Source organism: Ostrinia furnacalis, unplaced genomic scaffold, assembly GCF_004193835.3.
Source record: "Ostrinia furnacalis isolate ACB-3 unplaced genomic scaffold, ASM419383v2 OfSCF7487, whole genome shotgun sequence".
NCBI classification, from domain to species: domain Eukaryota; kingdom Metazoa; phylum Arthropoda; class Insecta; order Lepidoptera; family Crambidae; genus Ostrinia; species Ostrinia furnacalis.
The window spans coordinates 170,174-283,018 of record NW_021137726.1 but is presented as its reverse complement, the minus strand read 5'-3'; the positions used below and the strand labels follow the sequence as shown (position 1 = coordinate 283,018).

At 37.0% G+C, this 112,845-nt stretch overlaps 10 protein-coding genes and 1 long non-coding RNA gene across 15 annotated transcripts in view; 6 read left to right on the top strand and 5 right to left on the bottom strand.

Moving 5' to 3' along the window:
* Positions 1 to 622: 622 nt before the first annotated feature.
* On the bottom strand, positions 623 to 22,208 carry LOC114364890 (b(0,+)-type amino acid transporter 1). Of its 2 annotated transcripts, XM_028321242.1 has the most exons (9): positions 21,961 to 22,208; positions 17,942 to 18,191; positions 17,568 to 17,837; positions 14,396 to 14,521; positions 8,607 to 8,751; positions 5,933 to 6,160; positions 1,872 to 1,968; positions 1,128 to 1,449; positions 623 to 761 (listed from the first exon to the last, which is right to left on the bottom strand). In XM_028321242.1, the coding sequence occupies exons 2-9, from the start codon at positions 18,165 to 18,167 to the stop codon at positions 697 to 699; spliced, it is 1,479 nt and encodes a 492-aa protein (XP_028177043.1). In that variant the 5' UTR covers positions 18,168 to 18,191; positions 21,961 to 22,208; the 3' UTR covers positions 623 to 696. The 2 variants fall into 2 exon arrangements, with proteins under 2 accessions (XP_028177043.1, XP_028177044.1); XM_028321243.1 differs by lacking the exon at positions 21,961 to 22,208 and having other exon boundaries at positions 17,932 to 18,123.
* LOC114364895 (uncharacterized) lies at positions 15,369 to 16,670 on the bottom strand. Its single transcript, XM_028321250.1, has 4 exons — positions 16,484 to 16,670; positions 16,075 to 16,413; positions 15,808 to 15,991; positions 15,369 to 15,574 (listed from the first exon to the last, which is right to left on the bottom strand). The coding sequence occupies exons 2-4, from the start codon at positions 16,401 to 16,403 to the stop codon at positions 15,428 to 15,430; spliced, it is 660 nt and encodes a 219-aa protein (XP_028177051.1). The 5' UTR covers positions 16,404 to 16,413; positions 16,484 to 16,670; the 3' UTR covers positions 15,369 to 15,427.
* A 930-nt stretch (positions 22,209 to 23,138) lies between the features above and the next one.
* Art1 (arginine methyltransferase 1) lies at positions 23,139 to 34,762 on the top strand. 2 transcript variants are annotated; one of them, XM_028321245.1, is made up of 9 exons: positions 23,139 to 23,278; positions 23,421 to 23,476; positions 23,584 to 23,744; positions 23,953 to 24,117; positions 24,564 to 24,712; positions 25,167 to 25,314; positions 25,502 to 25,591; positions 27,935 to 28,084; positions 32,512 to 34,762. In XM_028321245.1, exons 2-9 carry the CDS (start codon positions 23,422 to 23,424, stop codon positions 32,653 to 32,655), a joined length of 1,062 nt encoding a protein of 353 aa, XP_028177046.1. In that variant the 5' UTR covers positions 23,139 to 23,278; position 23,421; the 3' UTR covers positions 32,656 to 34,762. The 2 variants fall into 2 exon arrangements, with proteins under 2 accessions (XP_028177046.1, XP_028177045.1); XM_028321244.1 differs by having other exon boundaries at positions 23,139 to 23,476.
* Positions 34,763 to 36,715: 1,953 nt separating this feature from the next.
* LOC114364899 (uncharacterized) lies at positions 36,716 to 42,325 on the bottom strand. 3 transcript variants are annotated; one of them, XM_028321256.1, is made up of 6 exons: positions 42,182 to 42,325; positions 41,822 to 41,878; positions 40,774 to 40,836; positions 40,513 to 40,569; positions 37,642 to 37,848; positions 36,716 to 37,156 (listed from the first exon to the last, which is right to left on the bottom strand). In XM_028321256.1, exons 1-6 carry the CDS (start codon positions 42,234 to 42,236, stop codon positions 37,005 to 37,007), a joined length of 591 nt encoding a protein of 196 aa, XP_028177057.1. In that variant the 5' UTR covers positions 42,237 to 42,325; the 3' UTR covers positions 36,716 to 37,004. The 3 variants fall into 3 exon arrangements, with proteins under 3 accessions (XP_028177057.1, XP_028177058.1, XP_028177060.1); XM_028321257.1 differs by lacking the exon at positions 41,822 to 41,878; XM_028321259.1 differs by lacking the exons at positions 40,513 to 40,569; positions 40,774 to 40,836; positions 41,822 to 41,878 and having other exon boundaries at positions 37,642 to 37,884.
* A 6,705-nt stretch (positions 42,326 to 49,030) lies between these two features.
* Positions 49,031 to 52,699, bottom strand: LOC114364901 (fatty acid-binding protein). Its single transcript, XM_028321261.1, has 3 exons — positions 52,598 to 52,699; positions 51,190 to 51,346; positions 49,031 to 49,286 (listed from the first exon to the last, which is right to left on the bottom strand). Exons 1-3 carry the CDS (start codon positions 52,598 to 52,600, stop codon positions 49,084 to 49,086), a joined length of 363 nt encoding a protein of 120 aa, XP_028177062.1. The 5' UTR covers positions 52,601 to 52,699; the 3' UTR covers positions 49,031 to 49,083.
* A 9,415-nt stretch (positions 52,700 to 62,114) lies between these two features.
* Positions 62,115 to 82,446, bottom strand: LOC114364914 (chaoptin-like). The gene is made up of 9 exons (XM_028321273.1): positions 82,280 to 82,446; positions 80,130 to 80,681; positions 79,803 to 79,854; positions 79,180 to 79,296; positions 68,168 to 68,431; positions 67,799 to 67,898; positions 66,929 to 67,218; positions 65,794 to 65,940; positions 62,115 to 65,489 (listed from the first exon to the last, which is right to left on the bottom strand). Exons 1-9 carry the CDS (start codon positions 82,444 to 82,446, stop codon positions 62,568 to 62,570), a joined length of 4,611 nt encoding a protein of 1,536 aa, XP_028177074.1. The 3' UTR covers positions 62,115 to 62,567.
* Positions 82,447 to 84,659: 2,213 nt separating this feature from the next.
* Positions 84,660 to 86,344, top strand: LOC114364913 (uncharacterized). Its single transcript, XM_028321272.1, has 3 exons — positions 84,660 to 84,774; positions 85,229 to 85,442; positions 86,197 to 86,344. Exons 1-3 carry the CDS (start codon positions 84,711 to 84,713, stop codon positions 86,342 to 86,344), a joined length of 426 nt encoding a protein of 141 aa, XP_028177073.1. The 5' UTR covers positions 84,660 to 84,710.
* A 1,425-nt stretch (positions 86,345 to 87,769) lies between these two features.
* LOC114364902 (uncharacterized) lies at positions 87,770 to 88,866 on the top strand. Its single transcript, XR_003656887.1, has 2 exons — positions 87,770 to 87,886; positions 88,814 to 88,866. It is a non-coding gene; the product is annotated as an uncharacterized LOC114364902 (long non-coding RNA).
* A 2,492-nt stretch (positions 88,867 to 91,358) lies between these two features.
* LOC114364892 (uncharacterized) lies at positions 91,359 to 98,106 on the top strand. The gene is made up of 6 exons (XM_028321247.1): positions 91,359 to 91,493; positions 91,746 to 91,917; positions 95,142 to 95,429; positions 96,365 to 96,507; positions 97,113 to 97,241; positions 97,904 to 98,106. The coding sequence occupies exons 1-6, from the start codon at positions 91,415 to 91,417 to the stop codon at positions 98,047 to 98,049; spliced, it is 957 nt and encodes a 318-aa protein (XP_028177048.1). The 5' UTR covers positions 91,359 to 91,414; the 3' UTR covers positions 98,050 to 98,106.
* A 2,811-nt stretch (positions 98,107 to 100,917) lies between these two features.
* On the top strand, positions 100,918 to 103,739 carry LOC114364893 (uncharacterized). Its single transcript, XM_028321248.1, has 5 exons — positions 100,918 to 101,039; positions 101,283 to 101,607; positions 101,931 to 102,070; positions 103,102 to 103,230; positions 103,460 to 103,739. Exons 1-5 carry the CDS (start codon positions 100,958 to 100,960, stop codon positions 103,603 to 103,605), a joined length of 822 nt encoding a protein of 273 aa, XP_028177049.1. The 5' UTR covers positions 100,918 to 100,957; the 3' UTR covers positions 103,606 to 103,739.
* Positions 103,740 to 109,058: 5,319 nt separating this feature from the next.
* The window catches only part of LOC114364894 (uncharacterized), a 6,722-nt gene continuing 2,935 nt past the window's right edge, over positions 109,059 to 112,845 (top strand). The window contains exons 1-3 of the mRNA XM_028321249.1: positions 109,059 to 109,162; positions 110,082 to 110,346; positions 110,962 to 111,101. Of these exons, the coding sequence (XP_028177050.1) occupies positions 109,105 to 109,162; positions 110,082 to 110,346; positions 110,962 to 111,101 (463 nt within the window). The 5' untranslated portion in view covers positions 109,059 to 109,104. The remainder of the gene's footprint in view (positions 109,163 to 110,081; positions 110,347 to 110,961; positions 111,102 to 112,845) is intronic.

Below are 112,845 nucleotides of genomic sequence, written 5' to 3'. Positions count from 1 at the left end.
GGGGGGGCCCTTGGGCCACCCCTAAGCCGCCTATTTAGTTTTATACACACATAAATGACCTCATATTAATCACATTTACCAAATCATGCGGTAATTATTCATAATAACCGGCGATTATTCATAATTTTCACATTTATCACTTTGACCGTAACATATACACTAATCGATAAATTAAATTCACTTTAACCTGAATTAATCGAATAATTAAGAAATCAAAATCGAACATACCTAGCATAGTTTTTTTTTCAAATAGTTCTCGCCTTGGGTTCGCGATAAATTAGTAGAGGTTTACCTATCATTTGCCAACTAATAATTTGCCCTGTTTTTATATTTGAGTAACGAAGCCACTAGGCAAGGCGTTCGTTTGTTACTGGTTAGCTGAAATGGGAGAAATGCCTATTCTTCCAAAGCTACTTGCTTTGTTAACATTTATTTTTATGCATGAAGTCCCCAGAGACAGAGAAACGTAAGTGGGACGACTACCCACGTGTATTTTGTGGGTAATATTAATATCCCCTAGCAGTTTTTGACTTGCTATTCAACTATTGGTATTATTAGTATTATATTATCTGTGGTATTATCAACTATTTACTCGGCACAGGTCGGTAATAAAAGGAAGATAAATTTACTAAAATATGTCCTTTATTTAATATTCTAATACTAATATTTACAAACATGCACTTAAAACAATAGTGATCAGTCTTGACGATTGCTCGGCGGGACGCTCTCGAACAGAACTTGTGTTAGGAATGTGAATTTTTCTGTGAACAGAGTAGGAAAAATTAGTTAAAGCAACAAATTGAAGATTTTGCTTTGTTTATCTGATAAACTGCTCTAACAGTGATAACGCATCATCTGTGTGCTCCCAAAGTTATGTACAGTCAGCGTCAAATAGTTCGTGGCACCCAAAGTAGCCAAAAAGTTCGCAATACGGCTTTGTTACAATTGTTTTTAGGTTTTTCCAACTTTTTGGCCACTTTGGGTGTCACGAACTATTTGAAGCTGCTGTACTGTTTGTATTTCGATACTCTATACATAATTAAATTATTGCAACAAATCAGGATGCTATTCACAACATTGTTAATGACAATAAGACGAAATAAAATTACATAAGCCATCAAACTTACCGAGTAAAGCAGTCGGCGTTTTTTTGTGATACACAAACACGGTGTACACCAGCACCCCCAGGACTATAAACCCGACTGCCATGAGATATTTTACCGACGGGTCGTGGACAATCGGAAGTATCGATAAGAATATCGCTACGAGTAGCACGAAGCACGGCACTAGCGTCGGGACTCGGTACGGGCGAGGTTTCTTCGCTTGTGTTTTTCGCAGCACTAGTAGAGCGACCATTGCCAACCCGTAGAAGAACCAAAGGAACCAGCTGGCGAATTCTATGAGGGTTTTTATGTTGCCGACTACGATGAATGCCGTGGTTAGCAACGCCTGGAAAAGAAATAATTTTATTAGTTACTAAACTGGAAATCACAGTGACTTTTTACGCTGCATGTCATAGGATTGCAATTCTTGGTTACGTTAATAGAGTTTTTCGAAACTATAACTAGAGTTTACAGAACCCTATTCTATAGCTACGGAATGGTCATTCCCACCTGCAACTCCTGTGTAGCTAGGATCTCCTGCTTGATCGCCAATAAACACCCAACCATTGAAGGTCAAGTTTGTCCCGGGGGAAAGTTAAACTGACACTTGGTTTTGTCACCTGTCTGTCATCCGCTGTGTACTGGAGGGAAGTCGAGTCACTCGACGAAACTAAACTTCGAACTTTTCCTATGTTCTTCTGATTGATTTCGTTACGGTTGTACGTCGTTACAGTTTATTCTATAGCTATTGAATTAGTATGGTAGTACCTGGAAAGCGACAGCTGGCGCGGGCGTCAGCCTCTTCATGTTGACGTAGGAAAACACTTCCAGCATATGGCCACCGCGCGCCGCCGTGTAGCATACCCTGGAACACAATTATGTTTCAATTAAACAACAGTCGAAAACAACTCCCCAACCTGTCTGGTCGGCAGGGAGTGTAGACCAAATCCTCCATTTGATTCTGGTAAATGGGAGAGAGTCGTGTTCCTGCAGTGGAGACTAATGCCCGTTTTCACCATCAATCCCCAATTTTTAAGTGACCCCTATGAAAACAAAATTCCTGTTATGTTACCATAGGGGTCACTTAAAAATAGGGATTGATGGTGAAAACGGGCCTTAATGACCTGATAATGAAACAGTATTCCATTAAAAATGTTTTTGAAATCTTTATCTACATTTAAAAAACACATAACCATTACGTTAAGTCACTTTTTTGCTAGTTACATCGCTGCATCGTCTTTGGGACACTAGTATCATCATTAGGTCATTTACAAGTTTCATGTAGGAGGGCATCTCTATCAAATACCAGAGCAATGAAGACTTCGATAGCCTATACACTTAACCAGCCCTAACCGGTTGGGGAGGCTTAAGTTTGCCTATTTGCTTCTTAGTCGTTTACGACATCCACGGGGAGAGAGGAGGTGGTTATATTCCACTTTCGTTGGATCACACGGCTAGGACGCGCTAATCTACCGTTACTCTCTTTATTACTTAATCATAACAACCATTGCAGAATGCTCGCAGAATTGCTAAAATCAAGTGGCAGTAGGCGGGACACATAGCTCGTAGAGACGAGGGCCGTTGGGGCAGAAAAGTTCTCGAGTGGCGACCACGGGGTGAAAGACGTAACGCGGGCAGGCCTCCTACTAGGTGGACCGCCGATCTGGTAAAGATCGGGCAGCGCAGGAGTCAGGACCGTTCATTGTGGAAAACCTTGGGGGAGGCCTTTGTCAAGCAGTGGACGTCATTTAGCTGAAACGAACGAACGATATCTACCATTAGGTACTCAATCTTTTGAGAAATATCGTTTAGACTCAGAGATTTTCATCGGTATTTTTACTCAATATAAATTTTACGCGGAGTACATACTTAGTTCCGTAGCCGAATGGAGATAACCTTGTAAATGTTTAAAAGTTATTTATGTAACAATAGTCAATAACTCATGTGGTAATGAAAAGAAACAAAACAAAGCATCAATGATCTTTTAGTACACATATCATTTACCCAGGTGATTAGCTATATCTAATGGCTTACAGCTCAAAATTGGAGATAAGAATACTTACTTAATGCATGTTCTCGTTGGTTTGGAGACAAAAGAATATTTAGATTTGATTTATTTTGTTTTAGTGAACAAATAGTGTCAAGTAAAACCTGAACCTGATATTCTAATTCATTTATTTATTTTGCAACTAGGCTTATAGGAAGTTATTTTACACGTCCCAATATTAACTCTACCACTGCTTCGGGATAAAAAATGGACCAGTGCTGAGAAGAAGCAGCGCAAGAAACTCAGTCACTGTTATAGAAAGATGCTGTGTAAAATTTTGAAAAAAAAATAAAAATTAATATCAAATAAAAATCCACGTGGATTTAACGTGGTGTTATCTAGATTGCATTGAGAGTCAGTGTGTTATCGTTAACTACTTTCTCCAACTTCATTTACAAAAGAGATAAACGTGCAATTGACTGATATCGACGTGATTTAATAGATTTTATAGCTACACTAATTTAATTAAGTAATTACTAAGTTGCTTATTAGCTTAGAGCCGCCTCATAATGAGGCAACGTGTGTCGATAAGGATCATTTATAATCAAAGTTGAACGTGGGCATGTGCCATAATTAATGCTCGTACAAGAGTGCGATGCTATCAAATGCCTGTATGATGCTACTATGTATACTAATATTATATGATATGTGATGCCTGGATGCGAGCGGCGCAGGACCGGTCTTTGTGGAAATCCTTGGGGGAGGCCTTTGTCCAGCAGTGGACGTCTTTCGGCTGAAACGAACGAACGAACTAATATTAGAAAGCTGATTTGATTTGATTGAAGAGTTTTGTTTCTTTCTTTGGTTGAACGCGCTAATCTCAGGAACTGCTGGTCCGATTTGAAAAAATCTTTTTGTGTTGGATATCCCATTTATGGATATAACATCTCCCTATAGCCAGTAAGGGCGGAGTAGTAAAGACAAATGTTGCAAAAACGGGAAATATCAATCAAACTATTTTCACGCGTACGAAGTCGCAAGCACAGCTAGTTTAAAATACAAGACATACTAAGAACAAATTGTACTCCTTCTGTAGTGTAAAGTGTACTATATCAAATTCTAATCAAAATGTCAATAAGTTCTTGCAAAATTTGATAACAAGATTATAATTCATCGTAGAGTTTTTCTATGGCTTTATTTAAAAAATATTTTATCGCGTTATTTGCAAAGTTGATTCCATCTTTCCTTTTTTGTAAACGTCTCGTACTTATATTATTATGTCGTTATCTTATTTGTGAAGATTAACAAACTACTTACTTCATGAACCATCTGGATTGTAATGTCGAACAAGGTCGCTTTGTTCAAAAATACTGAAATATATTTTTGTGGATTTAAATGCTTAAGTTAATTGCCTTCCGAGGAACGTTTCGAGTTTTAGGTGCATTTAAGATATCAATAATGACCCTACCTAATGAATTTTATTTCAAACCAACAGTGCGTGCTTATTATTTATACCTATACTAGTCAAAATTGCTTTTATAAATTACACACGGACCTTACACGTGATAGTGACCTATCTATTAGCTTTAGATTTTTAGATAGCGTTTAAAATAGTGATTGCAGATAGCACACGTTTTATTGATAAGTATTTTTACGTTTTACCTAGTAACACCAAATGGCATGCTCTTACTTTGTTGTATGCAAATTGCATGGTATTTAGTATGCATGCCACACTCAAAAAGTTGTAATGACTCCATTGAGAGGTAAAACCGGTCAAGGACTTACTATAGTCTTTTTCACGTAAGATGATCCGTATGACACTTTAAGGTTATCCATATTACGCATACTACATATGCAGAATATTTTTGAAAAAATATTTGTATTTTATTAGCAATATAATAAAAATAAATTAACTACTTGTCTTGAAATATATAGTAAAATCTGAGTCTATTGATTATACTTTAATTAAATACGATGTAAAAATATTTTTTATTTAATGTACGCAATGTGTGAAACGGAATAGATTTAGTGCTGGGGTATTTCTTGTATGATAAAATCGATTATTTCGGCGGTTCATTAATCGATTGCAGTGAATACTTAGTTATTAAAAACATCACAAAAATCAACTATATTTTTCGATTATTGACTTTAATAAACGCATTGAAAATAAATTAATAGTTTTTAATTTAAAGAAACAGAACCAGTACTTTTTAGGAATCGTTTTTTTGAACACAAACCATGAAATTTGAATATTATCAATAAAAAATTGTTACAATAATATTTGTAATTAAAAAAAACATGTTTTTTGTTAAATAACACCTATACAAAATATTTCTCTAAAAGTAGGTTTTACTAACTCTTCGAAAAAAATCGATAGATAAATCGCTATGGTTTAGTTATGTGACATCTCTAAATCTTTCAAACTCAAAACGTCATACGGATCATCTTAGGTGAAAAAGACTATAGCCTATTAGTACAGTCAGCGTCAAATAGTTCGTGACACCCAAAGTGGCCAAAAAGTTGAAAACACACCCTTATTCCCATTGTAACAAAGATGTGCTGCCAACTTTTTGGCTAATTTGGGTGTCACGAACTACTTGACGGTGACTGTACAGCTGACTTTGCAATTGACCTCATTTGTTATTTGATTTTGAGTGAAATATTTGCACAGTTTGCTATTTCGAACTGTACCTACTTAGTGCCAGTTCATTCATAACAACTAGCTATATTAGTGACTAAAGAATGTAAAGATGTAAGTACCATCTGGTCGAAAAAAACTAAAATTGAAATTCTAAAACCACTGAGCCCAGCCCAATGTTTGGTAAAAGTGTAATTTTCTCACCTGGTAACACCGAACTGCACGCTCATGGCACACCCGAAAGTAGCGATGGCAACACCGAGGGGTATCAGGAAGCTGGCAGGTCCGAGCACCCTGGTTCCGAAGGCCACGGCCACAGCTGGGACTGACGTCATCTCCGCGTAGCTCAGCACAGTCATATAGGCCACGTTCATGAACACGTACAGAGCTGTGATGAGTGGTACTGCGATGGAAATGCTGAGAGGGACGTTGCTGTAATGAAAATAATGTGCTTGTTAATAATGTACCTACAGTCGACAGCACGTCAACGTAAACACTGTGGTCTCTTACGTAGTTTGCGATAGGGGCGACTTTGCAACGAAAATAGATAGCTTGATGTGCTGTCGACTGTAGGTTCGAATCGACAGCGGTAGAGCGATTGGAATGCAATCAGCCTGAATAGAGCAGTGGAGACAGCAGGTCTTAGGGGGTTGAAAATTTGAGACCAAATGTCTGTGTTACGGATATTTAAAACATTGATGTCCAGTCTGGACATCAATGTCCAGTCCAGAGCCTATGGTTCAAGGCTAGGCTAGGCTATTAGGGGCCGTATCAGCAAGTGGTAAAACAGGCTCTATAAAATACTAGGTTACAATGTGAATAGGTATTTCCACCTAAATTAGTAGACTTTTTAATTGAAATCATGATTCACGAATATTCCGCTAAAGTAATTAATTATGTAAGTAATACACTCAAACAATAAAAAAATCCTTGGTTGCGTGCGACCTTTCTCCCAACGACTATAGTAAGTAATACGTATCTACATAATCGTGTGTGTTTTCCATTAGCGCGAATCACTTATCCAGCTGTTATCTGTATCAGTAGGTCTGAAGAAGGCCGAAGGTCGGCAAATAGTATTGGTATTGATCTAGTATTTGTGCGATAGTTCACTCAAATAGAGAGCGGTAAATGGAATCTAAATTAAATTGAACAACAATGATAGTGGTTGCCGACAAAGATTGTTTAAGTCGATAAGCCAATTTGAAGACGCGAGACGGTAGCTTATTGATAACGCACTGCAATTGAGTAAACCAACATGAATTCATCAATATAATGTAGGCACATATTTGTATATACAATCATACAATTAAAACTTCATAATTATGACTTTGTTTTACTGCCTTTGACCCCTTTATTCCCATGCATAGTCATTCAGAAATGACTCATGCCTCAAATATTTGCTTCTCCCTCAAAATTACTGGGCTCCCACACTTCTACTTAAGGTTGATTTTGTCTTTGATCAAGATTAACGAACAACTCAGTTTTATTCATCGCAAGCATAAAGCTTGGAGTAAAACTAGTAACTGTTAAATAAATCTATACAAACTTCTTCCTCTTCTTATTAGTTACGCTCTTGGCAGAGCGGTCGTGGTCACGTTGAGGCGTTGTTCACATCGGTTGTAGAGGCGGATACAACTCTCCGCACGATCTCCCTCCATTCTCTATTGGCAGACTTAATTGGCAATACTTCGGACATGTCTCGAGGCGGGATGACAACTCCATAGAACGACTGGTCGTCCAAGGAAAAGTCGAAGGAACCCGATCGCGTGGCAGGTCACCAATGCGCTGAACCGACCAAGTGAAATCAGCAGTGGGAGACGGCCTATCGGACTGCACCAGACAGTCTGTACAAACTAGGTATTTAGTAATTTGTGGTAGAGCTACTTATACTACTCGTATTGTCTATTCTGTGTGTGTTTCGTTGCGGGTCCAAAATGATAGTTTAATTTCCCCGGGACAAACTTGGCCTTCATTGGTTGGGTTTTAGCTGTAGATTCTGGCTATACAGGAGTTGCAGCAGTGCAAAGTAATGGTGGATATAGTCCCGTTATTCACTCGTAGAGCGCGATCCTTCGAAAATCGTGCTTCCATCGCTATCATTGTCCAAATACGCAATAAGTGGGCGGGGCATATAGGTATGGCCGCTAGGGCAGAAAAGTTCTCGACCAGGCCGGAGGACGTACGTGGGCAAGCCCCCCATTAGGTGGACCGGTGAAGGTCGCGGGCAGCGCAGGACCGGTGGTCGTTATGGGAATCCTTGTCTAGGCCTTTCTCCAGCAGTGGGCGTCATTTTGCTGAAGCGAAGCTTGAAGAGGAGATATAACTATTATTGGCACTTACACTCCAGGGTTGATAATCTCCTCAGTCACGACGGTGATGTTGTTCCATCCATCGTACGCCCACAGTCCAGTGTGCTTACTATGAGTTTACGTTAGGTGTGCTCGCTAGCGAATACGTCAAAAAAATCTATGAAGATTTTATTTCTTGAAAGTAGTCGCTAGAGGCGCTTCACAATATGTCATACATTTAATGTCATTTTTTTACGTAGTCGCTAGCGAGCACATCTAACGTAAACTCATGGTAAGCATACTGAGTAGAGCGCGAGCGCGATGCCTCCCGGGCTGCTATGCTGCCTTCGAACCCCATGGCCAATCCAAGGCGCTGTGTTATCTAAAAGAAGGTGATAAACATTGGCACTTACACTCCAGGGTTGATGATCTCCTCAGTGACGACGGTGACGCTGTTCCATCCATCGTACGCCCACAGTCCTGAGTACAGCGCGAGCGCGATGCCTCCTGGGCTGCTATGCTGCCTTCCAACCCTATGGCCAACCCAAGGCGCTGTTATGTAGAAGAAGGTGATAAACATTGGCACTTACACTCCAGGGTTGATAATCTCCTCAGTCACGACGGTGACGCTGTTCCATCCATCGTACGCCCACAGGCCTGAGTAGAGCGCAAGCGCGATGCCTCCCGGGCTACTTGTGCTGCCTTCGAACCCTTTGTCTAAATGCGCCGTATTGCCTAAAAGAGGGGAAGTTATCGGTTAGTTAGTGATGTTCATTTGTTATTTTTATAGGATTTTACAACAGTAAAAAAACATGCGTCGCTTTGAGCCCCAATCTAAAATTGCAGTCGTGCGCGTTAGACAAACAATGATTAAGTATACGAGTATCGATCGAAATTTCAAAAAAGATCCAGTTGGGATCGATTTTGACAGCCGATAAGATAGAGTAACAGGCTACTCATATAAAACCTCGGCACACAAACGCTATTGGCGAGATAAATGCACGTTGAACAGCCAATATCTTATTTACGTAGGTAGCAGCAACAATAAACACTCGAGCTGTATGCGAAAATGTCGATAAGAACTCTGATAAGGGCTTAAACTCATCAATGAAACTCACAAGAGACATCTTTCATCATTAAAAGGAGTAGCCGTATGAAATTGCTGATATTATTCATTCATCATACACATAATAAGAAACAAAGTTCTGGTAATATGACTTTTGTGGACTTGTGCCCGTAGCTATACACCCATAGAGTCGTTAATTCCTCTATTATACATCCGTTCTGGGTTGGAACAGATGAATAACATGTTCGTACTTTGCTCCATTAGCATTTAGCAAACATTTATCTGAGCCACCTCCCATTTGTGACTCAACATAGCAACACTATTCGTTTTATTGGGGCGACAATAAAAATAAAGTAACTGACACTGCCCAACAACGGTGGATTTCACTATTGAAGCGCTGAAGCTGAAGCGCCGATTCGAGGGTCACTAGTTCGATCAACCCGTCAACTGCTAGACTATTTTGTGGAGAACTCACTCTCACAAATTACTAATGGTCTACTCTTAAAAAAATGGTTAATAAACTTTATTTGTATTTTCATTTATACCTGTTTTGTAGCAAATAATGTAAGTACCGAGGACCAAGGTCGAAAACTATCTAGCACAGAAAATCATCATTGTCTGGCCCATATTGTCCCCATAGTACAAATGATACACAATAAAAAGCTACTTATCTCTATTAGACATCTGGAAATGGATAGTAACATTTACTGCAATAAAATATTACGCACAATGGCGGTATTTACTTGTGGTCCAATAGCCGAAGCCATTTAATCATGATTACATAAGTAGCCCTTGTCATAATCAGGAAACGATGTGTCCCGCGGGACTGAATAAATTGGGGCATAAAGGATGTCTGAATTTTGAAAGCCGTCTTGTAGAAATATTAGATGGCAAAGTTGAATCGCGAACTGTGCGCTCTGTATCATAGGTGTCTGCATGCATGACGGTACTCGTATCGGCACATGTGCAAAAATATGTATAATTTGAACTATTACTATCACACATTGACTCTTCCAGTCCCTCCCTAGTGTGGGTGGACCGACGATTTGGTGCAGGTCGCGGCAAGTACTTTGTTGCGGGCAGCGCAGGACCAGTCGATGTGGAAATCCTTGAGGGATACTTATGTTCTGCAGTGGACGTCATTTGGCTGAAACGCCTCCCTCGGCTCCTGAAATAATGAGTGGTCTGGGGTATCATATCGTATTTGCGCTTGCCAGTTCACGCCATTATAGCGAGTGACAGGACCTTACTCCACACTCCACCTTGCTGCAGTGGCGCCAACTAGTAAGGGCAAATATGATTGAATACGATAGCCCTAATGCATTCAGTTCCGCCGGAAAAGTGACGCTGCTTCCTAACTTTATCAACATTTGAATCTATTCCTCTCACTCTTGCCTGGCATGAGCGACAGCGATAGATAGAGTCGATAACACTGCAACGTATCATCATCATCATCATTTCAGCCATGGGACGTCCACTGCTGAACATAGGCCTCTCCCAATGATTTCCATTAAGGCTTGGTATTTCTTCTAAAGTAGGTATTTCGCGCTGTCAAAATCTGCGCGCGCAATTTTTCGCCGAAAACAGCGCGTCAAAGAGCTCCCGCCACAATTTCCAGCTACACAGTATAGAAATACGCAGTTGGTTCGGTTAGGTTGACTTCCTTCCCTTCAAGCGTCATACTCACAACACTTTCTAATAGAAATCATATCCAAGTGATACAAATTAAAACACCTTTCAGACTTTTTGGGAATATATTCTAGAATCGAATAAATATAAAATATAACTGCAGAAGTAAACACTGTTCAAAGTGGCCGTGGCGTCGCCCGACCTTCTGGAAGTTCTGCGCCGGCTTAAAGAATTTCAAGATTACGTCACCCGACCTATCGGTAGGCCCTTGGGAGCTTGAGCGATTGGAATTTTTTTTTATGACAAGTTACTCTTAGTAGCGATTATTTAGAGCTTGGATAATAAATTTAATTATAGTTGTTGCAATTCACGAAGCTTTGCATGTGGTTAATAACATTAATCAGTATAGGTACGCATCAATTTTGTTCAGTCTCTTTGTTTATTAATAAATAAAAATATCATACTAAAATTGCAGAAACATATTTGTTTGTATTGGTCTGGGTGTTTTCTTTCTATAATATGTATGACGTATGTACGGGGTTCTGTACCTATCGAAAATTGCTATAAGCATCACACGCGGTTACCTGCGTACCTCTGTGCACTCATGGGAGTTTAAGCAGAGGTCCCTAGAGTTTGACTTTGAGCTTTGTTTATAGTCATTACGAAGCAGACTGATGGGAAACTGCACTGTCTTGAATTCGAAAGGGTAATTTGACGGTGTTTGGGGAATTCTAGGAATAAATACAGAGTCTCCTCATTGAGATTGAGACATTTCAATTTGAGATTTCACTTGACATTGAACACAATCTGAAATGGAGTTTTCAAACACTTGTAAAAATAAAAAGTAATTAAATCAAAGGCACTAAGTAGTATTGATATCAACTTCGAAGAAAATGACTGCCAAAATTACTTTCTACCCGTTCCACACGTCTTTCATGAATTATATTAAGGTATTGTTAAACTAAATTTCAAGTAGATTGAACCAAGGAATCACTTTGTCCCATACAAACTTTGCCCCCTTTTTTCACCCCCTTCATTTCATGACCCCATTTCGGAAAATCTTTTCTTATGAGATGCCTACGTCATAAAAAGAACACACCTTCCAACTTTCAGGTCTCTACGATATCCGTCAGTCATTTAGGACAAAGCATTTTTATTAGTTGTTCAAAACTCTATCGTTCCAGGTATGTCATTGACAGGAGGGCGCTACTATCTTAATGGGTTATTCATTAGTCCACTTGACATTTCAGAATCGTTTGACTTTAGATACCTAAGCGATTTGATATTCGGAGTCTTTTAATGAAATCAAGTTCTGAAATAACTTGAGGTGTTGTACCCGATCAAGCTTTTCATTGCAGGACAGTTAAATAGTTTTATTATTAGTTTCTTCTCTAAGTCTTAATTTGTCAGAGTAGGTAAAGGCTCCATGAGAGCAAAATTTAGCTTTATAATAGTTTTTAATTTTTTTCTTGAAATATTTGACGCCTTGTAATCTCTTGTAATCTCTCGTTAATATAGGTCCACACAAATAAAGAATGTTTGACTTCGACTTTAATAATTATGCTCTTACATAATTATAAATAAACTAGCTTTCCGCCCGCCGCTTCGCCCGCGTGGAATTTTTTGGTTTTTATATAACTTATTACACTCAGATATAATGTGGCTTTCTATTGGTGAAAGATTTTTTAAAATCAGTTCAGTAGATCCCGAGATTACCCCTTACAATTTAACAAATATACAAACACACAAACTTTACCTCTTTATAATATTAGATTATAGATAGGTAATTTGAAACCCTATTTTGTTTTATTCTTTTTTTTATTTTAAATATTTCACGATCCAAACTAATATTTACTGTAAGTAAATGCTAAATAGTAAATATTAGTTTGGATTGTGAAATATCCTACTAATATTATAAAGGCGAAAGTTTGGATGTCTGGATGTCATGATGTCTGGATGTTTGTTACTCTTTCACGCAAAAACTACTGAACGGATTTTGTTGAAACTTTACAGTATTATTGTTTATAACCCAGATTAACATTATGACGATATGTGGCAAATAAATTTCAATAAATAAATAAGACGTGTCTAAAAGCGCCATCTATCGTCATTGGTTAAAATCTACAGCACTGGACAAACTACGGTATGACGTTCGTAAATATTCATTCGGGGGAAACCGTGAAACGCCATCTATCAACATGGGTAAAATGAGGTAAAACATCATATCTAACGGGGGTAAAACGAGGTCCACGCGAATGAAGTCGCGGGCGGCCGCTAGTTTATAATAGGTAGCTTTCCCTCCGCAACCTTATTGGTATTCCATGTAGGTGTCTTTTAACTGAGTTCTGTACCTCTAGTACGAAAAACTTTCGAGTTCGTTTCGTTGCGTATTCAAAGTGTCATCGAAAAATTTTGTATGAAAAATTAAACAGCGCCCCCTAGGGCGGCTATAATATAGGGGGCGCTGTTTAATTTTTCATACAAAATTTTTCGATGACACTTTGAATACGCAACGAAACGAACTCGAAAGTTTTTCGTACTAGAGGTACTGTTAACATTTCATGTAAAATTTGTCCAATTATAACTCTATTTACATCTGCATTTGTAAGCAAGGATTCATGTTCTTCAGCCCAGATGCCGAGTAAACAGAATCGTCTTTCAGTGACGTGCAGCTGCCCCTATATTTGACCCACTGACCTAATTTTTTATTATTTATTTGTGTCAGTGTGCTCTTCTAAAGAGTGAAGACGATTGTATGTAGGTACTATTAAAATGTAATTTTAACTCATTGGTTTTGTCTCATATTTGAGGAATGTATCATGAGTAGAGTCTTAGTTTAAAAGGATGCCAACGATTTAAATTTCAATAGGTAGACAAAATTCAGAATTCTTAATTATCAAAAATTTTAGCTTTCTCCAGTAACACTGGTATTATTATACTGTGACTCATCAAAGTCATCATTGTCAAAAATATTGACAAATCGAGAACTGTCACGGCCAAAAAACTGGCACGCGTCCGTCCTCCGTAAGCGCCACCGCGCGACTGATTGAGATTGTCCAAGCCGTCATGGGCGATTTTTTCCACATTTTTTAACATAGTAACTAAATAAGACGCAATATAAAAATTTCATCCGTTAAAAGCCCTCAAGTTATTTCTAAACTTTAGTTTAGTAAAAGATTCAGAATCTCAAATCGCTTATTTTAAAAATAAAACCATTATTAGAAAACGAATAGAGGTAACTTTGGGAATTTATTCTATCGAGTCAACTTCATCAAATCGTGTTTCCATCCGTTAATAGCCCTAGAAAATATCCTCAACTATGCCCAAAAAAAATCTTAGCCTTTTATTTTACTGTTTAGTACCTCAAAAATGAAAAATGAAAACCTCATTTTCGCCATTTTCACTGTTACCCGGCCTTAACGGCGTAAGGTCCACTGAATTGAAACCAAGTCTGTACTAATATTATAAATATAAAAGTAACTCTGTCTGTGTCGCTTTCACGCCTAAACCACTGAACCGATTTTGATGAAATTTGGCATAGAGGTAGTTTGATTCCCGGGAAAGGACATAGGATAGTTTTTATCCCGGTTTTTGAAACAGGGACGCGCGCGATAACGTTTTTTTATGACAGTCAAAATTCCACGCGGGCGAAGCTGCGGGTGGAAAGCATCAAATAAAACATACCCTTGCATATCTCGTAAATGCCGCCCCCGATCACTATAAGGCAGGCGAAGACCTTGCACACGCCGAAAATGTTCTGCACCTTTACAAACAACTTCACGCTGGTTATGTTGATGTACGTCATCACAACTGAAACAAGCGGATAGCGTTAATTTAATGCACTCTAGTTAATTTATCAATTAACTGTAATTCAAGGTAGGTTACTGGATTTGAAGTTTCAAACATTTTTTTCTTAGATTTTTAGAAGTGTCTAGAGTTAGCACATTTGATGCAAAGTTGCATCTTTATTATTGCTACATTACATCAGATGCCAGTGGTTACCTTGATGCGCTGTCGTCGATACATTACCTACCTGTCTTAGGTATCACATTAAACACAAACACATTAGTATTTAGTATGGTGTTGTGCCATTATCCTACTAATATTATAAACTAGCCTTTTCCCGCGGCTTCACCCGCGTGAAATTTAGTGTCACAGATCAGCATAAATTATAGTTACTAAACGGATTTTTATGAAACTTTACATTATTATTGTTTATAACCCAGAATAACATAGGCTATAATTTATGACGAACTGTGACAAACTAAATTTCACGCAGGTGAAGCCGCGGGCAAAAGCTAGTAGTACTCATATTTGATGAAAATGAAATACATTTTTTTTCATTAAGATTGTTTAAGTACCTATTTGCATATTCCATTAGATTCCATTATAACTTCACTGCTTCAAGACAATGTAGTGAACAAGAAAATCCTGTGTTGACAATTCTATGATAATAACTAGACTCTATCAAGTAAATACTAGTACACAATAAATTCCTCCAGATGAAAATATTCATCAGTCCTATGCACATTATGTATTTAACTACAATGAGAACTAAACAATCAACAAATGGTTTTATGTAAATTGATAAGCAATGTCACACATAAGTCAAAATAACACAGTATAAGGTTAATGGTACAGTAAAAAACAATTAGTTTTTGCTTACAGTATATTTTATACATAACAAAATAGAATTATAACATATTTATAGCAAGTCTAATAAGCTAGTTTCACTTCGGTATTGTTATAAGGGTTGGCGGTGACAAGGTTTATGTCTTTCAGCAGCTCTACAACTTGGTAGTTCTCTGATGTAATTGGTATGTAATCACTCGATGCTTCGTTTAACTTTTGTTGCATTAGTTGCTGTAACAAAAAAATTATGTATGTTTAAATAATTTATGTTAAAATTTAAAAAAAAAATAGTTATTCATTCTTTAGATTTACTTTAAAATAGACACTATTGAATGTTTAATTTCTCATTTTGGCTAGTTAGTATAAATATGGATTAGTTGTCTGCCAGCTACACTATTATAACTTTGAGCATAATAATGTCAACTTGAAAATATTTAGTAAAATAACTGAAATAAATGAATTACCCCCAAAACATCAGTGATCAGTTCAGCATGATTGGGAAACAACGAGTTTATGAGGCCGTGCAGTTCATTTTTCATAGTCAGAAATCTCTCTTTGGCCTTTTCAACGTGCGGAGGTTGCACTGCTTGTATCTGAACACGCGGTCTGGACTTTGCTTCTTGTGAGGTTTTGATGAGCGAATTAAGTCTACAAACATAAAAATGTAAGTTAATCAAAGTATTATAGTACATATTACACAGATATTAAGGTAACATTTTTAAGGACCTTACCTGTTGATTTCATTCTCAACATCATGAATAGAACCTCTGGTATATGCTACTAGTTCCTCAACTTCTAAAGTTCTGTGCTTGATTTCATTCAGAAATTGGCTAGTTAGTAGATTATCATCAGTCACTATAGGAGTGTTGGAATTATCTATATCTGTCCGTACTCCCTCGATGTAGCAAAGAGTTTTTTCTCCCACGTTATCTGGGGTAATAAGCTCAGTATGTGTTGGAGTATTTTCAATAATATTGCATGCCTCAACGCAACGTTTCTGCAATAAATTTACTTCACGCCTAAGAGACTCTTGCATCTCTGTGTTGCGTTCATTAGACATTTTAATAGTTCTGTAACGAAAACATAATTTAATTTGTGTTTGTTTTAGAAAGAGGAGAATACTTGGAAATTTTTACTTACCCGTGATCTGAGAAGTATGACTGAACACACAAAGGAATATAGCACAGAGTTTTTTATTTAGCAAATACACTGATAACACTCTTGCAAACACAATTTTGGTTTCACTTTAGTTTATTTAATAGGAAGAATAAAAGAAAAATAAACAAACATTCACGTTCACAATTCAGTCAGTTTATTTTCAAAATTTGACATTGACACTTGAAGTTGACAGCTGCTGACATCCGACCGTAGGGATGTTAACTTTACTGATTAATCGATAATCGATTTATAATTGATTTCAAACTTATTATTTTTATTTTTATTGGGTATCCTTTTCTATTTAATTATGAAGTTTAACCATTTCGTTCTATAAACATTTGCTATCGAATGTAATCATTATCTATACTTATAATAAATCTGTAGAGAGGTCAATTCTGTACATGAAATATATTTTCAAAATAACTATCAGGGGGTGATTAGTGATCGATACTGATGCCAAAAATGTAATCAGTAAAATTTTTGTCTGTCTGTCTGTCTGTCTGTCTGTCTGTCTGTCTGTATGTTCCTTATAGAAACAAAAACTACTCAACGGATTTTAACGAAACTTGGTACAATTATTCTTCATACTCCTGGGCAGGTTATAGGATACTTAAGAATTCCCACGGGAACGGGAATTAGCGGGAAAATCCTTTTGTATGAAAAAACTAAACCGCTTAAGTTGGACGCTTGAAATTTGGCATGCAGGTACCTTAGTAAACTTAAAGCTTAGTTACAACAGGATATTGCAAAATTCCCACGGGAACGGGAGTTACCGGGAAAACACATATGTATGAAAAAATCTAAACCGCGTAATATAGACGCTTGAAATTTGGCATGCAGGTACCTTAGTAAACATAAAGCTTAGTTACAACAGGATATTGCAAAATTCCCACCGGAACGGGAGTTAGCGGGAAAAAAAATGTATGAAAAAATCTAAACCGCGTAAGATAGATGAAGGGGGTAAAACGGGATCCACGCGTACGAAGTCGCGGGCGGCCGCTAGTTAAGAATAATGTAAGGCCAATAATTGGACTCTGTTAAATGTTTATTACAAGTTGATACTTACAAAGAGCGGTGAGGGATGCTAATTTTATAGCTGTGTCCTTATAATCTGCTTGTAAATCTGCAGAAAATGGTTGAATCGCATACTCTGCGAAAGTCATTACTATAATAGCGACTTCAGCGGGTCTCAATATGACGACGTATATCCAAGCACAGATGAATGACGGTAATGGTCCCCAGTACTTGTGAGTATTTCCAAATGCCTCTTGAAAATATGCATATTCAGCTCCTGATTTCCCAACTACTGTGCCCAATTCAGCAAATGATAAAGCTCCTAAAAATAAAGACAAAACATTTAACAGATTGTAAAAAAATAATGTAAATATTGAAGCAATTACAATGATTAAGTAGGTATTTAGGCATCTTACCTACACCCACCTAGTAATGATATTATTCCTGATACAGTCCATATTATGAGACATAATGCCACCGAGCCTGAGTGTTCCAGGGCAGATGCTGGGGATACGAATATTCCCGAACCAATCATTACTCCCAGAATCAAATTGACGGCGGAAAAGAGTCCTAATTCTCTTTTTAACTTCACTGCGCTTCCCTGTATTTGTCCTATTTCATTGTCAATTTCACATTTTTCCTTTTCAGTCATCTTCACAAAGTCTTCTTTACTCAACTGTAACAAACACAATATAATATAAGTAGGTATGTATAGGCACGGAATAATACCTACCTAAAGTAAATAAAGATACTTATTCTAGCTTATTTGTATTTAATGATAATTCTTGATACTATTATGATATCAATTTTATTCTTAGTTACCCTATAAGTGTTGACAGACTGACAGTTATGATGATTTATTTCATAGAATTTATTTAATTATTAACAATTTAAAAATACTTTAAACTACTTATCCGAAATAAATAGGTACCTACTAGTAAAATACGTACGTAAGTACCTACCTAGTGTTATTGTTAGGTAGGTACGTAATTTGATAATTAACTACCTATAAATTTATTAATTATTATTAATTAGCAGTTGTAGGTAACTGGTTCACATAGGTATTTGTAGGTAATTTGCAGCCGTATTTTTTCTAAATATGTAAGTGGCATTTTAAAGTAGGTATAACTGTAACTGTTACTACCTATAAATAAATAAATTATATTCAAAGGCGACAATCAGTAATGTATTTAAATACTTTAGCCGTGGATGGTGATTGGGGACTCATTTTTTTGTACGAACCATACATTTACGGTCATTGGTTCAACAATGGGCTGAACTCGAGAAGGTAATATAAATTCCTCCTTAAGAATGGAAGACCGGTGCAGCATAATCGAGTTAGCGGTGAATGAACTTGGGCCTTACTTACGTCCCGTCCGTGTGAATGTAGTACAGTAAAGGACGCGAGCTATGTGCCCCGCCCACTGCCACTTGGTTTTAGCAATTCTGCGAGCTATGTCGGTCACTTTGGTTCTCCTGCGGATCTCCTCATTTCTGATTCGATCACGCAGGGAAACTCCAAGCATGGCCCGCTCCATCGCCCTTTGGGTGACCTTGAGCCTTCTTATGAGGCCCATAGTAAGCGTCCACGTTTCGGATCCATAAATCAACACTGGCAGCACACACTGCTCGAAGACTTTTGTCTTGAGACACTGCGGTATTTCGGACGTGAGTATATTGCGTAGCTTCCCGAACGCTGCCCAGCCGAGTTGGATTCGACGATTGACCTCTTTCTCGAAGTTGGCCCTACCTAACTGGACTGTTCGGAGATCCGCAGGAGAACCAAAGTGACCGACATAGCTCGCAGAATTGCTAAAACCAAGTGGCAGTGGGCGGGGCACATAGCTCGTAGAGACGATGGCCGTTGGGGCAGAAAAGTTCTCGAGTGGCGACCACGGGCTGGAAGACGTAGCGTGGGCAGGCCTCCTACTAGGTGGACCGACGATCTCGTAAAGGTCGCGGGAAGAGCCTGGATGCGGGCAGCGCAGGACCGTGCATTGTGGAAAGCCTTGGAGGAGGCCTTTGTCCAGCAGTGGACGTCATTTGGCTGAAACGAACGAACGAAAGGACGCGACCGAAAGGTCACGGGAGACTTCTTCATACTCATTGCCGAATAAAAGGATGAACTAGCCACTTACGCCAATCAAGAAAGAAGCGACCCTAATAGTCGGCCTCTTAACCACGCTACATTATTATCCAATTTCCGTAAACTGTACGATTAAGATAATAAAGTAGGTACAAAGAATGGAAGCAAATAAAAACAAATGAAACCGATTAATGTAGGTACCTAATATAAATAATATTTAGGTCAACGAAACCTACGACTTTGTTTTAATATAGGTTTGTAAATGCTATAAACAGGATAAGTACCTACCTAATTATTACTCATTTAAGTTTACCTATACATTATTTATTTTGTGTTATTTCTAGTAATTTTTGCGTTTATTAATAATTATTACCGATTTTATTAAATTAGTATATTTTATTTACAATATCGTTAATTGGCCTCATGAAAAATAATTATGAGTAAAGCGTATACTTATAACTCCTACGCTACTTACTTGATTGTTATAGCACACACAGTTATCTTGCACGCAATAAATGGTGTTAAAAATATTAAACGCATTATGTGCGTAAAAAAAAATTACACAACGTTAGCCAGCACATCACGAACTCACGATCAATACCACAGAATAAGTTCTGCTACATATCTACTTTACCTTCTCAATAGGTACTTTTGTAAGTAGGTATTATTTAAAATGTTTACGTAAACAACTCCAGACTCATAAAATCCAATGCAATTTATTCCAAGAATGCTTAGACTGAGTTATTGCTTACCGTGCCCAACCTCTAAGAAACACTAATAGAATTGGAAAGGTGTGGTAATTAAATAAGTATTACTAGTAGTAGTACACAATCTATAGTCCGTAAACCTCAGCCAATATAAAAAATAAGAGGAAGTTAAATGACCTATTTGTTATGTCCATCTGCATAATTACTTAAATTATTTTGCTTTTGACAATCTAAAAAGTTGTCTACAAACTGTGTTTTATTGTGCTCGTGCAAAAAATCTCCAAGCTAAAGCTGTCGTAAATAAACACACATGACGTAAAACGCGCCGAATAAAAAAAAATAACACATTTGTGCAACACAAGGGATCTGCATCCTGCACTCACGCACGATATACAAGTAAAATAACGAGTCATGCATTAGGTACACTGATGTTTATTTTTACTCCTTTTCTTTGTTTCACAAAATATTAACTGCTGAGTCTTGACAAGCAATAAAATTGCATGTTCAAATATTCGACGGACAAATTCCAAAAATATATCACGCTAAGCAAGTTCGTTTATTTGACTTCTGAATTTATTTGATATGGGTACGCAGCATGTGATCACTGATTTCTTGGAAATGGAATCTTTCATCGAACCCAACACACATTTATTTTGATAAATGTAAAAAAAAATAAAGCTTTTGTGTTTCATCCGTAACATTGAAGTTAGTTGGTGGTGTAGGAGGATGGCTATTGCATATTTGCACGCCTTTATTATTCTTATTATTATTATTATAGGACCTGTTATAGTTTAGCGTTTTTAAAAATAATTCATAATAGGTATTAAAAAATATGATATAACATTATTCATGTCAATTCCACAGTATTATCATTAATGTAATCCCTTATCAATATTTCAGATTTTCAAAATATTATGTAGCTCCCAATAGGTATTTTCAGAATCCGCTCAGGAACTGAACTTCGATAGCTTGTTACCGGGTAGGTAATGATAAGAAATTGGAATTAGTATTACTAATATCACTAAAAATAAGGCCGCCTTTTAAATGTTTTATCAAATAAAAATGCAGAGTTAACACACCTAAGCTTTCACTGCGACGATTTCGATAGTGGCTGTAGCTCAAGGCCAATAAAAAGATTGCATTAAGACCGGCATTATGAATTATGTATTTGAAGTTTGTTTCCCTTTAAATCTGTTTAATATTAAAATAATGTACTTCAGTAGGTTAAAGGAAAATTGAGAAAGGCTTGGTTAATTTTATTTGGTTTTGTATTTAAGCCTATTCAATAAACGGAAAAACGGATCTATAACTAACTACATAATAGTATAACTTACCTACTGAATGTAAATAAAAATCATGTTAGTAATCTCACGGAGCCAAAAAGTTAAAAATTAGGTGAAAATTCTGTTGCAGAAGCATCAGTGCATCAAGTGCATGCATTATAATAAAACTGCACTCTACATACTCTACCAGTCAACAACTGAGCGAGATAAACTTACTAAACACAGTTAATAATGTTAATTATCATTGATTACTTTTAGTACCGAAGTTTGACGTATTTAACTAATTTAAGCACCAAAAATATTAAAAGGACAAGTATTTATTACTCCTATTAACACGGTAATAATTTGAATAAGTAAATACAACTGTACCTTGTTTCAACAAAAGAGTCTTCGAAATTAAGAGTACAATGCTCTTCCACTATTCACTTAAAAATTAAATTAATGTGACGGCGATTATTTGTTCTTTATGTTTGTTTTATTTTGTTCGATGTTCGCGCACTCGGAACATTGGAGCAAATAAAGTGGATACGCGTTCGTGAAGCCCCAATGCTCACACAATACTGTGAGTTCCAGTAAGTTGTTGACTAACGCGTCTGTCTGTCACGTTCATATCAACAAATGCGGCTGACTATGATAAGATTACACGCCTCTACTATTACGAGAAAGGCACGTGGTGCAAACTCAGCTAATTCATAGTTAGCCCCATTCAAATAGGTTGATAATATTCTTTAATATGTCATAATGTTAATAGCCGGCATTCATCGCAAGCATTGTGTGTACTAGACAAAATAATCTTCTATTAATTAGTTAATTATTTAATCCACGCTCTGTTTGATGTATTTAACATACATTAACAATGTCAAATTGCTCTCTACTTTTACTTACTTTCTTTCTGTGAGACTTTAATATTATTATAATAGCTTTGCCCGCGTCTTTAGATTTTTCTAAACTTAATTGTGATTTAATTAACAATCAGTCTAAATTATTAAAAACCAAACTTCTTTCATTGTTTAATTAAAAAAAAAGATACAGGGCAATATTATATAAAGTTTGTAAAAGTCCAAAAGTTTATTAACTGTAAGTACTGTAACTGTAAAACATGTTTGAAATAATGGTAAAATCTGTCCTCATGTTGTTTCTCAATAAGATTAATTATATTGATAGAATATGCTGGGATTGCTGGGTGATAATGTTTAAATAATTTTAAGTCCTTTAAATGAACAAAAACAGTACTTAATTTAATAGCATGATTAAATTTACATTATTGCTTTTTGTATCGATTGAAACTCATTTGTCGAGTATTGTATTTCTTGATTTATCTTCTTTAAACAACACTAATATGTGAGTTGCCTGCTTAAAAATTTAAATTGTGTTTAGTATATTTTAATTTATAATTTTATCCAATAATAGGTAATTGATTTATTTAACTATTATTACAAAGAACGGAAATAAATTCGTGTAGTTTAAAAACTTACATACTGAATGTAGTGCATTTATGCAATGCAACAACAGTTTTTTTACGTTATTTTATTTTTTTCCCGTCTGGCAACCTCGTTTTTGTCTTTCAATTTTTGCGGAAAAGCTTGTTTCAAGCATTTTTCGGCGTTTTGTGGAAAACGCGTAAAACCAATTAAATTGTGATATATTTATCATTTTAAATTCATATTAAGTGTAATAATAGTGCAAAGTAAGTCCAATTGTTTGATTAGAATTAAAATCGTTAGTTTTAATTCGTTTGACAGATCGATTCGCGTTACAAAGTTTCAGGTTATATAGCATTAATTATATTTTTATACTATTTTTGGTTCATATTGATTTGAAATGGAAAGCATGGATGTCGCACAAGAAGGGACATCAGCTGCAACGACGCCAGTGGTTGAAAATGGTGAGTTTTTGAACAAAGCGCTTACAATGCCGGGCGTTACTTTGTGCTGAAAACGTGTTTCTTTTAGCGTCGTTTTTTGGTGTTAATTTCGTGGCCATTGGTTTTAGGGCCTGACAAAAACGTCACAGCCGAGGAGATGACGTCCAGGGACTATTATTTCGACTCGTACGCCCACTTCGGCATCCACGAGGAAATGCTAAAAGACGAAGTCCGCACCCTCACTTATAGGAATGCTATGTACCACAATAAGCATCTTTTCAAGGGCAAAGTAAGTTTTACCTATAGTTTCTCCCTAGTCATGGGAAAAACTGATCAATGATCTAGTGTTGTGTCAATATTATAAGCTTGGGTCTCCATTGTTGTTGTGATGCTATAAAATATAAGTTGACTTAAGAATTCAGCATCATTTTCACATCTTACAAAGATGTTTTAGTTTTTATTTCAATAATATGTTTATGATTATTATTTGCTTCTAGACGGTTCTAGACATAGGCTGTGGCACGGGTATCCTCTCCATGTTTGCGGCCAAGGCTGGGGCTGCCAAAGTGATTGCCATTGAGTGCTCCAACATAGTTGATTACGCAAGAAAGATTGTTGAGGCTAACCGGCTCGATGATGTTATTGAAATTATCAAGGGAAAGGTAAGAATTTATTTAAATGTTTGTTTACTCATTCTTTTATTATTTACACTATAGTAATTGTTGTTGTGCCTGATTTTCTTCTTTACTCTAAATGTAATAGTCTGTTAATTTTGTATCAACAAACAGATGATTTTTCAGAGTAAATTAAGTACATTTTACATAATAGCAAAGATTTAGCCTTTGGCCACATGATATTTTCACATTTTTAACCCAAAGAAGAAAAAGATGTGTAGTTCTGTATTGTGCAGATGGTCTCTCAAAAAGATTTCATCCCTCTAATATCTTTATGGTCTTTTTCCTCAAAGGTTGAATCACCCTAGATCACAGATATTTCCACATTTTTAACCCAAAAAAGAAGAAGTGTAGTTCTGTAATGAACAGATGGTCCCTTCAAAAAGATTTTTATCTCTTTATCAATATCTAATCTATGGTCTTTTACCTCATAGGTGGAAGAAGTGGAGTTGCCTGTCGAGGGTGTGGACATCATCATCTCTGAGTGGATGGGCTACTGCCTGTTTTACGAAAGCATGCTGGACACCGTCCTCTACGCGCGGGATAAGTGGCTGAAGCCTGATGGCATGCTTTTCCCTGACAGGTGAGTAACGTTTGTTCGTTTCAGCCAAATGACGTACTGTGCTGGACAAAGGCCTGCCCCAAACATTTCCATAGCAACCGATCCTGCACTGCCTGCATCCAGGTACTTCCCGCGACCTTGATCACCAGATCGTCGGTCCACTTAGTGGAGGCCATTCGAGAACCACAGCTGCATGTTAATAACAAACAAACTATTACATTTGCGTGATTTCATAGTAGGAAACAACAAAGTTTAACAATTCTACAAACATAACATGTAAACAAGTAGTGAGTGTAAACGTAAATATCAGAGCTATTTATATTTTATACTGCCCTTGAAGGTATTAATTCATTTGAGTACTTACAGCTTCAACCAAATTATCACCACAAGAAATCACAAGTTCTTCAATTGACATCATGCAATACTATTTAGCGTAGTTTCCTAGAATTCACAAATTTAATGTTTTTGTTTTCAGATGTACGTTGTTCATATGCGGCATTGAGGACCGCCAGTACAAGGATGAAAAGATCAACTGGTGGGATGATGTGTATGGTTTCGACATGTCGTCTATTAGGAAAGTTGCCATCTCCGAGCCTCTTGTGGACGTTGTGGATGCTAAACAAGTCAGTGCATTATTCTGATTAAACTACTCATTTTAATAGGATATTAATGGAGATATAATTTAGTATACAATTTGTTTCAGAAGATAAGATAGTTGTTGTTGGTTAAAATACTTAAAATAATAATAAGTTTACTACTTTTATTTGATGCTTGAGTTATTTTCTCACAGTTCATGTTTTATCTTTTCAGGTAGTAACAAATTCGTGTTTATTAAAAGAGATAGACCTGTATACTGTTAAGAAGGAAGATCTTAACTTCGAATCGAAGTTCCATTTGCAGGTAAGCAATCAGTTTTCAGGTTGTTGTTGTTGCTTGTTACGCGCGTTTCAGGAAAAAAAACCGCGTAAAATCCAAACCATTGTGATAAGAGTTTCGCGCGTTTTCATTGCAAAATACAGATTACCATGAGTTGTTGTGTAAAAAGTATTCAATCTTTTTTTATACTAAAGATTGCTAACAACGATCCTTATTTCGCAATCCCAACTATCCCAACTAATATTATAAATGCGAAAGTAACTCTGTCTGTCTGTCTGTCTGTCTGTCTGTCTGTCTGTCTGTTACGCTTTCCCGCTTAAACCTCGCAACCGATTTTGATGAAATTTGGCATAGAGATAGTTTGAGTCCCGGGAAAGAACATAGGATAGTTTTTATCCCGGTTTTTGAAACAGGGACGCGCGCGATAAAGTTTTTCTGTGACAGACAAAATTCCACGCGGGCGAAGCCGCGGGCGGAAAGCTAGTACCCTATAAATGCTACAAGGTTGCTGAGATGTTTTCGTAAAATCGCGCGTTTTTATAGCGTTTCGACTTCACGATTATTAAAAGCGAGTACTACTAGCTTAGTAATAGGGTTGATATTCGGCAACCTTTTGAGATTAAAGTTTTTTTTTTTATCTCGAAAGTTTTCCAGTTCTAATGAGCCACTACTAACTGTAAAAAGAGAAATCGTCGTGTTTTCTCTCGCGTTATAAGGCGAGAGCCCTTCGTTGATTGAACAGCCTTCGCTAAGTACAGTCGCGGAATGAAAAGGTTCGTCAGTTTTCAAATTGATTCCTTCAACGAATCGCGAGCACATATTACCTTTTGAAACTATGTTACAGAATAATCTCAAATTAGAGAAAATAATCTTTAACTGTTAGTCAGTAAAGTTCAAAATTATTCAGATCAAAGTTGTTTGACGATTTATCTTGTCAAGAAGATTATTATGATTGATAAACTAAAACCTTCTTGTTGGTTCAACCTGCCATTAACCCATTTAGACCTACCGTACCCTATGTGGTACAGTATCTTTTTGAAAATATTTTGAAGTACCAAACTGTCGTTAATTTCTAAAAATGATGGTGACAGTAAGCTTAAAATGATTATTTTACATAAAAATATGTAAAAATATGTTTTAACAAGTGGTTTCGAAAATATTTATAAAATCCCTCGACAAAAAATAAAAAAAATATTCACAATGTATTCACGAAGGTATATTTCTTATTATTTATGGTAAATCATGTTATTTATCAATTTTATTTCAAAAATAGGGTACAATAGATATCATGACTACTAATAAAATATTATTGAGATTATTTTTATACGGTTTATTCCAGTCTAAAATAGGTGTACCGTATAAGGTACAGTAGGTCTATGCATGAGCAAATTATGCCAGAAAATATAATTTATTTTTATTATTTTTATTTGTTTTAGGCTATTGATGCTTCACTATATTGCCACAAATCATGAAAAATTTGACAATTTCAGCAAACATAAAGCAATCTTGGTATTTTTCTACTGCTGTCTTATCAGATGACCGCTAATAATGATCACGAACGATAATGATGACGAAGATTCAGGCGATAAAGATAGTGTCAATGTAAATAATTACCCTCAGAGTTTTCTTCGATGGATTTGCTGAATTTCCATCGTCGCGTTGCTAAATGCGATTATAAATACCACTAAACGTAACAAGTCAGAAGAAGCCAGGTCTTCTTCAGCTATCCTCACTAACTTCGGAGATGGTAGGAAATAAGAATCAAACGTGGTTAGTATCACAGAAAACGTCTTACAAGACATTCCAAGTATGATACTGGTGATAATATGATTTTATTTTTAATTTTTATCATACAAAAATTAATAAAAACTTGTTTGAACAACGAATATGTTTTGCATGCTAATAGACCTACTGTACCCTATATGGTACGGGCTCCCCACGGCCCCCTATTTATGGATTATTTTTTTAAATATTTTTTTCATGATTTTTATGCTTCCCTTTGAAAGTTTTTGCTGAAAAATCAAATTTTATTTACAAAAATAATTATCGGTCTAAATGGGTTAAATAAAAAAAACTATTGTCAATTGGTCAATGTCATCATTGCATTGCACTGATGGGATAGAAAAATAAACAAGCAAAACCTTATTCGTCAGCAAACGTCATATTTATTTAAATGTTAGCAGCACTGTTTCTTGCACTGTTATGTTGGTAGGTTTGACTCTTTGGTGCAAGCGAAAACCGACACTAAGGTGACGAACCTTTTCATTCCGCGACTGTACATATGCGAGCTCCTCAAGAGTGTCTCCCGAACGACAGTGCATGCCACAATCGACTCTGTAACCAGCTAAATAAGGTTACTTTTGGCAGGTGCGGCGCAACGACTTCATCCAAGCGCTGGTGACGTTCTTCAACGTGGAGTTCACGAAGTCGCACAAGCGGCTCGGCTTTAGCACCGCGCCCGAAGCGCCCTATACGCACTGGAAGCAGACCGTGTTCTACTTCGACGAGTACATGACGGTAAGTTGATCTTCGTACGTTTCAGCCAAATGACGTCCACTGCTGGACAAAGGCCTCCAAGGTTTTCCACAAAGGCCCTGCGCTGCCCGCATCCAGGCTCTTCCCGCGACCTTCACCAGATCGTTGGTCCATCTAATAAAAGGCCTGCCCACGCTACGTCTTCCAACCCGTGGTCGCCACTCGAAAACTTTTCTGCCCCAAAGTTAGTCTTATGATTCTTTTCGTTGCGGTCGTGCGGGTCCAAGGAAAATTTCACTTTCCCTCAGGAAAAACTTGACAGTCTAGCTCTAAATCCTGGCTACATAGGAGTTGCAGCGGTGGGGACCAGACCTGGGTATTTCATCATCTAATCAAATGCCACTGTTTGAGTTTGTTTGGCCGCTAACTGTAGAAGTGACGTAATTCAATCGGGATTATGCTTATATCGTTTATTGCAACAATTCCCTATTTCATCCATCCAATTATTTTTTGACACAAAAAATAATCTGCACCTTTATCATTCTCCGAAATTCCAATTAACTCCAGACTCAGGGTCGGACTGGGCCGGAAGGGCCCGGGTGGCTGATAGCAATCCCGAGGCCCGAGACTAGATCATGGTGATGGGATACTATCGAAAAATACTGAGATACACAAATTGAGATAAACAAACTTTAAAAATTTTATTACAATACTAAAATAAAGTAAAATAATAAGTAGGTATTTACTAATAACAAATAATAATATAAAGCTAGCCAATCAACATTTTTTTTAAAACAGGAGAACTTTCAGCTAAGCTGTTAATGACTCGATCGTAAAAGCTGCTGTTTTCGTAATCCTTGATTAGATCCGATTCTGTATTTAATACAGTGTGAGTTACGATAAAGTGCACATATGAAATTAGGTGAAACTAGATCTATTTTTATCGACAAAAAACAGGTCAAAATTTTTTGAGATTTTTTTTAAAAAATTTAAGCATTTTTTTCTTCCAATTACTTATTGTAAAGAAAACGTAATAACTTTTAAACTAAGAGGTTTATCCTGTAAAAACAGTAATAATGCTAAATAACAGACGATACTAAAAAAATACATAAAATACTCAGAAAATGCCAACAAATAATAAAAAATGATACTTTTTGAAAAAAATCTGCTTTTAAATTCGTGTATTTTTGGTTATTTGATAAATTTCTCCAAAAAAAGCCCCTATAACAGGTGGTTTTTATTACTTTGCATTATTCTCTATCGTATTACCTTTGTAAAACCAAAAATCGCATGTCTCTATCCCTATCACATGGTTTCCCCACAATAGTCCAGCGGCGGCGGGGTTCAAACCAGTGTTCCTTGGATCCCGAGTCGGCCAGTCTGACATCTTCACCGTTCGGTATTGTAGCTTTGTTCTATAGTTCAGGATTCTATGTGAGTATCTACTGCTTGAATGCCAAAAATCCAACCAATGAAGGCCAGGGCATCATGAAAGAAACATAAATGGTCAAAGCCCTCTTTCCCACTGGGCACTTTAGGCACGTGCTCAGGGCCCCGCGACGGAAGGGGCCCCCGTCTGTCCGTCTCAAAATACCTTCTTCTAGATGACAAGGGCCCCCTTGATCCGTAAGTGCCCAGGGCCCCTAGTAGGTTAAAGAAGGCCCTGTGTTTACATAACTTTTTGTCCTCAATTAAATTAGAGAAACTTCATAAGCAAAAAGGATTTTTTTTTGCTTATAACTTCTTCAATCTTTAATTTAAGGCAAAAAATTATATTAACATATTTGTAGGCAAAGCAATTTTCTACAAATTATGACTGTACAATTTTTTTGTACGACGCATAGTTTCCGAGACATGCACGCGGGCAACCGTAGCACAGGGGCCACGCTGCGCGGGCCCCCTGTGCTACGGTTGCCGCATGCCCCGCAACCCAGGCCCGTGGGGGGCCCGCGCAGGCTGGGGCCCGGCTGGCAAATGCCACCCCGACTGTATGGCCAGTCCGACGCTGTCCAGACTTGCCAAAGCTCATCAAACTGCAAACAGCCTATAGTCAGCTAGATATCCTACACAGAGGTACTCTTCTTTATGCATAACAAGGCAGGTATTTGACCGAAATCGCACCTGATGTTAAGGCGATTATCATACTGCACACACTATAGAAAACACGCGCGGCCCAACACACTGACAACGCGTCTGCGCGCGGGATTTTTTATATGTAATCACGCGGATCGCGGCGGAGCACGGAGCAGTGTGATAATCGTCTAAGTGAGATGAAGTCTCGGATGGTACATCTACATCTGCTACATCTGCCCTGTAAGTGCCTCATCATCATCATCAACAGCCCTTTACAGTCCACTGCTGGACTATGAGCCTCCTCCACTATAGTGGACGGTTTTGCCATAATCTCCACGCTTGGCAGGCGGGTTGGAGATCGCAGTTTAAAATCAGGGTTCGAAAATATCCGATATTTATTATAAATATCAAAATATCGGATATTTATGATATATATCCGATATATATCAACTTTGATATATATCAATTTTGTATGAAAGCCATAGTATTATTTTATTGTATTATTCATGAATACTATTGCATAAGTGTTACATAAACATGTTTTTAATGTTTTTAAAACTTAAAATCAGACAAATAAAGCAAAAACATAAAATATCTTTGAAATACGGCAAAATCAACTAAAAAAATAAAAATCTTATGTCAAAAAGTACAAATACAGTAACAAATTTTAAAAGTTGATATATATCATCAAAACCGGCTTGATATATATCGGATATATATCCGATATATATCTTGATATATATCCCTTGATATATATCCTACCGTTCGGTATTGTAGCTTTGTTCTATAGTTCAGGATTCTATGTGAGTATCTACTGCTTGAATGCCAAAAATCCAACCAATGAAGGCCAGGGCATCATGAAAGAAACATAAATGGTCAAAGCCCTCTTTCCCACTGGGCACTTTAGGCACGTGCTCAGGGCCCCGCGACGGAAGGGGCCCCCGTCTGTCCGTCTCAAAATACCTTCTTCTAGATGACAAGGGCCCCCTTGATCCGTAAGTGCCCAGGGCCCCTAGTAGGTTAAAGAAGGCCCTGTGTTTACATAACTTTTTGTCCTCAATTAAATTAGAGAAACTTCATAAGCAAAAAGGATTTTTTTTTGCTTATAACTTCTTCAATCTTTAATTTAAGGCAAAAAATTATATTAACATATTTGTAGGCAAAGCAATTTTCTACAAATTATGACTGTACAATTTTTTTGTACGACGCATAGTTTCCGAGACATGCACGCGGGCAACCGTAGCACAGGGGCCACGCTGCGCGGGCCCCCTGTGCTACGGTTGCCGCATGCCCCGCAACCCAGGCCCGTGGGGGGCCCGCGCAGGCTGGGGCCCGGCTGGCAAATGCCACCCCGACTGTATGGCCAGTCCGACGCTGTCCAGACTTGCCAAAGCTCATCAAACTGCAAACAGCCTATAGTCAGCTAGATATCCTACACAGAGGTACTCTTCTTTATGCATAACAAGGCAGGTATTTGACCGAAATCGCACCTGATGTTAAGGCGATTATCATACTGCACACACTATAGAAAACACGCGCGGCCCAACACACTGACAACGCGTCTGCGCGCGGGATTTTTTATATGTAATCACGCGGATCGCGGCGGAGCACGGAGCAGTGTGATAATCGTCTAAGTGAGATGAAGTCTCGGATGGTACATCTACATCTGCTACATCTGCCCTGTAAGTGCCTCATCATCATCATCAACAGCCCTTTACAGTCCACTGCTGGACTATGAGCCTCCTCCACTATAGTGGACGGTTTTGCCATAATCTCCACGCTTGGCAGGCGGGTTGGAGATCGCAGTTTAAAATCAGGGTTCGAAAATATCCGATATTTATTATAAATATCAAAATATCGGATATTTATGATATATATCCGATATATATCAACTTTGATATATATCAATTTTGTATGAAAGCCATAGTATTATTTTATTGTATTATTCATGAATACTATTGCATAAGTGTTACATAAACATGTTTTTAATGTTTTTAAAACTTAAAATCAGACAAATAAAGCAAAAACATAAAATATCTTTGAAATACGGCAAAATCAACTAAAAAAATAAAAATCTTATGTCAAAAAGTACAAATACAGTAACAAATTTTAAAAGTTGATATATATCATCAAAACCGGCTTGATATATATCGGATATATATCCGATATATATCTTGATATATATCCCTTGATATATATCCTCGAACCCTGTTTAAAATATTGATGTTTTTCAGAGAGCGCTGCTGCCCGTTCTCTGTTTGATGTGTAGTCCCTAAGTCGCCTCTTACGACACCCGCGGGAAGAGTAGGGGTTGGTGACAAATGTATTCTACTCTGACGTCACCACACGGCTTAGTGCCTATTCACTCAGAATGAATTATTATATCCCATCTCCAGGTCAAGAAGGGCGAAGAGATCATGGGCACGTTTTCGATGCGCCAGAACGCTCGCAACAACCGCGACCTGGACTTCGAAGTCGAGATCGACTTCAAGGGCGAACTGTGTCAGGTCCAGGAGAAGAACCACTACAGGATGCGCTGAGGCACGCCCTGGCCACCGCAGGAGTAACCGTGAACGCTGTATTCTGATTTTACCTGTAAGTTACTGCAATGTGAATTGAAGTTTCGAAGTCACATTTTTGTTTCCCGTAGCTTTTACACTCGGACCAAGATTATGTAAAGCCTGGTCTCCGAGCACGTAGAAGTTTGTCCAATGACCCCAAGCTACCCATCCTTATCGCTCGCGCGAAATTATGTTGCTATCGCGCTCGCACACTCACTGCGGGTGCCAGTCGCACAGTCGCGACAGCAATATAATTACACTCGAGCGATAAGGATGGGTAGCTTGGGGTCATTGGACAAAATTCTACGTGCTCACGGACCAGACTATAGTAGGTTTTTTTGGGCAACTATAATCGATATTGATTACCAAAGTAATTTTAACATTTCTTTAAGACTACTTGAACAATTTGAAATTTTTTGAGGGTAAAAATTATGTAATTTTAAAACGCCTATAAACTTATTTTACAAACTATTTTTGTAGTAAATGAATTAACCTGCTTATGCACAGCTTCAGAAATTGTGTAAAAACATTGCCTAAGAACAGAATACAGCATTCACGACCCATACGATCTGCAAATTAATGTTAACTTCAATGTAATCCAATGCTGTGTCAACTCGAAATTTTTTGTTTCTTCATTATTCATTATTGTGATACTCCCTGGTGGAGATTGTAACGTTTTGGTGGTCTTCGGTGTTGTAATTTTGTCTATGTCGAAGCTTTATGGTGAGAAAATATTGTGTGGTGTATTTTCAAAAACTTTGGGCCTATCTTTAAGCGGTAATAATAAGGTTAGTTTTTGATTAAACCAAACACAGTGTGAAAAGCCGCCATAAAATTGATAACAAAAACTTCGTTCTTGGGTTGACACGGTGTTGTCTAATTGAATACAATTTTAATTTTACATTAAACACCCAAAGGATGGGCGAGATCGTCTTCGTGATATTGCAACCAATTTATTCGATGTCAATATAAGTAATTTTGAATGTCAAATCATTTCGTAGGTGCCTTCAGGATTCACAAAATATACCACATCTGATAAGAGTGGTTGATCAGTTTCGTAAAACCTCATATCATTTTGTTTGCATGTGTAGTTGCTGTTACAAATGAGAATGAATGTTACAGTTTTTGCTAATTAATGCAAAATGTTACTTATTTCATTTATGTTTTAATATGTAGGATCAGAATTTAAACCTCATTTTTGAGTCGTTTAAAAACTAACTTCGAACTGAAGGCTGGCTTCTCGTTAACGAATTTGTAACGTCACTGTATCATTACGGTCGCTGTGTTAATTTTAATTAATTATTAAGTGTTCGAACTCACTTTTCAAACATACGATTTCTAAAAATAGCTAGATTTACTGTAGCAAAGAACTCCAGTTTGTTGAGATTAGTTAAGCAGTTAAGACAAGTGGCAGATAGCATAGAAATAATGTTAGTAAATGAATTATACCTTATACTTATACAGTGTTCAAAGGATATTGTAACGAAAAGTGACTTCGAACTGCATCTTATGTATGAGTAAGATTCTCATGTTTGTATTAAACCGCCTAAGGATTCTCCCCGGCGATTACAAGTATGTACGAGCCGGGAAACGCTAGTTTTCAGACTAAAACTTGTTCTACGGTCTTTTGTAATTAAATTAAAACTAGTCGAGTCGTCAACTATTGACTTGACTCTAAATATTTTTCTAGTTTCACTGAATGTAGGTACAGAGATGTTGGTTTTGTTATTAGTGGCAAAATAATGATTGTGTTGATTTTTTGTAAAGAAAATTGAATTCCAATAGTAGATTTTATATAAAATTTGTAATCGTCACATTATATTTTTCAAATAAAATTTAATTAAACGGGAGACTAAATAACAAAACTAGCATATTAGTGTACCTATGAACCCTTCCCAGTATTGTTTGTGTCAAAGTGCAAAGTAAAATATACTCTGTCTGAGGATTAGGTCACTCTTTGTAGACACCAATGCCAATGACAAGCTAGTTGAGCCATTGTGGCGGATCCAGTTTTCTATAATGTAGCGAATGATGATTGTATGTAAGTATGGTTAAGTATTCGAGGTGCATAAACGAGTTAAGCAGACCCTGTTGTTTTATTTCTACTGTTACTAATAAAAAAAAACTAGAATTATCCAGTAGGCGTAGTATGCGCGCCGCGATAAGCGTTTATCACCCCATTTTATCGATTTTACGCGATAAGCCCATACATTTGTCGTCTAAAATCATCGATATGATTTTATCACGGCGCGCATCCTAGCTCGGCTGGTGTAGGAAGAGTCAAAAATAAACACAACTCCTTGTAATTCTTATTATATTGATAACTTATAAAATTAGAACGTAAATACACTTAAGAAGTACTTCAGACAGGACAGAATACGAGAGCCGACTTAAAGTTAAAATGCAAATTACTCTGCGTCGGCAAGCTTGTGACAACGCACAGTAAATATGTTCGACAAGGTAAAGTTTAATGAGTATCAGGCAGTATAGATTGTAAATATTCAACAGTTGGTATTACATTGGTTTATTTTTATTTTAACTTGTGTAAATGTACAGTCGACATCAAAAATATCTTTACAGCGATAGAGCAAATAATTCTAATCTCTTATAGCACACTTAATACTCTTCTAAGGACTTTTACAGCCTGTACAGGAGAGCACATACATTTTTGTTGCTAAAAAGCAATTAATAAGATACCGCAGTATTTAGCTTGATGTACTGTCTTCTGTACAAGGATGAGGGATCACATACTCTCTAATATGCGTGAAGAGGATGATAGTAAATCAATCTAAACACTGAATATTTTTTTTATTGTAATTGGTGGTATTTTACAACAAAAACGTAGAGTCGATTGTACCTACAATTTAATGATAGAGTTCTTAGGAATACATAAGTAGTAAGTTGTATGTCATATTAAATTGTTTAATATGATGATGTTGCATTTTGTTCAGTAATTGCGGAAATAATAGACTACGGTTATACACACTTGAAATGGATCAAATGGATGTGTGAAATATTGAAAAAAAAAAAAAAAACAAATTATATTAAAAAATCTTTTTGTTTGCCAACTTGAAAAAATAAATAAATTCGTTTCGTGTCTGTCTGGCCAGTCACAGCCAGTGTTGTCTCATTGATGTAGCAACAAATAGCACAATATTTAAGTCTATCTAGATTTCTGGATCTAATCTAGACTCTACAATTAAAACTTAATCAATTTCTCATTACAATCTCAACCCTTATAACTATTTATCGTTACTTATTACAAAAATACAGTCTATGAAGATTTATTTTAGACAGTCATGCATAGAATAATGAAATTAATGAGTTGATGATGATGACAAAAAATTAAATGGATTATGAAAATAATGATAATGATGTTAAAAACGAATTTTGATGATGATGATGACGATGACGATGATAATTAATGAGAGAAAATGAATGAAGAAAATACGAATGAAAATAATCGAAAAACTAATATCAGTCGATGCAGAGCTAGATGTTTCTATGCATGACTGTCCTTCCTTATTCGCATGTTTACTACATTTACTTTGAGCTTTATTGAGCATTTTTCGAATTCTACTTACGACTGAACTTCTGACAGTGATGCTCTGATTCGAAGCAAAATGTTTGAGTCTCGATTCTGCGCTAATAAGCAGAACATCAACCTACCAAAAAATGAGTAATTGCTTTGATGAATTTGGACTTTTGTCTTCAGTAAGTTCAAGTTCGTAAATCAATGAGCCTATGGTTTAATATACAGCAGTTGGCACCACTGACGGGAGACAGGACCTTACTACAGGGTGTTAGGTAAATGGGTATATGAGCCGACACTAACTAGCCCATGTTAACATGGCCATATAAATGGTATGGTGAAGTCAGAAAGATATCATCATTTTATTTTTTTTTATTTTCATACAAAATAAATTTTATTAAATCCGATTTGTATGAAAATTAAAATAATTAAAATGAAGATATCAATTTTCTGACTTCACCATACCTTCCATTTATACATATATGCCTATGTTAACATGGGCTAATGTCGGCTCAAATACCCATTTACCTAACTAACACCCTGTATACAGTGCCGCCGGGATCATTCTACTTATCAGTTAGCACCACTGGTGAGTGACAGGACCTTATTCTAAAGCGCCATCCTGGTGAGTGCAAATGTGATATTTCTCCTGCCGATTCACGCAAGTAAAGTGACAAGAAGACCAGGAGTACCAGGACCTCTACAGTGGCGCCAACTGGTAAGCGCTAAAAGCGATAGACCTCATTGTGTTTGATATTTTGTAATAGGTTGATGTCGACTAGATGTTGGGAGTCGTTTAGGCAACAACAGGAATCGGTGGCTGCACAGGAGGCACCCCGCCGTTCTTGTACAGGTCGACGCAGCAGCAGCTGGAGATCAGGTTGTACTCCTGGCAGGAGTTCGCGTACAGGAACCCGCAGCTCGACTTGCGGCATGTGAACGGCATGTCTGGAAAATAACACGAATGGATTGTTGAAAATATTGCGTGAATATTTGTCTGCTCAATAACATGCTAAATATTTATTTATTTATTTATTAATAAGTGAGTCCCAGGTGGGCGGCGTAGGACCGGTCCTTGTGGAAATCCTTGGGGGAGGCCTTTGTGCCTTTGTCCAACAGTGATGTCATTTGGCTAAGTAAAACGACGATGACGACTAACTAATTTATCTTAATGGGACTAGGGAGGTCCTAATGATTAAAGTGTGAATTTATTGTCCTCTAGGTTCAGTTCTTGGTCGGTTTAATTCAAGAGAAAGGACCGACGATTTAATCTAAATTCATTCGGTTTAGAAGTATTCGAAACTGTCCCACTGAAGGGCTAACTAGGTACTTACTAATTCTTCAAGCTTTAAAAGGTAATAATAGTATCAAATAGACATTATTACAGGTAAGTAATATGCCTGTGTTAAGTGGCAATAGAAAAAAATACTCACACGAGGGATTGTCACAACAGCACGCATCATGGGCTTGCTTGTATGAACAGTAGCTGTAGACCGACGAATCGCACAGCGGACATCCAGGGTGCGCGCCCGGCGGCCCCGCCAGACCCGGGTTATACCCCTGGTAGTTCCCGCCTGGGTAGTTCCCGCCTGGGTAATACCCCCCTGGTCCGTTCGGGTAGTACTGCCCGTAGCTGCCCGCTAGTAAAAAGTCCAGGAAGTCTCTTATTCCGAAACCTGTTGAAAGCGTTAGTGATGACATGAGATGAGGTTAGGCGGTGAGGTGACGGCGTGAACCCAAACCATGACATGGCCTGATTCAATGAATGAGAATAATTTATTCGAGCTTTTTTCACATAAACACTGTACAGTGGCGGACTTAATGCCGGGTGGCATTCTCTACCTGTCAACCACAGGTAAAAAAAATCAAAAACATTTTATTCAATTTTAACCAAGATTTTAGCATTTATGAACGTCAAAAATAATAAAAAAGGTAGCACTTTATATGTCTGCTTATATCATGCCATATTATGGCAAGTGCTGAGAAGAAACGCAACTACTTAACTCTGAGAGACTGAGAAAGTAAGGCGGTGCAAATATTGCAATAATTTATTATTAATTTTGATAATCAAGGCAGATTCATTTGGATCATTCCGTGCCTCTACCATAGAGCAATAAAGCCTGAGAATCTTCTTAACTCATTTCAAATTTAGAATGTTACATTTCAGAAGACGCAGGCGCAGAGATCAATGGAGATAATTTGAAAATAGAACATGCATAGCTCAGTGTGGACTGTCAAGTTGTTTGATAAGCTTGTTGATGCTATTTATTTTGTATTTTTTTCGAAAATTGTTTATTTTTAGTGGTCATATTATAAAAACTGATTAATAAACATTGAAAATAATTAAGTAAAGGTACTCGTACAGTGAAGGAGTGAAAAGTGCTAAAAGTTTAGTGTGAAATGGTGATTTGGATCGGGAGCGTGGGTGCTGGCTGTTCAGGGTAAGTGAAAATTTAATTAACAGGCTAATTTACTTAATCTTTAATGTGTCTTTAATCTGAAAACAGACTATTAAGTTCATATTTAGGCAGGCTTATCGATTAAAATCTTCGTTGTTATTATTATCATGTAACATTAAAATTCATACAATTTTTGTATGTAAATTAGCATTAATTAGTATTGTACAGCCAGATGATTTCCTCATCAAATAATTTAGTCACACCTCGTTACGCATTTTTTGTAGTGCAGCCGATGCAACCTTGTTTAATATGCTCAATGAACTTGTATGACGTCTTTACTCGTAAGTTCAAATCATTGTTTATGACCTATTTATACGAGAATATTCATTGTTAAAATAATATCTTTAATGAATAGGCGACCGCATACTAACGTCCCTTACATAGGGGCCGTCCATATATTACGTCATTCTAAATTAGGGGGGGGGGGGGGGGGGGGGTCATTAAGAAATGACGATAGGATGATTGTAGGGGGGGGGGTCTAAAATCTGAAAAAATCGATGACGTAATTTATGGACGGCCCCATAGTGCAGTATTTTGGCCATAAACCACGTAGGTAGATACTTAATTATTTTGTTAATTGGGCACTTTGAACGCGTTAATTTTGGGCACTGTTAGACAATCGCATGACCTTGTTAGTTTTCCTTGTTTCTTTTAAATAAGACGAGTAATTAGTGAGAAGACGCATTTGTAAGTTCATATTGTATGAAGATAAGCATTAGGTATGAGGTTACCTGTTTTTGTTTATCTTTGTGTCGCTAATTATTACGGAAATATTAATTTTCATACATAGATAAAACTTTTAAATGTTTTTTTTTCTAATAAAGAAAAAAAAACTACTGTTCTATCCATTTGGCAAAATTGTTGAAGTAGGTATTTATACCTATGCATTCAGTATTTTAGTTTTTTCATGATATTTCTACCTAATGTGTTGGAATCTTACGGTCCTAGCTATTCTAAGATAGTATCAGAACCAATACAAGAACACTTGCTTAGATTTTCTGTAAGTTGTCGTAAGATTGATCGAAATAGTGCTTAGATGCGCCACTGGTGTTTAATAAATACTTGTTTAATTTTCTATTAAAATTATAGAAACTAGCATTAATTAAATTGATGATAGGTACTATTAAAATTACAAGCGTATCCGTTTCTCTTAATTGCTTTCAGTACAAGTACAATTTCATACCAACAGGATTAGAAAACTGATTTCAATAATGACCATACCGCAGCTGGCTGTGTCCAACTAACCTATTCTAGAAAAAAATAATTTAATGTGAAAATAACTAACGACTCTAACGAGAATATTGAGTGGAGTAATTTTATTGGTTTCTAAGTTTCTCCTATTAACCGATTGATTTACAAAAGGAAAAATAGGGGTTTCTATTAATCTCGAAGTTACATCGTTTCTTGATCTCTAAATTGACAATCGCGTAATATGCAACGCAGTGTATTTTGCTTCTCACTTTAAAATGTGAAAATTGAAATGATGACAATTATTTTTAAAGTTTAACCATCGCTAAATAAAATGTAGCAGCACGTTTCACTGATGCGGGTCTTAACATTTAAATCCACAGTGTTATCAATAGTGAAAATTATTGTGAGTCGGTTGTTTGTTCATATGTACCTACTCGTATCTATTATAAAGTCCCTTAACTACCTTCTGTGCATTTAATTTAGGTAGGTTTAACCGTTAGTATAGTGCTAATTAAAGATGCAGTTAAAGTTTTAGTAAGTTGATGATGGCAAATGGCAATGAAATCGCGTGCGATGTATGGTGTGATTATTATTTAATGACAATATGAATTATTACTATTATATTAGTAATCTCATAGAAACTTGATGGTATACCATACGAATTGCCGTTGCCGAGTCGTCTGCTCAACTCGTAATTTTTCGACACAACACCTATTAAAATTAAAAACCATTCAGTATAAAATACTGGAAATTGACAATTATACAACATCAGCATTTTTGTTAAATTAAATTAAGAATTTATGTAAATATAGAAAGAAAGAAGGCATTCTGTGTTCTAGATGATGATTATGATCCTTCACCTTAACGTGAAATGGTTCTGTTTTATAATTTTAACAATGATATTAAGATTTTTACCAATTGAAGGGCTGTTTCCGAGCAGCCGGTTTCTGCTCACATCGTAATTTGTAGGTTCTATACCTATTAAAATAATACATTAAATTAAATCAATCTCTCTCTCATTAAATTAATCTTTTGACCTACTCATAACAAGGAAGATAGGTACACAATTAATGCTTTGAATAAAGGGGTCTAAGTTCTCTACAACAGTTCTTGATCAATACGTTCTTACCCACAAAAAACCCTTATAATGAAATAAATAAATATTCTAAGTAAATTGAACATCCCTTGAGACAATATCATCAATAATTGAGTATTTTTACGTGGTATCAATCCCCTAGCATTATTTTTACAAGGGACATAGAATCTAAAACAAAGTTAAGTAGGTACCTATTCGACCTTATTTGTTTGCCTTAGATATTATTATTGTCTCACACTTTGTAGCTATTTTATTTCTGAGAAAGCTTTTTTTAGCCAAACAAAAGAAAACATTGTCATAATATTGATGAAAGACATTAATTTATAAGCTTTCATAGATTTTTGTCAAAATAGGTAACGAAGAAATATCTAATTCAGTTTTAATATTGTGCCTAAAGCATTTTCATGACAATAATTTACGTTACTAAATTGTTTAGTAAATAATTAATTAATGTGTGTGCATCTTTGAATGAATTGAGTAAAAACCTATAAAATAATATTAACTGACAGTTAAATATTTGCAACAATATTTCTGTTAGATGTAGGGTAGGTATACTTAACATTGATGAAACAAACGCTGGCTGTAACAGCGTATTAAACTTGAAAATTTCGACGGGTTCATCCAGTGTCTAAGTAGCTCAGTTGGAAGAGCAGTCGCCCGGCAAGCGGAAGGTCGTGGGTTCAATTCCCGCCTTAGGCAGTTCGATTTTTTCAAGTTATTTATTTAATTTTAATCGTGCGTTGGGGAAGGTGTAGTACCTAGGCAGTTTATGACATATTGATTAACCATTGACTGCATGAATATCAGCAGAAATGCATCGTCATTCGTCATCATTTCTACCTAAATAAGCTTTAAGTAGGTACTTACTTATTCGAGTTGCTCGAGTAATGTTCAAAATATTGACAACTTGACTTTTATCAATATCTGAAAATATTTTGATTATTTTATAGATTTCAATAGAAAATGTTCAATGTGTACTGAAAATCACCTGTCTTTTAGTAATTGTTAAGGGGAATTTGTGGAAGGGAAATTAATTGTTGGCTTATTATTTTCAAAATGAGTAATTTTCAGAACGTTTCTTTCGATGACTGAACCTTTTTATGAAATAGGATTAACGCTGTGAAAAGAGAAACAAAATCCCAATTTTTATCATCGGTTTCAAAAAATATTGTAATCTGCCAGTAATTTATTCCGTAAAAAATTAAAAAAATCTTTTTAAAAACTCACCAAAGCTGCTAGCAAATGTAGCCGCGAAAATTAAAAAGAAAACTTTGATTTCCATGTTTAACCAATGAGTCACTTCACTTTAAATTATTTATTTTTTCGATCCCAGTGGTCTGAGTGGCGTGCACCGGCGTCGGATCCAGTATACAGATGAAAACAACTTATGCCTTAGTTTATAGCCAGTAGATCTACCAGTAACATCGAGTGGAAAAGCCAGTTCGATGTTATGGTTAATAAATGTGGCGTGTAATTGATTCTTTTCTAATGTAAGAAACATATCTCAAGTAAATATAAAATCAATTTATTTTAATGTTATGTATGCCAAGGTAAAGAAAATACATTGCCCTTTATAAATAGAAAGTAATAAGCAATAAATGAGAAATAAGATGAAACGAGCTCATTTAATATTGGAAAAGTTTCATTGTTTTGAGCTTTTACCCCATAAATAGATACTTGCTGATCTATTTTTATCTTTTAGGGTCATATCGGTTTAATGAATTAAATTAAATTAAACTAATATTCCTAATGAGTTAGTTTTGGTGGTGCATTTATTAGGCTCTGTTGCGCTCTATTAAGTAAATAAAGTATCTACATTAGAACGTCACACAATGTAAGATCATCTTTATGGATCTGGAATTTTAACTATTTTAGATCTGGCCGAAAAAAAAAACAAACAAAACAGTTGAAAACCGATATTTTAAATGCTAAAGCGATTGAAAAGTGTTTGCCATTTTCTGTACTTGTCCACAGCCAATCATGGATGCATTTAAATAGTGGTCCAAGGGCCGGCAGTCGTCCTTAAACTCTTTGCTAGCCCGTTCTCTGGCAATTACCGACTGGTTATGATATAACCGACGGTTTACTGGCAGGAAAATACATTTAACGAACATTAGGTGACTTGGGACATTTGTAAGGATATTTTATGCCTTTGCTCTTTATGAAAAAAAAATATATAAGTAGGTATACATATGATGATATGTATTTTAACAGCCTTTACAGTACCTATGTTTAATGTATGGCATGGCTATAGTAGGCATAGTATGGCTTGTCCTTATTAAAATGTTTAACTTTTTTTATAGAAATGTTAAATTGATCCAACTCAACTCTATTAGTAAGAAGTTTAAGCATATTTTTGTACAACGAATATTATTCTATTTTCGAGACACTCAGTACCAGGTTTTAATCGTTGATCAAAAACTGGATTGATAACAATATTAACAATTGAGTTTTCTCTTAAAACCACTGTGCATAAGTAGGGTAAGTATCCTATTTATCCTTTAAAACATCATTATTCTTCTCTCCACTCACTTTGCAAAGTATAAAATGCTCATAACAATGGGACACATTACGAAGGCACAGAACTTTTCGCCGCGACTGTACTGCGTTGAAGCTACACACAATAAGTTCATTAACAAAATTTGAATATTCTCATATCTATTCATTTTTATGTATATTAGCATTATTTGAATACCAAATATGGAAGTGCGGGATAAACGGTTTAGTCTCCATTTCCACAGCCTATAGGTTTTGGCATCCAGTTTTATAGGGAGCTGGAAATGTACAAACATTAGGCCGTCTGTGTTTGTCCTTGTTAAAGGTTAACACTTCTGTTAGGGTTGCCAGATCTTAAAATGAACTGGAAAGCTAATATCTTTGAAGGGTAAGCCGGATCCTTAAGATATATGTATTGTATATGGATATTTATTAATTTTCAGCTACATGTTAGATGGAAAACATCTAATTTGTCGGTCAGGCGTTTGCATTCTCATTTGACGTATACTTATCTGCATTCAGGTCACTTTTCAGGGAATATTGCATATTTTTGTATTAGGTAGAGCTAAAGTAGGTCATAATCTTCCAGATAATTTTAATATCGTAAGGTTTTTAATCTTTTTGTTTAATAAATTCACGTGTAAAAAAACTTTGATCAAAAACAAAATAAGTGCAAAGAAATACATATATTATTTTGAAATGGGCAGACCTTAACTCCCGTGTCGTGTACTGGACAGTCTCTCCCAGAAACTATTCAGATATTTGTCTTATGGGGGACATTTTTTTTATGATCTAGCTAATAAGAGGGTATTATGATTATTTTTTTGAACAGAAATACTATGATAGTGTTGTTAAAGTGTAATTAAAATTATATTGAAACACTTACTATTGTTTGTACCCCAGATAAATAACTACTTCAATGAAAAATCTGCTTGTACAAAATAAGGCATACGGGTGCATGGTCATCAATATTGTTTGGTATGTTTCCTTGTAGGCCAGTAGAATTAAACACAAAAATTGATTAAATCGGAAATAATTCCTACAAAAGATTTTTTTGCTTTAATGGCTTCATTGGTTGCCCATTAAGACTCTCCTAAGTTTTCGACTTCGACGGAGTTGTGTTTAAGTGGTGGGGGCCCCCGAAAGCGGCGTTTTTTCGGTTTTCCGGTTATACCGCGTAAAGGACTTACCCTAGCGAAAAGTGGTCTTCATGACGGTTAAAGGGCACTTAATCCTGCATTGAATAAGACCAAATTCATATGTTTTGGACAAACCGTTCTCGCGCTAAAGTTCGGCAAAGTAGAAAATATACGTATAATTAATGACCCTCTCCACGTCCAATGGCTGGTTACCCACAGGCTTCCAAGCCTTGTAAAGGGTCGCCTTAATCAGTGTAACCCTAACAAGGCTCACGAGTTTGATTCGCCTATCCTTGTTCGTCCCAGCCGTTCCTTAACTGCGGTTGCTGCACCTCTTCCTGACACTCTCCTGAACGACTCTGTGTTACCTAATGTGGCTGCCTCTCTTCCTTGTACCCTCCTGTACGATTGCATTGCTTAGCTATATGCCTGGTCCAAGGTTCGACGCCACAAAATCAACTTTGTACGCGTGAAAATAGTTTAAATACTATTTTCCGTGCTTGCAACATTTTTCTTTACTGCTTCGCCTCTATTAGTCGTAGAGTGATTGTATATATCCTATAGCCTTCCTCAATGTATGAGCTATTCAACACAAAAATAATGATTTCAATCAAACTAGTAATTCTTAAGATTAGCGCGTTCAAACAAACAAACAAAAAACTCTTCAGCGTTTTAATATGAACTTGTTGTTGTTGATTTTTGGCGTCGAACCTTAGACCAGGCATACGGCTAGGCAACGTAGTCATGCAGGAGGATACAAGGAAGAGGGGCAGCCACAGTAGGTAACACAGAGTCGTTCAGGTGAGTGCCAGGAAGAGGTGCAGCAACCGCAGTTAAGGAACGGCTGGGACGAACAAGGATAGGCGCATCAAGCTCGTAAGCCTTGATAGGGTTACACTGGTTGAGGTGGCCCTTTTCAAGACTTGGAAGCCTGTGGGTAACAAACCATTGGACGTGGAGAGGGTCATTAATTATACGTATATTTTCTACTTTGCCGAACTTTAGCGCGAGAACGGTTTGTCCAAAACATATGAATTTGGTCTTATTCAATGCAGGATTAAGTGCCCTTTAACCGTCATGAAGACCACTTTTCGATAGGGTAAGTCCTTTACGCGGTATAACCGGAAAACCGAAAAAACGCCGCTTTCGGGGGCCCCCACCACTTAAGCACAACTCCGTCGAAGTCGAAAACTTAGGAGAGTCTTAATGGGCAACCAATGAAGCCATTAAAACAATAAAATCTTTTGTAGGAATTATTTCCGATTTAAAAGCTAATTCTACTGGACTATTGAGACTATATTCAAGGTAGTTTAATCTGTGGGTGCATTTACCTTGCTAGGCAATCGTATTCCATTTATTAAAAAACTAGCTTTCCGCCCGCGGCTTCGCCCGCGTGGATTTTTGTCTGTCACAGAAAAACTTTATCGCGCGCGTCCCTGTTTCAAAAACCGGGATAAAAACTATCCTATGTTCTTTCCCGGGACTCAAACTATCTCTATGCCAAATTTCATCAAAATCGGTTGCGAGGTTTAAGCGGGAAAGCGTAACAGACAGACAGACAGACAGACAGACAGACAGACAGAGTTACTTTCGCATTTATAATATTAGTTGGGATATTTTACTTTGGTTGAGGTATTCTGCTAGAAGCACGATAAATATACCTCTTTCTTGAATAGCCCACAAGGTGGACAGACGACATCATAAAGGTAGCAGGAAGGCGCTGGATGCAGGCCGCTATCAACCGGGCAATATGGAAAGCATTGGGGAAGGCCTATGTTCAACAGTGGACGTCCTATGGCTGAGATGATGATGATGATGATGAATAGCCAGCTTTCTTCATTAAAAGTAAGTTACCTTATTAATTTTCTGAAAATACTTTTAGAAATGTTATTAACACTTTCGTCGCCGTTTGTACCCAGGACACTCAGGTATCCTCGCAACTGGTATGGGCGCTATGCGCATCTAAACAACCCCGTCGGCCATCTTGGCTGTCCTTGCGCTATTTCTGTTAATGTCAGGGTCCAAGGTAGTTGACCTGAGACCGACGACCCCGGGTACCGTTCGCAAACCAGTCTAGTGGACATGTCTTAATGAAGATTTGCATTAGTTATTAGATTTAGTTTTTGTGAATCATCAATGTCGTAGAGACAGGTAACAGTTATGATTGGGATTGGCGGTTTAAGTTTTTTGTCTGATTTTTTTAATCCTCAACGAGGAAGTTTTTGGCTTGCATCTCACCTGATGGGCATTTGACAGGTTTTGATGGCAATCTCCCTAATACCTATGATAGGTGATGATGGTTAAAAGTTCGGCTAAGTAACTAGGTCGGAGACCGCGAACTCGATGTTCACGTAAAACCAACTTAATTAAGTGTTCTTATATTTCAACCAAAATACGTCAACTGCTGTACAAAGACCTCCCCTGTAGCTTTCCACAACTCTTTTATTGGACTTAGACAAAAAAACAGGTTTTTTTTTATAGACGTTGTCTGGTATTCTTACGGTTATGTTACTACTGCTTGATATGCTGGTTCTATAGATGGTGCGCATCGTGTTAAATATCCAAGGAACGCTTAGACTGGGTTGCACCATCTTACTTTAACTTTAACCAACGTCAAAAATCTGTCAAACTCCGTACCTACAAAAGCCCAGGTTATCGTTATAGTTATAGTTACGGTTAAATTTAGGTGGTGCAACTCAGCCGTAGTCACATCAGCGCCAAGCTTGATACAAAGGAAATGCACAATTATTTACTGCGTTGAAAAGATAATTTATTTTTTATGTAAATGAGTACATGTTCTTGGCACATAAATATTATTTACGATTTTACCTTTGTGTAATGTTAGTGATAATAAAAAATGAGGACTTGCATTTATATTTAATCTAGTTGGATTAAATCAATGCTTGAACTGTACGTACACTACTACTGTACCTGCAGCTGCCTTCAGTTTTTGTTGCAATGAAGGCACAGCAGTGTGGACTTTGGTTTCACAATGTCACAAATTTTCTTTGGAACTTAGTACGTTTAATATGTACTAAGTACAATCGATCTGCCACAAAACGCAGTACTTTTAACGTTTGAACTTTAGGTTTAGTAGGTTGAAGTTCAAATAGTGTGCGCGCAGTAGGCTGTGCGTTGTTTGGGAAGCAATAGATGGCTGAATATAGAATATTGAGCTCGTAACCTGAAACGACGTTCAAAACTAGATTCAAATCCTGGAATAAGCCTGTGTGGGAGTCATTGGACTAAATATTGAAATTGCATGATATCAGGCTCGATTCCATGAAAATAGAGTATTGAGAGTTGGATTCGTTAGATAGAGCGTTCCAAATATTAATAGATGTTACAGAAATAGCATAATATTGTGATTAGTACGTAATTTTTATGTCATAGGTAATTCAATAAAACGCAAACTTCTTCCTAAGTAAAATACATTTATTTAAAGCAAAACAATAAAACGAAATAAGTATCTAATGCCCGTTTTCACCATCAATCCCTAATTTTTAAGTGACCCCTATGGTAACACATAACAAGCATTTTGTTTTCATAGAGGTCACCTAAAAATTGGGGATTGATGGTGAAAACGGGCATAAGTCGTTTTAATAAAAAACATGTGACAAATGAAAATGTTCTGGACATTACTAACTTTACAGTAACTTCAATCAGATCAAGTTGTATGTTCTTTGCAAATTGATTCAATGAAAATTTTTAGTAAGTACTAAGTCATTTTCAATAATGCAATAAATTACTGAAAAAAGGTGTTTTCTCAACTTTTGGGATAAAGTTTAAAGTATTGGTCAAAATTTACCAAAATTAATCAAAATAGACACATAGTTAATTAATTAGTTTTCTTTTATTGTCTAGCTAGGTAGACCGTTGTAAGTGCTTTCTAATTAAATAAGAGTTACGCCATGCTCACACACCTTTCACTGTTCAGAATTTTACACTTACTTATGTTATAGCCATTAGGTAAATACGAGTATGTTCGCACAATACCTACCAGTACAATCTTTCTTATTTATATTAAAAGCTTACTAGTTTTATAGGTAGTTTCTTGATATCTTTCTGAACTAGACGTTGTAGTAGTAAAATCTTTACAGATTCAATTTGTTAATGGTTTTCATCTAAAAAAAGCTTAATATTTATCTTAAAGGGTAACAATAAATTAACAAAAGTAAAAAACACTTAAAGCAATTATTTGATTCGTCGCTTGCGACCTAACACAATGGTAACTTTAACTCGAGGTATATTAATATCTAGATTTAAACCTTATTCGTATTCATTTTAAAGTTCTTTACCTCTTTACTTGGTGTTTCATACCACTCATGTCATAATTAAGAAATAAGAGGTCTATTCTGGAAACCGATTTCGGCTCTACTTGCGTCTTTACCTTTGAAGTAGTAGGTTTTAAGAATAACGAATGTATCGATGTAGCTCATTAATCGAGATCGCTTTACAGAGTAGACCCCTATATTCTGTATGCCATAATAACCCTTATTCCAACTTGATATACGGCTCAAGCTTCATCGCCCTCATGATGTCCCCTGTCACGGAGCAGCGGCCGGCCTGCATGATGACCCTGGCGTCTTCTTTCCCCTGTACTAGCTGCTTGAAGTTGTGTTCCGTGAGCGTGAAGGTGGTATCAGGATCGTCCTCTGGCTCGCCTTCGAATACCGTGACTTTGTTCAGGTCCAGAGCTGGAAATGGATGATGTTCAATTAGATTCAGTTACAAAGTTTTAGTATCAATAGACAGGTTGTCGTACTAGCATTGGTTAAAAGGTTGTGATTGGTATTAAGGTCTGAGTTCTCATTGAGAGAAGCAGATATGCCACGAGCCACGTGAAGGTTGACAAACCAACACTTAAATTGATATTTTGTGGTGACCCATAAAAAGTTGTGTAGCGCACTTAGAAGGACATTTGAAGCCGTTTTAGCCAGTGCACGCCTGCGCTGTGTTTTATTATTTTTTAATCTGAACACCTTATCTAGTAATACCACACACAGAATAATAATAAGTACTGTAATACCGACTTGTATAAGTACTACTTAGAAGTTTTTAATCAGATTGGCTTGCAAGATAAAGTAAATTAGATTTTTTCCCAAATTGGATACGGTCTGTAAGCATGCAGAGACTTGAGTGTATAAATATGAAACTTGCATTGTATAGTTACTTAGTAATTTATTAGAAAGACAATTATAACTATTAGGTAATTAGGTATATTACTTATTATGAATTAGGTAGGTACGTACATTTATTTTAAGGAGAGCATGTATCGCTGACAGCTGATACTTGTTAACATTTAATTTTGTACTTTAACTGAACTTCTAGTTAAATATCTGCTTAGTTTTCTAACGTCTCATGATATACAGTTTAAAATTCTACATTCGCTTAGTAACGCAGGGGTCAGACTGGGTTGCAAGTAAACTTTCGAGCCAATAGACAAAAACTTGGAGCAAACGTAATCAATTCGAAAGCAAACATCACACCACAATCAAAACCGTTTTAGTGAAAGGGCAAAAGTTTGTTTACCTCAACGCTACAACAACAAATATGCTCTATTCGGCGCTTGGATGGGTAGAAAGTTTTGATAGGTGCTCATGACTGACTCAAATTATTTATTATAGCATTCAGAGGTCAACTTATCTATGTAGAGATCAATCTTTCAACGATCAATCACTTTTCTATTAGATACCTGAGGAAAAAGGTACTTGATTCGTTGTAAAACTTCAAGAGAATGGAAATTACACTTTATTTCTTCTTAGAACTAGTCTGCCTAAATCATTGTTTTAATTTTGTCCCTTACCTACTCGCATATTTCACTTTTATTGTAAAGACAGTTATTATTTTTCGTCTATTGCCCATGAATTAAATTTTGTCCCTCTCTTTTCTTTTGATTCCAGCCTGCACGAGATACAATAATTGCGGTGTCGCACTTTGGTGTTTCTAACTTGTTTAATTGTTAAGTACCTATGTCGTATTTATTTTAAACTTCAAAGCAATCTACTGCCTCAGGTGGTACTTGAACCCACGACCTTTTGCTTGCGGTGACTGCTCATAATCGTGTAATACCTAAATGCTAAAATCCTAATAGTTACGTAATTTGGTATTGTTATAAGCAGTTACATAAGTAAACATTTTACATCATTTGGGTTGTGGCAACCAAATTCAGCTTGTCAGGACAGCTGGTGTCAGACTTTATAAGCTGTCATATTAAGCGTCTCATGTATAGATGACCCAAGCTGAACTGTCCCACCAAACTCAATGTCAGGGGGGCGCTACCATCGTTCAACTATATGGTTTCCAACATAGCAAAAATAGGACAGTTCAGTATTTTGGAACTATAGCTCTATCACAATATTGAAATTTATTTAGGGACAAACATTATTTTATATTTGTTAAGCTAGCAACCATAACACAAGCATATAAGTTGCTTACTTTGGGGCTAGCTGGGGTTGTGTGTAACTGGCCAAAAATTTATTTATTGAAACAGGGTTATTTAAGCTCAACTGGAAACAAATTCCCAAACTGATTTTGTTTTTTTACTGTCTCATCTAAAAATGCTATCAAATATCTTCAAATAGAGTAGAGAGTACTTGCTCCAGCTATAAACTGAGGTTCCCTTAATGATGTTGAAAAGGAACACTCCTCCCAGCTCCCTTGCCTTCTTTGGGTCGGCCGAAGTCACCCGCGCCTTGATCCTGGAGACCAGGTCCACCTTGCCTGCTGGCACCGCGGGCTCGCTTTGGTTTGCACCCTGGAAATAGGACAGAATATTTGTTAGGTGGTTTTTTTAATATAATCCGAAGACTATAATAATAATCCGACCCTTTTCAAGGCGAGAGTGAATAAGCACTTACAGGGCAGATATGTACCTAGACAGCATCTCCATTTACAATCAGGTGCGATTGCGGTTAAATACCTGTCTTGTTCTGCATAAAAAAATCTACTAGATTTAAAAACAGGAGAGAAGTTAGAGTGTATGTTAAATGTAATCAAGACTTATTCACGCTCTACTGTAACTGTAAAATAATGAATATAGCGTTTCCGCAATATACCGAATACGGCTATATGGTACGGAGCTTATGATGTAAGTTTTGGTTCTAAAATGTAAATAAGTTTTATAAGCATGATTTTTTAAAGCTGTTGAGTAAATGTAGTTTTGAGCACCAAAAATAAAATTAAAACTTTTAACATTAATTTATTTTGCAAACGAATTTTCAAAAGTTTAGACGCGAGCTTTTTCACTTTTCGCTGAATGCTAACGTTTGAATATTATTACGTTCACGAAACATAGTAAAACATTACATTTTAGACTGTCCAGTCCACAAATAAAAAGTGTGGTGAAATGAATTTGTTCTATGCATACAAAAATATTTTTTGTTAAATTAATTTGGAATACCTAAAATAAAGTGATTCATAGAGGAAATAATAAACGCGAAAGTTTAAGGGGTTGGATTTGTATGATGGCTAGCGAAAAAACTATGACATAAAGATAGATCTTTAGAGTAACTAATGTTGTGTTTATTTATATTACATATCATTAAAACTTGATATGACTCTACCAAAAAATAAAAAATAAAATCAATCACCAATATTATAGTTTTTTTGTATGATCATGACCCTAAGTAATAAGGACCATAATCAAAAAGAGAGTACAGCAGCGTCAAATAGTTCGCGACACCCAAAGTAGCCAAGTCCACTTACAAGGTGGACCGACGACATCGTAAAGGTAGCAGGGAAGCGCTGGATGCAGGCCGCTACCAATCGATCAACGTGGAAAGCATTAGGGGAGGCCTATGTATGTTCAGCAGTGGACGTCCTATGGCTGAAATGATGATGATGAAAGTAGCCAAAAAGTTCGCAACACGTCTCTCTTACTATTGGGATAAGGTTGTATCAACTTTTTGGTCACTTTGGGTGTCACAAACTATTTGACGCTGATACTGGCAGTTTACTTCCTAGTTCTATTTTTGAAAATTCAAAAAACAAAAGAAAGCCAACTCACCATGTTGCCGTGTGTCGGAGCGCGCACGCACTGACTCGCGGCGGAGGCGGAGGCTGCATCGCACTTTCACTCGCCGATTGCAAAACATTTACGTTTTGTGTTGTGGGGCCACCACACGACGGTGGGAAAGTAGACTTGCCTACTTTTTGGATTCAAGTTTAGTGAGCTTTTGAAAAAGTGTTTAAATTAGGACCTCCCTCGTTCGACTCATCATCTCCGAGTAAAGTGTCAAGTAGGCTATTCGTTGACTAAAGTCACAGTAGCAATTTACTAACAATTTATCGAATTTCACCATCTCTGAATGTCGCTAAATACTTCTTATTTTACTTGCTAAGTAGTGGTAACCAGGAAGTAACTAATTGGAATTGGAACATATGCTGCATTGTCTTCTGAACTCATAAAAATTAAAGTAGATAGTGAACGGAGCTATGAAACAGCTGAAAGCTTTATTTTCTGGTCTGGATACTCCTAAACTATTACACTTCACTACTATCCGTTCGCTTTCAGTTTGCCGCTGGCGATATGACGTCACTCGAAGGGAAGCGTCTATAACTTTAACAAACTATATTTAAATTATTTTTTATTTATACTTTAGATAAAAATTGTGTATTTGCGTAAAACAAGACACATTAATTGCGTTTAATCACTAACTAATTGTGTTTAATCGCGGTTGGAAGAGGGGACACGCATTCCACGGACCGGCAAACTTAGCGCGAACGGGTAGTAGAAGATTCACTACTACTGCCATGCCCATATGATATTAAGTTAACACCTGTACCCTCTTTGCGAAAATTTTAAATAAATTAAATGCACTTTTAGTCACTTTCCCATCATCATAATTTATTATACCTTATCAAAACATTTCATACAAAGATTAATAGAAATTACAATGTGAATACTACTGATACTACTAAGTTTACTAATAAGTGGCCTAAGCACCATTTTGCTCCATTATCAATTAAATCTTTCCTCAAATAAACTCAACGCGTGGTCACCTCAAATGTGTCGTCTCATGGAGCCTTAGCCATAATTTCACTTTTAGCCACAAATGACGATGACCGCTCGGTATTAAGATAAGTATAATATAACTACAGTTACTACGTTCACGCGTAAAAAAAGACGTGGTAATAACTACGTAATAACTAAAATTTGTTTTAAACTAGAATACAAATGCTAGCCAGCTACAGGTTGCGTTTGATTGAACGCATAACAAGTTTGTATCTATTTGGAACAAAAAAGAGCTTTTCTCGTCTGTTATTGGAACAAACTTTTCAAGTTTTGGTTTTTTAAGCATTCATTTGTTTTACTTTAATTCTAAAGAATCACTTTACTCAAAAAGAGGGAAACTAAAATTTGTTTAAATCAAGTTAGTCATAATTCGTTGTCTAGATGTGTTTTAGGTAGTCTACCACAGTCATAACTTCATCCAGTGTCCAAAAATCGACGCTCATCTCCTTTCACATTTATTTTGGGACTAATGATTTCACCGTGTGGTTTATGTCATTGTCCTTAGCTCCGCGGATTGGCAGATATTGTCTTTGTTAATATTTTCAATAGACTAACCACATGACTAACCACGTCTTCATTTACATAGCTGGGCATTAACTCGTTAATCCGTTAATCGTTAATTAACGAAGTTAACATTTCTATTAACGGATTAACTTTTAAGTTAACTTTAAAATATGTTAACGGACTCGTTAACTTCCGTTAAATGATCATAAGTCCGTTAATCGTTAATCCAGTACCTACTATTTACCAAAAAGATACAGCAGGCGCGCTGAAAAAACGCATTCTGACAAGTACGTTCGGGCTTCCAGAACTTCTAGAACCCAAAACAACAGTAACAAGTAACAACTAAAAACAAGATCACTAACGCAACGATATAAAAAATGCAATTTTTTTTGTTTATTTACAACTGAATTTAAGACAGACTGATTGAGCTGAAATTTGGTATACTCATGTAAGTACGATGACAATGCAATGTTATGGTACCATTGAGGTGGCCATAGAAACTCCTAAATGTAACGGCGGAATCGCATCGAATTTGGGTTCGTTGGATTTGTCTTTTCGAGCACTTAAGTACTAGATGATGTCCAGGGTCCAGATGATGGAGTCAGGAGGTGGCCATAGGAATTCCTAAACGAAACGGTGGAAACTTATCGAGTTTGGGTTTGTTGGATTTGCCTTTTCGAGCCACTTTGGTGCTAAATTGTATAGTAATTGTACCAAGGCTCTGAGATTGAGTTGAGATACAACCATATAACTAAAAAGTGTATAATAAAATTATAATTAAAAAAAACTTTTTTTTAAAACAAGTTTTTATTCTGAAAGGGAGTTGTACCACAGAATAATAATAAGTACTGAAAGATTGTATCTCAAACTCAGAAATGAAACTGCGACTGGTGTGATTTTCTTGGATTTATTTCCGTCTTCGCACGAATATTACAGAAAATGTCCGTTCCGCTCAGCAGCTCGATGGCAAGTGACGAGTATCTGTGATATCTTTTTAAATGTCATATTTCACAGGCAAAGGAATAAAGTCACAAGTAATATACTAGTTCCAAAATAACAGTATCAGATACTCGTCACTGTCATTGCGTATTTTAATACAAAAATTATATTATTGCACAAAATAAGTGTAGTAATCTTACAACTCGGCCATCCTTTATTAAGTGAGACCTCTCACTTATCTAATTATAATGCCTACCTACGAGTAACAACAAATAATTTAAATAATGACTCAACAATAATTAATAAATATTAATTACTAATTAATATACAACAATTACTAATTCATAAATAAAATTAAAATGCCTACTTTTATTTTATTACCTTGCACAATCTGTCACAATCTACAATCATCTGTGCGGTACCAAATTACTGAACACCATTCGCTATCTGCACTGATTGCTCGTGACTTGTGCTTGCTGGTGTGCTGCACAATCTATCACGATCTGCGATCATCTGTGCGATGTCAATCACTTGATACCATTATCTATCTGCACTGATTGCTTGTAACTTGTGCTTACAATATTAAAATTTAACTTCTAGTAACTTAAAATCCATCTACATAAATCAAAGTTAATTAAATTATATTGCATAACTATTAAGAAAGTACCAAAATATGTAACTTATGATCATCTGTGCGAAATTGTTAATGTTACAATTCCATTCGCTTTCTGCACTGACCATGACAGTTACAATCGTGTATCTAATCGCAATCACAATCAATATCAATATCAAGTCATCATCATAAATTCTACAACAACAGTCTACGATCATCTGTGCAAGACTAAGTTTAATCATTATTTTGCACTGACCGTTATTTCTGAACATCGTTGACTTATCCATCAACTACAAAATAAAATCCAATCAAAGTGTACCTAAACAATTTATAATAGACTCATTAATTATTCCCTTCATCACTATCATTACGTTCATTGTCACTTTCACTAGCCTCAGTGGAACAATCATTAAAATTAAGCCAGGGATGAATCTTATCAATTGCGACTATATTTTCATATCTTTTATTTCCCTTTCTAGTTAATGGCGTGTCTTCGACTAAAAATCGATCGTTCGGAAGGATTTTTACAATTCGATAGGGTCCCTGAAACTTCGGTATAAGCTTTTTAGATTTACCTAAATGATCCTTATCTATTACCGTTCTTTCTATTCTGATGAGATCACCTATATTATATGACCTTGCGATTTTCCTGTTCTTATCAAACCTGCGCTTAGCTACTTCTTGACCTCTATCAATTTTGTCTTTAGCATTGGACCTTAACTGCATTAGATCAGCCCCACTTACTAACTGAGAAGTTTCAGTTATCACATCACCTAGCATATTTTCAGTCGTGGTGACCAACTTGCAACCAAACAATAGTTCAGATGGACTTTTACCTGTACTTTTATTTATTGGTACAATTTACCCGGCGGTACAATACACCGAATTCTCCCCTATGTATTTTAGTCTGCAAATATTTCTAAAATCTAAAAAAGTTTATTTGTTTATCTTAATTTGTAAATTAATATCAGTTGTATCTTATTTATGATTTTAAAAGAATTTATAAAAGTATCATACCTGTTTTTGGATTTATAAATAAATCTTGTGATACGTCCCAGTCTAAATATTCCATAGTCATGAAAGTTAGCTAACCGAGTAAAGTTATGCATACATTATACGAGTAGACCTATTCCACATCCATGTGTATGCAAGAGATGGAAATGTGATTAATATAGTTAGACTCCTCATAATTGTGAGAGTCGAAGTTTCTGTAGCAAATTAATTGTTAATATTTACTTAGATGTCTTACTTGAAGTCCCAAGTTACTGACGCGATGTTATAATAACGTAACGTATTCAATTTGGGGTATCTACTATCATTTTAACTTGATTCTGCTACGAAACGATAGTTTGAGATAATGTTTTGACAACTGTGTGTTCTACGGCGATACAGATTTCATGTTATTTTAATATCTATAAGAATGGTACTTGGGATCAAATAAGGTAAAAAGGTTTAGTAACGGATAACTTTGTTTCCTCTTTAAAACTGGTATTCTGAAGAATATATTTCGTATTCTATCTATCTAAAAATCTTAGGCTGAGTTGCACCACCTTATTTTAACCATAACAATAACAATAACTGGTACCGCTTTTTGTATGGAGTTTGATAGATTTTTGACGTTTGTCAAAGTTAACGTAAGATGGTGCAACTCAGGCTTAATTTTTATCAATCATCAGTTACAACTACTTTTCAATCTAGAACTAAATTAAACACTGAAAATTGGTAGCTATCTACAGATGATTCAATAATCCATCTGAATCTTCACCCACTTGATGTAAGCTATTGAAAAACGAATAAGTTGACAATCAGGATTATCCCAGGAGAACACAGAAAAGATTTTCCAAAGAAGTCTCGATTCTAGATTAAAAAACTATCGAAAAATGGCGGCTCCTATGACTATGATAATCCCCGAACCCCGAACCCCGAACCCCGATCCCCTGCGGGTGATGTTAAATTGAAAACCCGTGTCGGCGCTAGATCCGATTATATTTTTAACTATGGAACAAATTCCGATTCCGAAACTGAATTTTCGGTTCGCGTGTGCGTAGATTTTCCGAGTTAAGGCTCGTTCCCACGGCAATCCAGTTTTGAAGGATCCAGTAACCTAATGCATCCTGCATTAGGTTACTGGATCCTTACTACCACGAAAAACTTTACTGTAGTGTGAGACACACAATACATAACAACGTGTTAATGAAAAAGCGCAAAACCTGAAATTAGTCGTTGGAACGTTGGAACAAACCTTTACAGCTTGTACGGCAATTTGTGAACGTACGTGACCGACAGAGAATGCTGGCCTAAAACTGATCTGAAAATGCGTCGCATATTGTATTCGGAGGTAGAGCATCGATAGAATTTGGTATTTTCGTTCATTAGATTTGATAAACAATGACTGAAACTGATACTGAATCTAAACGTTATTTACATTCCAATCAAAGATTTATGTGCGTCAATTTCATCAAAATCCTGAATTGGAAGTTCATTTATGAAAGTGACAACGGCCTTGTTTCGTCTTCTTATGGCAAATTATGAACTCCTTTACTTACCTACGAGTAACTTAAATATTTAAAAGAAGATAACTTCATTACATAATGTACATCTCCAAGCAATACCTTTTCCTAACTAACTATTCCTGAATAAACTAAAATCTTCCCCGAACCGACCGCTGTATCCGTTAACTCTAACCCATACGCAATGGAGTGCAATGGACCGTGATATTGGTGAGAAATAGACCCATAAAACTGCCCTTCTAATAAATTGCCCTTGATGAGCACTTTTATTTTACGGCCCTTCGGCAGTGACGTTCGTTTGCCTTAAAAAACCTAAAGCACCAATTCGAAGGAGCCTTAACTTTGATGTGAGGCACGTGGCTGGTGCGTAGGGTTTATTGGAGCCTTATTACTGTTATTGAGAACAGATAAGGGCGGATAGAAATGTACTTAACCACCTCCGATGATGCCAGCCTAAATTGGGTTAGCGTTCTTTCAGGTAGCAATTTTCTCTTGTACTTATTTGGTACTCGATTCGATAACCATTTTAGCAACTCTTTTTGCTATAATATTTTAGTTGTTTGCGCCAAATACGCTTCTTCTTCACAATCTAAGTATTTCTATAATAATGTTTTATTCAAAAATTACAGATAGGTAGGTTAGGTAGAGTCAACATCAAAAATTATCCTTGCAGGAAATACGTTCAAAAATGTATTTACGCACACCATATTTATAAGAACAATTTGATTCTAACCCTGAAACTGAAAACCGAGTTATTTTGAATTTATTGGTCCACATGGTCAACAAAGTCTAAGAGTGGATTTTCTTCAACTCGTAAAAAGTACGTCAATACCAAAGGATGTTCACTGACCTATTTATTATGATAAAAGAAAGATTATGTACAGTACAATAGTAGTTACCTACAAAAGTTGACAACACAAACCTTATTCAAATTGTAAGAAAGACGTGTTGCGAACTTTTTGGCTACTTTGGGAGTCACGAACTATTTGACGCTGACTGTACGATATACAGCAAGCAATATAAAAGAGTCACGTTTAAAAACATCTCATAAAAAGTGTGTCAATACAGGGTGTCCTTACCCTGTTCATGATACATGGAATATTACGTTAAAGGGGAAACTACACTGTATTGGGCCGATCTCTTGACAAGGACCGCGACGGTCTCGTGTAATGGCCGATATTTACATGTTACAAGGGTTGTTCTGTTAACGCCACCCGGCGAGCTTTAAATCGCAGCGAACATACGGACGGACAAATTGGCAAACATCTTAGGAAACATTTATGGCAAAACAGCCTGTATTATAACCAGATAAGACCCCACTGTGTTTAGCTTGATGTGCTATCGTCCATTCCATATGTACTATGTGTTGGAATACATTCTAAAGTATTTTATTCTGTTCCTAAATGAAATGTATTTGTGGCTATCGACACTACACTACTCAGACAGACAAAGGATATTCACCTTTGTCTGAGTAGTGTACATAATGTCGAAGTAGAAGTCATGTCGATATTCAGTAGTGTGAAGTGTCGGAGTAACGTAATGTCGAAGTAACGTTTGTCGGAGTTTATTTAGGTAGCCGTATTTTGGGTAACTCCAACTTATGGCCGCACTCCTGTGTTGTCACGAACGATATGTTTTAGTCGACTTCAATAAAGGAGAACCTCCTCAATTCGTCTGTGTGTCTTTTACAGGCTGCGCCAGAAGGAGGTTTATGATTTTATCTAGATTATTCGACACATACCTACAAACAGAGACGACTCAACTGAACATAAAATTAGTTTCTTAATAAGGCGGATTTTATGCCTCTTCTCCTGATTAATCTGCCCTACTTACAACCTAGGAGTATGTCACAAAACTCACAAACTTCTTGGCAGCTTCCTCATCTTGTTATTGCTCATACTGTAATTATGCTCTCCATTCGTATTGCCCGTGTGTATCATCTGTTAATGTGCACCATTTGTAGCAAATTACGCTTTATGAAGCTTTTATCTGTACGCGCATTTAACCAACGATTGGGAGCGGAGCTCATCAAAAATTTCAATAGTCATTAACATAAACTTATTTGGGAGCCACTGCAGTCCCAATGGTTTTAATAAATAGTGGATTATTAAGTTTATGTACATCATAGTAGATAGATAAGTACCTACCTACATTAATATTATCAAAATTCCATCAGGTCCATTTCAGTTAGATGGCAAATGATAACGTTTGCAAAACAGAAATAATATTTAGCAAATATTTAACATAATTTGGATTTTGCCAATTAGGGGTCATAACTTACTGTAATTAAAGTTATCAAAGTATTAATTGAGCATTTTCAAATATATTAGATTTGATTAACAAGACCTAAAAATATTTTAAATTGTTTTTAAAGCTATACAAAATCGAGTTTCAAAGTAATTACTCCTTTTATTTAAACCCGTTTCAAATAAATTTAGAAATCGGCTCGTTAAAATGGCCATTAAACGTTAACCAATTCACACTGAACGTTTAATAACGTCGTTAATCCAAATAACAAGACAAAAGGGAAAACCGAAACGAGTGGTGGATTTGCCGAATGCTAAATTCGTTAGCGATTCATTCGGTAAAAATGTAACGTGATCTAAATAGGTGCAGTAAGTCCACGATTTCAGTATTTTTTTTCTCTGACATACGGCGTTTGTCATCGGTCATCCTCTTTCATCATCATCTCAGTCACAGGACGTCCACTGCGGAACAGAGAACATAGGTTTTCCCAATGATTTTCACATCGCCCGGTTGGTAGCAGGCTAGCAGCCTGCATTCAGTGTCTTCATGCTACTTAAATAAGGTCGTTGGTCTAGCTTGTGGTCTCCTCTTTGCACTGGAGGATTTTAATCTTATCTTAGAACTCCCTCTATGTTCTTTTGATTCCTAATTTCGTTGTAAGTCTAATGATAGCTTTACTTTCCTCTGCTACGATCTTGGATTCACTGTTGGGTTCTATTGGGGTCAAGCTGTAGATCCTGGCTACATGAGTAAGGTGTCCTGACTACACATGAGTTGCAGCTGTGAGAACGAGAGGTAGTAGTGCTGTAAAGTCCACAGCAAAGTCCAGTGTCCAGGTCATGTGGAAATAACGAAATATTTGGTCCACTTTGGTGGAAACCGGGCTTTACTCGAACACAGACCTCGTACAAGCGGTGCTTCTGTACCATCCTCGTCTACAGGAACACGTTCGGCTATGTTCGCGCACAATAGATGCGCATAAATACTGTTCATTCAAATCAGCCAGGCAACGCGAACGGTCGGCGAAAATTCAATTTTGAAATACGTTCGCAAAACTGTGTTCGAAAACATTGTTTGCAAGACCCATTTCCATTTATGCCAGCCAGAAAAAGTGACACGCGTTTGGTTTTTATGCAAATGTACACGAACATAAACAAAAAAGCGTAATAAACGCACTGCGTAATTGGCACGAAATGGGCTTTTTCTCATCATTAAACAGCACGGCCGATGGAAAAATTACAAAGAAATTCATAAGGCAATTTAGAATGGCGCGTAATTAATAATGCAAAAGAATATCGTTAAAAGATTGCGTTTTCTAAACGATAGCAGGAATCTTCGTTGTAAATGCCTAGGGGTGGGAGCGCGGAATAGAAAGAAATTCCTTTTTGAAATTAATGAGATGAGACAACCTTGGGGGGCGACCAAGGCGTCTCTTTGATGACGCTCGCGGTTGCAAGGACGTGGAAAAGTGCACATATTACGTACACAGTACCTACACTCACTGGCGCTATGATCGACAGCGTGCGAAATTCCTCTGAAGTTACACCTTTGTGTCAAAGAAATAAATTCTATTCTTGAAATAAGTAAAATATTAAAACAGCATCAAAGTGTCTTCGCAGTAAAGTATTTTATGTGGGTGTCAACATAGAAATGAAACAAATTAAATATTACTTTGTAATGTTTATTACTACAGTTACAAGTTAAAAATAATTTCATAGCTTTACTTGAAGTCCCATGAAATTACGTAAACTGTTAAATAAATATTTTACATCTTTTAAATTACTTAAGTACCTACTTATCTGCTTACACATAACATTTAAGCTTATTTATTAGAGTACTCTAAAATCGTAATTAAGGATGTCCCAAGATTTTTCGTAAAACATTCACCTCGGAGATAAGTCACTGGTGACTAGCTAAGTAAATCTAGTCCAAGCAATATTAAATACACCTGAGCAACCTTCGCAAGTAGTTACAGAAAGATCCAAGAATATCTACAACGATATGAAACTTGAGCCACATTATTTGGTGTCTTCCACAAGACAAAGTTCGCTTAATTACTGATATGATAATTCCCTGGAATGTTAATATTTACAGAATGGCATAACCCCAATAAATCTAAACTATAGAGCCCACAATTTGCGGAATCGTCCTACCGGTATATTTTATCGTCGTGCGGCGGCATACTAATAAAATAGGGGGCGGGTGGGGGCGCTAAGTACCGGACTGAACCGGGCCCCGGCTGTACCTTATGTGGCAGAGTGGCTGTGGATAACGACGCGGGGGGCAGGGTCGCGGCGTACCCGGGCCAGGCCCCGGCCCACAGCGGAGCCCCAGCTGTCGCAGGACTGCTAGCCAGCGGCCCTCCCCTGTAAGACGTTGTTGTCATCCGCAACCGAACGACGCATATCGCAATTATCAGTATAGCTATAAATGCAACCACACCACCTACTATTCCTATAATCAAATTATCGTCATTCGTTGTTGATGCCATGCCGACCACTGGAGCACCTTTCGGCTCGCCGTTCGCCTTTGGCCGGTCGTGCGAAGGGGCAACAGACCAAATTATGTCAGGCTCCGCTGAAGTACGGTGTACGAGACGAGGTGGTGGAGTGGTCGTCACGATACTGGACGAAGAAGATGGAAGTGTGGTCCTCCGCCTAGTTTCGCACGATAACTCGTCGTCTCCTATCTCAACTAATAAGAATCCTGATAAATGGTCAGGGGAGTCACATCGGACGTTATCTATACCGACATTGGGAAGCCATCTCCTAAGAGCTCGTGCATTACAGTCACACTTGATCGGGTTGGTGTCCAATCCGAACATTGACAAGTCGGCCCGACGATCATCCAAGGCTACGAGTAATTGCGGTTGTAAAGTACTCAACTGACTTCCAGCTACATCGATTGTGATTTGAGATGATCTTGGTAATGGGAAGAGTAATGCAGGAGGCAGGCTAGAAACTGAAGTGTTTCGGAACCTGACTGTGATAGCTGGGGACTTCAACCCTGCGAGAACACCAGAAGACACTGTTTTCAATCGAGACCCTCTAATCCCAAGTTCTTCTAAACGAGGATGCAAAGTTGAATGCAACTGGTCAGCGCCAATATTGGTATCCTTTACCTCTACGTCTAACTTCTCAAGAGCCAACAGGTACTGAAGCATGCCTTGCATATCCAAATACCCTAGTCTTGGATAGCCATAAGCTCTCAACTCAATCAGATTAGGTAACGATCTGAAAGCATTTTTCTCTATTCTTGTGCATTTATCCAAGTACCTGATATCAAGAATTCGCAAAGACGATAAACCTTCGAAGTTACCATCAGCAATCATTACTATTGGGTTATTTGAGATATTAAGGCGTTGGAGGTTTTTGAGTTTAGGCCATGAAATGGCAAGAGCTCCAGATACATCTACTATCTGGTTGTGAGACAAATCTAACGATTCGAGCAGTGTCGTTCTGGTGAAAGTTTTCTCTGACAAGCCCGTAATATTATTGAATGACAAGTTCAAACTGTACAAAAAGGGTGTTTCGAGTTGACCCACTGATCTCATTCCTGTACCAGCTAGGTTCAGCTCCCGGACTGTTTTTGGTTCAATAAGGACATTACTGATCGTCTTTTCTGACAGTGGATTGAATGATAAATCCAGCTTCTTAATGTTAACCATAACACTATCCTCTGCAGGAATATCGATGATCTCGTTGTAAGATAAATCGACAGATGAGACAAAGAAATATTGCTTTTGTAAAGCCTTCAACGGGGCATGCTCAAACAGATTTCTGCTCAATACAATTTTTTCTAGCATGTGTAACCTTGAGCGATCAAAAATGTTATCCGGTAATTCAGTAAGGGAATTTCCAGCTAAATCCAACAGTTCCAATCTAATAAGTCCCTCGAACAGCCTGTCACCGAGGCGGTCGATCTTGTTGTCGGAGAGATCTAAATATTGTATTTGTGAGGAGTTATGGAAAGCCATTTCGCTTATTGTTTCAATTTCGTTTCGCGCCAACAAAATCGTTCTTAGTTTCGGAAGGCGAGCGAAGTCAAGTTCGTCGACGTTTTTCAAAGCGTTACCAGACAAGTCCACTAATTCCAAATACTGTAAAGTGCTTATAAGCTCCGAGGGGAAGAAATTAAATTTATTGTTCGTTAGTATAATTTCGCGTAAACGGGGATGGATTTTAAATGAAGATGGGAATAGATAACTTAGCTGGTTATCCGAAAGATCTATAACTTCCAAACTCGTTCCAGTGTTGAAGAACTCTCCCTTGAAAGCGTTTAATTGATTCCCTTTGAGAGACAAATACCGAATAGACATTACGTTTACAAAAGCCGGCGTTCTGATATTGACTATATTATTGTAGGATAAGTCTAAATAGGTCAAGTTTCGTAGATTTTTGAAAGTATTTTCTGATACCTCTTGAAGAAGATTGTTTGATAAATCAACGTATTCCAAATTAGGTGTTTTCATGAATAAATTAACGGGGAGAGCCTTTAATCCGACGTGACTTATATCCACGCTCAATAAGCCTTGATTATGATTGAAGACGCTTTGAGGCAAAACACTGATGTGGGCATTCCGGCTCATGTTCAGATGAGTTAAGCTCGGGATAAACTCGAAGGCATTTGCTGGGATTTCTGACAGTTGATTCCCGGATATATCCAAGAACCACAGCCCTACAAATTTGAGCTGCTGACCGGTGAAGCCTAAAATTCGGTTTTGGCTCAAAGATAGGAATTGCAGCGAAGATTCCAAGCCGCTGAATACCTCTGCTGATATGGAATTTAATAAGTTGCCTGATAGATCTAGGTGTTGGAGCATTTTGAAGTGATCGAACGCTGCGGGCGGTAGTTCCCTGATAACATTTCTGGACAAAACCAAAGATGTAACTCTGTCTGAGACTGCTCGGAGTATGTCACTAGATAAAGCAGTGACTCTGTTAAAACCTAAGTGTACAGAAACTAAGTTCGGCAGCCGCGAGAGTGCAGTGGCGGGAATAAGAAGGATATTGTTGTCTCGGAGCAGCAACGTTTGCAGGCTTGTTAAACCGTCGAACGCGTCGTCCTCGACCTGAAATGGAAAAAGTAAATGTTTAGAAATGTGCTGGATATTTTGCCGCGCTGGAATAGCATTTTTTGCCGAGTAAATAGAAACGAAATATCGGGGCTTTTAATCTTTGAATCAACATTGCCTTTCTATGTTTTCTAAAAAGCGAAAACTGTTTGAAAGCTACTGTATCTAATAACGATTTGAATTTATCACAAAAATATTTCAAATTGAATTCATAGAATTTTTCTTTTAAATATTCAATAAAGTTGCTTTAACTTTGAGTTAACTTTTTGTTCCAAACTCTATTTTCGTAAAATTTACTCACAGTACGTAAAGAATTGACGCCAACGTCCAAATATCGTAGTTCTGTGAGTCCCACAAAAGTGCCAGGAGACAGCTTCACCAGGTTGTTCCTGCTGAGGTCCAGCACTTGCAGGGAGACCAGGGAACTGAGGTGGCTGTTGTCGATGTTCTGAAAACAATGTTCAATTTAAATAAATGCAGTTAAATATGCTATACAAGTTTTTCACCGCAATTACACCTGTCTAATAAAATACCTTGAAACGACTAACGATTGATCTTGAAAGCCCAGGGCTAAGTATCTTTAGAACTACTTGACTTATTTTGTAAAACTTCAAAAATCGATTGCCTCAGATAGAAATGAACCCACGATCTTCGAGCTTCGTTTGCTGGCCTACGAAGACTGTGTTTTAAATACAAAATAGGCTAACAGTGTTCATACTGATAAAAAGTAGAACAAACTACCCTTTGTACCATAAATAATACAGACATTCAGAGAACTTATTCAAACCTGCTATGACATCTCTCAAGAAGAGTCACGTCACACAAATACATTTCTAGCTTTACTTTACATGGAGACCCTTTTAGCGAATGAAACACAGAAATAGCTTGTAGATTTACTTAGTCACGAGTAAAAACTAAATTGAAATGGAAAAACATAAATTAAAGAGGCGAATGTCTATAAATTTTTCCGTTCATTCAGAATACAGATTTGTTTTTATTTCAAATTAAACAAAGTAAGTAATAAACATTATGCGTATGTATTTTCATGTTACCTAATAAATCATTAAGTAGGTTCACTTAGCAAATTGAGAAAAATATTTGTTCTACTTACTAAAAATATCTTAAAACGTATTTCAGGCCTTATAAGGCCCTGTTTTGGCCCAAAATCAATGAGTAACTGCAAGCTATTGATTGTTTGAAAATTACTAACAAGGCAAGGCTGTTACTTTTATAATTTAAAACCTAAATAAAATTAACCTACCTATTACCTACATAAATAAAATTTAAAAGTATTCCTAATAAACATCGACTATAGAAGACTTTAGACCATTTTTAGCGCCCCACACCGAATCAAAGATCACTAAGTAATAATACCAACAGAAATTAAACCCCAACCCACTCCAATCAACCCCGCCCCGAACATAAATAAAGCTCACCGAAATCATGTTGCTAGACAGATTCAGATGTCTCAGCGCTGCGAACGACTTAATAGCCACAGTTGGAAAATCTGTAATGAAGTTCTCTGACAGATCCAGCTTCTCCAGATTCTCAGTCCCTTGGAACACGTCGCTGTTGAATTTGTTTAGCCTATTGCGGCCTAGGTCCAGGGTTTGAAGCTCGCTGAGGCCAATGAAGGCGCCCCCTTCGATGGTCGATATCATGTTTCCGTGTAAGTCGATTTCTTCCAAAGTCTTCTGAGCGATGAATGATGCTTGCCGGATGGTTGCTGGAACAAATAAATTATTATTTTTTGTATATGCGATGTGAGCGTTATTAGAGTTTATATACCTATTACAAATGGATTATTTGATCCAAAATGTTTCCTAGTAGGTTCCATTACCTAATTATTATATGTATAAATGTATATTGTATACGATTCTAAGAAAACATAATAGAATCATGATAGGAACAAATATAAATAAATGCTCCAGGAAGTTACGAGAAGTAATCTTTTTCCAAACAGAGAGAAAAAATAGTATTTTCTTAGAATAGCTCCCAGTGGAATTAGTACGTATCCTTAGAACCTTACGAACAGATTTGTTGTGAAATAAGATATCTCTGTACGATATTATCATAAAAAGATTATTACTGAAGTAGGTATTACAAACTGCAATTAAGCTCAAAAGTATATTTTTTCATGAAAATTTAATTTATATCTCAATTAATATAAATGTTTGTCGTAGTCCAGGGTGGGTCTAAACGGTGAGCAAATAAGGAAACATTTGCTTATTTATTGCCTTTAAGTCGGAACAGAGTTCGCCGGGTCAGCTAGTAGGTAATGAAAAGGTTATTATTTAAAATCTTACCGATTCTGTTTTCTCTCAGCGAAATAATTCTCAACGCTTGAGGTCCGTTTAGTGATGAAGAAGGAACAGAATTCATATTATTTCGATCCAAGCGTAATATCTGGAAAAAATAAACATATTCGTCTTATAGTATAAATAAAAGAATATAAAAGTAGGTTGAAGTAAGCTCCTTGCAGACGTAAAAATCTATAACGATAAAAGCGAAAGGTCACTGATTGACTGACTCACTTACTCATCACGAAATCTCAGAAACTACAAGTGCTAGGAGTCTCAATATGCATGGGGGTTCCTTTTAGAACGTAGGTGCTCACTAAGACGGACGGCCGCTAGTTATTTAGTAAAATAGATCTATTTCAAACGAAAATATACCTTAAGAACATCACACCCAATGAGCAGTCCTTCTTCGATTCCCCTAATGTTATTCCCGCTCAGATCCAACTCTTCCAAAGCGGGCAGGTTGTGGAGTTCTGCCGTCGAGAATATGGGGTTCAGGTTGTCTCCAAGAAGATTGTCGGCGAAGACCAGTCTGCTAATGTTTCCTCGGATACCAGCGAGGAGTCGGTCTGGGAGACGCCGGAGACTATTGAAGGAAAAGTCCAGCTCCTTCAAGGGTATTCCGTAGGATGAAAAGATCTGAAAAAGAAAGAATGAGGGTCAAAATACAATGTATGACAATATGTAATACCTATTAAGAACGTCAGTTTATTTTCAAACTCTTTAATTTGAAAAGTAATAATGACGTCACTAAAGTTTAAATCTCTGAATTAGGTACTAGGAAACCTTATTTTACAATTTCTGTATACAGTTAATACTATTCAGGACAATGAAGAACACACGTAGGCAATAATAGTTATTCCGTTTGTACCTACCTACCTATTACCACTACTACGACAATATTATCTTAATAAAGTTTTCATTATGAAGATTTTTCCAGGAGTAGGTATAATATCGTAATGAGTGGTTGTTAATTTACATTTCGTAGTATTAATGCATGACATTCAAAAGAGTGTTTTCATCAAAGTCGTGCCTATTTGAAACCGCAGGGAAACAATTTCCCACCGGACAAAAATAAAATACATTTCCTGTCTTTCCGAGAATTCATAACACGCAGAATTTACGAAAAAATTCCTGTGAAATATAATAAAAGGGGAATACCAGGATACCAGGGAATGCGTGGAGTTCATGTCCGAGTGTGTAGCATAAGACATAAATTAATTATTGTATTACTGAATAATGTATTAAAATATGGATAAAAATGTATTAATAAAACAACTTTTTTGAGCTGTCAAAGTAGAAGTAGTTGATTTTATTTTGTTTAGAAGAAAAAGTAATAAAAAGTATAAAAACTCCTTGTTGGTTTCCAACATAGTCTCGCGCGCGATATGCAACACGCACTAGAATTAAAGCTATTTGTATTAAACAATGAANTAATTATCTATACTGCAATCGGCAACTATGCCGGCGTTGGCCCTCGGGATAATTTTCTAGCAGCTCACAAAAAAACCAATGTAAACGATGTATGGGTTTCGGCACCAAATTTATGTAGCATAAGACATAAATTAATTATTGTATTACTGAATAATGTATTAAAATATGGATAAAAATGTATTAATAAAACAACTTTTTTGAGCTGTCAAAGTAGAAGTAGTTGATTTTATTTTGTTTAGAAGAAAAAGTAATAAAAAGTATAAAAACTCCTTGTTGGTTTCCAACAGAGTGCTTTATGTATTAATGTAAAGGTTCGGCCAAACCAACGCGTGCGAGATGGCGATGGCGATCAGATGTCGTGTATGAATTTGTAGCGATGAATTCACATCAACGCGTCCTGTCATTGGTCGCGGCGATCTACGCACGCGCAGTTATCGCCATCGCCATCGCCGACGCGAGCTGCACGCGTTGGTTTGGCCGAAGCTTAAACGAAATACGACAAACGAACAACATGCCGGCAGTTCCACGTCAAAGGGAATAAAATGTAAGAATATTCAACAAAACGCGGAGCATTACAATGCTACATTAAAGCTACGAGAGACTTAATTAGTCTGGTTTATGTACAGCTCTGAATTTTCAGCAAATTAAGTAGTTCAGTCCCACATTAAACTAGCGGCTGACGGACTGGCTACGCTACTTACAGCTTTATTAAAACAACTAGCTTTCCGCCCGCGGCTTTGCCCGCGTGGAATTTTGTCTGTCACAGAAAAACTTTATCGCGCGCGTCCCTGTTTCAAAAACCAGGATAAAAACTATCCTATGTTCTTTCCCGGGACTCAAACTATCTCTATGCCAAATTTCATCAAAATCGGTTGCGAGGTTTAAGCGGGAAAGCGTAACAGACAGACAGACAGAGTTACTTTCGCATTTATAATATTAGTTGGGATAGTTGGGATTTTGTAGATACTCACTTCTATATTAGATTAACTATGAAACTCCAAAATTACGGTAAAGATTCGCGACTCTGTATTTCCTGCAATTCAATTTATATTATAATTTTTGGGTTGTTTTTTTAACGTTGATTAAAAGAACGTTAATTATTGGGTACGTAAAAATTTTTGTTAACCATTAAGGACTCAAATTAACGAAATTTCCCAGTATTAAAATAACATTCTTGGAAACGTAACTAAACCGTTCTCAATGTTTACACTTTCAATTCGATAGGTGTCGTTAAGCTTTTGACACTTGACTTGATTCCAACAAACATGCACCAATAATACTCGTATTCGCTTCAGGAATAGATCAATAGTGGCAACATCGGAGTTAAATGATGCTTCAATTCGCGGAAAATGAGTAGCGGTGAGGCAAATTAGGATCAATAGAATTTCGATTCAGTCACATCTGCTGGAATGATAAAGACATGTTGGTATTTTCGGTTATTTAGAACTACAAGTAGATTTGCGATGATAACTTTTTAGATTAATTGAAATTCGAATACAGATGGATTCTAGAAGTTCAAGTTTTCGAACGTTGTTTTAAAGTTCTCAGCTTTATTTTTACACGTAGATTAGTTACGTTGCTAATTAATTATTAGGCGCTTGTCTAAAGCTGGGTTGCACCATCTTACTTTACCTTAACTCCATACAAAAAACACCGGTTAAGGTTATAGGTACGGTAAATTACTATTATTCTTTGAAAAACTATTTCAAGGGTTTTTTTAGGTTTTACGAGGGCAATTAGCGATCTTTCATTACTTTTTTTTTTCTTATCATACTGTAAAACTGCCCTATAAAAACAGCCCTTGTAAATTGAAATCTTAAATCAATATCTCCGAAAATAAATCAAGAACGAGTCGGTACGTCTGTCAACCCTTTCAAGAGGCTGTCGCTCGCCGTCAAAACTTCGCCAAACTTTGCCCGACGCCCCACTCAGGGTACGGATAACGATAAAAGATTTAAGTGTTTTGACAAAAATCCATCGAGATCTATCCCGAAATAATGATGGCTGTATTTAAAGTTCTTTTAAGTATTTTTGTTTTTTTATATGATGTGTAATACTCGTATTTTATTGTCATGTATTTATTTCAATCTCATCTGATGGTAAGTGATTGTCAGATCTAGAAGTCGACCTTTGGCTTATAATTCCTAACAAATTCAAATAGTTTATTCAGTACATACTCGTAGGCCCTTCACTTATACACGTCCCAAATATAAATTGCCCTACCACAACTTTGGTACCACGACATATGGGCTGGTGCTAAGAAGTGGCGGAACTGCGGAAGAAACTCAGTCACCTTTGTCAGCCTCTTTTAGACAACAGTAAAATCTGTTTTAAAATAAATGAAGGAGACAACCTCATTTAATATTTTACCATTTCCTAATGTCTCCCGCCGAGCAATAGCTTTACTGCTACAGTTGATGAATAGAATAAGTAGCTGAGGTCAAATTTCCAATGTAAGGGCATCATGGAGACATGGACCATAGGAGGAGGTGGTTAAGTAGAGAGTAGAAAGAGAAGTAGAATGACTCTTTATTGTGATTTTTGTAGTGTTACTTCTTGGTCTATATAGGTATTCTTAGAACCGTGTAACGATTTGTGCCCTCCAAAATCCCACTTTGAGAAAAAGACTCTGCGATTAAAGGTTGAGTGTCAGTGACAGACTCAAAATAATGCTTCTTCGCTTCAAGTGGTCTCATTGTCAAACTAACTCGATCTCAAATTGAGTGGCTCGAGCACTTGTAAGTCTGAACAGCTTGCAAGCCGTCTCTGGGATTATTTCACCTATTGTTTGAATTGAGCGCTCTCTGTCTTTGTGCAATTATATTTAGCTGTCAGATCCGTTATTGAGATTTGTTTCAGATATTGCAAGGCGTCTGTTTTCTGCGTAATGATAGTAATAAGAATATTATTGAACATTAAATATTGAATTGCATTGACACGCTGAAAAGTCGTAGAATGCTATTAAATTCTTAGGCCAGCACCAACTTACTTTAACAGTAACTAAAGCCTGGTCCGTGAGCACGTAGAATCCCGACGCGACTGTGCGACGGGCGCCCGCAGTGAGTGTGCGAGCGCGACAGCAACATAATTACGCGCGAGCGATAGGGATGGGTAGCTTGGGGTCATTGGACGGGATTCTACGTGCTCACGGACCAGGCTTTACAACAATAATCGGTGCATATTACAATAATAATATTAATCCATACATGGAGTTTGACAGATTTTTAACGTTTATTAAAGTTAAAGTAAGATAGTGCAATTCAGCCTAAGTGTTCTAAAACCGAGTTGTTAAGAGCCATTATTAAAAAATAAAGGTAAAAACGTGTACAAAACACAAATGAATTTAAAGGATCTACGATACCCACCTCTTCATTAAGTTGAAACAAATTACGTATTTAATAAAACTCTAATATATTTTAAACTTTTCTAATTCCACTTTGTTTTTAATAAGCAAGAGGAGAATTCCTAAAACATTACCGGATAAGTGTTTCCTCGTAATTTCCATATTAGAGGGTTTCTGAGTCAATTGAACAAGTTAATCAAAATTAGCGGCGCTTTGATAAAATTAAGTTAATTTCATTCGCTATTACGGCCACGTTTAATGGCTTTACTCTATTAATATTAAAGCTTGTGCTTTGAGGTGTAATTGTTAGGTAGGTGTTTGTTGGATTTTGATTTTCACATTTAATTTTCTAAGGCTTAGTATAAGACGATATCTACTCTCTTTCTACGTTGTAAAGTCGTTGACACATCGTACTATGTAATTTTGATTCAAAGTGGCATCTGTGGCACATACATAGTTGCCACATATGTAAGAGGTGGAGCATAACAAGCTAAAAATTGTATATCGCATCATCATTCGCCCACTGTTGGACAAGAAAGGATTTCCACAACGATCGGCACTTGCTGCCCGCATCCAGACTCTTCCCGCGACCTTTACCAGATCGTCGGTTCACCTCGTAGGAGGCCTGCCCACGCTACTTCTTCCAGCCCGTGGTCGCCACTCGAGAACTTTTCTGCCCCAACGGTCATCGTCTCTACGAGCTATGTGCCCCGCTCCCTACCACTTGATTTTAGCAATTCTGCGACGCAGGACCGTTCATTGTGGAAAACCCTGGGGGAGGCCTTTGTCCAGCAGTGGACGTCATTTGGCTGAAACGAACGAACGAACGGTGCTTGCATCCAGGTGCTTTCTGCTACCTTTACCAGATGATCGCCTACGCTACTCGTATGTGTCCGGTAAGTATTCGCCACTCGTCTGTAGCATCTTAGAAGTTGTAATGTAGATAATAATATTATTTTGTCAACAGTACATACTTTTACTAGACATATAAATCCTTTATAATAATCTTACAAGGCGCCATATTCCGAGCTCTACTTAGCCGGCTAATTGGCGGTCGTTGAAAGATATTATTTATTTACGATCCATTAGTGGATTGTGTGCACGTTTTATCGCCTCACTTTCTGAATCGATTCAGCTGTTCATCGCATTATGAGCGATTAACTGCATATCGATGCGGTCTACAATCGAGTGCGAACGCGTTTCCCGGTCCATTTAATACCCGTCTGTGTGCATATGGTATTATTAATGTATGGTAATGCATTGTTTTATGCGAGCACCATTTTGGATTAATAGTACTTTATCTATAGTACCTAACTCTGCGTGAGTTAAGTACTATAGATAAAGTACACCTCCGTAGTCTCCAGTGGTTCTCAGAGCGTTTCTCAGATGGGATACATTATTTTATGGTACCCGGATTTGTTAGATGCATTTTCCGATATTTTATTTTCTTGTACAAAAAATTTCGACCGCTTTTTTCACTGTAGGTACTGTTTCCTGGTATTAATTATTTTTTTGTATAAACATTTCCGAACTCCTTTTTCCCTGTATTTTTTTTTTTGTAGTCGTTCATTTTACTAGAGGCAAAACTTCTTAATCGTTTGTTGTGACCCTGTTTGCAATTTTGTATGGAATCTCCTTTTTATGTTTATTTTAGTCGATACGAAGTTTTACCAATCATTCTTGGACGAAATAACCGCTACCCACCGAAATGTATGAAGCGTCGGCGCCGAGCAATCAGCATCATTAGGAACGTTTCCATTAATTACGTACAATTATTGATCTGTCAGTGCACTCAGCACTGATTGTGGCACTGACGATCAGCGAGCGTCAGTGCAATTCTAAAACCAACCTCACTGATTGGTAAATTTTGTGCCGACAAAAATAACACATAAATTATGTATTTATGTGTTTTCTTACTGCACCTAAGTTAAATTATATTGTAACTGTATGTTTCCCAAAAATAAATAAATAAATAAATAAATAAATAATTAAATAAAAAGAAGATCCATACAAAATTACAAACAGGAAACAACCGAATAAGAAGTTTTACTCCTAGTAAAATGGACGACTACGAAATTTTGCTTGCGTTAAAAAAAATACAGGGAAAAAGGCGTTCGGAAATTTTTATACAAGAAAATAATTAAACAAGGAAAATTGTCTACAGTGAAAAAAGTCATCTGAATTTTTTATACAATAAAATAAAAATATCGGAAAATATTGCATCTGCTTTGGAGTGCACATTAAACTGTCACTTTGACGAGTGAATGTGAGACGCCTGAAGCTATCTTTAATCTTTAAATTCTAACACCAAGATATTTAATGCACGCGAAAGATGTTAGCGTAGCCCTATTTGTTAACATAACATTTTTTTTTTTTTTTTCTTTATTTATTTAGGGACTTTTACATAGATGTACGTCAGTCCCATCATAACCTAACAATTTATAAAGATAAAAGAAACAAGATACAAAAAGGATCAGATATTAAAGTATATGTAGTAGTAGCTTAAAAAAACTATTAATTATATTCCTTGATGAGTCATCGAAACCATTTTACATACAAGTTTAGCAGCGTCTGATGTAGGTTGAGCTAAAATAGTTTGAAAAATCCCCACATCAGATGCTGAGATATGTAGTTGACTCATCAAGGATTGGCGCTCCCTTTGATTTTTAACACACTCCGACAGCAAGTGTTGCACATCTTCTACCGTATTACAAATTGAACAGTTTGGAGAGTCAGACTTTTTCATTAGATGTGCAAACTTGTTAGACGGAATGTGCCCAGAACGAAGTCTGAACAGGAGTACCATAACTTTTCTACTTAAATCTACATTTGTGAACCACGGTATACGAGGAGGCTCACTTACTATGGTCCTAAACCAAATGCCCTTAACCAAAGATATTTCATTAAAGTGTTCCTTCCACATATTATGATGTTGTTTTTTGAAATTAGATAGTAATTCAGAGTAATAAGGATCAATTGGAAACTCAATACCATCTAATATTGCTCTTTTGGCCAGTCGATCAGCCTCCTCGTTACCTTTAATACCTATGTGAGAGGGGACCCATTGCAAGTACAGCGGCCTGCCATTTACAACGCTTTCGTGGATTTGCTGCAGTATGTCATATGCTATCGGTACACCTCTTACGCCAGAGGCGCACCGAGCAATATGCTGCAGCGCACTCTTACTATCTGTGCAAACTACAACTTTTTTACGATTTGTGTTCTTAGCGTACTCGAGAGCCTTGTAAATCGCAACCAGCTCTACCGACATAATTGAAACCTGTGAAGTTATTTTTAATATGCCAACATGTTTTCTTTCTAGATCATAAAAAGCTGCACCGTTCCCTCTCTTATCTTTAGAGCCATCCGTAAATATTTTGCAATAGCTTTCGTCATATTTTTCGGAAAGTTCCTTAATAATATTATTTTTTAAAACGTTAGGCTCTAAAGAATGTTTTGCTTCTTTAACACAATCTAGATAAGCTCTAATGACGTTAATTGCATCGACCCGAGTAACCCAGATGTCAAGACTATACATCTCCAAAGGACATGACGAAACCACTGCAACATTTTTCGTTTCACTAAAAGCAGTACTAAGTAATGGTGTCTTGTTTCTTGCCAAATTTCGGCCTCGATAAGTCGATGCAAGTACCTCAAGTATATCAGCTGTCGGTGCATTTGCCTTTAAACAGTATTTATAAGCCAAGAAACTTCGTCTTAAAAAAAGTGGAGGGATACAGAGTTCTGCCTCCATAACATGTATCGGAGAACTCTTGATGAATCCTCCAATTATACGTAAAGCTTGATTCTGAATCCTATCCATCTTAGACAAATGAGTTTTTGCGCTACTCGCATACAAATAACAGCCAAAGTCAAATCTACTTCTGATAAGTGAAACATAAATTCTCCTTAAATGTCTAGGGTGAACGCCCCAACCGGATCCAGCTAAGATTTTCAAAATATTTAAGAATTTTGATGCCTTTTCAATTGTTTCGTTAATGTGTTTTCTCCAGAGTAATGATCTATCTAGCCAGAGTCCTAGGTATTTGATACATTCCGCAGACATCAATGGCTGATCGTTAATTTTTAGTAATATTTCATTGTTTCTTCGACCTTTACTAAAAACACAGTATTTTGATTTTACCGCGGACAGCTCTAATCCCAGTTTTTCTAATTGTGTTATAATTTCATTTAATGCATGTTGTAGATATTTTTCACAGGTTTTAATATTTTTGTCACTAACATAAAAGACAAAATCATCAGCATATTGACACAAAAATACATTTTTAATTCGTTGGGCTAATTTAGAGGTAATAATGTTAAAAATAAGAGGAGAAATAGGATCTCCCTGAGCCAAGCCTTTATTTGTCCATCTAACCACTACATTATCACCTTTTTGGTTTTTAATTTTTAGGTGCCTTTCATTTAAGAACGACCAAAGATAATCACAAATCTTCTTCCCCACTTGAAGCTCATTTAGGAGAGTAGTAGCTTGTAAGACTGAAACATTGTTATATGCGTTCTCGATGTCTAAAAAACATGCAACAGTAGAAGTATTTTTCATAAAATGAACTTTTATGTACGAAATCAGGCGAACCAAACAATCTAAGCAAGACTGAGACCTCCTAAATCCAGTTGAATAATTTGGAATAATATTATTTTTTTCTACAAACCATTCTAGTCTCCGCGCTAACATAGAATGAAATATTTTACATAAACAAGACATTAAAGAGATTGGTCTCAGCTTTGGGATAGAATAAGGGTCACTGCCTGCCTTAGGAATAGGAACAATTATCACATTTCTCCATTGTAGAGGCACATAGTTAAACTTAAAGATTGCATTATATAAACTGAGTAGATATAACTGTCCGTTCTCAGGTAGATTATATATCATAGAGTGGGAAATTTCGTCTTCTCCAGGAGCAGTGTCTTTCTTTTTTAAAACGTGTTTCATTTCTTGAATAGTGAAATCACATTCTAGGAGCTCATTAGAAGAATTAAAGATTGGCGTAGAGTTAGAAACTGAATCAGGAGTTAGAGATAACAAGAGTTCATTCCTTCTCTCGTCCGGTGCATTGAAATATGTTCGCCTAAGACCTTTAGCCCATCTCATTTTCTGCCATGCCTCTCTTACTGATGTCAATTCGTCAATACTGTTACAAAATTTTTGCCAACTTTGTGCTTTTGCTTGACTAATTAGACGTTTGGCTTCATTAATTTTGTCATCTAGCTTTTTTAGATTTTCGGGTGTTGGATTGCGCCGAAAATACTTTAAATATAACCGGCGTTGTGCAACTACATGAGATAAGGCTGGAGTCCAATATGGTTTGGGCTTAAAATTATTTTCTGGGTTAGGGTTAATTTTAGTAAAAGGTATACTCTGATCGGCAGCATTCATGAGTTGTTCCTGGAAGTGATCATATTTAGATTGAATGGCATCTCCCTCAAAAGTACCAGCTGAAGTGAGTGTTTCGTCTAGAAATTTTCTATATGATGCCCAATCGGTTTTACTATAATTGCGACGCTTAATTAATTGCAAGTTTATATTGTAATTCATATGCAGTTTTATAACAAGGTGATCACTACCTAAATTCTCCTGAGAGACCTGCCATTCAAAGTTAATTGCAATATCAGATGAGGCAAAAGTAATATCGGGGGAACTCTTTTGCATATTGCCACCAACTAACTTAACCCTAGTAAATTGGCTATTATTGAGGTAAATAAAATTATTATCTAATGCTGAGTCCGCCAGCTGCGTACCTCTAGTATCTGTTTTGTATGACCAGTTTGAATGGTGTGCGTTAAAATCCCCCGCAATTAACGATTTCTTAGGGCAAAGCGCAAAAATGTCATCCCAATCTGTTTGAGAGGTTTGTATATTAGACGGACAATAAATAGACACTACGTACTCTAAAAAGCTGCAATTTAGTAATTTAATTTTGACTATGCCTATGTCTGAATTATTTAATCTTATGGGACATACCTGAACTTGAAGAGACTTATGAGTGATAATAGCGACCCCACCATAACCGTCGTACCTGTCGTTCCTATAAAAGTTATAATCGCTAAGATGGATAGGTGATTCGGCTTCCAACCATGTTTCACTTATAATAATAATAATAATAATACTCAATATATTTCTATTTTTAGCTATATTATTGTACTGGTATTCACTTGGTTTAGGCCCGTGAATACCATTAATACACCGATGTATAAGACATCGAAATACACAAAGTGTAAACAAGAATAATAATAATAATATTTTTTTTATTTCAGAAAAAAATATTTTCCATAGTGGGTTAGTAGTTATTAGTAGTTAGATGGACTCATGCAACGTGCTCCAGAACAGTAGGTTCCTTTCTTTATCCCGGAGGATTACGCTGATGACAAGGGATGGCCACATCTTAAGAAGCCCATATATGCCCTCATGCAACATGTGCAGAGTCTGATAGCCAGAATTGATTATCCTCCAAGTCTCCTCGTATAGGTCATGCCCAGGGTATTTGTCTCTATACATGTGAGAGCATAAGAGGGTGCTGAACCAGCTATTTGTTACGTCCCTAAGACATAACAGAGTATATGGTACAATGTAACATGTTCGTGAGCTCACTTGAAGCATGATTATGTCCCCATAGCATATTATCGGGCATCCAGATAAGACACACTCAAGTTCCTGCTGGTCCGACATTGATACCGATTCTACCCACATGTCCATAGTTGTCTTCATCTGAAATACATACCTGAATTATGGTCTGTGGCAACAAGTCTATTAAGGGGGGAACATATGTCAGCCCATAGTCCTTGCAGGATATGCGCGCTGTCTCCATTGCAGTGGCATATGCTCTTTGAAGAGTGGGGGCGGATCTACATGTTGATGTGTCCAGAAGATGGGTGAGTGCCCAGCTAAGAAATCCACTGGAGGGGGGAACGAAGAGGTTGTTGTCAGTTATGTGTCCGAGCATTTTAGCATGTCTGGGGTCTGAGAGCCTGTTGCATGGTCCGGTGGGTAAAAACATAATCGATTTCACTCGTCAGAGGTGGAATTGTGTAAAGCAATCGTTATCATTTGACAGTTCATAACGTACGATTATTCTGTCAAACGCTTTGTTTAACTGACTTTATCGTACGATATGAACTGTCAAATGATAACGATTGTTTTACACAATTCCAGCTCTGGATTGCTGATGACAAGTGTTTTTCTCGACGATATAGAGGGGCGGATCTCTCCTGTACCTTTTCTAGGTCTGGCAGGTCGCCTTCTAATGATAGCAACATGAATCCGTTCCTGATTTAGCAAAGCACCGAAACTGGTAATCTTAGGTCTTATAGATTGTGCATTCCATTGTAATATATTAATAACAGAGCTTTTAGATGGCCTTTTATCCATCAAAAAAGTTTTTGAATAATACATCTATTGCCTCTGCTTTGCTGACAAAACTAATTATATAATTTTTGATTTCTTCTACTATTAACTTTACAAATGAACTTATTTTATCTTCAAAAGTACTGTCGTTGACAATAATTGATTTAACTTTTAATAAAAACTTTTTAAATTCAAACTTTTGCTTATTTTGTTCTGAATGTTTAGCTTTTTTCACTTCTTCAATGCACTGCACTTCTTCATTTCTTAATATTTCACCTTGTACAAAGTCGTTTTTCTTCTTCTTGAGATATTTCTTCTTATTCCTTTCAGCTCTACCATGTGAGTTCAAAACTTGTGTCTCTTCTTCTATATTATCTAGTGTACTGTCAGAATGCAGTTTTTCTTCATGTACTTGCGCTTGTGTTATAAGTGCGCTACTGTATGACCTCTTATTTTTTGTTGTTAAACTGGCGTTGGAATTCACATTTGTTATGCAGGAGGCTTTTTCTTTAGCAGTTTGATTTTGCAGGTATAATTGTAGAGCTTTTCTATATGTAGAATTTTGTTGACGCATTATCTTCCTTATTTCTTTTTCTTTGATAAACATAGGGCACTTTTTATCTAATGCCATGTGAGGACCTTCACAATTTAAGCATTGGTAGATTTCTGTTTCGCAATTATCGTGATCCTTGCCACATTTAGGGCAGAATACTTTTTTAGTTGGGCAAAATTTCGCTATATGGCCAAATCTCCAACAAAGAGAGCATTGTGTTACTGGAAACTCATAACATTCCACCTTAAACCTGCACCCATACGCGTGAACATACGAGGGTAAGGTAGAACCTTTAAAACTGATTCGGATTGACTCACTATCGATCCACTTTCCATCAAGATCCAGTCGTTTAAGTCGTATTATAGATGTTATCTCGTATGGGCTTTCTAGTGATTTTTTAATCTCTTCAGTATCAATGTCCAAATCAACACCTTTAATTACTCCGTATGAAATGTTATTTTCGGTAGTGGATTGGCATCTATATCCATAATCAACCATTTTTGAGCATCTAAGTAATTTATCAGCGCACTCTTTGGTATCGAATTGAACGAGCACCTTATATGGACTTTTATATTTGATTTGGTTAATACCATCAATATTTTTCTTTTTCATTAATTTCGCCAACGCAAATTGTTTTGGAAGTGCCGTTAGAGAAGTAATACATATTTGGAATGTGTTTTCCATTTCTGGCGCCTCTTCTCGGTTGGATATATTACAACTTCCATTCGTTTGAAAGATTAGAGAATTGCTTCTTAGTAGTCTTTTTGCATTATCGTCCTCACTCGCTTCTTCCATTTCTAAAAATTGAGGGTAGAAATAAAAAAGCCGCGCGCTCCGAGTAGCGAAAGTACAATCACTGATACGTGCGCTCCGTTCGCCGTCGCGCGTAGCACTGACCATACACATGACATATTTATTGCCGAGGGTTCTCTGCTTACAGGAGCTGCTTCAACTTTTTGTTGCGGAAGCGAAAAAAAAATCGCACAGGGATTCTTTCTCAGCGTTTTCCTGTAACATTTTTACCAAGCGAATTTTTTCCTTAACATATTCGTCACTTGAGCAAGTTTTTGGCCTTCTTCACTTTCTCTGGGTACTTTGAGTTGACATGATACCGGAGTTTTTAAATTCTTAGAAGCCCATGAACTCCAAGTATCATTGTCCTGTTCACAAAAAGATGACAAATATTAAAGCACTGTCTTACTTTATTTTAGGAGTATAATTAAATAAATAATTAATTGTTTGTTGTTTTGAATGATTCAAAGAAGAACGGTCACGCCCCATATAAAAAAAGCCCAGACCCGACAGAATTAGTTAAATTATACAGTGTGTCCGGGCATGTAGTGATCAAACTTTAAGGGCGTAATCTATAGACAATTTTATCGGTGAAAATACTTTAAATTTGGGGCTTGACCCATTTCTCGCATATTTACAAGGATTTAAGTTTTTAATTTTGAGTTTTCACCTCTTCCTTCAAAAACAAGTGATAGCGTGGGTAGTTTAACATTAATAAGCAAAAATTTTATATCATGCGATAGCCAATAAAATTAACTATTAGTAGAAGTAGAAAACGGATACAAGTTTCATACATTTTAAGGGTGTAAAAATGGATTTAATTAGAAATAAACACGATTTTTTTNTGGAAGTGCGGTTAGAGAAGTAATACATATTTGGAATGTGTTTTCCATTTCTGGCGCCTCTTCTCGGTTGGATATATTACAACTTCCATTCGTTTGTAAGATTAGAGAATTGCTTCTTAGTAGTCTTTTTGCTTTTCTACTTGTAACTGTAACAAACCCTTCTTCGCTATTCTCCTCACTTTCTTCGCGTCCTCTCTTCTCAACATTTCTAGTATTATACTCAATTCCCGAGTTATGCCACTCTAGCATCGCTTCAATTTCACGTTCACACTCGTTAATGATTTCAGAATCACTTCTATTATCGTCCTCACTCGCTTCTTCCATTTCTAAAAATTGAGGGTAGAAATAAAAAAGCCGCGCGCTCCGAGTAGCGAAAGTACAATCACTGTTCATGGTTGTTGGATTATAAATACTCTATTTTTAAGGTAACACCACAAAAAGGAGTTTTCTGGAGTGAGATCTGAGATGTCATTCCTGCCTAAAATTATTTTTTGTGGAAACAGTCTCTTACCTACCTAAATGCTCTCATTTGAAGTGTGACACATAGCCCCGTAGTTTTCGTTTCCATGAATTTTCAAAATTGCATTTCTTTCTGGGCCACCCTGTATAAAAACGTATCTATTTTCGATAGTTCAATTGTTAATACTTAAGAGATTATCTGATCATTTAGAAATAGTGATTCATCGGGCAATTATCGACAAAATATCTCTACATATTTAATTGAAAGAAAAACGTACCTACTTACTAACTTTTAGGTACGAACGTCGGGGTTTTTTTCAAGTTTTTTCACGGACTAAAGAAACTTTAGGTTAAAATATCAGACTGTTTCTTAGACTATTTCATTATTTATATAAAATCCCTATGTAGGTAATTAATTACATGCGAAGTCCGGGCGGGTTGCTGGCATAATAAATAAAATAGATACCTACACCTGAATCTAATTCTACATAATTTATTATCATAAAAGATACAGGTTGTTCTTTTTATAGTTGATCAAACAAAAATGGGTCAACCGTTTTTACTACTATACTGCTACTAGAATAATGAGCTGTGTGTTTTCCTTATAAAGAAATAAAAAATAAATTTGAACTACAGGAGCAAAATCAAAATTCTCAATCAAAATTCTCAAAAAACTATCGTAAATAAATGAAAAATAATAAATAAATTGGTCTCCATATTTTTTAATGGCTGATTACTGATGACAATGTATTGTAATATCTAGACACGTGGCAGCGTGTCAAGCCAAGTTCAAGCAAAGTAACTGGCTAGCCAGCGCCGAGTGTAATATTAGGGGAGACTGGGTACGGTTGAAACAAAGGACGGTTGAAACAGAGCAAATATCTCGTAAACGGTTCCGCGAGGAGTTGGGGGTCCTAGGGGAAAAAGAAGCGGACAACAGGTCCGAACACGAATTTAGTGCCTAAAACTTCCTGACGCGTTGACGTTGTGTGCAAAACGCCATATTGTTTTTTACTACCCAAAAGTAAGTATTTTTCTTCAGACATTAACGCTTATACTGCCTGTTCTTTTTATTTGAATGTCTCGAGTGTGCGTTTGCGATTATAATGAAGCTTGTAGAATAAGGGCCAGTAACTATTTTTAATGTGTTATCATTAGTGTCGAAACTGTAAAGTATATTTTACCAAAAGTGGAGTTGGGGACGGTTGAAACATTTTTTGTGGGTACGGTTGAAACAGAAAATTTATTAATGTTTATTTTTTGTAGATACCGAGAGTTTGGGTAAGGAAGATTTCCCGAGAGGAAATTGACCTAGTAAAGCATAAGAGGAGGTAAAAGCTGGAGATTCACTGCGGAAAGCGGTGGAAAAGTATGGTTTGAAAAAAAAAACGATTTTCGTTAACTTTATTCAGAATGTTAATATTATTTTATTATTAATGTTTATTAGGTTTGGAAATATCATTTACTTAATCATATTTCTGTTATTTTTTAAAATGTTTACTACTTATAAAAGGCTAATTAATGTTTTAGAAATATTAAATACTTAGACTGATTAATGTCGTCATGTGGTACCATAATTTTAATATTCGTAGTGTTAATGATAAATAAAACACGTTTTATTAGTACTTATTGTATTATTTGTATGTATTTCAACACATCCCAATCGCTGTTTCGACCGCCCCTGGCATGGGGACGGTTGAAACAATTTTTTTTTTAAATTTCGTATATTTCTATAAATAGTAACCCGGGAAGTATAATGATACAGCCACATCATAGCTAAAACTTAAAATTTCAATTTCACGTATCGTAATCGTCACTTGGTTATTAAACAACAAAATTATAGACAATAAAAGCAAAATTGTTTCAACCGTACCCAGTCTCCCCTACACGAACCATTTGGTGCAAATATTTTTTAATATTTGAACTTTAGTCCCACTGGAAACGTTATTGCGTTAGAATCAATCCTTTCTGTTTCATCAACTATAAAAAACAACCTGTAGGTACAGGTTGCTAAGCTATATTATACTATTTTATCTTATCAGACCAAAAACTAAAATTTTAGGCCTATAAATACTACTGAAAAAGATATCTTATACATAAGATCCAAGGATTTTGTAGAAGAATCTAAAATGGAGTCGAAAATATTTTTTCTTATCCTTCTGATTGGTTTGGTGTACGCTGTTAATGGAGAAGGTATGTTAATTTTGGTTTGTTTTAAAATATAAGTTTTAAATTAATTTATTTTTGTTAATATCAGGATATTTTATATACTAAAGGTACACGGAATCCGTCATTGACGATTGGTCAAAAAAAGATGATACGTTATGATTTGCATACGGAATTGTGTTTTTTTCACGATTCGTTGATCGTGCAATCGTGCCCTTGCTGGTCTTCCTTTTATTTTTCATATTCTCTCAGAATTTGCTCAAAATTTTAATAACAACAAATTTAAAAAGTTCCAAGATGAATAGAAGCATAATAAAACTTAGTTAAACTTAATAAATTGAGCATCACCAACTTTTGTCTTTCATAGAGCTTTATTTTTTTTATGGTGAGCAATAAGCAGCACTTACTTATTTATCTATGTATGTGCCTAACGACCTGTATCATCAAAACTGCCACCACAAAAAAACTGCTTATCTTCCAGATAACTTCTATTACCCATGCGGATCCCAAAGCAGCTTAAACTGCATCAGAAACTACTTCGCAAAGACCAGACGATGCCATAGAACCGGTCACCAGGATGGAGTGGCAATCTCAAGACAGGCTCATTTCAAGATGTACGCTCCTATCGCCAACCTAACTGCTTCTTCTGAAGCTGACGTCATCACCTACTATGGATCTGAAGTGACATCTTTCTAGTAAGTCGTGACTTTCTTTTGTTTTTTAATACCTAGACCTCTTTTTACGTTGGGAAATGCTTTGGCTATGCCACTGGCCGATGGGGACGACCAGTGGGTTAGAGCTCGATCCTAAGGCAATTCAGTTTTGCGGGATCCAGTGATGCAGGATTCCGCAAAACTGGACTCACGTGTGAACACACTAGATATGCGTGTTTGAGATTCGAATCACAAATTCGAATTGCAGTGTACAAACCGGATGATCTTGTAAACTTTAATTTAAAAACACGTATAACTACTAAAAGGATTCCTGCAAAAAACTGTTTCTGTACAAAACAGGATGTCTCCATGGCCACAAGCCCTTATGTGGGACTCTCTCCGCCTCGGCCTACTCAATAAAGGCCGAAAGGAAGGGCCTACTCACTAAAACCCGACGGTGTCCACCAGAGCCCAAGAAAACGGATCCTCGAGTTTGTCCTTGCACATTCGTCTGCAGCTCCATTTCAGGCTATGCTAGAATACCACTTAATCTAAATATATATAACTCAAAGGTGACTGACTGACTGACATAGTGATCTATCAACGCACAGCCCAAACCACTGAACGGATCGGGCTGAAATTTGGCATGCAGGTAGATGTTATGACGTAGGCATCCTCTAAGAAAGGATTTTACGAAACTCCACCCCTAAGGGGGTAAAACAGGATCCACGGGTACGAAGTCGCGGGCGGCCGCTAGTTTTTCATATATTCTTAAGATCGTTCCTATATTTTTCAGTGTGGACAGAGACACTAGCAACTTGGTGTTGTCTGTCAACTTCGAGGGCGTCAACAAGTACACTCCCGTCATGGACTTCATCGTTAGCCAGAGAGGGAAGGAGCCAGTAGTGGCCTCTGACTACCTTAATGTAACCTATGGTAAGTAGATCTTTATTCGCCCATAATCCATAAAAACTAGAAAATAACATACATAATATATTAAATGCATATTATTACCTCAAAGTTGCACAGCGTGCTATGGAGAGGGCTAAAACTCATAAAACTCATTTATTTCTGTAAGTAGGCTTTAAAAAAGCACTTTTACATGTCCCAGTATTAACCCTACCACTGCTCCAGGACAATAAATGGGCCAGTGCTGAGAAGAAGCAGCGCAAGAAACTCAGTCACTATTGTCAGCCTCTTTTTCAAAGGTTTACAGGCTTTAGAATGTTATAAATATTTATAAATATTTATGCGAGCTAGGCAGTAACGCATCCCAAACATTTTTATCTTTTAAATAATCATCGACTTTAGTAGCCCTTTTTCATTAAGGTAACTTTTAATATGTGCTTTGAATTTATGAATGGGTAGTTCTACAACAGTTTGTGGTAATTTATTAAAGAATTTAATACATTTTCTCATAAATGAATTACCAATCTGAAAATGAGGAGATCCGTAAACGAACTAAAGTCGCTGACATAGCCCGACGGATTAGCAAGCTGAAGTGGCAGTGGGCAGGGCATATAGTACGCAAAACTTACGGCCGATGGGGAAGCAAGGTTCTGGAATGGAGGCCGCGTACCGGAAAACGCAGCGTGGGACGTCCACCCACAAGGTGGACCGACGACCTGATAAAGGTAGCAGGAAGGCGCTGGATGCAGGCCGCTACCAACCGTGCGATGTGGAAGTCATTGGGCGAGGCCTATGTTCAGCAGTGGACGTCCTACGGCTGAAATGATGATGATGATGATATTATTACCTTTATTTTCTTCGACTAGATTTTGATGCAAAACTTGTCTTATCTTAATGGTTAGGGATAGCAGTTTTGTATTATTTTCTTTGAATATTTGTGCATGTGTCGATTTGTGCATGGTTATTTTTGCACATAGTTACAAATGTATGTCCGATGTCACATTATTTTAATGGAAATTGTCTGTATTCTGGCCACTGCGATACTAGCACGTACGCTTAGTGCAGAGACCTATGTGTGTTTGTATGTATGTATGTTCATCTGTTCCCTCGTAACTTCTAAACTACTTATCAGAATTCGACAAATGGTATATCATTAGAGGCGTCTTAATTGTCCGCTGGTTATAGGCTATATGGGGTTTCACAAAATCTAATGTGGCGCCCTCTAGCGGACAAAACATACAGAGTAAAAAAATAAAGTTAAGACAAAATATGCCGTGTTTGGTATCATTTGAAAGCGCTTTACTTGTACATTTTGATATACATATATTTTACTAGCATTTGCTTGTGACTTTACCTGTATTCATGGCCTGATTGGATATAATTCACATCTTTTCATTCATAGCTTCTTTATTTTCTTGATATTTAATGATGGTTGTGTCTTTTTTCCACAGTCGTAGAACTTACTGGAGTGATTCCTTCTAAGGGGCTTTTGGGGCTTAAGGGATCGTCCGTGACTTCCTACAACATCAACCCTTACCCTTCTTTTGCCGTCGGATCTAACATTCAAGAGAGCTCAGGTACATTACTCGTACCATTATAGTTGATATTTTTTTAGCGTTAATAGTAGCATCTCAAACTAAACCTGATAAGAGGTAATAACTAACCTTAAGGTTCAGCTAAACAAACGCGATCACACGCGATCAGCCGGCGTACAGCGATGGCGATCAATGCATTTAGAGTAGGCGCACACCGTTGATTTTTCGTCGGCCGATAGTTTAGTCGGGCAGTTGATCAGTATGGGCATGTATGGGAGTGCGCACACTACACCGATTCGATTTGGCCGATTCTTCATACAAATTAAAATCGGGCACAACTATCGTCCAACTAAAAATCAACGGTGTGCGCCTACTCTTAAGGTTCAGCCAAACCAACGCGATCACATGCGATCATCCGGCGTGCAGCGATGGCGATCAGACTTAAATGCATTGATCGCGTTGATTTGACTGAACCTTTAGGCAATTTTTTCAAGTTAATTAATTTACCATACATCTACGAACCGGGTGATGTGAAAATCATTGGGGAGGACTATGTTCAACAGTGCACGTACTGTGGCTGAAATGATGGTGATGATGATATTCATAACTTTTAGTTGGAGTTCTAAAAATTTTAAGTAATCAACTTTGCTGTGGTTCGATATTTATGGAATCAGTCCTATCCATATTCCATATTAAACACTAACATGACAAATATAACTCTATCTTTTTTCATGCTTAAATCATTAAACTGATAAGGTATAAATATAGTTTGAGACCCAGAAAATACCGCTATGTTGCGGTGATTATATTTCCTCCGGGACAAACTTGGCCTTCACTGGTTGGGTTTTTATTGGCGGTCAAGCTGTAGATCCTGGCTACACAGGAGTTGCAGCGAGGGGTGCCAGAGACGGGAATATTCCTTTTTTTAACTACAATATTATTGGCTAATTTATTTTGTTTTCTTTTCAGACCCAGCCATTGCCGCAATGTTCGAAGCTTTAGTCAATAACATACCCACTGCAGTACAGGAGTTGCTTTTGACCAAAGGCCCAATGTTCTACTACGTGTTCCTTCAGAATTACATTTGTGACTTTGGGTTTGAATATTCTGGAGAATTAATATAGAATTTTAAATGTATTATTATGTACCTACCTATTAGTAAAATAAAAAGTTTCTAAATACCTATTCATCTTTTTTTTATTATCTCTTTACTTTTTTACGCAGTACAAAGCTGGTTGTTAAATGATCTTGGAAATTCCAACGTTCTAATAAAAAAATCTCTTTTATTTGGTTAATGTGCGTGAAGTCAGGTAGATAATCTATTCTTAATATTATAAATGCAAAAGTAACTCTGTCTGTCCGTCTGTATCGCTTTCACGCCTAAACCACTGAACCGATTTTGATGAAATTTAGAGATAGTTTGAGTCCCAGGAAAGGACAAAGGATAGTTTTATCTCGGTTTTTGATACAGGGACGTGCGCGATGATGTTTTTCTATCACAGACAAAATTCACAGACAGAAACCGCGGGCGGAAATCTAGTTGTACCTAATGTAAGTTGTAAGATGACAAACAGACAAACAGATTTATTACTGAAAAAACAATGGTTTTGTCAGTAAAGCTCTTCTTTTGACTTCTTTAAAATCTCTACTCAACGTATGAGAATCTTATCTAAACGATCTGAGGTAAGAGAGAGACCTACCAATTTTTTTTAGTAGAGCTACAATCAGCAGTGGATAAGCTAGAAATGGAACCAAAACTTACTTTTAAAAAGAAACACACAAAAAAGCAAAACCTAATCTTACTTATGTGCATTAACATGTTAATATACCTAAATCTTTGGTTTTTCCGTCGTCCTAGAACTTTCCTTAATTATTCTCTTTAGTGCATAGTAATGCATTTTAATCAACATTTCAATACCAAATAAGTAGGTAACGGCGTGCAAGATATATTTTATTTTTTATTTCTATGTCAGTGTAAAATCCAAGCATACTTATCTATTATACTAATATTATAAAGAGGTAAAGTTTGTGTGTTTGTAAATTTGTTAAATCTCGGGATCTACTGAACCGATTTTAAAAATTCTTTCACCAACAGAAATCCACATTACTGCTGAGTGTCATAGGATATATAAAAAACCGAAAAATTCCACACGGGCGAAGCCGCGGGCGGAAAGCTACTTATTAAATGAGAAAGTAAAGCTCTGTCTGTCTTTCTGATACTTTTCTCACTAAAACATAACCAATTTAGATGAAATATAAGGAGATAGATTAATAGAGAGATCCCCGAGAAAATTTGGGATAGATTTTATCTCCGTTTAATAGAAAGGGACATGCATTCGGAGCCGCGGGCAAAAGCTAGTTATTACATAACTAGCGTCCGCCCGCGACTTCGTACGCGTGGATCTCGTTTTACTCCCCCTTCATCTATCTTACGCGGTTCAGATTTTTTCATACAAATGTTTTTTCCCGCTAACTCCCGTTCCCGTGGGAATTTTGCAATATCCTGTTGTAACTAAGCTTTAAGTTTACTAAGGTACCTGCATGCCAAATTTCAAGAGTCTATCTTACGCGGTTTAGATTTTTTCATACAAATGTTTTTTCCCACTAACTCCCGTTCCCGTGGGAATTTTCCAATATCCTGTTGCAACTAAGCTTTAAGTTTACTAAGGTACCTCCATGCCAAATTTCAAGCGTCTAACTTAAGCGGTTTACATTTTTCATACAAAAGTATTTTCCCGCTAATTCCCGTTCCCGTGGGAATTCCTAAGTATCCTATTCTATCCTAAGGAGTAATTGTACCAAGTTTCGTTAAAATCCGTCTAGTAGTTTTTGTTTCTATAAGGAACATACAGACAGACAGACAGACAGACAGACAAAAATTTTACTGATTGCATTTTTGGCATCAGTATCGATCACTAATCACCCCCTGATAGTTATTTTGAAAATATATTTCATGTACAGAATTGACCTCTCTACAGATTTATTATAAGTATAGATTAAACATGGTATTCGCAAACATTCACGTACCTACACTAGCTAGATTGGAAATTCATATGGTGGGAACATTTGGTGAAAGTTACTAAGTTGGGGCCTACCTAGCTTTGTAATTTTTGTGAAAAAAGTCTTATTAGGTAAGTATCTATTATTTCATTTATTACAGAATACCTATCAAGTCTGAGGTGGAATTGTGTAAAGCAATCGTAATAATTTGACAGTTCATAACGTACCTACGATAAAGTCAGTTAAACAAAGCGTTTGACAGAATAATCGTACGTTATGTAACTGTCAAATGATTACGATTGCTTTACAGAATTCGACCTCAGATCGTAATCCACGTGCAATGACGCAAATAAGAACCAAAATAATGTTCTCGATGTCGATTTAAATACATCAATATGCAGTACCTACCAATTAGATACCAATAGTTTAACTTTATAAGATGAAAACAAGAGCAGTTCTATTTCAATACTTATCAGTAAATTAACGTGACTTTAGTGTATAAAACCACTGCAAAAGAATGACATTGAATCAGAAAATAGGACATCTTAGAAGAGGACACCAAATTTCAAGATGCAGTGCAAAATATTATTATTGTTTCTGGTAGCAGGCCTATTGTATAGTGCCTACGGTGATAGTTCCTCGTCATCAGGTAAAATATGACATTCATATTCTCTATATTATTATCTATATAATTGCTGGGTTGCATCATATTACTTTTACTTTAACAAACGTTTAAAAATCTGTCAAACTCCATACAAAAAACACCGGGTACCGTTAAAGTTACGGTCAAAGGTGGTGCAATTCAGCTGACCGTAGGCTTTTAATTTACTTGTTTACGTCTGCAATTCATTGTGTAATCTACTTTGAGCTAACCTTTTGATCTGGTTTTCAATAAATGTAGACAGTAGTAGCAGCAGCAGCAGTAGTGACAGTTCCGATAGCAGTGACAGTTCCGACAGCAGCGACAGTTCCGACAGCAGCGATAGTTCCGACAGCAGCGACAGTTCTGAAAGCAGTGACAGTTCTGATAGCAATGGCAGTGGAGACGATAGCGGCAGTGGGAACGATAGCGGCAGTGGAGTAGAGGTGGGCGCCACGCCGGCGCGCCCCCGCCGCCGCGAATTTTTTCACGCCGCCGCCGCCGACGACCAGCTGTCGGCGCGCCGATACTGATACTGTACAAACTATTTGCAATTTATTCCTCTCCTATACTGTACTAATTTGTATTTCAAACGCAGAAGAACTATTTTTTTATTGAGTTGAGCGGCTATTCTAGTTCAATAAAGTCCTAGTATAACTGCGACCGGTACCGATCTATTGTGATCGCCGCTATTTTCCTTATAGTTCGCCTCCGAGTCCTGCATCCATTAGGAATTGCAATATCTTTTGGGGGGCGATGTGTTTTACATCTTGTGGGCTTAGGATGTGTTTGCCCAGGTTTTGCAAGCTCCACTTGCGCATCAAAGGTCTGCAGTCCGTGAGAATGTGTAGTGGAGTTTCATCTGCCTCTTGGCACATCCTGCACGTTCTTGATTCGGACAGTCCCATAGTGGACAAGTGCTTGTTTAAGCTGCAGTGTTCAGTGAAGGCTCGAACTAAGATGCGCATTTTGATCCTAATCAGTCCTATGATCTGCTTAGAGCATTTTCGGTCATAGGCTTTTATAAGAGCTTTGGAATGAGTTAATCCTGGCGTGTCTGACCATTCCTTAAAGGATTTGTTTCAATAGATATTCTCCAGGGTCATTCGAGCGAGACTTTTGGAAATGCCACAAAAGGGTTCTGGACCATATTGTGTTCCCTCCGCTCCCGCTCTTGCCAGTTTCACGATTCCCGCGTGACCTGGAACCCATCTCAGCGTTACTCTGTTACGTTTTCCTAGGGTATTCAGTCGACTCATGCAGTTTTCTACCAACTTTGAGGTGATTAAGATGGTGTTTAAGGCCATCAGCGCGGCCTGACTATCTGAGTTAATGTAAATTATGTAGTTGGCATAATTTTTTCGCAGGTTAGCTTCCGCACATTCAATAATGGCGTAGACTTCTGCCTGAAAGATAGAGGCAAATTTACCCAGGCTTTGAGATAGCCTAAGCTTCGGCTGCTTTCCATACACGCCAAAGCCTACGTTAGGGCCCATTTTTGACCCATCAGTAAACCATATAACAGAAAAACTAACTATAATATATACATTGGTACACAAGGCGAACTTAATGCCGTTGATGTACTAATAAATTGATTGAATAACTTAATACAATTATATTAACAGTTAATCAAGTACATTATTCAAGTTACTGCTTGGTCTAATAAATAATTGATCGCGAGAGGCGCCGGTCCCTCTTGCTGTCAAGAAAAAAATCCCCGCCTTCGTCTGGCAGATAACCCACACTATTGGACTATAATTTAAGCGAATCACTCACACAAGATTGGCATATATGTCTCGGAATGCAAATGGGAACCACAACCTCTGGAAGGCAACAAAGTACCTCCCTCAAATTGTTCTCCGCTTATTAGGTCCGGTAATACATGAGTGGCGAGGGCGAACTGACAAGAAAAATCTCAGACTTTTGCTACGACAAGCCGGTTTATTTAAACCCATTGACACGGATAATCCCTTACTACCCTATACCTTAATAGTTAATAACCTTCCCATTGTAATTTGAGAGGGCTCATTTTGCATCTTTTCGTATGCTGCTTCTGGACATCTTTGTACTTGACTATCTGAGGAGTTGGCAGCCATGTTTCCGCTTACCCTCCTCAAGTTCAAAGTAGAAGATTGATTCCTACTACGCTAATTGAGGACGAAAGACGCAGGCGGACAAAGTGACTGACATAGCCCACAGAATCGCTAAAATCAAGTGGCAGTGGGCGGGGCACATATCTCGTAGAGCTGATGGCCGCTGGGGCAGTAAAGTTTTTGAGTGGCGACCACGAGCCGGAAGACGTAGCGTGGGCAGGCCTCCCACTAGGTGGACCGACGATTTGGGGAAGGTCGCAAGAAGTGCCTGGTTGCGAGCGGCGCAGGACGTCTTTCGGCTGAAACGAAAGAACTAACGCTAAGAGAGATGGCTAAGCTAAATAAATAGCCAAAATGGACCCTCGTAAAGCACTTGCATTTGATCTGATCACCATGAAGTCCATGGTCTTGACAATGACCACACTGAGTGAGAAGAATTTCTTGCAAGTCTCTTAACTTTGGAAATGATCCATAAGGCTGGCAAGTCGCCTAACGAATTCTCTTATCGCTGAATTAATCTGACATTTGTATTGTTAAAATTATGGAAAAGGATCATTCTTGCTCGTTTATTCCCTTGTCTAAGTATGACCCATGTAATATAGTATACCCGACCATAAATTTTGGCAGAAACCATACTAACCATAATCAGTACAATGTTTGGAAAAGAAAGAATCCTGTACGTCTGCTTTCGCTGCGGCTTCAGCTGGGTTTATCATAAGGGACTACTCTATGAAATTAAAATGTACCTTCTAGCATACTTGTACTACCTGCTGATAGATTTTTATTTTATTTTTATACTTACAGACAGTTTTAAATCAAACTCGGTGACAAAATCTTCTCTTTTTAGCTGCAGAGCTGGAATACCCCAGGACTCTGTACTTGGTCCGATACTCTAGGTATAACATCTACTAGTAAAGTAGCCCAGACACCAGAAAGCTGCGGCATTCCTCAAATGTAACTGATCTTAAAGTGACTAGACTGTTGCAAAGTCAGCTGCTTGGCTGACCAAGTGGCGCATGTAATTAAGCCCCGAAGTCTCACCATATTATCATTTAAGACGTGAAACTTATCTTCCGGCCAATCTAGACCTCGACACATTGCTGCAATCAACCTGCATTAAAATCCTGGACCGTAGGATGACATGGAAAGACCACAAATATAAATAAAACAGAACTGAATATAATATTCCACCGACAGTCAGCTAATCCAACATTAACTATGTGCCTCCAAAGAGCTCAAAAATACATGTTAAGGGTACTTTTATCGGCACATTGTTACGCTCGCCTGTAGGAAGTACACGAGAACCTGATCTCAGCCAAACCCGCTATCCAAATATCAAAGTACCTATCTATGATCAAGAGAGCTAATTTACTAGGGTAAACCACTGCTCTCGTGGCTCAAAAAACCCCAACCAACTGCAAATCACCTGAATAAAAAAAACGGATTTAAAAAAAAAACCTAATGAACAAAGGTCAAACAAGGTCACGCCGCCGACGCCGCCGCCGCCGAGGTCAAAAAGTCGGCGCGCCGCCGCCGGCCAATTTTATATCGGCGCCCACCTCTACAGTGGAGACGATAGCGGCAGTGGAGACGATAGCGGTAGTGACAGTATTGAAAATCCAGGCGACGATAACGGCACTGACATTTTCTACTACCCTTGCGGATCCGCTCCTGAAATTAGCTGTATTCGTAACTACTTCATCAACAGCGGTCAATTCAGGCCAGTGACTCATCAGGATGGTCAAGTCATCATCAGGAAGAAGCAATCTGTCTACTTGCCCAAAGTTAACCTCACATTCATCACGTATAATGGCGAAATCGAATATTCAGGCATCAGTGCTGAAACCTTCTAGTAAGTACACTCGACATCAAATAAATCGCACCTCCCGCGACAAGCATTTTCAAACGTATGCTTCCCCACTTCCCACCAATATTGGCACCATTTGAAAGCCTAGTTCTAACCTTCATTTCATTAAAGGAAAGGTTTTTACCCCAAAAATGTGTCTTCAGAAGGATCCAGAGTCACTTCTTCAAAAAATAGGTAGTTACGCTAGAGCCAACTTTTATGGCTATAAAACTGTTAAGTTGGGATTAATCGCTATCTATCTGTTAAAGAGGACACGTGAGATCATTATTTGGTTTTATAACCATAAAAATTGGTCTAATTGATCCCATAGGTGGGCCCAAAGTGAGGTATTTTTTCAAGTCACATTTATGGTATATGTTAATCATTTATTAAGAAATTAAATGTGTTTTTCTTTAAGGATATTTATTGGGCTTTCAAATGACACCAATATTGTTGGGGCACCATGATTGTGTCAGAAGAAAATCGTTAAAGTTCGCGTCGCGGAAGGTGCGGTTTATTTGATGTTGAGTATATTTTCGAGTACTCACACTTCAAATTCAAGTGTTCTTAATATACTTAAATACTTTATGTTGGCTTACATAATATTATAATTCATTTGGTTTACTCTCAAATTCTAGTTTGAAATGTTCAGAGTTTCTATCACCAATTACATTGGTATTTCAGCCGAAAGACGTCCACTGCTGGATAAAGGTCTTCTCAAGGTTTTCTACAAAGACTGGTTCTACGCTGCCCGCATCCAGGCACCTCCCACGACTTTCACCAGATTGTCGGTCCACCTAGTGGGAGGCCTGCCCACAATACATCTTCCAGCTCATGGTCGCCACTCGAGAACTTTTCTGCCCCAGCGGCCATCTTCAGCTCTACGATCCAAAATGTCACTGAAAGCTACTGCTACTTTATTGATTTATCATTAATTTCAGTATCAACAGAAGAACAAAGAAAATAGTGATCACCATTGCTTTTGAGAGCATCAACATCTATGCTGAGAACAGTGAATGCGCCATCAACAGGCGGGGCCAAGAACCCTTGAAAGTTAAAGACTATACCAATGTAACTTATTACGGTGAGTATTTTAATATTGTCCTTAGATGGTAACAATTCATGTATCGTGATAGTTACGACAGAAAATGATTTTATAAAAAAAAATGGAATATTTTATTCAATGACACAAAACAGCATCAAAAATATGACACAAAAGTAAAACTAAATAGAGTAGGTAATGTGCGTGTCACCGAAACGGTATCCACTCAGCATCATGTCGAGGTGTCGTAAGGGACACCATAGTATTATAGTATACACTAATCAACTTTTTGGTTCATAAGCTCAGTTTGATTTTGATTCTTGGTTTATTACTAATATCATCTACTGTATGCTCGTGACATGGGTCCACACCACATCATCAGTCCAATTCCCATAAGATAGTACCTAAACTTATGTTACAGTCAAAACTCATTATAAGAGCTATTGCTCGTAGTTAAAATCGGGTAAAACCACTTTTGACTGATTTTTGTAGTATAAAGTTGTTTCGACTAATTACTAGTTTTATAACATAACAAAAAACAAGACAGGACATAAAACTACATTTTTCTTGCAAGACGCCCCACATTCAACTTACGTTAAAATGCCACATTTTTTCATTCTTAGCTAATATTTCTGCTTCTTCAACAGCCGTGTCGATTACTGCCATCATCCCTAACGCCCGGAACCGCATCAATATGAAGGCTGCTTCAGTATCAGCATATATCTCCAATCCCAATCCTATCTTCGATTTGGGACCTAACTTCTCGAGCAGTTCAGGTAAATTTACATTTTTTATTTCAATATTCGTTAGCGTTAAAGATTCTTCAGAATAATCTTATGAGGAGACTTGACAAAGTAATGTTCAAGTTTTAACCTGAGCAGTGGGCTGAGTGTGAGTTTACACCGAACGTTCTCACGTAAAAAAATGACATATATCTAATGTAAGACGGATTGTACAGCGCCCCTAGTGGAAACGTTCAAGAACTGAAATTGTCATTTTTTTTTAACGCGCTCATTAGTGAGGACTTCCGATGTAAACTCAAACTCACACTCGGCCCACAGATGCAGTAAATGGCGACTAATGAACAATAAAATTAAATGTGATAGCTAGCATGGGAAGAAAAGGAGAAAAAATCCATTTGCCTCTAGCAAATTAAAGAGCTCTTGCATTGGAGACTAAATTACTTGATGATGATGATGATGATTAGTCTAAGTTTAGATAAATTCAGCTTATCTTTTTTCTGGTACATTTATTAACAAATAAGCTTTTCTTGAAATGAATCGCATTCGAATTAAATACAGAAAAATTATAAAGGAACTTCTAGTGAACCCTTTAGTGAATTTGGTTCTTGGTACAAAAAATACATGCAGTTGTTTTATTTTCTAATTGGTTATCTTTGTTCAGTAAAAATATTTAAATGCTTTTTATTTCATTCCAGATGAACTCGTTGCCCAGGTGTACCAAGGCCTGAAGGATGATCCAGCAACGGCAGCTCAAGAAATTTACCTGACCGACGCTTCTAGCTACTTCTTTGGCTATTTCAATAACTATATTTGTGATTCTGGTGTTCCTTACTCTGGGTAACATGAAATTAATTGACAAATTAATAAAGCTTATGCACAACTGTTAACTATTGTTTTATATGGGACTTGGTCTTGTTAATCACCTCATCTTCGGTTGATCATAAAGCAAAATTCAATTTAAGTATGACGAAAAGAATTTTCTCAGAAGATTCACTTGTGCCTCTAAATCATTAAGGGTTAAGAGAGTTTGGGAATACAGACGCTAGTAATAGATGCTTAGCCATGACTTTGCATAATGAAGGATGTAGGAGAGTGATGAGATAAACTCGGATTTCCTTAGAATCTACCTGTATCCGAACAGAACATACATCACTAATACAACCAGTGTTGATTGAACTTGATGTGAGGTCATCCGTACGTAGTTTAAAAGGTTTTTGTAGTACCCTGGTTTTGTTCAAATTCAAATTCAAATTCAAATAATTTATTTGTGAAACACAGGTAAGGAGTATGATGTACAAACAAAATATGTGTTCAAGCCGTGATCAGCCTTGTCGGCATACAAATGTTAAAGCGTGATTTTAATTAATTAAATTTGTCTCCTAGTTTCCTATCTATACTTATTATTACTCGGGAAAATGCCATGATTTCATTATTGTTTGAACCAACCATCATAATTGATACAAAGTACCTAAAGTTTTTAGTTCAAAGCAGATTAATATTAATGGTATAGTCGACAGCAGACCAGACTATACAGAATGTCCCAAAAAATACTGTTAAGCCGAAGCCCAGAGACAGAACTAGTCTGGTGATGCTCTACCTGTACCGACAGGACTGTAACTTAAAAACCATAAAGAATCACCGCGATTTTTTGTGGTTTTTGAGTTACGACTTTTGTAGGTATTTTTTTGTTGCAAAATAGACTGTAATACAACGAGATATATCGCCACTATGTTTAGCTTAATGTGCTGTCTGTCGTCCGTACAGTCAGCGTCAAATAGTAAGTAGCCAAAAAGTTCGCAAAACGTCTTTGTTACTATTGGAATAAAGTTGTGTTGCCGATGGGGCAGCAAGGTTCTGGAATGGAGGCCGCGTACAGGAAAACGCAGCGTGTGGGACGTCCACCCACAAGGTGGACCCACGACCTGATAAAGGTAGCAGGAAGGCGCTGGATGCAGGCCACTATCAACCGTGCTGCGATGTTTAAGTCATTGGAGGAGGATGTTCAGCAGTGGACGTCCTGTGGCTGAAATGATGATGATGATGTGTTATCAACTTTTTGATCACTTTGGGTGTCACGAACTATTTGACGCTGACTGTACCTACCCAAATAAGTATTTCAAAGTCATCGAGAGATACGCATATCGAATAACATGTCTCAGTCTCGAGCAAAGGCAATAAAAACTAATCTGTTTTGGAGGAAAAACATCTACCTACTTACTTTATTTTTTCGTATTTGTTTATCAAAGTTAATGTTAAAAAGTTAGATTACATTTTCGGATTCTTTTTAATTGACTATGACATCTGTGTATGGTGTGCTGTATCTATCTTTATTATGATGATCCCGTCGACTTGTTCTTGAGACTTCTCAGGGTGCGTGATTTTGGCACAATTTAATATCATGGTACTTAACTTCTTCACTTTTGTGTACATCATGGTTACCTCGGCTCTCCTCTTACGATTTTGAAGTCATTGTTTTGAAAAAATCACGATTCCCGTTTGACTCTTGAGGAATTTTGATGCATCAGTCTATTAAATCGATTTCTATTAAATTTGATAAACCTTTAATCCTGTATTGAAAAACTACATTGAAGTATTTATTTTATTTTATTTATTTATTTATTCATGAATAGAACGGTAGTGCCAATTACACTATTCAAACAAGACGTAACAAAGTTCAGAATAACATTTAAGTACTTATAAACAATGTAACTTAACTTAGGAAAATTACATAAATCAGATGCGATTATTTTCACAGTAACCCAAACATTCTGCTAATAATGTACTCCACCCCTCTGCAAATAAGTATGTATTCAAACTACACTCAACATCAAATAAACCGCACCTTCCGCGACGCGAACTTTAAAGATTTTCTTCTGACACAATCATGGTGCCCCAACAATATTGGTGTTATTTGAAAGCCCAATAAATGTCCTTAAAGAAAAACACATTTAACTTCTTAATAAATTATTAACATATTATACCATAAATGTGACTTGAAAAAAGACCTCACTTTGGGCTCACCTCTGGGATCAATTAGACCAAATTTTATGGTTATAAAACCAAATAACGATCACACGTGTCCTCTTTAACAGATGGATAGCGATTAATCCCAACTTAACAGTTTTATAGCCATAAAAATTAGCTCAAGCGTAACTACCTATTTTTTGAAAAAGTGACTCTGGATCCTTATAAAAACACATTTTTGGGATAAAAACCTTTCCTTTAATGAAATGAAGTTTAGAACTAGGCTTTCAAATGCTACCAATGTTGTTGGGAAGTGGGGATGCATACGTTTGAGAAGTGCTTGTTGCGGGAGGTGTGATTTATTTGATGCCGAGTGTACATTATGTACAAGTAATCAGTTACATCTCCTGTCCTATCTCTCTATTAAAATTCCTTCTACATGAGTAGACACTTATAGAAATCAAGTGAATAATATTTTTGCTATAAATTAACGTGTGTAGTGTCATCTACAACTTAGTTTGCTCTTAGCAATATCACTAAGTTGTTTTTATGTTTATTGATTGTATTAATCAGGTACTTTTAGTAACCTTAAATACGTATGTATGAGCTCACAAAAGTATTCTTATCAATGAATTTCAATTACTAAAGAATGCAAATTTGAAAGTGATTGTAGAGTATCTTGTTATTTTAATTGATCAAATACATTTAATTTGAAACTTGGTATAAAACCACGCCGAAGGAATCAAATATATCAATTAGTATTTGAAATAGCAAGAGAAATAAAGATGAGTAATAAAATATTTTCATCATTATTAGTCCTTGGACTATTATACTACAGTGTATATGGACAAGTTTCATCTACATCTGGTAAGTAATTACTATTTAAAATGTGGGGTGTAATTATAATTTAATATAACTTTAACTATTGGGAACTTACTACTTTAAATGACTAACAATCAATTGATATGTCGACAGCACAATAGATTATTTTAATTATTACAACTACATACTAACACTCAACAGTTGAGCCTCATGTGCTGTCATTTGTAAGACTTCACACAAAATTTAGGGTATTTTTACTCATTTTTAAACTAGATAATTTCATTTTAGACAGCAGTGAAGACAGTAGTGACAGCGGCGACAGTAGTGACAGTGGCGACAGTAGTAGCAACAGTGATAGCAACAGCAGTGACAGTGACGAAAATTTCAACATAGACTTCGATATTCCTGATTACTATCCTTGTGGCAATCATTCTGATGTAGACTGCGTTCGAAGATACTTCACCTTTAGCTCTCCATGCAGGCCAGTCTTCTACCGAGACGTTCCAGTGGTCGTCAGAAGGAGACAGCCGGTCTACTTGCCTAAAATTAACCTTACAGTTGTCACCTACTTTGGCCAAATCCATTACGAGGGTGTCAGTGTTGAAACATTCTAGTAAGTAACTAAACTATATTAATACTTTACAACATTTTTTGTGAGTGGCAAACTCTCTTTGAGATTTATTATTTCTGCTATATTTCTGTTTTTTTATTGATTCCGTAGATATAAATAAATATTTTTGTTAAGGCATTTTTTCATAAATCTCTACGGAATCCATGAAGCCTGTTATAAGCCTAGGTGCAGACCACCGACTTTTAGTTGGCTTATATTATGTAGTTGGGTCGGGCTGTTAATCAGTATGGACACGAATGAAAGTGCGCAAATTCCACGCTCTTTAGCTAATTTACAGATATGAATATTATTTATTATATTTTCAGTGAAAGCCCAAAATCAAGGGTTCTCGTGCTGACCCTCTCATTTACAAAAATTAACATTACTACTGCCATCGGAGAGTTTATCATCAGCAGAAGAGGCGCAGTACCCATTACGATAGTCGACTCCGTCTCTGCTAGTTATTGTAAGTAATCACTATTTATCTTGCTGATTATAGTATTTTTCAATAGCTTGCGTCATTAGTTTTTAACTTAAGCCTAATGCTAATCGTTGACGAAATGACGTCCACTGCTGGTCAAGGGCCTCCTCCAAGGGTTTCCACAACAACCACCGCATCCATCTAATACTAATCCTACTATAATATTATAAATGCGAAAGTTTGGATGTCTGGATGTTTGTTACTCTTTCACGCAAAAACTGCTAAACGGATTTTGATGAAACTTTACAGTATTATTGTATATAACCCAAATTAAAATATAGGCTATAATTTATGACGATCTGTGACAAACTAAATTTCACGCGGGTGAAGCCGCGGGCAAAAGCTATGCTTAATAAAATTTGCCTTCTTAAGAAAGAAAGTTGCTTGATCATTGTAGTGACTGATCTTCTACAATGCTAATCTTAAAAGAATTTATGATTACCTACTTACAAAGTTTCGGGGCCATCGATCCGATGGAAGCATGTAAGTTAAGACTTTATGGTTTTGACACCAGATTTAGTAGCTAGTATACGTTCCTAACTAGATACTAGGTGGACGGACAATCTGGTGAAGGTCGCGGGAGGTGCCTAGATGCTGGCGGCGCAGGACGGTCTTTGAGGAAAACCTTAAGGGAGACCTTGTCAACTTCTTCTTATTCGTTACGCTCTTGGCAGAGCGGTCGTGGTCACGTTGAGGCGTTGTTCACATCGGTTGTAGAGGCGGATACAACTCTCCGCACGATCTCCCTCCATCTCTCTCTATTGGCAAACTGTCTGGAGCAGTCACATAAGCCGTCTCCCACTGCTGCTTTCACTTGGTCGGTCCAGCGCATTGGTGACCTGCCACGCGATCGGGTTCCTTCGACTTTTCCCTGGACGACCAGTCGTTCTATGGAGTTGTCATTCCTTGTCAAGCAGTGGACGAATTGGTTAAATTAGATGAATTTTTGGTCCTACCTACTTGATTATGATGACCTAATACTGTGTTCCAATAAGCTTATTAAAACTTTTTTGCAGCTGACGTTTCCCTGACTGCTGTGATCCCCAAGAACCCCCGCATCAACTTGAGGGCTGCTTCAGTGTTTGCCTACATATCAGATCCTGAACCGGTCTTCGAGCTAGGACCCTTATTCTCTAACAGTTCAGGTATAGAACCGATTGATCAGCCCGACAGGGTTCATGGTGATCTAATTATATTCTGTAAAACCTTATCTACACTGTAAAATGCAATAAAGTATTGAGAAAACTCGAAGTTTTACAGTTTTATGTCTGTCGACTGTACGACAATCCACACGTAACACTGGCCGAATCCAAAACCTAAAGTCATGGCCATTAAAAAAGATGAAGATTTTTGACCGTTCTTTTTTTATTTCAGATGAACTCGTCGCGCAAACGTACCAAGCCCTGATCGAAGATAAGGCGACTGCAGTTCAAGAAATCTACCTTACCGACGCCTACAGTTATTTCTTTGGCTACTTCAATAATATTATTTGCAATTCCGGCGTTCCGTACTCAGAGTAACAAAATATGATAAGGCGTTGACGCTATTGAAGTAATTATTAAGTTTTTCATTTTTTTTTCTACTAAGATTGAAATTAATTTAGATAAAAGTACCTACTGCTGTGAATATACTTAATTAGTAACAAACATTAATGTTTATTAGAATAAAAAAATAAAGATGTGATTTTACTCTTTTATTTTTGGAATAAAGTTAAGTCACCTAAAATGGCGAAAATCAAGTAAAAATTAAAAAGTAATACATAAATCTCCGAAAAATTTTATTTACACTTGACAAGCTAAATACCTAATAATTAAGGACATAATAACTTAGGGGACACAGAACTACAATACAGGGTAGAATTTTGTAATGCCACCTGGAGGGAAAGTACTCCCAATACTAGATAGAAAAGTTACTACAAAAAAAACATTCGTTTATTTATGAAAAGAAATAGAACTACATTCAAAGATTTCCAAAAAATTGCTTGCCACACCTGGAAATCGAACCAATTAAACTCTGTTCAAAATTACATCGATTATTGACATCCTGTATTTTTATTGCATCGATTGTTAGGGTTATAAGTAGGTATAAGAATAAATCCTCTCTTACAAACTTGATGAATCAATGAAAGGTAAACCATGAAATTCTTAAATTATTTTAATTTCTTAAATTCTATGGTATAGTGGTGAATTTTCGAAAAACTTTCGGAAATCTTTGAATGCAGTTATCTTTCTTTAAAAAAATAAAGGAATGTTTATTGAGTATTTTATATCTACAGTATAATAAGAGTACTTTCCCTCCAGGTGGCATTGCAAGATTCCACCCTGTATACCTATTACTATAATACCTTAGACCTCAACGTGCCTCAACCTTCGAAGGCTTCGCTTCGCGATATGTCTATTTCACTCGCTCGCAATCAACTAAAAGAGTGTTGTTAAACAATACAACTTATTTTATAGTCTCTGGCGAATACCAAAATTGCACTGATAATGCCTACTTAGTACCTACTGGTTTGTAAGGTTTTGAAATTTGGCCGGGATTCTGGATTCTTACCCAGAAAGTGCCGACAACTTTAAATCCAAATAAAATCCGAATAACAATAAAAATATTAAACGCGGACTGATTTGTGGTATGCTAATTTCATTCACATATGAATTTATTCAAAAAAACATTTTTTTTTGTAATCTAGACTTCTAGCCAGAACTTCAGTTAATTTTTTTTACACTTCGTCAGATACATGCTGTATATGTCTGTATAGCCAAAAGCCTAACTTGTAACTTTGCTAAGTATCCAACACATTTTTTTTTTGCATATCGGACTAGTAGTTCCTCAGATTAGTGCGTTCAAGCAAACAAACTCTTCATTTTATTAGCATAGATATACATACTTTATTTGAACGTAGGTACTTACTGTAACGCTTTATTCAGTAGTAATTACCTACCTATTTTAATAATCTATATTATATAAAGCTCGATTCCTACTCACTGACTGACTGACTGACTGATCAGGGGTATTTTTAGGGTATTTAGAGGGGAGAGGGGTAAAATTGTTGTTGTTTGTTTTAAACTAGATTTTTCGACACCCAGGTTTTTTAGATTTTTTGAACCAAAAAACAAAATGGCGGCACTTTTTGAAACACCAACTTTTTTGTTTTCGGTCCTGAATTTTTTCTTTTTTAGGAGTTTGTTGGGGTTGCCAAGGTGTGTTAAAAAAATTGAGAAAAAAATAGAAAAACAAAATGGCCGCGCCGCCATCTTGGATTGAAAATGCGATTTCGGGGTGTTTTTAGGGAGGTGTCACTCCGAGATGCGCAATTGTTTTTTTAAATTTCTTTTGAATATTTGTGACATGTATAGTCTTCTTAAGAGTCACATTCACAGATTATCAAAAAACAAGATGGCGGCTGAGCCGTCGGCCATTTTGTTGCGATCAAAAAATTCCCAAACTTTGACACGAATTTTCCGGTAGATGGCGACACCGGAGTGAGGTACAATGTTCCGGGCGATTGTTGGTCTGTTCCTCGAGTGTGGCCATGAGTCGGAAAAAACTACCATTTTGGTAGAAAATTTTCCACCACGGCCCCGGATAGTAGAAAATGGAAATTTCCAAAAATTCCATAAACTTGGAATGCAGTCTGGTGACGTTTGGGGACCCGAATGACATTTCACCATTTTTATCAAAAAAGTCTGGCAACACTGAAAGTTATGGGGAAAAGTTTTTTTTGCGACATGGGTGACTTTAAAGTTAAGGACAGACAGAAGGAGTCATGGCAGAAAAAAAATAAAAATGAAGTTTGGTTGGATATACGACTCAGATTATGGGAAAAATCCGAAATGTCAAAAAATCAAGATGGCGGCGGCGTGGGCGGCCATTTTGTAAAAAGTTGAAAATTTCGAAATTTTGGAATTCATTTTTCGAGAGCATGGCAACATTTTGGAAAGTCGAGTTGTATGAGGCGGTTGTGTGTCTTATTGAGAGGTTTCGCTTGGGTGAAGAAATTTCTCCAGTGTTGCCACACTTTGGGAGATTTGGTCCAAAAATGTCGAAAGTAGAAATAACGACTTCCGGTCAAAAATTTGGATGACGCCTCCTGCAAAGGGGTCGTGCAAATGACATTTGACCATTTTCGTCTCGATCACCTGGCAACACTGGGAGCTACGGGGAAAAGTATTTTTTTCGACATGGGTGTCTTTAAACATAAGGACGGATAGAAAGATATATGGGAGAAAAAATCCAAAAATAAGGTTTCGTTGGTTATACGACCCAGATTATGGGAAAAATCCGAAATGTCAGAAAATCAAGATGGCGGCTGAGCAGGCGGCCATTTTGTAAAAAGTTTCAGATTTCTGATTTTTCAAATGCATTTTTCGGGCAGTTGGCAACATTTGGGAAAGTCGAGTTGTATAGGGCGATTACGTAGTTTGTCAAGGAGTATCGTTTGGGAAAACTAAAATTTCCAGTGTTGCCATACTTTGGAAGATTTGGTCAAAAAATGTAAAAAATGGAAATAACGACTTCCGGTCAGAAATTTGGATGACGCCTCCTGCAAATAGGTCAAACTAATGACATTTGACCATTTTCAACTCGATCATCTGGCAACACTGGCAGTTAGGGGAACTCAAAGTTTTGGGGCATGGGTGGTTTCAAGGAATTGTTTCACGGGACTGGGTGAAGATAGAAAAAAAGTAAAAATGGGGTTCGGCGCGGAATATGGTCCAGATTAAGGCAAAAATGCAAAATATTGGAAATCCAAGATGGCCGCCAAGCGTTCACCCGTTTTCTTAAAGGGACTAAATTCNTGTATGAAAAATCTAAACTGCTTAAGTTAGACGCTTGAAATTTGGCATGTAGGTAGGTAAGTACCTTAGTAAAATCAAAGCTTAGTTATAACAAGGAATTCCAGAAATTCCCACGGGAACGGGAATTCCCTAAATTCCCACGGGAACGGGAATTCGCTGGAAAATCCTTTTGTATGAAAAATCTAAACTGCTTAAGTTAGACGCTTGAAATTTGGTATGTAGGTAGGTAGGTACCTTAGTAAACTTAAAGCTTAGTTACAACAAGGAATTCCTGAAATTCCCACGGGAACGGGAATTCCCGAAATTCCCACGGGAACTGGAATTCGCGGGAAAATCCTTTTGTATGAAAAATCTAAACTGCTTAAGTTAGACGCTTGAAATTTGGTATGTAGGTACCTTAGTAAACTTAAAGCTTAGTTTCAACAAGGAATTCCCGAATTTCCCACGGGTACGGGAATTCCCGAAATTCCCACAGGAACCGGAATTAGCGGGAAAATCCTTTTGTATGAAAAATTTAAACTGCTTTAGTTAGACGCTTGAAATTTGGTATGTAGGTACCTTAGTAAACTTAAAGCTTAGTTACAAGGAATTCCCGAAATTCCCACGGGAACGGGAATTCCCGAAATTCCCACCGCATCGGGAATTCCCGAAAATTCCACGGGAACGGGAATACCCGAAATTCCCACGGAAACGGGAATTAGCGGGAAAATCCTTTTGTATGAAAAATCTAAACTGCTTAAGTTAGACGCTTGAAATTTGGTATGAAGGTACCTTAGTAAACTTAGAATTTAGTTACAAGGAATTCCTGAAATTCCCACGGTAACGGGAATTAGCGGGAAAATCCTTTTGTATGAAAAATCTAAACTGCTTAAGTTAGACGCTTGAAATTTGGTATGTAGGTACCTTAGTAAACTTAAAGCTTAGTTACAAACAAGGAATTCCCGAAATTCCCACGGGAACAGGAATTCTCGAAATTCCCACGGGAACGGGAACTAATACTAACAGTACTAATACTGGAACAATTTTCTTTTCACAACACCGATTTTTTTAGTATTAATTTGGTTTCGATGGAGGCATTATAATCGTAACTCTGAAAATGAATCGATTACTTATATCAAAATAGCTAAGTAATTAAATTGAAAAATCACGATAAAAACTAAATGGCCAAAAGTGAGGTTCTTCGTGCACCACTTTTGGCCATTCATGTGGCCAAAGATGGGAAAATTCATTCATTCTGGCTCCATTAGTGGCCACCTCTCATAAGCCCCTTAATAAACAAATAGCGATAAAATATCATTAGTACCACTTAGACAGTGTATTCTTTATTAAGGTTTAACATAAACATTTAAAAAAATAAGAAGGATTTAGAAAATAATGATTGTTTACTCACCCGCTCGCCTTAGCCTTTTTGCTAAGACTTAAAACAATTAACGCTTCTCAAAAAATAATGACTTGTTGGATTGAAGTGAAGCTTGACACATCAAAGCTGTTAACGCTATCAGTGTTGCTAATATTAGATATTTTTATTCCCGTAAACCATAGAGTAATATATTAGTCTTTGCCTTAGTTATAACGATTTGAAGTTCTAAATGGCCACAAAGGGGTCGGTGGCCACAACCGGGTCACTTGCCCTAAGTGATGATCAGGCCGAAGGTAGAAGCGAACTTCACCCGGAATCCTCAACCACGGAGGAACGAACTGGCTATCTTACCTCTAACCCGGACACAACAATGATGTTAACATAAGTATTTTTTATGGCGACAGACTTATGTAAGATGGTGGTAGCTAGCCAGGCGGACTTGGAACAAGCCTAAATGTAAATTTAATCCCATCAAAAACAATACTTGTCAAAAAAACCAAGAGTATCGATTCGGATATAAACAATCAAATCTTTTCTCTGTAAAATATTAGTGTATTTAGATTTATTTGCAAAAGATTGTATACCTAATCATTTCCTTTTTAACGTCATCTAGAAAGTACCTAGATACATACGGGATTACCCTACGCGGAATTTTTCAGTTTTAGCAATTAAATTAATTTGCATTTTAGATCAAATTACTGAAAAAAAATTGGTATTGTTACTTAGTGACTATTAAATTGTATTCTAGCCGTAGCACTAAATGTTTTTATCAGGAAATGCATAATTTATACGGTTTTTATTTTCACATATAAGCCGTTCATTTCGGAGACAAATTCTAAGAAGTTGTAGAGCCGTCAACAAAGATGCAGTGGAATTTATTTTTTGTTGTGGCGCTATTTGGGGTTTGCGTACTGGGGCAAGGTAAATAAAAAATAGTTATTATAAAAGTTTCATAAAAACATCATTCTTATGATTTTAAACTTTCGCGTTTTAAATGAGTTACATTAAGTAACTCATGGCTCATAATGTATCTCATTAATAAACGTCGCGTTAAGACCCGTGTCTTACTATTTTATCATTCTTGTATTCAAGAAGATTACGTTATCACACGATTGTCGCATTTCTACAAATACACGTCATAATATTAAAGAACAAAAGTTTACTAATGCCCGTTTTCACCATCAATCCCTAATTTTTAAGTGACCCCTTTGAAAACAAAATTTCTGTTTTGTTACCATTGGGGTCACTTAAAAATTAGGAATTGATGGTGAAAACGAGCATAAATATCCCATATTTGTAACAGTTGATCGATTAATTATGGAAGTGAGGTTTTTAAATTTCAACCTTGATACCAAACGGAAAAAATGTATTTGAGAACCAGAGTCATCCCTTTCGGGTCGAACAGGGTTTTTTGCTGTATATATCATCATCTACCTCAGGAAATCAACTAAAGGCTTCCCGCGGTTAATTAGGTCATCAGTCCACCGTATGAAAGGCCTATCCACGCTCCATCTTCTAACTCTTGACAGGTCACTGTCGCTCATACTAGCAACTCACTTAGTGTGAGCACACCTACGCATCTTTGGATAACATTGTGGGATGTAGAAACTTTGTTCCCCAATGATTGATCTTAGGCATCGATCGTGGGCAGGTCTCACTAGGTGGACCGACGATCTGGTGAAGGTCGCGGGAGGTACCTGGATGCAAGCGGCGCAGGACCGGTCTTTGTGGAAATCCTTGGGGGAGGTCTTTGTCCAGCAGTGGACGTCTTTCGGCTGAAACGAACGATTGATCTTAAGATGAATCTCGAAATACCTAGTAATTTTATTTTGTTTTTCAGATAGCTCAAACGGTACCGACGCTGAAAACAGTACCCAAGTCTATAACGAAGAAGATGAGTACACCTACCCATGCGAAGACACAAGCGACATTGTGTGCGTCAGATCTTTCTTCATGAGTTTCTTTCAGTGCATCGCTGCTAGGTTTGACGACCGCCAACCAATATACAGGGTGTCACAAACCGTGCATATACCTATTGCCAACGTCACTATCAACACCCATAAAGACGTCATCACGTTCAATGGGTCAAAAGTTGAAAAATTATAGTAAGTTTCCTTTTAATTTTTTAGTGTTAATTAAAAAGAACTACCGATTTTAAAAATTAACCTGGCCTTTACATCAATGCAAATGATTGTTCTTTTCCCCTAGAATGAAAGTTTAATTCATTTTATTTTCGTTTTATAAGTCTTAGGCTGAGTTGCACCACCTAACTTCGACCGTAACTATAACAATAACCGGCGTATTTTGTATGGAATTTGATAGATTTTTAACGTTTGATAAAGTGTAGTAAGATGGTGCAACTTAGCCTTAAATGCCCGTTTTCACCATCAATCCCTAATTTTTAAGTGACCCCTATGGTGACACTTATCAGGAATTTTGTTTACATAAGGGTTCACTAAAAAATTTGGGTTTGATGGTGAAAACGGGCATAAGTCTTTTTATGCTTGAGTAGCTCACATACTTAGTGTAACACACGAGATCACATTAAGCTAAGCTCTCTGCCATGTTATTATGTCGTATTACCTATTAAGTGCCATTTTGCAAAAAAAAAAAGTACTTTTGTTATCTGGTTTTCAACCCTGATGTTTGCTGTCCGACCGAAAATTTTAATCTATTTTTCAATGAAATATCCACTAATATCCACTTACTCGGTTTTACAGCTACAACCCGGTAACGAGCAGCGTCGTGATGACTGTGTCTTTCAAAACCCTCAAAATAGAAACAGGAACGGCATATTACAGTATCAGTCAAGTTGGAAAGGTGCCGGTGACCGCTGAGGACACTGTCACCGTCAATTACGGTATTTTTCATGCATTTTATTTTACAGCTCTTTAGAAAATGTTTTTGTACTTACTAGCTTTTGCACCCTTCACTCGCGTGACTGTCACGTTTTACGTCAAGTCTGACGTTTTACGTCACTATTTCATAAACCGGGTATAGATGACCCACGCTGAACTGTCCCACCAAACTCAATGACAGGGGGGCGCTACCATCGTTCAACTATATGGTTTCCAACATGGCAAAAATCGGAACCAGCGATCCGGTATTGACGGTGGCGCCCCACTGTCAATGTCATCGATAGGACAGTCCAGTATTTTGGAACTATACCACGCGCGTAACCTACTTCAAAACCGAAATAAACTATCCTATATTTTTTCTTGGATACATTCGGCGTCAAAAAAATTATCTTCTGCCTATTATTTCATTAAAAGATTATCCTCTGTCACAAACATGGTGCTCCACTAATATTGGTGTTATTTGAAAGCCCTTTAAATAAACTTAAAGAAAAACACATTTAATATTTTAATAAACGATTAACAGGTACCATAAATCTTGACTAGAATAAGACAATGTTGCCCTTCACCTCTGGGACCAATTAGACCGAATTTTGTGATTATAAAACCAAATACTAATCTCACGTGTCCTCTTTAGGTGAGTATAGACTAGTAGAGCATTTACGAGTGCATACCTGTAATATAATAGCCGTGTGGTGACGGCAGAGTAGAATACATTTGTCACCAACCCCTACTCTTCCCGCGGGTGTCGTAAGAGGCGACTTAGGGACTACACATCAAACAGAGAATGGGCAGCAGCGCTCTCTGAAAAACATCAATCTACTGCGATTTCCAACCCACCTGCCAAGCGTGGAGATTATGGCAAAACCCTCCACTATAGTGGAGGAGGCTCATAGTCCAGCAGTGGACTGTAAAGGGCTGTTGATGATGACCTGTAATAGAACAACGAGCCGCTCTATGATTATGTTCTAGTGTATCACCCTTTTACGAACCAAACGTCGCCGTACATTTTATACCTGTATTGTACCATTCGTAAGAATCCTACATTACATATACGAGTAAATGCTCGAGATAATACTCTAGTTTATACTCACCTTTTAACAGATGGATAGCGATAAATCCCAATTAGATAATCTATATATAAAAATAAGTCGGGTTTTCCTCCCTGACGCTATAACTCCAGAACGCACGAACCGATTTCCACGGTTTTGCATTCGTTGGAAAGGTCTCGGGCTCCGTGAGGTTTATAGCAAAGAAAATTCGGGAAAAGGGGGTAAAACGGGATCCACGCGTACGAAGTCGCGGGCGGCCGCTAGTTTTATAATAAAAGTGCATAGCAGTTTTATATTAAAAGTTGGCTCAAGCGTGACCTGTCGCTTTAAGAAGCAACTTTGGATCCTTTTAAGTCATATTGGGGTACCAACATAGAAATATAGAGAAATGCCAACTAATGCGCTGAGTTAGAAACTAAGTGTCGCATTAGAAATTCACACAAATAAAGTAATCAAAATAATGTGCTCATTATCCACCGCGATAGTACTCAACGTTCGAATAATCTTTACGATAGTAGGTACCTACTATGCAAACAATGTACAAACTGTTTACATTATGACGCATTGACGTCGCTCTGTCATCATTGCTTTCACGAGCCTAAGATGTTTTTATAGTAAGTATGTCATTGTCACGTGCAATGTGTTCTGTTTTTGGGCATATTGCTGCGACACCGGGCCCGCCCCTTGGCAAATCTCC

Bases quoted from the DNA above. Each gene is read 5' to 3' on its own strand.
- LOC114364895 (XM_028321250.1), bottom strand. From the start codon at position 16,403: ATGTCTAATGAACGCAACACAGAGATGCAAGAGTCTCTTAGGCGTGAA. The intron at 15,992-16,074 runs GTAAGGTCCTTA...TTATGTTTGTAG, and splicing joins GTTGAGAATGAAATCAACAG to ACTTAATTCGCTCATCAAAA. The intron at 15,575-15,807 runs GTAATTCATTTA...TTTTTGTTACAG, and splicing joins TGATCACTGATGTTTTGGGG to CAACTAATGCAACAAAAGTT.
- LOC114364890 (XM_028321242.1), bottom strand. From the start codon at position 18,167: ATGACTGAAAAGGAAAAATGTGAAATTGACAATGAAATAGGACAAATA. The intron at 6,161-8,606 runs GTAAGTGCCAAT...TTTTCATTACAG, and splicing joins GAGATTATCAACCCTGGAGT to CAACGTCCCTCTCAGCATTT. The intron at 762-1,127 runs GTAAGTTTGATG...CTCTGTTCACAG, and splicing joins AACGCCGACTGCTTTACTCG to AAAAATTCACATTCCTAACA.
- Art1 (XM_028321244.1), top strand. From the start codon at position 23,413: ATGGAAAGCATGGATGTCGCACAAGAAGGGACATCAGCTGCAACGACG. The intron at 23,477-23,583 runs GTGAGTTTTTGA...CATTGGTTTTAG, and splicing joins GACGCCAGTGGTTGAAAATG to GGCCTGACAAAAACGTCACA. The intron at 25,592-27,934 runs GTAAGCAATCAG...TACTTTTGGCAG, and splicing joins AATCGAAGTTCCATTTGCAG to GTGCGGCGCAACGACTTCAT.
- LOC114364899 (XM_028321256.1), bottom strand. From the start codon at position 42,236: ATGGAAATCAAAGTTTTCTTTTTAATTTTCGCGGCTACATTTGCTAGC. The intron at 41,879-42,181 runs GTGAGTTTTTAA...AAATATTTTCAG, and splicing joins TACATTTGCTAGCAGCTTTG to ATATTGATAAAAGTCAAGTT. The intron at 40,570-40,773 runs GTAAAAATCTTA...TAATTTTAATAG, and splicing joins CGGAAACAGCCCTTCAATTG to GTGTTGTGTCGAAAAATTAC.
- LOC114364901 (XM_028321261.1), bottom strand. The intron at 49,287-51,189 runs GCAAGTACTCTC...ATCCATTTCCAG, and splicing joins AACCTCAGTTTATAGCTGGA to CTCTGGACCTGAACAAAGTC.
- LOC114364914 (XM_028321273.1), bottom strand. From the start codon at position 82,446: ATGGAAGAAGCGAGTGAGGACGATAATAGAAGTGATTCTGAAATCATT. The intron at 68,432-79,179 runs GTGAGCTCACGA...TTTCTTTTTCAG, and splicing joins GGGACATAATCATGCTTCAA to ATCTTTTCATCCTACGGAAT. The intron at 65,490-65,793 runs GTGAGTAAATTT...TTTCCATTTCAG, and splicing joins GCGTCAATTCTTTACGTACT to GTCGAGGACGACGCGTTCGA.
- LOC114364913 (XM_028321272.1), top strand. From the start codon at position 84,711: ATGGAGTCGAAAATATTTTTTCTTATCCTTCTGATTGGTTTGGTGTAC. The intron at 84,775-85,228 runs GTATGTTAATTT...CTTATCTTCCAG, and splicing joins GTACGCTGTTAATGGAGAAG to ATAACTTCTATTACCCATGC. The intron at 85,443-86,196 runs GTAAGTCGTGAC...TATATTTTTCAG, and splicing joins TCTGAAGTGACATCTTTCTA to TGTGGACAGAGACACTAGCA.
- LOC114364892 (XM_028321247.1), top strand. From the start codon at position 91,415: ATGCAGTGCAAAATATTATTATTGTTTCTGGTAGCAGGCCTATTGTAT. The intron at 91,918-95,141 runs CAGTGGAGTAGA...CGCCCACCTCTA, and splicing joins GGCAGTGGGAACGATAGCGG to CAGTGGAGACGATAGCGGCA. The intron at 96,508-97,112 runs GTGAGTATTTTA...CTTCTTCAACAG, and splicing joins TACCAATGTAACTTATTACG to CCGTGTCGATTACTGCCATC.
- LOC114364893 (XM_028321248.1), top strand. From the start codon at position 100,958: ATGAGTAATAAAATATTTTCATCATTATTAGTCCTTGGACTATTATAC. The intron at 102,071-103,101 runs GTAAGTAATCAC...ACTTTTTTGCAG, and splicing joins CTCCGTCTCTGCTAGTTATT to CTGACGTTTCCCTGACTGCT. The intron at 103,231-103,459 runs GTATAGAACCGA...TTTTTATTTCAG, and splicing joins CTTATTCTCTAACAGTTCAG to ATGAACTCGTCGCGCAAACG.